At 46.1% G+C, this 144,179-nt stretch overlaps 2 protein-coding genes across 8 annotated transcripts; one reads left to right on the top strand and one right to left on the bottom strand.

Annotated features, from left to right (window-relative positions):
• On the top strand, window positions 31,979-75,989 carry TDRP (testis development related protein). The gene is made up of 4 exons (XM_018052594.1): window positions 31,979-32,248; window positions 32,783-32,969; window positions 72,035-72,138; window positions 73,454-75,989. Exons 1-4 carry the CDS (start codon window positions 32,130-32,132, stop codon window positions 73,797-73,799), a joined length of 756 nt encoding a protein of 251 aa, XP_017908083.1. The 5' UTR covers window positions 31,979-32,129; the 3' UTR covers window positions 73,800-75,989.
• On the bottom strand, window positions 79,977-108,402 carry FBXO25 (F-box protein 25). Of its 7 annotated transcripts, none has more exons than XM_018052583.1 (11): window positions 108,263-108,402; window positions 97,830-97,970; window positions 95,268-95,371; window positions 94,142-94,191; window positions 91,202-91,294; window positions 89,443-89,536; window positions 88,163-88,347; window positions 87,057-87,239; window positions 85,788-85,931; window positions 81,700-81,726; window positions 79,977-81,106 (listed from the first exon to the last, which is right to left on the bottom strand). In XM_018052583.1, the coding sequence occupies exons 2-11, from the start codon at window positions 97,961-97,963 to the stop codon at window positions 81,017-81,019; spliced, it is 1,104 nt and encodes a 367-aa protein (XP_017908072.1). In that variant the 5' UTR covers window positions 97,964-97,970; window positions 108,263-108,402; the 3' UTR covers window positions 79,977-81,016. The 7 variants fall into 7 exon arrangements, with proteins under 7 accessions (XP_017908072.1, XP_017908040.1, XP_017908033.1 ...); XM_018052551.1 differs by having other exon boundaries at window positions 87,057-87,236; XM_018052544.1 differs by lacking the exon at window positions 108,263-108,402 and adding an exon at window positions 107,877-107,980.

Here is a 144,179-nt window from a genome sequence, read left to right as displayed (position 1 = left end):
AGCTATGAAAAGAGAGTTCATCATCTGATTCCAGAATGAAATGTCTCTATACATTTAAAAATATATGATCTAGGGGGAAATTTTAATGATAAGCCACAGGTTACACTAGACTGGAGTCTATGAATTTCTGATTCTGCAAAAAGATTGAAGTAAAAATGATTATTCTTCTTGTCCAAACAGGAGTCAAGGTTAAGGATACAGGAGCCAGTATAGAGGTGGGTGTGATGACTGAGCCATGAGAAAACAACTTCAGACCCACAGTCTTGAGATGTGGTTCCTTCCCATCACTCGCATGGTTTCTATGTCTGCATTAGGTGGCTGCTTCTGTTCAGGCCACTGGCAAGTGGTGCCCATGGACTTTACGGCTACAGGGACCACAGGCAGGTTGTGTGCAAGTCAGGGACACACTCAACATGTGCTGGTCTCACACTATGGCAGGAGTTCACCTCAGGTCAGTGGGTAACATCATGCAGACTCCAGCACTGGACCAAGCTGATGGACGCACCCAGACCTGGAGGAATTCAGGTGTTTCCACCCTGAAATCCTGGAAGCCGGTGGTCATGGCTTGAAATAAACACCAGGGCTATTTGGTTGTGTGTGGAGACAGAGTCAGCCTGCAGGCAATCGGTGCACACGCAAGGCCATGCCGGGGCGGGAGCACCATGCCCCGACACCCAGAAGCCTGGGGCTCCCTGATGCCAGGGTCCAGCCCCAGTGGATGCAGGGTGATTCGAAGGTGGGGACGGAGTCGGCGTCCTTGGAAAAATACATATTTAATTACAGATATATAGAGAGATTAGAAATGGATAGTGTAGTAGGAAGATTAGTGGAGAAAAAGAGGCTGAATAACTTGGATTACGTGGAATAGCATCCATGCTCCAGATGGGAATTCAGCCAGAAAAACGAGGAGCAAGAAAGAACGACATAGTGGAATCAGTCTTTCTGGAAACTGATCCAATTTCTTTATTTTGGGGTTTGCTTATATACCTTTTGTTACACATAGGGATGAATACAGAGTCACGCGGGAGTCAACAGTTCTGACCTTTATCAAAATCGGGTGCTTCACATAAATGTAAAAAAAAGGTCTTAGGAATATTACATCATCTTCTGGCCATGAGACCCGCTGACATTTTATGATCCTTTCTTTCTGATAACCAAAAAACTTATTTTTTCCAAGGGTGTTTTTTCTTAAACCAGGCACCACCCTCCAAATAAAGTTACATTCCTATAGGGTGAGGGTGTAGTGAGTTACAATCAAGAAAGGAATTTATTTAACCCAAGGTTAACATGATTAATCTTAAAGGTTAATGCTTATTTCTCCTATATGCTTAAAGGTTAATACTTATTTCTCCTATATGCTAGTTATATTCATTATAAGGGCAGGGAACATGGAGATTTAGCAGCAAACATCAGCCCAACAAATGAAATCCTTTCACCAATGCTCCCCTTAAGATCTATTTAGTCTCAAGATAGTGATAAAGTTACATTTTTACATAGCAAGGACACAGTGATTTATAACAAAGTACAGTGATCTATTACAAAAGAGAAAATTCATTAACTCAAAAAGTCTAGTATTGCTAACATCAAAAACTACTATATTTCCTTTTCTATATTCCAAATACATTGATTAATATATTCCCAGGTGCCTAAGGATATGGAGGCCTGGCAGCAATCATTGACTCAACAAGAAGAAAAAGCCCTATGCTAATTAAGACTCAAAATACTCCAAAACTCTCTGTGCTGTTTATGGTTGAGAGGTAGTAAACAATCATGTGCGTAGTGGCAGGAGTATGGATAATCCTGTCACAAAATCTAGTCTGTCAGCAGAGAGGTTTGACCTGAGACATCCTTGTCCCACTCAGGGGAGGGAATTAGCAGCAATTATTGACACAACAAATGAAAACCCTTCACCAATATAATTCCTAACCAACCCACTATACTAATAATTTCCAACTCCCCAAAAGAATTTGCCTTTAGTAAGTCTAAAACATCTCGTGCCTCTCAGGTTGGGAAGCTGTAAACAATCACATGTGGCCAGACAAACCTATACAGGTGGGCTAGAGAACCTTCAGAGGAGTCCGTAAGCCGAAACACTCTTGTCACGCCCAGGAATTTTTATTGCCCTGGAGTTGCACGTTTACTCCTTCTCCGAGAGAAACGGTTATGGGGGAGAGCCCTCCGTAAAGTCAGAGGTGTAGGTGAGAGCATAAAACAGACTCTGGTTTTGGGGTAGATGCTCGGGAACAGGGGGTTTCCTGAGGCTTGATCACGCCTTTGCGTATGCCAAGCCTCCTTCCTCATGACCTTTGCCCTGGGCGGAGTTCCTCACGCTGGCCCCCGGCACCCTGAGGCTCTGGCTGTGTGTCTTTTGTGTTCACTTGGTCCCCAGAGCAGACAGCTGCACACAACGCTTCCACCCTGGTCGCCGCTTCTCCCCGCCCTTGTTAACTGATTGGTCCCCTTCACTTGGGCCCCTGTCCATCTCTGCTCCTCACGGCTCCTCAGCCGAGGCCTTGAAATCCATCCTCAGATGTGTGTGTGGAGCGTGAGCTCCCAAGGGCAGGGATCTCCAGCTGCCCCGTTACTGGCATCCAGAGCACACTGTACACCTCAGGGTGTGTCACATGGCTCTCTGGTGTGCGTGTATGTGTTAATTTCATGAATGGCGGGAAAGATCCTGCTGATGCCACTCTTCTGTGATGCTTTCTTGTCTCTACCATGTCTGAGACATCTGTCCACATGCTGTATCAACACCTCAGTCCCATTCAGCCTGTCCCACCTGTGGGGATGTGGTCCCTGCGTGCTCCTGGGCCGACACCCTGCGGTCACTGCCCATGACTCTGCCAGCCCCACTGTGGTCACCAGCATCCCATGGGTACCTTCCCAGAGTGTTCAGAACCGATGTGGGTCTTCTGGTTGCTACTCAGTGCTGCATTGCTCTTCGTCTCCAGGGACTTAGGAAATATGCACATGGAGTGTCCGTGCTCCCTCTTCTATGCACTGGGGAGTGGTTTCCTATGGCCACGTCGACAAGTTCCCCCATCACTGCACTCTTATTCTGCTGCAGGTCTGAGGACGGCACCTAGGACTGGGTCCAATCAGGTTGGGCTCCTCTGGGGGTTCTGGGAGATCAGCTTCTCTGACTTCTTCAGCCTCAGGAGCTCCATGTTCCCAGGCCCTGGCTCTGACTCTCTCTGCCTGTTCCCGTCCTCCCAGCTACTTTGTGGCCCTGCCTCCCTGTTAGGTGGACTCACCCAGACAGCCCAGTAGAGTCACACCTACACAGCTCCTCTGCTCAATGAGGTGGCCTCATCAGAAATTCTGGACTCAGAACCTGGACACCTTTGAGGGAGAAGATGTCCATGTTCTGCCCACCACAAATGCTGTTCCAAGTAATTTGCAAAGTTTTCTGTTGGATTTTTTTGTCTTTTTCTGGATGATTTGGGGAAGCTCTTTATATATTTTAATGGAATATAATCCTGGTGGTGCTGGTTTAGTTGCTAAGTCGTGTCCAACTCTTTGCAACCCCATGGACTGTAGGCGACCAGGTTCCTCTGTCTGCAGGATTTCCCAGGCAAGAATATTGGAGCAGGTTGCCATTTCCTTCTCCAGGGGTTCTTCCGGATCCAGGGATCAAACCCGGGTCTCCTGCACTGCAGGTGGATTCTTTACCAACTGAGCCACCAGGGAAGCCCCAGTATAATCCTGGTTGTATGAAATATGCATGGCGTGGGTTTCTGAACTCTATAGTGAACTTAGGTTGACATAAGATTCTATCTTTTAACTTTATGAATTGTGTTTTGAGATCCTTGTTTAAAAATCTCTCCCTGGCTACTAAGATCCTTACTGTGATTGTCCTGCTTTCATCTCTAACATTGGAGAATGAGTCTCTCTGGAGTCTGCCTCTGCACCAAGGCTTTGATGAGGCACTAGCTCTGTTTTTACCCATGCGGTCATTTTCTGCACACAGACTAAACAACCCGCTACGTCTCCTGCATCACTTATCTGGGTCACTGTTTAAACTCTACTTGTTTCATTCATCCGTGAAAATGTTCCTGTGTCAGTACTAGACTGAATTTTTTAAAAGATTTTCATCGTTGGAAAAACAATTTCTAGAGGAGAGAGCAGTACACATCCGCATACAGTCCCTGCCCGGCTTCCACAACAATAGGCCCCCTGCTCACACTGTTTGCACTGTGACTTACCGTTTTCCCTCCTGTGTTCCCTTTGTAACAGAAATTGCCTCTACTGACAGGCATTTCTGCTTTCATATTAGTTTAGAATAAATTTGAGGTCAACAAAAAATCCAGCTGAAAGAGAAAATTCATAGTTTGAAACACTTGTATTAATAAAAAGGAATAACTGAAAGTAGATTGATTAAGCTCGTGACTCAAAAAGCTGGGGAAAGTATAAAAAGTAACCTGGAGGGAAAGGATTATTGAAGATAAAAGTAGAGTTTCATGAGAGGGAGAGGGAGAGGGAGTGACAAATAATTCTTTGGAAAATAAAGTAGATAAACCATCCGATAATGTCATCAAGAAGCCAGGAGGGGAAGCACAGACACGAAGGAGGAGGCAAGAGAGAGGAGAAACGTGAGGCTGCAGTGACCTCAGGGTCACATGCTCCATGAGCTTCGGCCTGCTGGAACCTGCTGGGCTGCTCATGAATGCAGATGCTGGGGTCCCTGGGGAGGCCTCTTCCTGGCCCAAGGACGGGCCCTCTTGCTGTTCCTCAGTGACCTCTTCCTCTTCTTACAGGTCACCGATCCCACTGCAGGCCCCCATCATGACCTCATCCAACCCTCAGCAGCTCTGAGGGCCCCTCCAAACACCCACACAGAGGGTGCACTTGGGGGACATTCTGTCCACACCAGCAGGTTCCTGCACCACCACCCCACCTCCTCTCCTTTCTGCTGCGGACACATGAGGGGCCTGTCCTGTAGCCGGCGGCCACATGAGGCCCCTGGAGCTGGGGGACCAGCCAGGGTCTCTGACCCTCCCACAGCCTTGGGACGAGATGCTCCCGTATCATCTTAGCTGCCTGGGGGCACAGGTCCCCATGATGCCTAGAAAAGCCTCCTTCTGAACCAGAACAGACTGTTTGCAGAGCCCAGCAGGGGCAGAGCATGGCCACGGCCACTTCCCCATGCCCTGGGTCCCCGTCTGTCCAGAAGGGGCTTCAAGCTTGCTAGGTCTTTTAGGTGGCATTCAATACAGTTCTGGGAAGGTAAGCAGCTGAGCACAGGTGAAGGGCTAGTCCTCTGGGCAGGTGAGCACAGGCGAGGGGTTGTTTTCTAAACTGGTGGTTGCAAAGGGCAGGCTGGTTTCCTGGCCTGGTTTCTGCAGGCTGTGGTTAGGGTTCCACTTTTGCACCTAATCTGGCTTTATCAGTGCACACGGCACTCGCTCTCCCCTTCTGAAATGACAAGAGCTCCCTGTCTCAGGCTTGACTGGAGCAGAGACCACTGCCTGAGGTCACGGTGGTAGTCTGCTGTCCCCTCACTGTGCTCAGAGCCCAGCTTTGCTCCTGATCACCCTTCCTGGGTGATGCACAGGACTGATCCCCCCACCAGGAGTGACCACTGGCCATTCTGGCCATTTTCTTCTCCTCTGAGCGGCCGCTTTATGCGAGGGCTTTGGCCACATCAGGTCAGCCCCCTCAGGTGGACTTTGTGGGAAGGGGCCTTCAAACTTGCAGAAGGAGGGACATGTGAGGTGGTGCCCTTACATTTCTTCTGCAAGGTCAGCCCCTGCCCTCCAACCATAGAGAGGGCCCAGGAGACGCCACTACCCTAGTGACAAAACGTGGGGAGAGAGACAGCCTTCTTCCTAAGAATGTCACCCCCACACTTCGTGTTCCTTGGGACAAGGAGGGTCCTAGGGCTGTGTCAGACTCCACTGCAGGCTCGTCCTCTGCTCAGACAGGCTGGACGCTGGGCATTTACTGATGGGCATTTGTACAGAGTCTGTCCTGGGAAACATTCAAGCCCAGTGTCGGAGCAGAAGGTTTTCCAGGGAAGCCTGGTGTCAGTCATGGCAGCACATGGCTGTGACAGGTGCACAGCTTAGGGGAGTAGGGGGTCGGTGCCCCAGGTGAAGCCCCAACTTCAAGCTCTTTGACGTCAGTGGTTGTGTTCCCACATAACTCCTGTGCTCACAGAAAAGTAAGATCAAGTGCATTTGCAGCCGTTATTCTAAACAGTCCCTTTGTGAGTAAAAAAAATCCACCCATCGGTTTATGAAACTACCACAATCCTGTTATAGATCAAAGAGCCCTGCTTCCTGTGACCTGAAGGGAAAACAGGCCGGAATGTTCCCTGGGGAATTGATGGTGGGGGAGGGAAGCAAGAGGGAGGGCTGACCAAATCCAGCCTGCAGAGTCTACGGCCTCCACAGGGGATGTTGTTCAGGAGTCAAGTTCACGATCCAGAGAAATGTCTTACTTATTCTGGTTGTGAACCAAACCATTTGAGAACTTTTTAAAAACCTTTAAAAACCCTAACATTTCACACTAAGTCAGCAATTCAGATAATTTTTTTTAAACATTTCAAAATTCTTCCTATAGATTTTACACTCACTCAGAGGATACAAATACACTTTCCACAGGCTCAGAACTTGTCATGTGTATGTGTGGGGGGGGGGTGTGGAGGGGCAATATCACACAAGCCAATAAAATAATAATAAAAGGTCAGAGTAGCAGCAGTGAAGGGAAACAGTCCTGGCCTAGAGGAGGGACACACAGGTGCTCCCCGGGATCTCCCCACCATATGGACGGCCCACACAGGAGCCTGAAGGGAGGGACGGGGGGGACACTAAAAACCAACTTCTGGAATCGGGGTAAAGCAACTTCGCTTCTGACAAAATGACTAAAGCCAAGTATGTTTAGCTGTTTGGCTCACATATGTGAGGGAAAATGAAAGAAGGAATTCTCAACAACAGGTGGAAACTTCCCAGGATGCACCAGGAGCCTCAGGAAGAAGGCAGCGTGGGACCTCCAGCCGTGGCCACGATGGCCTGAGCTGGAAACTGCTCCCGCTCCTCCCAAAGTGGCAACATTAGAAGCTGCTTAGAAAAATAGAGGAATTGCAAGGGTTCCAAAGTGTAAATGGCATAAAGTAGAATCTACCTGGTGAGAGCAATGCACCCACCCCCACCCCCAGGCACTGAGACTGCCCCCTCTCAACACACACACTCCCCCACCATGTGTCCAGGTGGCTCCTTCCTTCCTCGGGGAACTGGGGTGATTCCATCTGGAGAGGGGCCGGGTGGTAAGCTTCCCGTTGAAGGAAGTGCAATTATTACTGAGTTCCTTGAGGCCGAGAATCTGCAGACAAAATGCTCTAGAGGAGACACCGAAGGAAGAGAAGAGGAGGAGGAAGAGCTTTCACTGCCCACACACGGAAAAGCCTTTGCCGGGGAGCAGGGGCCGGGGGTCCTCACAGGCCGGCTGCCTCCTCATCTCCGGGCAACTGGGTGCTGTTCACAGGCCTCCCTCAGCTCCCGTTTCCTGAATGAACACTGACCTCAGCACAGGCTGGGGTCTCAGGGTCTGTGTAAAACATCTGGGCTCTGGCAACTTGTTTAAAGATAGAACTTGGGGGGAATTTAGACATGACTGAGTGGGGTTGGTGATCTCTTCTCTGAAGGAAACGGGCACATTTACAGGTCAAGAAGCAGAGATGAACATGTTAAAGCATCCTGTGAAGACTGGGTTTTTTTTATTTTCCAGTAGGAATGTCTTCTGCATCACCCCCAGATGTTTCTCTTACCTTGGCTGGTGACTTTTACCTGCAAAAGGTCAAACATTGTTTTCCTGCTTCCTTTTGTTGGGAGAGTGCGTAATTTCCTTGGTTCTGTCTTGCCACCGCAAAAATTTGAAGCGACAGACGGACCAGTGTTACAGCTCAGTTTTATTTACAATCAAAGGAAAATACATCCTCGAGGCGTGAGGGTGGGCCAACCCAAAAGACTTCGGAGAGAAGAGAAGCCCAAAGCTCAATTTTGGCCCCTCTTTTTACATGTTTTTCCCTCCCCCTGAGCCTGCCCTGTGTAAATTGGGCTAGCCAGGAGGGCTGTTTGTTCTACCTAAGGTCCTCATTCCCGTCCTTGGATTTTCCTTTGTTCTATTTTCGTGGGCTTTTCCCTTCTTTGTCTTTTAGCCACCGCCATCCTGAACTCCTTTTTCCTATTCTAACTACCTAACACTTTCCTCCTGTAAAAATCAAGAATTCTTTCTAACACATGTTCTTAATCATACTTGATGCTCATCTTCCTCTAGTCACGTTCAGTATATGATTGTGACAAAAGTGACTTTTTTTTTTCATTCCTTGTCGGGCCAAGAATGCTGCCACAGAAAAATAATTCCTGCCTGCTTTAAAATCTGCGGGCATCAAATTGAAATCATGGCTAATGGCTTAGCTCATCATTTGGAGCCTCTGGCTAATCTACCCAGAAGGTGGGAGCAGGGGTGCGGCTCTGAAGGCGATCCTGCAGGACGACCAAGGAAAATGAGGGCAGAAACCAGAGAGAAGAGAGAGGGAGACAGACAGGACACAGGAGCTACTACCTCTGCTTAAAAATTGCTTTAAAATTACATATAAATAGTGCCAGCCAAGTGGTCTGCCTGTTCTGGGCTGTACTTTGTGTGTGTCAGTTAACTCTTTTTCTCCCAGGACATCAGTAAGACTTTCTCACTGCCTTTTAAATCTAGTAAATATTGACTACCTCTGTGAACTCTTTGTAGAACAGAACCCTTCCTACCAACTTGTATCTCTTTAACTGGAAGGGAAATTTACTTTCTCCTCTTCCCCAGTAGAGCAGCCCTTAGGGGAAGAAATCTCAGAATCTTATTCCACTGGGGAGGTAAGAGCATAAATATTATTCTGAAAGAAATTGTACCCATATTAGACTCCATGAATATGGGATTGGAAGTGGGAATTCGTGTGGCCCCCACTGAAACATGATGCAGTGCCATCAATTGAAAAGTCAGCCTTTAAGGGTCAGGTTCTTAATACATACAGTCATCCCCCGTGTCCTCAGGGGTGTGTTCCAGAATCCCCAGTGGAAGAGCACTGGACCCTACATACGCAACGTGACTTCTGTCCACACACCCCAGGACAAAGTTCACTTTACAAGCCAGATACAGTCTGATGGATCCCCAGCATCACTCCTCCTGGGCTGTGGGGCCTTTAAGTAAAATCAGAGCCACTTGAACACAGGCTGTGACACCTCAGCCACCACTCTGATAACCAAGATGGCTACTGGTGATGGATGAACAGGACACTCTGGCCAAGGGCCAATACACACCCTTGGTGGGACAGAGCAAGATTTTGAGAGGGTTAACAGGCAGGAAGGCTAGAGAACCCCAAGTGGAGGTAATAGACTGCATGTGTCAGACATTTTTTTCCCTTCTCTATACAAAATTAAAAGGAGGTTTCTTTTAAAATTCTGTGTTGCCATGACAACACCTGGTTTCACCTGAGCTTAACTTTTCTCAAACCTTGAGCTAACCAATGCATTTTTTAATGGAAATGTATTTTCTTAAGATATGTTAATGAACTATGTATTTACCTTAGACTCGGTCTTTCTTCAAGTGGGTTCCACATAAGACTCCGAACCAATAATGGCTCAGCAAACCAGTATGTTTTACTCATGGAAATGTTCTCTTAAGCTATGTTAATGAGACTGTGTATTTGCTTGAAAATCTGCCTTTCTTCAAGATTCATATCAATTGTTTTATGGCCCAGGATGACTCACCTTGTGCCAATGCTATCTCAAAATGCAGGTTGTGGGTGAAGGACCTGGTGCCACTCTCGGAGTGAGACATTTCCTTTCTCTAATTAGCAGCTTGCTAATAGGTATATAACTTCTTGCTAAAAACCAGCAAGGGAGCATTCTTTCTGTACCCTTTTGATGTCTATGTTAGAAGCTTTGCTATCTCTTTTATACTTTGATAAAACTTTGTTACACAAAAGCTCTGAGAGATCAAGCCTTGTCACTGGCCTCGGATCGAATTCGTCTCCTCCTGAGGCCAAGCATCCCGGCATCTTTCATGGCTTATAGCAACAACTTTTCAGTTTCATCTCTGTGCTCAGACGCCACACAATTTAAAACTTATGAAGTGCTTACTTCCAGAGTTTTCCATTTAATATTTTCAAGTCACAGTTGACCGCAGATAACTGGATGGGGGCTACAGTCTTTATTTAATCTTTTTTTTAAGAGCTCTTGAGAGGTTTGCTTGTTTGGCTGCACTGGGTCTTAGTTGCAACACTCAAAAGCTTTTTGTGTGTGTGGTGCCTGGGCTCTCTATTTGCCCCATGGCACGTGGGATCTTCATTTCTTCATCAGGGATCGAACCCATGTCCCCTGCATTAGAAGATAGATTCTTAATCACTGGACCACCAGGGAAGTCGCAGGGCTACAGTTTTTAAAGGAACAATGGCCAAAACATACAAAGGAGGAGCCTGGCCCACAGCCTGCAGTAGCCAGCCCAGGGAGGAGTCCCTTCTCTGCAGTGACAGCCCAGGAAACAGCCTGCTGAGGTCACATGTATAGGAGGTCAGTCTCTTGTTTCCTGCAACCAGTCCAGAAAGCCCAACAACCTCCTAGAACAGTCAACCAAGTGGCTGGGACTGGATCATCACTGACAGCTGCCCTGAGGACAAGCCAGGGACCCCAGTTCAGAGGAAGCCCTTCTAGCCAGCCCACTGGAAACAGTAACAGACTATTTTCTTGGGCTCCAAATACACTGAGTATGGTGACTGTAGCCACCAAATTGAAAGACGCTTGCTCCTTGGAAGAAAAGCTATGAGAAACCTAGACAGTGTATTAAAAAGCAGAGATATCACTTTGCTGACAAAGGTCTGTATAGTCAAAACTATGGTTTTTCCAGTAGTCATGTATGGATGTGAGAGTTGGACTATAAAGAAAGCTGATCACTGAAGAATTGATGCTTTTGAAGTGTGGTGTTGGAGAAGACTCTTGAGACTCCCTTGGACTGCAAGGAGATCAAACCAGTCAATCCTAAAGGAAATCAGTCCTGAATATTCATTGGAAGGACTGATGCTGAAGCTGAAGCTCCAATACTTTGGCCACCTGATGTGAAGAGCCAACTCATTGGAAAAGACCCTGATGTTGGGAAAGATGAAGGCAGGGGAAGAAGGGGGTGACAGAATGAGATGGTTAGAGGGCACCACAGACTCAGTGGACATGAGTTTGACCCAACTCAGGGAGACAGTGAAGGACAGGGAGACCTGGAGTGTTGCAGTCCATGGGGTTGCAAAGTCAGACGCAACTGACCAACTGAAGAACAATGAGTGGGAGGATTATTCCAGATATTTTGGGGAAGGGGTGGAGATTTCCAGGAACTTGGCCACCACCTGCTTTCTGTCTTTGATGGCCTGTCAGGTTGTGCCCTGCCCACACGCCTCCTGTTTCAGAATCACTGGTGAGCTTCCACTATGTGAGCCGTGATTTCAAATGCTGCTGTCAACTTACTCTGCAGGACATGATGCAAGGGGTGCGGTTCTGTCACTGAGCTTGCCTCAACCTCCTGCCATGCACCACATTTCAGATGTGATGTATGTTTTTCTGGTCTTAGATCCACTCATTTTAAGCAAAGACATTCATTCCATTTGCAGAATGAATACACGACTCTAGAACCTATCTTCCCTAAAGCCCTTTTTATCAGCTATGAGCTATGCTATGTCATGAGAGGGTAACAGACAGGAAGGCCAGGGGTCTCCAAACTGAGGAAATAGGCTGCAAGTGTCAGACATTTTTCTCTCTCTTAAGCAGCAGGAGGAAACAAACTAGCGATATTTTTTCCCTTCTCTATACAAATTTAAAAGGAGGTTTCTCTTAAAATACTCTGTTGCCATAATGACACCTGGTTTCACCTGAAGTTAACTATTCTCAAACCTTGAGTTAACCAATGCATTTTTCTTATGGAAATGTTTGTCCTAAGCTATGTTAATGTACTGTGCATTTACCCCAGACTCTGTCTTCAAGTCTGTTCTGCCTAATGGCTCAGAACCTACTTGACAAACCATTATGTTATACTCAGACATTGCTCCCCAAATCTATGTAAACAAAACTATTTGTATGGTAATCTGCCCTTCTACAAGATTCAAGTCAATCTTTTTCTGGCCCTGGATGACTCAGCTGGTGCCAAGATTACCCCAAAATGCATCTTATGGGTGAGGGGCCGGGTGCCACTCTGAGTTTTTAAGACATTCCTTTCTTTAATTAGCAAACTGCTAGACTATATAACATCCAGCTGAAGACTAGCAGGGGGTACTCTTTCCGCCCCCTTCTGATGCCTATGTCAGAAGCTTCTCTATCTCCTTTATACTTTGCTGCTAAGTTGCTTCAGTCGTGTCCGACTCTGTGCAACCCCATAGACGGCAGCCCATTAGGCTCCCCGTCCCTGGGATTCTCCAGGCAAGAACACTGGAGTGGGTTGCCATTTCCTTCTCCAATGCATGAAAGTGAAAATTGAAAGTGAAGTCACTCAGTCGTGTCCGACTCTTAGCGACCCCATGGACTGCAGCCCACCAGGCTCCTCCGTCCATGGGATTTTCCAGGCAAGAGAGCTGGAGTGGGGTGTCATTGCCTTCTCCACCTTTATACTTTAATAAAACTTTATTACACAAAAGCTCTGAGTGATCAAGCCTCATCTCTGGCCCCGGATTGAATTCTCCTCCGGAGGCCAAGAATCCCGGTGACTTTTCGTGCTTCAACAACAACCTTTCAGTCCATTCAATCAAACTGATCACAGGGACCACAGCCTTGTATAACTCAATGAAACTATGAGCCATGATGTGTAGGGCCACCCAAGACAGAAAGGTCATAGTGGAGAGTTCTGACAAAAAGTGGTCTACTGGAGAAGGGAATGGCAAACCACTTCAGTATTCTTGCCTTGAGAACCCCATGAACAGCAAGAAAAGGCAAAAAGATTTGAAACTGAAAGAAGAACTCCCCAAGTTGGTAGGTGCCCAATATGCTACTGGAGAAGAGTGGAGAAATAACTCCAGAAAGAATGAAGAGATGGAGCCAAAGTGAAAACAATGAAAAGTTGTGGATATGACTGGTGATGGAAGTAAAGTTGGATGCTCTAAGAACAATACTGCATAGGAACCTGGAATGTTAGGTCCATGAATCAAGGTAAATTGGAAGTGGTCAAACAGGAGATGGCAACAGTGAACATCAACATTTTAGGAATCTGAAATAAAATGGACTGGAGTGGGTGAATTTAATTCAGATGACCATTGTATCTTCTACTGTGGGCAAGAATTCCTTAGAAGAAATGGAGTAGCCCCCATAGTTGACAGAAGAGTCCAAAATGCAGTACTTGGGTACACAATGACAGAAAGATCTCTGTTAATTGCCAAGGCAAACCATTCAACATCACAGTAAATCAAGTCTATGCCCCAACCACTAATGCCAAAGAAGCTGAAGTTGAACGGCTCTGTGAATAACTACAAGACCTTCTAAAACTCACACCCCCAAAAGATGTCCTTTTCATCATAAAGGACTGGAATGCAAAAGTAGGAAGTTAAGAGATGCCTGGAGTAACAGGCAAGTTTGGCTTTGGAGTACAAAATGTAGCAGGGCAAAGGCTAACAGAGTTTTGCCAAGAGAACACACCGGTGATAGCAAATACCCTTGTCCAACACAAGAGATGACTCTACACATGGACATCACCAGATGGTCAATATAGAAATCAGATTGATTATATTCTTTGCAGCCAAAGAAGGAGAAGCTCTACAGAAACAATAAGACAGGGAGCTGACTGTGGCCCAGATCATGAACTCCTTATTGCAAAATACAGACTTAAATTGAAGAAATAGGGAAAACCACTAGACGGTTCATGTGTGACTTAAATCCCTTACGATTATACAGTAGAAGTGACAAATAGATTCAAGGGATTAGATCTGATAGAGTGCCAGAAGAACTATGGACGGAGGTTCATGACATTGTACAGGAGGTAGTGATCAGGACCTTCCCCAAGGTGGGGAAAAATGCAAAAAGGCAAAATTGTTTTCTGAAGAGGACTTACAAATAGCTGAGAAAAGAAGAGAAGTGAAAGGCAAAAGAGAAAAGGAAAGTTATATCCATCTGAATGAAGAGTTCCAAAGAATAGCAAGGAGAGATTAGAAAGCCTTCCTCAGTGACCAATGCAAAGAAATAGAGGAAAACAATAGAATGGGAAAGACTACAGATCTCGTCAAGAAAATTAGAGATACCAAGGGAACATTTCTTGCAAACATGGGCTCAATAAAGGACAGAAACAGCGAGGACCTAACAGAAGCAGAAAATATTAAGGAGAGGTGGCAAGAATATACAGAAAAACTACAAAAAAGATCTTCATGACCCATATAACCATGATGGTGTGATCACTCACCTAGAGCCAGACATCCTGGAATGCAGAGTCAAGTGGGCCTTAGGAAGCATCACTATGAACAAAGCTAGTGGAGGTGATGGAATTCCAGTTGAGCTATTTCAAATCCTGAAAGATGATGTTGTGAAAGTGCTGCACTCAAAATGCCAGCAAATTTGGAAAACTCAGCAGTGGCCACAGGACTGGAAAAGGTCAGTTTTCATTCCAATCCCTAAGAAAGGCAAGGCCAAAGAATGTTCAAACTACTGCACAATTTTACTCATCTCCCATGCTGGCAAAGCAATTCTCAAAATTCTCCAAGCCAGGCTTCAACTGTGCATGAACCGAGAACTTCCAGATGTTGAAGCTGGATTTAGAAAAGGCAGGGGAACCAGAGATCAGATTGCCAACATTGATGGATCATCGAAAAAGCAAGAGAGTTCCAGAAAAACATCTATTTCTGCTTTATTGACTATGCTGAAGCCTTTGACTGTGTGAATCATAACAAACTGTGGGAAATTCTGAAAGAGATGGGAATACCAGACCACCTGACCTGTCTCCTGAGAAATCTGTATTCAGGTCAAGAAGCAACAGTTAGGACTGGAAATGGAACAATAGATTGGTTCCAAATTGGGAAAGAAGTACGTCAAGGCTGTACATTGTCACCCTGCTTATTTAACTTATATGCAGAGTACATCATGAGAAATGCTGGGCTGGATGAAGCACACTGGAATCAAGATTCCTGAGAGAAATATCAATAACCTCAGATATGCAGATGACACCACCCTTATGGCAGAAAGTGAAGAAGAACTAAAGAGCCTCTTGATGAAAGTGAAAGAGGAGAGTGAAAAAGCTGGCTTAAAACTCAGCATTCAAAAAACAAAGATCATGGCATCCGGTCCCATCACTTCATGATAAATAGATGGGCTAACAATGGAAACAGTGACAGACTTTATTTTCTTAGGTTCTAAAATCACTGCATATGGTGACTGCAGCCATGAATTTAGAAGACACTTGCTCCTTGGAAGAAAAGCTAGACAGCATATTAAAAAGCAGAGACATTACTTTGCCAACAAAGGTCCATCTAGTCAAAGCTATGGTTTTTTCAGTGGTCATGTATGGATGTGAGAGTTGGACCATAGAGAAAGCTGAGTGCCAAAGAATTGATGCTGTTTATAACCCTGAGAATTTTTTGTGTCACTGGAAACTTCTTACTGTGTGACATTTAAGACGCTGGATGAAAAATTTGAAATGAGAGTATAGGGTTTTTGTTGTTGTCCTTTTTTTTAAGACAGAGAAGAGGCTTCCCTGGTGGCTCAGAGGTTAAAGCGTCTGCCTCCAATGGGGGAGACCCGGGTTCGATCCCTGGGTCAGGAAGATCCCCTGGAGAAGGAAATGGCAATCCACTCCAGAATTCTTGCTTGGAGAATCCCATGGACAGAGAAGCCTAGTAGGTTACAGTCCACGGGGTCGCAAAGAGTCGGACACGACTGAGCGACTTCACCTTAAGAGTGAACAGAAGAATTCTTACACCCTTAAGCAGAAATCTGGAATGAGGTTTCCCCAAATGGAGTGGACGTCATGTGTGTTTGTTAGTGTTGACTTAAAAAGATGCACAACTTGAGAGCTGTGAGTTCAGTTTTATTTAAGGCAGAATGAGGACTGCAGCCTGGGAGGCAGCACTTCAGACAACTCTGAGAGATTGCTCCAAAGCAGCAGTGGAGGAAGGTCAACATATAAGGTTTTGGTGAAGGGGAAGTTCAATACCATTAAGCACTCATTTTACAAAAGTTTTTTTTTTGTTTTTTTTTTTGTTGTTGTTGTTGTTTTTTTTTTGCTAGTCATGAGGATCTAATGTCACCATGAAGAAATTCAGTGCTTCTCTAGATATGAGGAGATGCAAGGACTAAGATCATAAAATCTGTTTCTACAAACACCCATCTAAACACATGTCCCACCAGATTCCCTGGAGCACAGAGTGCCTCACTCCACCCTGAACTACCTGAGGGGTTTTTGAAGGTCAACAGCTATAGCAGCATGGGGTTCAGTTTCTGTAGAGGCAGATGGCAAATGCATTTGTTGTTCAGTCATTGGCAATGCTCTTGGCAAGTGTCAATTTGTAATTGACAGTAGTTTCCCATCGCCTCTGACTCATTACAAACAGGGTCTTACAAGGACACCAGTTATCTTACAACCTGGAGTCGGGAGTCTGCAGCCAGTTTCTCCGGCCTAAAGTCAAGGCGTGAGCAAAATTATGCCCCTTCAGGAGGCCTGGGTGGGGGTTTGTTCCCAACTTGTCCAGCTTCCAGAGGCCGCTGTCCTCCCTGGCTCATCCCGCTCCCTCCATCATCAGTGATGCTGCCCCTTCTCTGGGTACACCCACATTATCCAGACTAATCTTTTCGTTCTAAAGTCAGCTGTTAACAAATGCATTTTCATTTGCAGCCTAAATTATACTTTGACCTAACAAACCCATAGGTTCTGGGGGTCAGGGTGTGGACATATTTGGGGGCCATCAATCGGCCGACCCTAGGGCAAGTGGTGGAACTCAATATTAGTTTTCAGTTCAGTTCACTTCAGTCGCTCAGTCGTGTCTGACTCTTTGCGACCCCATGAATCGCAGCACGCCAGGCCTCCCTGTCCATCACCAACTCCTGGAGTTCACTGAGACTTACGTCCATCGAGTCACTGATGCCATTCAGCCATCTCATCCTCTGTCGTCTCCTTCTTCTCCTGCGCCCAATCCCTCCCAGCATCAAAGTCTTTTCCAATTAGTCAACTCTTCGCATGAGGTGGCCAAAATACTGGTGCTTAAGCTTTAGCATCATTCCTTCCAAAGAAATCCCAGGGTTGATCTCCTTCAGAATGGATTGGTTGGATCTCCTTGCAGTCCAAGGGACTCTCAAGAGTCTTCTCCAACACCACAGTTCAAAAGCATCAATTCTTCAGCACTCACTCTTCTTCACAGTCCAACTCTCACATCCATACATGATCACTGGAAAAACCATAGCCTTGACTAGACTGATCTTAGTTGGCAAGGTAACGTCTCTGCTTTTGAATATACTATCTAGGTTGGTCATAACTTTTCTTCCAAGGAGTAAGCGCCTTTTAATTTCATGGCTGCAATCACCATCTGCAGTGATATTGGAGCCCCCCAAAAATAAAGTCTCAAACTGTTTCCACTGTTTCCCCATCTATTTCCCATGAAGTGATGGGACCGGATGCCATGATCTTCGTTTTCTGAATGTTGAGCTTTAAGCCAACTTTTTCACTTTCATCAAGAAGCTTTTTAGTTCCTCTTCACTTTCTGCCATAAGAGTGGTGTCATCTGCATATCTGAGGTGATTGATATTTCTCTCAGGAATCTTGATTCCAGCTTGTTTCTTCCAGTCCAGCGTTTCTCATGATGTACTCTGCATAGAAGTTAAATAAGCAGGGTGACAATATACAGCCTTGACGTACTCCTTTTCCTATTTGGAACCAGTCTGGTGTTCCATGTCCAGTTCTAACTGCTGCTTCCTGACCTGCATACAGATTTTTCAAGAGGCGGGGCAGGTGGTCTGGTATTCCCATCTCTTTCAAATTCTCCACAGTTTATTGTGATCCACACAGTCAAAGGCTTTGGCATAGTCAAGAAAGCAGAAATAGATGTTTTTCTGGAACTCTCTTGCTTTTTCCATGATCCAGCAGATGTTTGCAATTTGATCTCTGGTTCCTCTACCTTTTCTAAAACCAGCTTGAACGTCAGGGAGTTCAAGATTCACGTATTGCTGAAGCCTGGCTTGGAGAATTTTAAGTATTACTTTACTAGCGTGTGACATTAGTGCAATTGTGCGGTAGTTTGAACATTCTTTGGCATTGCCTTTCTTTGAAACTGGAATGAAAACGGACCTTTTCCAGTCCTGTGGCCACTGCTGAGTTTTCCAAATTTGTTGGCATATTGAGTGCAGCACTTTCACAGCATCATCTTTCAGAATTTGAAACAGCTCAACTGGAATTCCATCACCTCCACTAGCTTTGTTCGTAGTGATTCTTTCTAAGGCCCACTTGACTTCATATTCCAGGATGTCTGGCTCTAGATGAGTGATCACACCATTGGGATTATCCGAGTCATGAAGATCTTTTGTACAGTTCTTCTGTGTATTCTTGCCACCTCTTCTTATCTTCTGCTTCTGTTAGGTCCATACCATTTCTGTCCTTTATCGAGCCCATCTTTGCATGAAATGTTCCCTTGGTATCTCTGATTTTCTTGAAGAGATTTCTAGTCTTTCCCATTCTGATCTTTTCCTCTATTTCTTTGCGTTGATCGCTGAAGAAGGCTTACTTATCTCTTCTTGCTATTCTTTGGAACTCTGCATTCAGATGCTTATGTCTTTCCTTTTCTCTTTTGCTTTTTGCCTCTCTTTTCACAGCTATTTGTAAGGCCTCCCCAGACAGCCATTTTGCTTTTTTGCATTTCTTTTCCATGGGGATGGTCTTCATCCCTGTCTCCTGTACAATGTCACGAACCTCATTCCATAGTTCCATCAGGCACTCTATCTATCAGATCTAGGCCCTTAAATCTATTTCTCACTTCCACTGTATAATCATAAGGGACTTGATTTAGGTTATACCTGAATGGTCTAGCGGTTTTCCCTACTTTCTTCAATTAAATCTGAATTTGGCAATAAGGAGTTCATGATCTGAGCCATAGTCAGCTCCCGGTCTTGTTTTTGTTGACTGTAAAGAGCTTCTCCATCTTTGGCTGCAAAGAATATAATCAATCTGATTTCGGTGTTGACCATCTCGTGATGTCCATGTGTAGAGTCTTCTCTTGTGTTGTTGGAAGAGGGTGTTTGCTATGACCAGTGCATTTTCTTGGCAAAATTCTATTAGTCTCTAGCCCTGCTTCATTCCGCATTCCAAGGCCAAATTTGCCTGTTACTCCAGGTGTTTCTTGACTTCCTACTTTTGCATTCCAGTCCCCTAGAATGAAAAGGACATCTTTTTAGGGTGTTAGTTCTAAAAGATCTTGTAGGTCTTCATAAAACCATTCAACTTCAGTTTCTTCAGTGTTACTGGTTGGGGCATTGACTTGGATAACTGTGATATTGAATGGTTTGCCTTGGAGACAAACAGAGATCATTCTGTCATTTTTGAGATTGCATCCAAGTACTGCATTTCAGACTCTTTTGTTGACCATGATGGCTACTCCATTTCTTCTGAGGGATTCCTGCCCGCAGTAGTAGATGTAATGGTCATCTGAGTTAAATTCACCCATTCCAGTCCATTTTAGTTCGCTGATTCCTAGAATGTCGACGTTCACTCTTGCCATCTCGTTTGACCACTTCCAATTTGCTTTGATTCATGGACCTGACATTCCAGGTTCCTATGCAATATTGCTCTTTACAGCATCGGATCTTGCTTCTATCACCAGTCACATCCACAACTGGGTATTGTTTTTGCTTTGGCTCCATCCCTTCATTCTTTCTGGAGTTATTTCTCCACTGATCTCCAGGAGCATATTGGGCACCTAATGACCTGGGGAGTTCCTCTTTTGGTATCCTATCATTTTGCCTTTTCCTACTGTTCATGGGGTTCTCAAGGCAAGAATACTGCAGTGGCTTGCCATTCCCTTCTCCAGTGGACCACATTCTGTCAGGCCTCTCCACCATGATCCGCCCATCTTGGGTTGCCCCGCAGGCATGGCTTGGTTTCATTGAGTTAGACAAGGCGGTGGTCCTAGTGTGATTAGATTGACTAGTTTTCTGTGAGTATGGTTTCAGTGTGTCTGCCCTCTGATGCCCTCTTGCAACACTTACCATCTTATTGGGTTTCTCTTACTTTGGCATGGGGTATCTCTTCACGGCTGCTCCAGCAAAGCACAGCCGCTGTTCCTTACCTTGGACAAGGGGTATCTCCTTACCGCCACTGTTCCTGACCTTCACAGTCTGATAGCTCCTCTAGGCCCTCCTGTGCCTGCGCAGGCACCACTCCTCAGGTTTCTCCCCCGGCCACCGGCCCTGGCCTCGGGCCTGGGTGGCTCCTCCCAGCTGCCGTCCCTGGCCTCAGGCGCGAGGTGGCTTCTCCTGGCCGCCCCTGCCCTCAGACACGGGGTAACTTCTCCCAGCCGCCGCCACTGACCTCTGACGCAGGGTAGCTCCTCTCGGCCGTTCCTGTGCCGTCGCAGCCTGGCACTCTAGGCCGCTGCCCCTGACTTCGGACATGGGGTAGCTCCTCTCGCCTGCGCTTAGGGAGCCGGCCCGCAGCCGCCTGCGCTTAGGGAGCCGGCCCGCAGCCACCTGCGCTCCGGGTAGGGATGATGTCCATTTGTGATTTTATCTGAGTATCCAGGCAGGAAGGTTCCGCCTCATCTCTGCGATGATGTTTTGGAGATGATGTCGATGTTATGTCACCATGGGGCGGGATGGAGGGGGTTCCAAGCCCCTTAGGGACACTGTTAAGTGGAGGGAGTCTCACTAAGTCCCAGCCCTCCAGACAGCATCTTTCTTGTTCAAACACTGAACTCGGTGACATGCACCCAGCAAACATCCAGCCCCTGCCTTGGGTGGGCCCAGGCTGTGGCACCCATCAGGAGGGTTCCCTGCTGGGGCTGTGATGTAGGGCTTGGGGGTGAACATGAACTTGCTCCCCCACCTGTCTGGGCTCCAGACCATCCGCCTCAGCCTTTTGAGCCTGGTCTTTCACACTCTGGGTGATCCCTGGGCTGGGCTCCACGTGACATGCATCACTCTTGGCTCACGTGCTGGTCTCCAATCTCTAGACTGTGGTCCCTGGACCTCCACAAGGCATTCAGAACATGACTCCCCTACTCCCTGAAGCCCCGAGTTGGCATCTTGATCCCTCTGGGCCAAGTCACCTGAGATGCCACAGTTATAGTAGGGGCTTTCTGACCTCTTTCTTCCTGAAAGCAGCACATGAACTTGCCTGTGAGGATGGAGCCCTTTATACCAGAGGGAGCAGAACATTTTAATCACCAGAGACAGGGATCTGGGCAAATCCAGTAACACAACCCTTATCCCCCACTGTGTCCCTTATATTTCCTAGTCTTCTCCCACCATTTCTCTTTTGTCATAGCCCTTGGACTTATCATATTTTTGTTTAAAAAGTGTACAAGCTCTGGATCCTAACCACTTCTTCAGTCCTCACTTTTCTTATGAAGACTGCCCATGTGGACAAAAATATTAAATAAAATGTGTATGCTCTTCTCATGTTAAAATGTCTTATGTTGGTTTAATTTACAGGCACCATCATGGAACCTAAGAGGGTGGAAGGAAGCTTTTACTGCCTGCAAAATGTCGAAACCTAATTCCTGTTTCAATGGAAACTGTGATTTGGCTTAGCTAGGATGGGTTATCCACTTGACAACTGAGTAAAATTGGCCTTGAGCAGGAGTCTATAGTGTAAGGAATGCCCTGTCATCAGTGATGAGGTAGATGGAGAATTCTCAGGGAAGGGGCTGACTGGGAGAGTCATGCTGGAGGCGTCTGCTAGGCCCCTGCTGGAGCCCTGGAGTCAGGTTGGTTTTAAACCCCAAAGCCTGCGTCGGCCAGCCCTGCACATTCCCTCCCGCCAGGCCTCTTCACTGGGTGATGAAGTTACTGCAGATTGGATAATTCCTTGTTACTTTGTGCTCTTCATTATTTACCAGGTGGCCTATTATGGTTTTGCATTATCCTTGTAAGCAGGGGGAAAAAAGTGAATATTTTTAAAAGATATTAACTCTTTTAACATCAGTGTTATGAAATATGTTGCTACTAAGCAGAATGAAAAGGGACAGGCAAACTGCACAAGAAAAAGCAAATACAATTATTGAGAAGAAGGGAGGGAGGAGAAGGAAGGAAGAAGGAAAGACGGCCGCATCCTGACACGGCGACGGAAACTACCGGTGCCAAGGTCACCAGGGTCACCTGTCACCAGGTCGCAGGCTTGGGCTTCCTCCTCCAGGTCCGCAGCCCTTGTAAAGACTATGTGGCTGTTTTGCCCTGTTGCTTCTTTCCATTTGACACCTTAAAAAATGAGCAATTCAGTAGTGAGATGGAATCTACTGTGGGTCCAGGAAAGTCAGAGATTCTGCGCTGTCCAGGGCCACCAAAGGTCAGTGTAGCGGGTTCTCCTGTGTGTGTGGGTGTGTTGGGGAGTTTCTGTGGTATGTGTGCATGTGGTGTGTGTGGTGCCCGTAGAATGTATACGTGGTACAAGTGTGGCACCTGCACTGAGACGGGGTGTAGGTGGTCACGGACCAACGCCAGCCCTGCGGTCACTGCTGAGGCGGCAATGTCGGCAGGACCCTGGCCCAAGTACCCTCTGCCACCCGAGCGCCTCCCACCCATGAGCCAGGCTCAGCAGCGTGTTGAGGAGCCCCCGGGTGGAGACCGTAGACCAAGTTGGTGCCAAAGTCAATGCAGAAGCCAGGGAGCGGCGCCCGCATCTCCATGCTCCTGGGAGGAGAGGCCACCCCCAGGGAGGTGGAGAGGCCTCTTGGAGGCTGGGGCCAAGGGGGGACCCAAGAGGAAGGGGGTCTGCCGGGGTTGGGCTCAGGCAGGGAGACAGCCCCAGGGCGCCCCTAGCCACCTGCCCGCCCTAGCCCTTTGCTCTGTGTGCTGCTAGCCCTAGGCCACCGGGGGAGATGAGACCTGCCCCTTTGCTGCCTCCCGTCAGAGAGAAGAGGCTCTGCCCAGAGCCTCAAAGCCCGCAGCTCCCTGCGGAGCCTGTGCTGACAGCTGACGGTCCCCAGCACTCACAGGGTTATGACTTTCGTTTCCACATTTCTTCAGCATGTAAAATAACTTTAGATACAGTGCAACCTCTTATCACGATTATTTTTCAAAGACATATACAAACTACAATACATAAAAGAGATAAGCTAGGAGGATTTACTGAAAAGCCCAGGGCATTACACTCCGTGTCTTGTAATAACCTACAGCAGAATATAATCTGCAAAACACCAAATCAATATGCTGTACACTTAAAACTAAAACAATTTTGTAAGTCAGCTGTAGTTCAATAAAAAATAAAATCAACGGGAAATAAATATTATACTTGTTAATTAAGATGTTGGGAATGAGGTACAGCAGATACAAAAAGGCTTTAAAAATAGAGATGCTAGGGGCGGCAAGATGCTGGACAGTAAGGGTACTTCTTGTTCCTCTCAGGGTTTTATTGTGTTATTTACCCTCTTATTTCTTTGGAGAAAACAGGGTTAATTAAAAGGCCCAGGCCCTTAGTCTGGTAGGAACTGCTAACAGCCAGCAGGAGACAGCAGAGCAGGCTCCTCCTGGGAGGGGAGGGCAGGTCGTGGCGGTGCGGGGGCGGGTGTTCCTCGGAGGGGGACTGGGGACTGTGGGATGATTTGGAATTTTCTGTGCTTTCATGGTTCCGGAGTGTGAGGGGAACGAAGACTGAAGCTTGCTCCCTGGGCGGCTATTTGGACAGTTGCTAAAGATGGTGAGATTTATGCCAGCAGGGTTCTGCCTGGGGGGGCCAGCCCAGGACGGAGCAAGGCAGATTCACGATGGAAATTCACTTACAGAAAACATCAGGGGTTGGGGGTCTTGCTGGAGACAGCCAGGGGCTCAGATTCCCTGGGTGGTTTGCAGCAGTTCCGCTGAACTGACCAGGGGGTGTCTTGCTGAGACTGGTCAACACAGGCCAGCAGGACCAACGCTGACAGTCAGACACTGAAGGTCGAGCCAGGAGGGGCCAAGTTTGGGAGGGGAGCAGGGCTGTGTGCCTCACAGAGGGCTTCTTGTGGAAGGGGTCCAGGAGACAGGACTCAGGCCACAGAAGCAAGCGCTTCACATGAGTTTACCCAGAGATTTGTTCTGGAAGCAGGGCTTTAATAGTGCAAGAGGAAGGTTAGATCCGGAGCACTGACCTGGAACACCTAGGCTCACAGAGGGCAAGGCCCTCTTGCCGAGCCTCACAGAGAATGCATGTTGTGTCTTTATGCTGAGGACGCATCCTGCCGTCCTTACTTCATCCACGAAACCTTCCCATTATTGACACCAAAATGACCTCCCAGAGTCACAGAGTTTGTAAGTCAAAGAGCAGAACTATTTATACCCCCTAAGGAAATTTTCAATTTGAAAAATATAGAAAAGACAAGGCTATATATTGTCATCATACTTATTTAACTTACATGCAGAGTACATCATGCAAAGTACCAGGCTGGAATCAAGATTGCTGGGAGAAATAACAACCTCACATACACAGATGATTCCACTTTAATGGCAGAAAGGAAAGAGAAACTAAAGAGCCTATGATGAGGGTGAAAGAAGACAGTGAAAAGCTGGCTTAAAATTCAACATTAGGAAAAGATCATGGCATCCAATCCCATCAATTCATGGCAAATAGACCGGGAAAAAGTGCAAACAATGACAGATTTTATTTTCTTGGGCTCCAAAATCACTGCAGAAGGTGACTGCAGCCATGAAATTAAAAGATGCTTGCTCCTTGGAAGAAACGCTATGACAAACCCAGACAGCGTATTACAAAGCAGACAAAGGTCCATATAGTGAAAGCTTGTTTTTCTAGTAGTCAGTGTGGGAGCTGAACCAGAAAGAAAGCAGAATGCCAAAAGAACTGATGGTTTTGAATTGTGGTGTTAGAGAAGACTCTTGAGAGTCCTTTGGACCGCAAGGAGATCAAGCCAGTCAATCCTAAAAGAAATCAACACTGAATATTCACTGGAAGGACTGATAATGAAGCTGAAGCCCCAATACTTTGGAGAATCCAGGTGTGCTGCAGTCCATAGAGTCACAGAGAGTTGGACATCACTGAGCAACTGAGCAACGAAAGTACAAAAATAGAAAACAAATTTCCCAAAAATATACATGTGATTGTTAGTAACATTTATGCTGTATATTACATTTAATGGTAGAAATGTGAGCTTTTATACTTTCACTATCATTATGCATAAATTTGGATATAGTCACTGAAGTTATCATAAAATTTTAACATGAAAAATAAAATAAATTCGAACAATCGTTTGTTGTAAATTTCATATCTGTTACAGTGTGAAAACTGTTTATATTTTATAGAGTAGCAAATTTCTTAAAAATTGAAAACAGCAAATACTTTTTGATCACCTTGCATATATACTTGTCCTTGTGTTAGTCTCTCAGTGGTGTCCAATTGTTTGCGATCACATGGACTGTAGCCCACCAGGCTCTTCTGTTCATGGGGTTCTCCAGGCAAGAATACTGGAGTGGGTTCTCATGCCCTCCTCCAGGGGATCTTCCCCACCCATGGATGGAGCCCAGGTCTCCTGAATTGCAGGCAGATTCTTTACCATCTGAGCCACCAGGGAAGTCCAATATAGACTAGATACATAATACATGTAATACATAGTTTGCTATCTAAATATGTCAAAATTCATATGTATATATATATATATATATATATATATATAACTACAGAAGTCAAAGTGGAATTTTGTTACTGATTCTCAAGCTTAATTCCCACAGGTAGCCAGTACTGACGTTTGGTGCAAATCCTCTGAGGCTCTGTTTCTTTTTTTTAAGTAGAGCTAAAATTGTAATCCAGGTCAATGTGCTCCAAATTCCGCTGTTGTTTTTTTTTTTTTTTTCATTAAATAGGACAATGTATATAAAGTACTAGTGAATGCCTGGTGTTCAGTAGCCCTCAGTAAGCTGTAGTTGTGTTTCACTTCTGTCGACAAAGCTGAATGGAATTAGTGAGCAGATTCCTGGTGCAAGTTTTGTTCTCAGCACCACACAGGATGTACTTGAGAGGATGTGAAGGGTACAGAATGTCATTTTAATATTACCTACAGGTAAGGGAGAACTCAGGTAGCTCAGTCATAAAGAATCAGACTGTAGTGCAGGAAACGCAGGATCGATCCCTGGGTTGGGAAGATCCCCTGAAGAAGGAAATGGCACCCCACTCCAGTATTCTTGCCTACGAAATCCCATGAATTTCCCAGAGGAGCCTGGTAAGCTAGAGGCCATGGGGTTGCAAACAGTTGGACATGACTGAGTGACTAATCAACAAACAACTGTTACTCTTCAAGGGACAGACGTAATGATACATCTTTGAGCTCTATGGGAACTAAGGCCCTCACTAGGAGGAGGTTGAAAAATGGGGTTGACCCTCCGAAAGGCAGACAACTAAAGTGTGGATTCTGTTGACCTTTCCCCAGTTCTATGCTGATTCTCCCCTACTCAAGCCCCTCATGAATATGCATATACCTTAGCTTAAAGCTTAAGACCTTCCCGGTTGTGCTGTTCAGGAAACACTGCTTTTGGAAAGATCCCTGGCATTCTCCTTATATGCTGCTGGTAAAAGCTGTTGTTCAGTCACTAAGTCATGTCCCTTTGCAACCACATGATCTGTGGCCCACCAGGCTTGCCTGTCCATGGCAAGAATACTGGAGTAGGTTGCCATGTTCTTCTCCAAAGGATCTTCCCCACCCAGGGATCAAACCCGGTTCTCCTGCATTGCAGGCAGATTGAGTCAGTGATGCCATTGAACCATCTCATCCTCTGTTGCTCCCTTCTCCTCCTGTCCTCAATCTTTCCCAATATCACGGTCTTTTCCAATGAGTTGGCTCTTCACATCAGGTGGCCAAAGCATTGGAGCTTAAGCATCAGTCCTTACAATGAATATTCAGGGTTGATTTCTTTTATGATTGACTGGTTTGATCTCCTTGTTGTCCAAGGGACTCTCAAAAGTCTTCTCCAGCACCTCAGTTCGAAAACATCAATTCTTTAGCACTCAGCTTTCTTTATGGTCTAACTCTCACATTCATACCTGACAAGTGGAAAAGCCATTTCTTATTGTTGTTCAGTCCCTCAGTCGTGTCCGACTCTTTGCAGTCCCATGGACTGCAGCATACCAGGCTTTCCTGTCCTTCACCATCTCCCAGCGCTAGCTCAAATTCATGTCCATTGAGTCGGTGATGCCATTTAACCATCTCATCCTCTGTTGTCCCCTTCTCCTTCCTTCAATCTTTCCCAGCACCAAGGTCTTTCCCAGTGAGTTGGCTCTTCACATCAGGTGGCCAAAGTATTGCAGTTTCAGCTTCAGCATCAGTCCTTCCAATGAATACTCAGGGTTGATTTCCTTTAGGATTGACTGGTTTGATCTCCTTGCTGTCCAAGGGACTCTCAAGAGCCTTTTCCAGCACCACAGTTCAAAAGCACCAATTCGTTGATGCTCAGCCTTCTTTATGGTCCAACTTTCACATCCATACATGACTATTGGAAAAGCCATAGCTTTGACTGCACCTTCGCCAGCAAAGTCATGCCTCTGCTTTTTAATATGCTGTCCAGGTTTGTTATAGCTTTTCTTCCAAGGAGCAAGCATCTTTTAATTTCATGGCCACAGTCACCATCCACAGCAATTTTGGAGCCCAAGAAAATATACTCTGTCACTGTCTCCACTTTTTCCCCATCTATTTGCCATGAGTTGATGGGACCGGATGCCATGATCATAGTTTTCTGAATGTTGAGTTTTAAGCCAACTTTTTCACTCTCCTCTTTGACCTTCATCAAGAGGCTCTTTAGTTTCCTCTTCACTTTCTGCCATTAAAGTGGTATCATCTGCATATGTGAGGCTGTTGATATTTCTCCTGCCAATCTTGATTTCAGGTTATGAGTCATCCAGTCCCACATTTCACATGATGTCCTCAGTATATAAGTTAAATAAGCTGGGTGACAATGTACAGCTTTGTCATACTCCTTTCCCAATTTTGAACCAGTCCGTTGTTTCATGTCTGACTCTAATTGTTGCAGACCCTTGGCTTAGTGCTGTCTGCTGGCTGACACCCACCAAGAGGTGAACCCAGTTTTCCAGTAACACAACCACCGGCATGTGGCGGCTCAAATGCCACTGGATACCCCTGGCTTCATGGCCCCCATGACTGGAATAATATGACTTCACATTGGGCTGCCTTGTCACCCAGATGGGCCTCTGCATCATCCCCTCCTGGGGTGAGGACGTGCCGTGAGTTCACTGGGACTCTGGTTGCTAAGAGGTTTTAGTCCAACTCTCATATCCATACACGACTACTGGGAAAACCAAAACTTCGATTAGACGGGCCTTTGTTGGCAATGTCTCGGCTTTTTAATAAGCTGTCTAGTTTGGTCATAACTTTTCATCCAAGGAGTAAGCATCTTTTAATTTCATGGCTGCAGTCACCATCTGCAGTGATTTTAGAGCGCAAAAAAATAAAGCCTGTCACTGTTTCCACTGTTTCCCCATTTATTTGCCATTAAGTGATGGGACCGGATGCCATGATCATAGTTTTCTGAATGTTGAGTTTTAAGCCAACATTTTCACTCTCCTATTTCACTTTCATCAAGAGGCTCTTTAGTTCTTCGCTTTCGGCTATAAGGGTGGTGTCATTTGCATATCTGAGGTTACTGATATTTCTCTCAGCAATCTTGATTCCAGTTTGTTCTTGATCCAGCCCAACATTTCTCATGATGTACTCTGCATAGAAGTTAAATAAGCAGGGTGACAATGTACAGCCTTGACGTACTACTTTCAATTTGGAACTGACTGTTGCTTCCTGACCTGAGATTTCTCAGGAGGCAGGTCAGGCGGTCTGATATTCCCATCTCTTGAAGAATTTTCCACAGTTTGTTGTGATCCACATAGTCAAAGGCTTCGCCATAGTCAATAAAGCAGAAGGCGATGTTTTTCTGGAACTCTCTAAGAATTTTTGATGATCCAACAGATGTTGGCAATTTGATTTCTGGTTTCTCTGCCTTTTCTAAATCTAGCTTCAACATCTGGAAGTTTTTGGTTCATGCACTGTTGAAGCCTGGCTTGGAGAATTTTGAGAATTGCTTTGCTAGCATGGGAGATGAGTAAAATTGTACAGTAATTTGAACATTCTTTGGCATTGCCTTTCTTAGGGATTGGAATGAAAACTGACCTTTTCCAGTCCTGTGGCCACTGCTGAGTTTTCCAAATTTGCTGACATATTGAGTGCAGCACTTTCACAGCAACATTTTTTAGGATTTGAAATAGCTCAACTGGAATTCCATCACCTCCACTAGCTTTGTTGGTAGTGATGCTTCCTAAGGCCTACTTGACTGCATTCCAGGATGTCTGGCTCTAGGTGAGGGATCATACCATGGTGGTGTGAAGTCTGGGTCATGAAGATCTTTTTTGTGTAGTTCTGTGTATTCTTGCCACCTCTTCTTATATCTTCTGCTTCTGTTAGGTTCATACTATTTCTGTCCTTTATTGTGCCCATCTTTGCATGAAATGTTCCTTTGGTACCTCTAATTTTGAAGAGATCTCTAGTCTTTCCCATCCTATTGTTTTCCTCTGTTTCTTTGCATTGGCCACTGAGGAAAGCTTTCTTATCTCTCCTGGCTATTCTTTGGAACTCTGCCTTCAAATGGGTATATCTTTCCTTTCCTCCTTTGCTTTTGCTTCTCTTCTTTTCTCAGCTATTTGTAAGGCCTCCTCAGACAACCATTTTGCCTTTTTGCATTTCTTTTTCTTCGGTATGATCTTGATCCTTTGAAAAATGTATATATCTATATAGTTTTAACATTCTTATATAGTCCCATGAAGAAAGAGTTCCTTAATTTCTAGTGGGTACAGTATTCTTCAGTAAGTATTCTCCGGTTCTAGGCCAGTTTCAGGTATTTGTGCCTTGTGGATCCAGAGATATTTGGGGCCCTGGTGGGTGTGCCTGTGTGTTTATCTAATGATCCTCCTGACTCAGTGAGAAGGGAGAATGGGGTCTCCTGGGCTTCTTGCCACAGGCATGGGTTCCAGGTAGCTGGCTGATAGGTAAATTTTCCCCTTCCATGGTGTGGCTCAGATGGTAAAGAATCTGCCTGTAACCCAAGATACCCACGTTCGATCCCTGGGTCAGAAAGATCCCCTGCAAGAGGGAATGGCAACCTGCTCCAGTATTCCTACCTGGAGAATTCCAAGGACAGAAGATCCTAGAGAGTTACAGTTCATTGGATTGCAAAGAGTTGGACACCACTGAGTGACTAACACTTTCACTTCACATGCCCTAACCACTAACCCTGCAAGGACTCCCATGTCCCTCACCACTGGGTCTGTTCTTGGGGCTTCTGCAGGGTCTCCCAAAGACAAACTCAGAGCCTCTCTTCCTTTTAAAACTTTTCCTGGCCATTACATCTGGAAAACCTCAAAAGGTACAGCTGATGGTTTTTTTTCCCCCTCAGAGTAGTAAAATTACAAAACTTGTGAAAATGTTATAGAAGCCAATGATTCTGGATTTCTCAACTAATACACATTTGTTGTGAAAACACAAGCAATACTGAAGCATATCACATTAGTAAAAAGTTTCTCTGCGAGTGTTAATTTGCTGGGCAGAGGATTCGTGGGTTCAAATTGTAATAGATACTAACACAGGGTACATCCTTGCAAATGTTCACCATCTTGACAGGGGAGAAAAGGACCTCATGTTCATGAGCAGAAAAGGGTTCTTATGTTCATTTGCATTTCCCTGATTACAGTGGAGCCCAAAACTTTGTTTTTGGGCTCCAAAATCACTGCAGATGGTGACTGCAGCCATGAAATTAAAAGATGCTTACTCCTTGGAAGAAAAGCTATGACCAACCTAGACAGCTTATTAAAAAGCAGAGACATCACTTTGCCAACAAAGGTTCCTCTAGTCAAAGCTTTGGTTTTTCCAGTAGTCATGTATGGATGTGAGAGCTGGACTATAAAGAAAGCTGAGCACGGAAGAATTGATGCTTTTGAACCGTGGTGTTGGAGAAGACTCTTGAGAGTCCCTTGGACTGCAAGGAGATCCAGCCAATCCATCCTAAAGGAAATCAGTCCTGAATATTCATTGGAAGGACTGATGCTGAAGCTCAAAGTCCAATACTTTGGCCACCTGATGTGAAGAACTGACTCCTTAGAAAAGACCCTGATGCTGAGAAAGACTGAAGGCGGGAGAAGGGAAGGACAAAGAATGAGATGGTTGGATGGCATCATCGAGTCAATGGACATGAATTTGAGTAAACTCCTGGAGTTGGTGATGGACAGGGAGGCCTGGCGTGCTGCAGTCCATGGGGTCACAAAGAGTCGGACACGACTGAGCAAGTGAACTGAACTGATTACACTGGAGTTGAATATCTTTTATATTTCATTGTATGGCTCCTTTATGAGACAGAAAGTAAAAGTTATCCTGTATTGTACTTGGGGTTTGGGTAAGAGGCCAGAGAGCCGGGTGGGCCGGTCCTCCTCTGCCACAGGTTGGGGTTCGCTCGCCATGACTGTGACTGTAAAACGCAATACTGAGAAAAAGTAACAAGTCTCAGTTGTCATAACTGACTGTCACAAAGTCCCCTCGACTGCCCGTGAACTACACCACGTGTGGGTCAACGTCAGGCTCCCGGAAAGCGAGCATCTGGCGCGCAACACGGCGGCTTCCAAGGTGGTGTAGCCAGCGAGCTGCCCGCTTTCCCCGCGGGCCTTCCGCTCCGAACGCAAACATATTCCCGTCCCTCTCCCCGCACCCGCCTGGGCCGAGCCCACCGTCTGCGGCCCATCCCGGGGCTCGGCCGCACCCTCCCCTCGGTGGCAGGTCCGCATGCCCAGTGCCTCCACCCTCTGTGGTGCCGGCTAACATTCGCGCTGTTACCCACCGGAGCTCCAGGCTGGACGCCTGCGCACCCCGGGGACCACCAGGCACCGGGGCGGGCCGACCCAGCCGGAACCCGAGCAACCACCACCTCCAGCCCCACCCACCGCGCCCGAGCCGCGGACACTGCGGTGTGCGCATGCGCACCATGCCCGCTCGGCGTCCGGTGGTTGTCGCCATGGTGACCGGAGCCCCGGCCGCCCCGCCCCCCGCGCCGCCGCCCGGCGGGCCTGGCCGCGACCCAGTTCGGGGTGAAGGGTGAGGGGTGAAAGGGTCAGCTCGGGCTGGGGGTGCGCTCGGGGTGAGGAGGTATCACGGGGTGAGGGGTGAGCAGGTCGGCCGGATTGCGGGGAGCTTGGGTCAAGGGGGGAGCGGAGAGGGTCCGAGATGAGTAGGGGCTAGGTGACGGGAGCTTGGGTGAGGGGCGAGGGTGAGAGGGTCGGTTTGGGTGGGCGGCTGCGGAAAGGACCTCGTGGGATTATGTTAGTGGGTGAGGACCTCTCAGAGGAGGAGGAGCCTCTGGGGGTGGGGGTCGGTCGGGGGCAGGGCCTGGCCGGGGGTGGGGCGGTGGTGACCTGAGAGGGGCGGCGAGCAGGGGAAGTGAAGGCCCGGGGGGTGTGGCCCGGGTCTGGAGGTGGGCCCGGGCCCGGACGGACGCCGGGTCTGGTTGGGTGAGGGGACCGAGCCCTGTCCGGGAGGGGGCGGGGTGGGCTGGGGAGGGCCCGGTCCGGGGGTGGGCCCGCCCCACAGCCCGGCCCCGCCCGGCCCCACTGGCAGCGTCCGGTCCTCCAGGAGCCGCAGCCCGGGCGTCCGTGCTGCGGGCCGGCCGAGGAGGGGCACGCACGGACACCGGCGCCCGCCCGCCCGCCTGCAGCATGTGGAAGCTGGGCCGAAGCCGGGTGCTCCTGGACGAGGCCCCCGAGGAGGAGGACGGCCTGCGAGGGGGGGCGCCGCCCGCCACCGCCCCGCCGCCGCTCAGGTGAGGGGGCGCAGGGGGGGCGGGGCGCGGGAGGCGGGGGTCGGGGAGGGTGGCGCGGGTCGGGATGCGCGCGGCCGACGCCTGGCCGCGCAGTGGGGGAAGCGCACAGGTGGGGCGCGCAGGTGAGGCCCGCGCCGCGCGGCCCTTTAATTTCCCGAGGCTGGTCCGGGCCCGGCGGCTGTGCCCGGTGGTAAACCACCCCCCCCCAGACCCACCGCCACGTTACGAGTGACTGAACCCAGCGCCCCGCCGCCCCTCGCGCGGGTTTGGGATGGCGGGCGCAGTTCCCGGAGGTGGGAACCTCGGGCCGTGGCCTTCCAGCGGCGCGGGGGGACCTGCCTGCCGAGTGGACGCGGCCCTGGCCCCGGCCCGGACCCATCAGTCCAGCGCCGAGTCCGGGGCCGCGCGCAGCGCTGGGCTGGACTCACCGGCGAGGCCTGGACTGGAGCGGGGCACCGGCCCGCCGGCGAGGTCAGGAGCTTCTGGGGATTGCAGCCGGCGCGCCGAGTGCGCTAAATACTTCTTCAGATAACAAACAGACCTTCACCTCTGTTTAAACCCTCGGTTGGAGGAAGAAGGCAGATGGCCTTTATTTAGACAGACACTGCCGTTACAAGTTCAGAGATATGCCTGGAATGTTTAGAATGTTTTAATTAAAAAGGACCCCAGGTGGATCCTGTGCGCGTTACGTACGCTCCCCTCCACCCCACCCCCAACGCAGCGTTCCTTTTCCTATGCAGTGAAATTAGGTCAGAAATTGAGCTTTTTATGTTAACAATGACGGTGGTCATACAACTTCTTGTTTGTTAAATGTTTGGAAACCCTCTCCTGTTGCTGTTGGCATAAGACGGAAGTTAATGGTGATCTATGTCTGTCTTCTCGGCACTTGGAAATAGTTCACGAGATTGTTTCTTTCCCAGTTGGTTCTAAATAACTTCCCTTGGAACTGAAGTTCCTTCATTTGGATGTTTTTTTAGTGGGAGTTAAATACCCTTGGATAAGCATTTAAATATGATCCCTGTCTGAAGGGTCCTTCAGAAACCACTTCTTGGTAGTTTTAGTGCTCACCCTTCTGTTTACTTTTTAAATCTCAAAATTTTATGGTTATTCTAAAAAACAGCTTTCTTAAATATAATGTTGAGAATTTAAGTGCAGTTTAAATGTGGTTACAGAAAATTTAATTCTGTAAATAAATATTATTGGTCAAAGATAAGCAGTATTGTTTCTGAATGAACTTAAAATTTAATGATCTGTTTTATAATCTGTTCTTCTATTTTCTGCTTCTGTTTCTCCTAATGAATCCCAAAACATGTTTTTTTCCCCTTCTAAGTTAAATTCAGTTCAGTACAGTTGGTCTGTCGTGTCCCACTCTTTGCGACCCCATGAACTGCAGCACACCAGGCCTCCCTGTCCATCACCAACTCCCAGAGTTTACTCAGACTCATGGCCACTGAGTTGGTGACATCATCCAACCACCTCGTCTTCTGTTCGCCCCTTCTCCTCTTGCCCTCAATCTTTCCCAGCATCAGGGTCTTTTCAAATGAGTCAGCTCTCCCCCATCAGGTGGCCAAGTATTGGAGTTTTAGCTTCAACATCAGTTCCTCCAGTGAACACCCACGACTAATTTCCTTGGGATGGACTGGTTGGATCTCCTTACAGTCCAGGGGACTGTCAAGAGTCTTCTCCAACACCATAGTTCAAAAGCATAAATTCATCTGTGTTCAGCTTCCTTTATAGTCCAACTCACATCCATACATGACTACTGGAAAAACTATAGCCTTGACTAGACGGACCTTTGTTGGCAAAGTAATGTCTCTGCTTTTTAATATGCTCTCTAGGTTGGTCATAACTTTCCTTCCAAGGAGTGAACGTCTTTTAGTTTCATGGCTGCAGTCACCATCTGCAGTGATTTTGGAGCCCAGAAAAATAAAGTCAGCCACTGTTTCCACTGTTTCCCCATCCATTTGCCAAGAAGTGATGGGACCAAATGCCATGATCTTAGTTTTCTCAATGTTGAACTTTAAGCCAACTTTTTCGCTCTCCTCTGTCACTTTCATCAAGAGGCTCTTTAGCTCCTCTTCACTTTCTGCCATAAGGGTGGTGTCATCTGCATATCTGAGGTTATTGATATTTCTCCCAGCAATCTTGATTCCAGCTTGTGCTTCTTCCCAGCCCAGCATTTCTCTTGTACTCTGCATATAAGTTAAATAAGCAGGGTGACAGTATACAGCCTTGACGTACTCCTTTTCCTATTTGGAACCAGTCTGCTGTCCCATGTCCAGTTCTAACTGCTGCTTCCTGACCTGCATACAGGTTTCTCAAGAGGCAGGGCAGGTGGTCTGGTATTCCAATCTCTTTCAGAAGTTTCCACAGTTTATTGTGATCCACACAGTCAAAGGCTTTGGCATAGTCAAGAAAGCAGAAATAGATGTTTTTCTGGAACTCTCTTGCTTTTTCCATGATCCAGCGGATGTTGGCAATTTGATCTCTGGTTCCTCTGCCTTTTTCTAAAACCAGCTTGACCATCTGGAAGTTCACAGTTCACATATTGCTGAAGCCTGGCTTGGAGAATTTTGAGCATTACTTAACTAGCATGTGAGATGAGTGCAATTGTGCAGTAGGTTTGAGCATTCTTTGGTATGACCTTTCTTTGGGATTGGAATGAAAACTGACCTTTTCCAGTCCTGTGGCCACTGCTGAGTTTTCCAAATTTGCTGACATATTGAGTGCAGCACTTTCACAGCATCATCTTTTAGAATTTGAAATAGCTCAACTGGAGTTCCGTTGCCTCCTCGAGCTTTGTTCATAGTGATGCTTCCTAAGGCCCACCTGACTTCACATTCCAGGATGTCTGGCTCTAGGTGAGTGATCACACCATCGTGATTATCTGCGTTGTGAAGATCTTTTTTGTACAGTTCTTCTGTGTATTCTTGCCACTGCTTCTTAATATCTTCTGCTTCTGTTAGGTCCATACTATTTCCGTCCTTTAACAGAGAAAGGTTGGAAGGATAGGAGATTAAGCACCCACATATATACTACCTAGACATAACCATTGTTGTTTAGTCGCTCAATCCTTTCCAACTCTTTGTCACCCCATGGACTCCAGGCTCCTCTGTTCATGGTATTTTCCAGGCAAGAATACTAGAGTGGGATACCATCTTTCTCCAGGGCATCTTCCTGACCCAGGGATCGAACCTGTGTCTCTTCAAGTTTATAGAATTACAGTCTATACCGTTTTTTTTTCCTCTGTGTGTAGTTGTATGTGTGTTTTAATAGACTTTTTTTTTTTTTTAGGTACACAACAAAACTCAGTGGAAAACAGAGTTCCCATATACTCTCTGTCCCCACACATGTACAGCCTCCCCCATACTAGCAAAACCCCATTTGTTACAGCCAAGGAACCTCCACTGACACATCATTATTGCCCAGAATCCACAGTTTACATTAAATTGGTATTGTCTTGGTATTGTCTCTTCTGTGGATTAGACAAGTGTATAGTGACATGACTTCACCATTATAGTGCCATGTAGTATAGTTTCACTGCCCTAAAAATCCCCTCTGCTCTGCCTATTCACCCCTCCCCTGCCCCCCGCAACCACTGATCTTTTTGCTGTCTCCATAGTTTTGCTTCTCCAGAATGTCAGAGTTGAATCATAAGATATGCAGCTTTTACAGATTGACTTCTCTTACTGGCTGAGCAGTGTGCATTTAAGGATCCTATGTGTCTTTTCACGGCTTGGTAGCTCATTTCTTTTTAATGCTGAATAATATCCCATTGTCTGGATGTACCAGTTTACCAGTTCACTGCAGAGTGGTACCTTGGTTGCTTCCAGGTTTTAGCAATTATAAATGAAGCTTCTATAAAACATCATATGCAGGGTTTTGTGTGGATGTTAGTTTTTAACTCGTTTGGATAGATACCAAGGACTGTGTGATTCCTGGATCATAGAGTAAGAGCATATTCTGGTTGTTAGAACCAGACTGTCTCCACAGCGGCTGCACCAGCTTGCATGCCCACCAGCGATGAGTGAGACTTCCTGTTGCTTCCTGTGCTTGCCAGCATGTGACGGCAGTGTTCTGGATGTTGGTCATTCTGATAGATGTGTACTGGCATCTCACTGTGGCTTAATTTGCATTTCCCTGATAACATTTGATGCAGAGCATCTCTTCATCTTGATCATTTGCCATCCATACAGGCTACCCACTCCAGTATTCTTGGGCTTCTCTTATGGCTCAGCTGGTAAAGAATCCACCTGCAATGCAGGAGACCTGGGTTTGAACCCTGGGTTGGGAAGATCCCTTGGAGAAGGGAAAGGCTACCCACTCCAGTATTCTGGCCTGGAGAATTCCATGAATTGTATAGTCCATGGGGTCACAAAGAGTCGGACATAACTGAGTGACTTTCACTCACTCCTGTCTCTTTCAGTGAGATGACTGTTCAGATTTTCTTGCCCCATGTTTTAATTGAGTTGCTTTTTTCCCCTTATTGTTGAGTTTTAAGAATTCTTTGTGTGTTTTGGATAGCAGTCATTTGTGAAATGGAGAAGGCAATGGCAACCCACTCCAGTACTCTTGCCTGGAAAATCGCATGGATGGAGGAGCCTGGTGGGCTGCAGTCCATGGGGTTGCTACAAGTCAGATAGACTGAGCATCTTCACTTTCACTTTTCACTTTCATGCATTGGAGAGGAAATGGCAACCCACTCCAGTGTTCATGCCTGGAGAATCCCAGGGACGGAGGAGCCTGGTGGGCTGCCATCTATGGGGTTGCACAGAGTCGGACACAACTGAAGTGACTTAGCAGCAGCAGCAGGTTATCAGTTACCCCTTTCATAGATCACGTCTTTGGTGGTGTTTCCCCAAAGGCGTCTGCATTTTATCCTGGGTTACCTTCTAGGAGTGAGATTTGACTGCAGTTTCTATCTTACTTTATCAAGTGTATCTATAGTTTGATGTGTTGAAAAAACTTCGCTATAGAAAAACAAAGACTTTTTGTGGCAAGTTAGTCATACTCTAAATTTAGTTCATTTCATCAGGTAGATTGATATTTATCCCAAAGCCAGCTTCTCTTAAAATTAAATTTTAAAATTTATGACAAGTCTAACATAAAACTTCTGCCTACAAAATTTTAAAGTTGAAAGAAGTAGGAGTTAATACAGGAGGATTTAATGGATCTGTTAAATTGTGTCTCATTAGAAAGACATTCTCATTCTACTTCATTTTCAGTCTATACCTTCCCCCCACTCCTCCCTGTCCCCTCAAAAAAGTCAGTTCATATTAAAACATGTAGGCTGGGAGTGCCCTTTGTCTTATTCCAGAAAAGCATTTAATTTGTGTTCAAATCTGGTCAGTCAACTTACTTGAAAGTCAGGTCACACAGCTATAATCTGTGTCGTTTTTTAAAAAAAGAAAAAATAGCTTAATGTTAGGTTCTAGTAAGTTTGAAATGTGAGGCATTCAGTCATTCCTGGGATTTAAGGAACACTTAACTGTTACTAAAATAGCTTTAACATTATAGAAAGCAAATTTATCTGAGTCTCTCTGTAGGCGATTACCCTTTTTTGTCATGAATATGCATCTATTTTGTATTAAAGTATAACAGGTTTTCAAGCTGAAACATTTATTGTAATCATTTAAAAAGAGAGATTTAGAAGTTTTAATGAATCTAATGTTTGTTTAAACAACATCTACTATGCATATAGTAAAACATTTCTGGATGTTCAATATTGGGTCTTCTTCCTCTTTCCAGTAGGAAGTACTATTATTTTTCTTAATATAGCTATCCATGAAGCATTTATGTACATACATAAATGTATGTTTAAAATCACATACTTGCTTTTCCACCGCAAACATTTTTGTGTACTTGGAATGGTTCCCTCAATAAATAATGTATGTATCACGGGGCACTTCCTGTCTCAGGCCTACAGCTGGGGAAAAAACCATCCTTAAGGCTGGGTATTATTAAATGCTAGAATTTATCTGGTTGGGTGATGGATGTGGAGGCGGCTGTCTTTAGGCGCTGCTCCTGGGAGCGGTGTGAGTGGTAGGAGGAAAAGTTGGTCTGAGATGATCCTCATGAGGGAGGGTTCAGCTGGTTTTCACTTGCTTCAAGCTGCCCTGAACAGGGTCCTGAGTGTTAGTTGCTCAGTCATGCCCAACTCTTTGCAGCCCACCAGGCTCCTCTGTCCATGGAATTTTCCAGGCAAGAATACTGGAGTGGGTTGCCATTGCCTTCTCCAGCTGCAGTTGAATGTCTTCAGAAACAAAACTCAGGGCATTTGGGGCATATTTTCATTTAAATATGAAAAAGCTTTATTTAAAAATTTAAAAGACTTTATTTAAAAGTTTAAAAGGCTTAGACATACTCTGTAGGCATTCCACAAAAAGTCAGAGAACGTTTCAGGTGTTTTCTACTCTGCTTTGAGGATAGGAAAAACCAAGAGTCTTAGTTGAGATAACACAGAATCTTTCTTGTGTGGTGCTGGGAGGGGTCTGTTGAAGTCTGTTAGGGTGAGTTAGTGTGTTGCCTGTGAGATCAACGTTAATAACTATGCAGTGTATGGTAAATAAAGTTTTATACACTTCCCAGGTGCCTCAGTGAGAAAGAATCTGCCTGCCATTGCAGGAGACCTCAGTCTCTTGAATTGAGAAGATCCCCTGCAGGAGAAAATGTCACCGCACTCCGGTATTCTTACCTGGGAAATCCTGTGGACAGAGGAACCTGGTGGGCTACAGTCCGTGGGGTCTCAAAAGTGTCAGACATGAATTAGCGACTAAGCAGCAACAACAACGAGGTTTTATGCCAAAACACGCACAAAACAAGGATATATATTGAATGATTGAAGAAAATGTGACCAGAGGCTCACAGGAACTCGACCCCGTATTTCCTGTAAGAACAGGAATTCAGTATTTGCTGATTGATAGCTGTCTTGAATATTGAAAATCGACTGTATTTTACATTTGAGTAACTTAAGGAAGCTAAAGAACTTGTATAGTTATGTAGCTACAAACAGGAATTTGAATCCAGGTTTCATATTTTATATTTAAAGTACTAGGGCTTCAGTAATTAGTGCCTTAAAAAACATTGATAAAATTATGTCTTGGCTCAAATTTCAGTATAACAAACATCCTAATATACTTTTATTTTTTTTGCTGTGCTTAAGTATTGTAATAATGAGTATATTTAAGAAGTCTTACTGTGGAAGGTAATGGCTCTCTGGTGAATTAGCAGGTGAAATATAGAACTGTTGTGCACACACCCTTTGCTTTATGCACCTCGCTTTTAACTTCATTATTTGAAGAAGAGCAGGTAGAATTTAAGCTGATTCTTGAAGAAAGATAGGGAGGGAGGAAATGGCATAGCTTTGGACCCCGAATAGCTTGGGGAATAGAAAACAAACCAGTTTAATTGGTATAGAAGGTTTGTACAGGGAGAACTGGGAAACCCCACTGAGGGGTTTAGACTTCACCTTGGAGGTAAATATTGAAGGCCTTTGAGTCATGGCTTCCTGCCGCTTCGCAGGGAATTCTTGTCTGGGGAGGAGGGCTTAGAGGCCAGGTGCAGGTGACACAGCTAGGATCCTGGTATCGGAGTTCAGGCTGAAATAAGAGCCTGAATTCTAGAGGGATTAGGTTCAGGACAAGCGGGAGGAAGCGAACTTGCCAAGCCAATGGAAAAGAGAGCTGGTGCCTTTTGAAGTGAAGGTCAGAGGCTGAAGGGCACCTGGAGTGATGAGGAAGATGATGCACCTCTGAGCAGCAGGGAATCCTGGGCGCGTTGACTGTGGACATGTGACTTAGAGGCAGCTTCTGCCAGACGCCCGCATGGCTGAGCCACACAGGTAGAGTGCTGGGTAGGACCCAGAGGACTCATCATTTGTGAGAAAGTGCAAGAGCCTGGCTCTCTGTTGATGAATGAACTGGGACCACTGGAAAGGGAGTTGGTAGCCTGGCGTCAGCAGACAGTCCTGGTTCCCCACTCCCTCTCAGCACTTGTGAGACATGGGGCCAGTGAGTGCATTATTCACTCTGCAGAGCCCCTGTTCTAAGCCAGAGGGTTAGAGCGGGAGTGGAGAAGCTGACTGTAAAGGGCCACAGGTGTCCGTCACAGATGCGCAACTCTGCGGCTGTCGTGCGCAGACAGCTGTGACCTGTGTTGGTGAACATGCGTGGCTGTGCTCCAGTAAAACTGTATTTACACAGGCAGGGCTGGGCCATTCTTTGCTGACCCTGGTTTAGAATAAAGGATCTTTGAAGTCTATACTAATTATGAGGCAACCTAATTCATTAGAGTTTTGCAGTGTGGAATTTGTTGTGATTTAGGGTACAAGTAGGAAGTCTTAGTTGCTAAACTTGGAAATTAATGGCAGATGCTGAAGTTCATTTATATTCTTCCTGGGCTTACATTTTGTTAATTGGCCAGTGAACATTTTTGTATCTTTCTGTGCTTTCACATAAATTGTCTACTATGGTCCTTTATTTCCCATTCCATGATGAATGAGTCATGCTTTATAGTCAAGGAGACAACATTAATAACAGCATAGTGATCTTCTGCATCATCTCAACCCAAACAGCACGTGGAGGCTTAGGGAACCGGGAGGTATTTTGTCGACAGTTAAGAACTGTATAGTGGTGTTCATCTTAGTTCTGCAGAGCCTAGGGACTGGCAGGTGCCCTTTTGGGAGAGACTGCTGACTTCCCACTAACAGCACGTGTTTGTCGTGTGTACAGCCCCCCAACTGGAGACTTCACTCCCAGCATGCCTTGCACCAGCAAGAACTCTGTGTCCAGGTCTGGGCAGTCACATGGGAGGAACCAAGTGTGCTTGCCCTCATGCTTCCCGTTCCCTGGGCACTTTGGTCAGTGATGGTGGGGTTGTCCTCTGCCCGCAAGGGGGTTGGGTAAGGTGGGGTATGGTGTTGGTGTAGTGTTCTGTTCTGTTGTGCTGTATTCTTGCAGCAAATTTTATTATAACTACAGGCTTTATGACATACATCTACCCAGTTCAGTTCAGTAACTCTTTTCCACCTTATGGACTGAAGCACACCAGGGTTCCCTGTCCATGACCAAATACTGGAGTTTTCTCAAACTCATGTCCATTGAGTTGGTGATGCCATCCAACCATCTCATCCTCTGTCGTCCCCTTCTCCTGCCCTCTATCTTTCCCAGCATCGGGGTCTTTTTAAATGAGTCAGCTCTTCACATCAGGTGGCCAAAGTATTGGAGTTTCAGCTTCAGCATCAGTCCTTCCAGTGAATATTCAGGACTGATTTCCTTTAGGATGGACTGGTTGGATCTCCTTGCAGTCCAGGGGACTCTCAAAGAGTCTTCTGCAACATCACAGTTCAAAAGCATCAATTCTTTGGCACTCAGCTTTCTTTATGGTCTGACTCTTACATCCATACGTGACTACTGGAAAAACCATAGCTTTGACGAGTGGACCTTTGTTGCAAAGTAATCTCTCTGCAAAGTAATGTCTTTTAAACATGTTGTCTAGGTTGGTCATAACTTTTCTATCAAGGAGCAAGCGTTTCTTAATTTCATGGCTGCAGTCACCATCTGCAATGATTTTGGAGCTCAGAAAAATAAATCTGTCACTATTTCCACTGTTTCCCCATCTATTTGCCATGAAGTGATGGGACCAGATGCCATGATCTCAGTTTTCTGAATGTTGAGTTTTAAGCCAACTTTTTCAGTCTTCTCTTTCACTTTCATCAAGAGGCTTTTTAATTCTTCGCTTTCTGCTACAAGAGTGGTGTCATCTGCATATCTGAGGTTATTGATATTTCTCCCTGCAGTCTTGATTCCAGCTTGTGCTTCTTCCAGCCCAGCATTTCTCATGATGTACTCTGCATATAAGTTAAATAAGCAGGGTGACAGTGTACAGCCTTGATGTACTCCTTTCCTGATTTGGAACCTGTTGGAGTCTGTTGTTCCATGTCCAGTTCTAACTGTTGCTTCTTGAGCTGCATACAGGTTTCTCAGGAGATAGGTCAGGTGGTCTGGTATTCCCATCTCTTTCAGAATTTCCCACAGTTTGTTGTGATCCACACAGTCAAAGTCTTTGGCATAGTCAATAAAGCAGAAATAGATGTTTCTCTGGAACTCTCTTGCTTTTTCGATGATCCAACAGATGTTGGCAATTTGATCTCTGGTTTCTCTGCCTTTTCTGAATCTAGCTTCAACATCTGGAAGTTCACGTTTCATGTAATGTTGAAGCCTGGCTTGGAGAATTTTGAGCATTACTTTGCTAGCATGTGGGATGAGTGCAATTCTGCGGTAGTTTGAACATTCTTTGGCATTGCCTTTCTTAGGGATTGGAATGAAAACTGACTTTTTCCAGTCCTATGGTTACTGCTGAGTTTTCCAAATTTGTTGGCATATTGAGTGCAGCACTTTTACAGCATCCATCTTTTAGGATTTGAAATAGCTCAACTGGAATTGCATCACCTCCACTAGCTTTGTTTGTAGTGATGCTTCCTAAGGCCCACTTGACTTCACATTCCAGGATGTCTGGCTCTAGGTGAGTGATCACACCATTGTGGTTATCTGGGTCATGAAGATCTTTTTTGTGTAGTTCTGTGCATTCTTACCACCTCTTCTTATATCTTCTGCTTCTGTTAGGTCCATGCCATTTCTGTCCTTTATTGTATCCATCTTTGCATGAAATGTTTCCTCGGTACCTTTGATTTTCTTGATGAGATCTCTAGTCTTTCCCATTCTGTTGTGTTCCTCTATTTCTTTGCATCTACCCAGTGGCCTGCTCTATGTCATGTACCAGTTACTCCATTCTCCCTCTTCTGTATCTATTAAACTTTAAAATAAAAGTTTAGTATTTCCTTGTAACGATTATATCTCATTTTAGATTTTCTTTGCTAGGTATTTAGCTGTAGCTCATAGTAAGTTTATTGACTGAAGACAAATAATACTTCTTTAAAAGAAAGTTGTTTTATAGTGGTATTTTACACAATAAACAGAAAAGTTTTGTCCTAAGGTGTAATTATAGACATTGGTTGATGTGGCAAGAAAGTGTGCTAAGAAATTTTACAGAGAAAAAACAGTGTATAACTATATTTAAGAGTGGTCATCTTCACACATTTCCATTTTTATCATAACAAGTATGTATATCCCCATGTTGTTTGTTTTCCTGACGCCAAGCAGTTCTCCAGTCCTCTGACACCAACTGGGTGTCATCCGATTCAGTTGCGTTCTGACACAGCCTCAAGTTAGCACAGACCCTCCAGGTTACGGCCTCAGTCACGTACAACTGCCCTCACATCAGAAGTCAGCTGCCAACAGGTGGCAAGGCAAACCTAAGGGGAGCGAAGGCAGCATGGCGGTGCAAAGGGAACCGCAGATCTGTTAACCCGCAGACGCACTGCCTTGACAATCAATGGTCCAGCAAAGCTCTTATGACTCCAGAAACCAGTTAGGAAGTTGCAGTCACCCAGGCCAGCACAAAGCCAAGAGCAGCTGCACTGAAGTGGTGACAGGCTGCTTCACGTCCCTCACTCACAAGAGCCTCGTCCACAAGTGCCCCTCAGCAGAACTCCCAGTGAACAGCTTCCTGGTTACATGCATAAGAGAAGCTCCTCACAAGCTGATTTCTCTCACCTGACTGGCATGATTGGCACCCGTGGGGCCACTGAGAACAAGGAGAGTTCAGCTGCTTGCGGCCAGGAGAACCTGCAGCCCCACAGATGGATGCTGGAGGGAGAAGCAACTTACAGCTCTGGGCAGTGAGAGGTGGAGAGAAGACACGTCCCCAGAGAAGGTTTGGAGGCTTCAGGATCTAGCCAGGCTGATTGGTGAAAGTCTTTCCCCGTATGAAGCCAGTTCAGAAAGACTGGGAGAGGCGGCAGTTTTTACAAATGCCCAAATCCCAGCCAAAAATAATGAGGCAGATGAAGAAACAGGGAAATGTAGCCCAGTCATAGGATCAAAATACATATCCGGAAACTGACCCTAAAGAAGCTAAGGTGTGTGAATTAACGATGAATTCAAAATAATAGTCTTAAGCTGTCGTATGTTACGAGAGCATAGTGAACCAACTGCAGTTGTGAAAATGAACAAAATGTAAATATCAACAGAAGAAAGAAAGAAAAGAAAATGTAGTCACTTAGTCACGTCCAGCTCTTTGTGACCTCATGGACTGTGTAGTCCACCAGGCTCCTCTGTCCATGGAATTGTCCTGGCAAGAATATTGGAGCGGGTTGCCATTCCCTTCTCCAGGGGATTTTCCCAGTCCAGGGATCAAACCCAGTGTCCTGCATTGCAGGTGATTCTTTACAGTCTGAGCCACCAGAGAAGCAAATATCAAGAAAGAGAAAATATAAAAAAGAACCAAACAAATTCTGGAGCTGAAGAATACAATAACTAAATTGAAAAATTCTCTAGAGTGTTCAACAGCAGGATTAACCAAGCAGAAGAAAGAATCAGAATTTGAAGACAAGTCACTTGAAATTATCAAGTCAGGAGCAAAAAGGAAAAAGAATGACGAAGAGTGTGGGAAGCCTCGGAGGCTTATGGCACACAAACAAGTAGACTAGTATATGTCACGGGGGAGACCTAGGAGGAAGGTCATGAAGCTTCTGAAACTCACGGCAGGATATGGACATCCAAATTCAAGATGCCCAAAAGAGTCCTGGACCAAAACACATTGTAATAAAACTCACAAGGCCAAGGCAAAGAGAATCTTGAAAACAGCAAGAAAAAAGTGAGTTGTCTGTCACAGGGGAGCTCCCATAAGGTTCTCAGAGGTGTTTCAGCAGTGACATTATAGGCCGAAAGGGAGTGGGGCGATGTATTCAAAGTGCGAGAATAAAAGAAGAGCGCCAACCAAGGAAACTGGATCTGGCAAAACTGTCCTTCAGAAGTGAAGGAGAAATAAGACTTCGCAAGAGAAGTAAAAGCTGAGGGAGTGCACATCACTAGACTTGCTTTGCCAGAAATGCTAATGACGGTGCAAGGTGTGACGTGAAAGTGCACAAAGACATAACACTCTGTTAAAGGTGGATATACAGACAGGTGTGGGGAGGCTCAGTCATGCCCAGTTCTTCGCCACCTCATGAATTGCAGCCCATCAGGCTCCTCTGTCCACGGGATTTTCCAGGCAAGAATACTGATGTGGGTTGCCATTTCTGTCTCCAGGGGATCTTCCCAACCCAGGGATCGAACCCACATTTCCTGGAGCTCCTTTGTTGGCAAGCAGATTATTTACCACTGAGCTACCTAGAAAGCCCATATGGAAAGGTCCAAAATCTGTAATACTGCCATGGTGGTACATAAATTAAAAAATAAAAACCGCTAATTACAGTAACTATAAAATATAAAAAGATGTAATTCGTAATGTTTATAACATAAGTGGGGGGAGATGTACAGGAGTAGAATTTTTGTATGTGATTGAAATTAAGCAGTAATTAGTTTAAAAGATTGTTGTAACTATAAAATGTGTTGTGTAACCTCCCCGCAAAGAAAATGCCCATAGGATATAAATGGAAGATGAGAAAGGAATCAAAGCATGTCACTGCAGAACACCAAGGAAGCATGAAGGCAGGAAGCAAAAACAGAAAAGAGGAGCAAATAAACTGTAAGACAAAAAACAGTCAACAAAATGGAAATGGTAAGTGCTTCCCTGGTGGCTCAAATGGAAAAGAATCTGCCTGCAATGCAAGAGATCTGGATTCAATCCCTGGGTCAGGAAGAACCCCTGCAGAAGGGCATGGCAACCCACTCTGGTATTCTTGCCTGGAGAATCCCATGGATGGAGTAGCCAGATGGGTCATAAAGAGTCAAACACAACTGAGTGACTAACATTTTCACTTTCACTATCAGTAATTACTTTCAGTGTAAATGTCTTAAACTCCCCAATCAAAAGAGACAGAGTAGCTGAATAAGTGTAAAAAATAAGTATGCAGGTACATCAAACAAAAATTTGAGTCAAAGATTCTCACAAGAGACAAAGAGGGACATCATATGATTATACATATTACATACACACACACACAAACAAAAATTTGAGTCAAAGATTGTCACAAGAGACAAAGAGGGACATCATATGATTATACGTATTACACACACACACACACACACACATGCGCACACACACACACGCACACACACACACACACACACACACACACACACCGTAAAACTTTCAGTTTTCCAGCACTCAGCCATCGGGGAGGCATGGCGGTGGGACTGAAGGAGAGTTGTGACTAGGAGTTGCTTTTCTGGTGACCAGCCACCCCACCCCACCCCACCCCCAGTCCTGAAGTTCTGAGGCCCCCAAGACCCCTGTGTTGTCATATTAGCATTCAAAAGGCTACAAATCCCCAGACGTTGGTGACTTTGTGCCAGGAAACAAAAATCAAGTATTATTTTTACTGTACTAGATCCCCAATATTTGATTTATTGTAAATGTATGTGGATTTTAAGTTAAACTTTTTATTAAAATATGTAAATGTTTTCTTAAAAATCTTAAAAAAAATGATGAAGTCTCAATTTTTTTCTGTGTGTTTTTCCTGTTGCTTTTATGCTGAGAAAGGCATTTCCTTCCTTGAGATCAGATTCTCCTTAGTTCCTTTATGGCTTCAGTTAAAAGGAACAGCTCTTTCATCTGTGTGGAATTTATTTTCTGTGAAAATAAGGATTTAAGTTTTTCCTCCCAAAATAGATAACCAATTGTTATAAGTCTGTTTTGTTTTTCTTTAAATAATTTTTCTTTTACCCTCTTTGTCACATCACTGTTACTAAAATTCTTCTCTATTAGGCTTTGTAGGGTTTTCCCTTCTCTTGAACTCTGTGTATTCTTGTTGCATTTCCACAGTTTACTTACTGAAGTTTTATAATGTATTCAATAACTGGTGGCACAAATTATGTTTTCTTAGCCTTTTAAAAATGTTTTTGTGAATTAAAAACATTGCATGCCACATTCTTAAAAAACAGATTTTTGGAGCCATCAAAACACTACAGCTGCCCAGTGGTGAGCCCAGAGGGCACTCAGGCTGGCAAAGCACAGGATTCCGGCCCCAAAGAGTGAGATGCACAGCAGAGGAACGATTTCAGTGAGCCCAGACTCTGCATCTTGCCGTGCATAGAGAAGCACTAAATTCCTTAACTTGGTTTTCTTTAATTATCAGGAATCTTCGGATGTTCCCCTACCTGGTCTGCGTTGCAATATTCCTGTAGACCCAGCTGCTGCTCTCTCACTCTTCACAGCAGTCCCTCAGGGCTACCCGGGAGCTGCCCCTGGCTTGCGGCCTCAGGAAGCTCTTCAGATGAAACTCTTGTCAACTTTTAGGTTGTGTTTTTTTTCTCCCAGTTGACACTTTCCTGCTTTCTTTAGTATGTATGTGTCTTACTGAGCTAGATTATTATCTTCTTTTTTGTTTTTAATGCACCTTTTGTTTCATTTAGAGCAGTTTTATATTCACAGCAAAACTGAGGGTAAGGCACACACAACTGGGTAAACCCCACTCCTCCACCTCCTGCTTCCACACATGCACAGCCTCCCTCTCTGTCAGCATTCCCGCCAGATGGGACATTTGTAACAATCGGATATATTGTCATCTCCTGGAGGCCATGGTTTACATCAGGGTTCACTCCTGGCCCATTTCGTGGGTTTGGACAAACATGTAACAACACATATCCACCATTATAATGTCACACAGAGGGGTTTCATAACCCAAAGATCCTCTGTGCTCCACCCGTTCTTCCCTCCTCCAAGTGAAGTGAAGTCAGTCGTGTCCGACTCTTTGCAACCCCATGAACACCAGGCTCCTCCGTCCATGGGATTTTCTAGGCAAGAGTACTGGAGTGGGTTGCCATTTCCTTCTCCAGGGAATCTTCCCGACCCAGGGATCGAACCCCGGTCTCCCACATTGTAGACAGACGCTTTACCGTCTGAGCCACCAGGGAAGTTTCCCTCCTCCAAACCCTGGTGTTATTACTGTCTCCACAGTTTTGCCTTTTCCACAGTGTCACACAGTTGGAATGTATTGTATGTGGTCTTTTTATATTGGCTTCTTTCACTCAATATGCATTTAACTTTCCTCCATGCCATGTCTTTTCATGCCTTGGTAGTTCATTTCTTTTCAGCTGAATAATGTCCCATTTTCTGGAAATACTAAGTTTATTTACCCATTCACTTGCTGAAGGACATCTTGGTTGCTTCCACGTTTTAGAAGTTAAGAATGAAGCTTCTGTAAACATCCATGTGCGGGTTTATGTGTGATCATAAGTTTTTGATTCCTTTAGTTAAGTACTAAAGCATGTGATTGCTGGACCTTACAGTTGTTTGTTGTTGTTCAGTTGCTAAGTTGTGTCTGACTCTTTGCAACCACATGGACTGCAGCAGGCCAGGCTTCTCTGTCCTTCACTGTCTCTTGGAGTTTGCTCAAATTCATGTCCATTGAGTCAGAAATGCCATCTAACCATCTCATCCTCTGTCGCCTCCTTCTTTTGTCCTCAGTCTTTCCCAGCATCAGGTTCTTTTCTGGTGAGCTGGCTCTTCGCATCAGGTGGCCAAAGTATGGGAGCTCTAGCATTAGTCCTTACAATGAATATGCAGGGTTGATTTCCTTTATGATTGACTGGTTTGATCTCCTTGTGGTCCAAGGGACTCTCAAGAGTCTTCTCCAGCACCGCAATTCAAAGCATCAATTTGTGACACTCAGCCTTCTTTATGGTCCAGCTATCACATCCATACATGACTAGCAGAAAAACATAGCCTTGACTGTATAGACCTTTCTCAGCAAAGTGATGTCTTTACTTTTCAATATGCTGTCTAGGTTTATCATAGCTTTCCTTCCAAGGAGCAGATGTCTTTTAGTTTCATGGCTGCAGTCGCCGTCCACAGTGATGCCCAAGAAAATAAAATCTGTCACTGCTTTCACTTTTTCCCCATCTGTTTGCCATGAAGTGATGGGTCCAGATACCATGGTCTTAGTTTTCTTTTTTTTTTTTTTAATGTTTTATTTATTTATTAGACATGCAGCATGTGAGATCTTAGTTCCCCAACCAGGGATTGAACCCATGCCCCATCCATTGGGTGGGCAAAGAATCTTAACCACTGAGAACCACTGAATCCCAGAATCTTAACCACTGGACCACCAGGGAAGTCCCAATCTTAGTTTTTTGAATGTTGAGTTTTAAGCCAACTTTTTCACTCTCCTCTTTCACTTTCCTCAACAGGCTCTTTAGTTCCGCTTTGTTTTCTGCCATTAAAGTGTTTCCATCTGCATATCCGTGGTTGTTACTTCTCTGGGCACTCTTGATTCCAGCTTGTGATTCATTCAGCCCAGCATTCCCCATGATATATACTCTGCATGGAAGTTAAATAAACGAGGTGACAGCATACAGCTTTGTTGTACTCCTTTCCCAATTTTGAACCAGTCAGTTGTTCTGTGTCTGGTTCTGTTGCTTCTTTATCCGCATACAGGTTTCTCAGGAGACAGGTAAGGTGGTCTGGTATTCCCATCTCTTTAAGAATTTTCCACAGTTTGTTGTGATCCAAACAGTCAAAGGCTTTAGTGTAGTCAATGAAGCAGAAGAACATGTTTTTCTGGAATATTCTTGCTTTTTCTCTGATCCAGTGGATGTTGGCAATTTGATCTCTGGTTCCTCTGCCTTTTCTAAACCCAGCTTGTATATCTGCAAGTTCTCAGTGCACGTAGTGCTGAAGTCTAGCTTAAAGGATTTTGAGTATAACCTTACTGGCATGCAGAATGAGTCCAATTTTACAGTAGTTTGTACCCTCTTTGGTACTGCCTTCTTTGTAATTGGAATGAAAATTCACCTTTTCCAGTCCTGTGGCCACTGCTGAGTTTTGCAAATTTGCTAACATACTGAGTACAGCACAGTAACAGCCTCATCTTTCAGGATTTTAAATAGCTCAACTGGAACTCTATCACCTCCACTAACCTTGTTTGTAGTAATGCCTCCCAAGGCCCACTTGATTTCAGATTCCAGGATGTCAGGCTCTAGGTGAGTGACCACACCATTGTGGCTATCCAGGACATTTTTTATATAGTTCTTCTGTGTATTCTTGCCACCTCTTTTTAATCTCTTCTACTTCTGTTAGGTCCTTACCATTTCTGTCCTTTATCGTGCTGATCCTTGCATGAAATGTTCCCTTGATATCTCCAATTTTCTTGAAGAGATGTCTAGTTTTTCTCATTCTGTTGTTTTCTACTTCCTTGAACTGTTCTTTGAAGAAGACCTTCTTATCCTTGCTATTCTCTATAACTCTGCATTCAGTAGTGAATATCTTTCCCTTTTTCCTTTTCCTTTTGCTTCTCTTCTTTCCTCAGCTGTTTGTAAAGCCTTCTCAGACAACGCTTTTGCCTTCTTGCATTTCTTTTTCACTGGTTTTTGTCACTGACTCCTGTGTCGTGTTACAAACCCTCAATCCATAGTTCTTTGGGCATTTTGTCTTCCAGATCTGATCCTTTGAATCTGTTAGACTCCTCCACTATATTATAATCATAAGGGATTTGAATTAGGTCATACCTGAATTGCCTGGTGGTTTTCCCTGCTTTCTTCTATTTAAGCATAAGTAGGATAAGGAGCTGATGATCTGAGCCAGTCAGCTCCTGGTCTTGTTTTTGCTGACTGTATAGAGTTTCTCCAGCTTCAGCTGCAAACAATATAACGAGCCTGATTTTGGTATTGACTATCTGGTGAGTCCATATGTAAAGTCATCTCTTCTATTGTTGAAAGAGGGTGTTTGCTATGACCAGTGCATTCTCTTAGCAAAACTCTGTTAGTGTTTGCCCTACTTCATTTTGTACTCCAAAGCCAAACTTTCTTGTTACTCCAGCTATCTCTTGACATCCTACTTTTGCATTCTAATCCTCTATGATGAAAAGGTATTAGTTCTAGAAGGTCTTGCAGGTCTTCATAGAACCAGTCACCTTCAGCTTCTTTGGCTTCAGCGGCTGGACATAGACTTGGAATACTATGATGTTGAATGATTTGCCTGGGAAACGAACCAAGATCATCCTGTTGTTTTTGATATTGCACTCAAGTACTGCATTTTGGACTCTTGTTGACTATGAGGGCTATTCCATTTCTTCTAAGGGATTTTTGCCCACAGTAGTAGATATAATGGTCATCTGAATTAAATTCACCCATTCCCATTCCTAAGGTCTCAGTGTTCACTCTTGACAACTGCTGCTTGAGCATGTCCTACTTAACCTTGATTCATGGACCCAACTTTCCAGATTCCTATGCAGTATTGTTCTATATAGCATCGGACTTTACTTTTACCACCAGACACATCCACAACTCAGCATTGTTTCTGCTTTGGCCCAGCCACTTCATTTTTTCTGCATCTATTTCTCTGGTCTTCCCCAGTAGCATACTAGACACCTTCCGACCTGCAGGGCTCATCTTCCAGTGTCATATCTTTTTGCCTTATCATGGGGTTCTTTGCGGCAAGAATACGTTAGTGGTTTGCCATTCCCTCCTTCAGTGGACCATATTTTGTCAGAACTCTTAACTATAACCCATCCATCTTGGGTGGCCCTGCACAGCATGGCTCATAGCTTCATTGAGTTATGCAAGACTCTTTGCCATGACAAGGCTGTGTGTGAGCCATGAAGGGGGACTTTATAGTTAGAGTATATTTATTTGTGTAAGAAACTGCCAAACTCTTCCAAAGTGACTTTTCCAGTTTACATTACTACCAGCAGTGAATGAGAGTCATTTGGTGGTGTCAGTATTTTGTGTGTTTTGGACAGTGTCTTAAGACCTGATAGGTGTGTCTTTTGCAGATGTTTTCTTCAAGTCTGGATTTTCTTCTCTCTAGAATTTTCACTGTTTTCGTTGTACTCCACACTCCTGAGGGCTGTGATGTGGTGCCAGTGGGGGCGGCGGCTCACTGCCTGAAGGGACTCAGGGAGAAGCCCAGGGCTTAGACTTTCTTCTCTGACTCTGCCCTGCCTCATGTGGAAAGCACACTACCAGACCTGTATCTGAGAAGAAATTAATATTCCCTAATATTTATTCTTGCCATTTCAGTAATTTTTTTTAGGTAATGATTTTTTTTAATTTTCATTTATTCAAGTTTTTAAATATAATCTGTCAAGGTAACATGTAAAAGTTTTTTCTGGACATTTTAAATGTTCTCTTGAGAACAGCATTTTTTCTATTGTCTTTAATTGCAATAAAGCTATTTAGTTTTGTACATTTATTTTATATTTAGCCATTTCATTAGGTCTAATGGTTCTTCGTTTGATGCTTTTTCCATCTTCTAGTTATATGATCTTTGCCTAAATAATAGTAATTGTATTTTCCTTCCCAGTAGTTCTAAGTCTTTTCTGTTTTATGCCTTGTACTGATTAGAACTTACAGAATAATACTGAGTAATAATGTGGAAGGGCAGCCGTATCTTTTTTCTGACTTTACTGGGTTATGCCAGGTAGAATATCATTTATTTTGAAAGTACTGTAAGCATTCTCATACGTACAATGTTTTGAATGCCTGTATTTGTCAGTTTAATGAGAGGTAGGTTTCATAGATACAGTTTTTTGGCTGGCCAAGAGATTGATTAGTGAGCATTTAAAAATCTTCAAAAATGTAGATCAGCAACTATATTTAAAGTGAGGGTGGAGGAGGGACCTCAGATCCAGTCCCATGGCTATCTCTTCAGGCGGAGGTCAGCATTTGCCAAGTTTAATGAGTTTTTGGCTGAGTAGGTGCTGCTTTTCTGGTAAACTGCAGATATACGCGGGGCCCTGACCTGATCTGCATTCCCAGTATTTATAATATCTTTTTTCAGAAATAATAGCTGAAGTGTAGGAAAATCTGAATTGCAAAATGTTTCCCTTCCTAGATTTTTTTTCAGGATTGGTCCATCAAGATCTAGTTCCTCTGATTTGTGAGATGAGGATCTTTATTTTAGGTGGCCATTCAAGGGCAGAAACAAATACTCTTAGCCTGCTGGCGGCAGCCTCTGGTGGGGGTGGGGGTCGAGGGTGGTGGCCCTTGAGAGCTGCCAGTGGTCTCTCCCAGCCCGTGTCCCCGTGGTCTCGTGGGACTCCTGCCCCTGGAGCAGGAAAACTGAGTGCCATTTCCCAGTACCTGTGAGGCCTGCCCATCCCTGCAGCCACTTAAAGAGAACCACCCATGTGCTGATATGGAGCTTCTAGTCCAGATGGCATCCTGTGTCGACATGTGTGAGCTGAGGAGTCAGCAGGGTCGGCAGAGGCTTGATGGCCACTGGGTTTCTGCTGAGCATGTTGGTCTAGAGGAGCTTAATGTGACTGTGGCCAGTGTGTCCCTGGCAGGCCCGCTCTGGTCCAGTTTCCTGGGGGTCGTTCGTGCAGGCTCTGTGTGGAGTCCCATCCCTCAGTCTTCATGCCTTTGGACGTATTTTTCTGTTAAATTTATGTGTGTGTGAAACGGTGGCTGCTGTTAGTCGTCTGTGCCAGGACTCAGGCACGTCAAGAGCATCACAGCCGTTGGAGTCGGGTCCAGGCATCTCCAGAGGAGCGAGAAGGCCAGTGTGTGCCGTGCTTTTGTTGTGCGCTGCTGCACCTGTGAACCTGCTGCTAAGAGTTTTGTGATGTGACCAGATGTTCCCAGCATCTTCCTCTGTTGTTGGCCAAGGCTGGTGGAGGTGTGGGAAGAAGCTTTCTGACTTCTAGGTGTGTCCTGCATGCCTTCCACAGCATGCTAAAGTACAACCGTCCCCCTTAATTCATTCACTCAAATGGTACAATTAAATGATTCTTGGTGTAGTCACAGGTATGTGACTACAACCTACCAATTCAGGACACTTGCAGGACCTCAGGAAGAAGCCCTGTGGCTCTCCCCCCACCATTCCCTCCCCAGGCAGCTCCTGGCCCATCTGTCACTGCATCTGCACTGCACTGTTTATTTGAACAGAAGGTCGTGTCATGTGTGCACTTTTGTGACTGACCACTTTCACTGAGCATAGTGTTTTAAAAGGTTCATCCATGCTATAGCTTATGTCAGTACTTAGTTACTTATTTTGACTGGATCATGCTCCATTGTATGAATTTATCACAAACGTTTGGTTGTTTCCACTTTTTGGCTATTATGAATAATGTTGCTATAAACATTTGTGTAAAATATTTTGTGGGGCCGTGGCCTTGTTTTCATTTCTGATGGGTATATATCTAGGAGTGGAATTTCTAGGTGCCTCAGACTGAATGTTTATTCTCCCAGATTCATATGTGAAATCCTACCCCATGTGATGGGGGCTAAGCAGTGGGACCTTTCAGAGGTAATTAGGTGATGTGCCAGAATCCTCATGAACGGGACCCCCAAGAGCTCCCTGCCTCTCCCACCACATGGAAATACACCAAGCGTAGCCAGCTGTGAGTGCCTTACCACTCAGCCTCTGGTGGCACCTCATCTTGGACTGCCTACCCTCTGGACTGTGAGGAGTACACTTCCATTGTTTATAAGCCACCCAGTCCATGGGCTTCTGTTAACAGCAGCGCAGATGGACTTGGACACTGGTTCACATGGTTTCTCTGCATGTAATCATTTTAGAGACCTGCTGGCTGTTTCCTCCATGTGAAGGCATCATTTTTCATTTCCCCCAGTAGTGTGTTAGGGTGTGATTTCTCCACTTCCTCACATATGTATTGCTCTGACTTCTTGATTCTAGCTATCCCTGTGGGTGTAAAGTAGTATTTCACTGTGGTTTGACTTGTATTTCTCTGATGACACATGTATTGAACATCTTTTTGTGTACTTCCTGGCTGTTTGTATAACTTCCTGGGGAAGTGTCTATTCTGATGCCTTGTTCATGTAAAAAATTTTAGTTATCTCTTTATTATCGAGTTGCAAAGTTCCTATGTGTGTTCTAGATACATATAAGAACTTTATCAGATATACGATAAAATTTCAGTTCAGTTCAGTGGCTCAGTCGTATCTGACTCTTTCCAACCCCATGAACCACAGCACGCCAGGCCTCCCTGTCTATCATCAACTCTCAGAGTCCGCCCAAACCCATGTCCATCGTGTCTATGATGCCATCCAACCATCTCATCCTCTGTCGTCCCCTTCTCCTCCTGCCCTCAATCTTTCCCAGCATCAGGGTCTCTTCAAATGAGTCAACTCTTCACATCAGGTGGCCAAAGTATTGGAGTTTCAGCTTCAGCATCAGTCCTTCCAATGAACACACAGGACTGATCTCCTTTAGGATGGACTGGTTGGATCTCCTTGCAGTCCAAGGGGCTCCCAAGAGTCTTCTCCAACACCACAGTTCAAAAGCATCAATTCTTCGGTGCTCAGCTTTCTTTATAGTCCAACTCTCACATCCATACATGACCACTGGAAAAACAATACCTTGACTAGACGGACCTTTGTTGGCAAAGTAACGTCTCTGCTTTTTAATATGCTGTCTAGGTTGGTCATAACTTTCTCCTTCCAAGGAGCAAGCGTCTTTTAATTTCATGGCTGCAATCACCATCTGCAGTGATTTTGGAGCCCCCCAAAATAAAGTCAGCCACTGTTTCCACTGTGTCCCCATCTATTTGCCATGAAGTGATGGGACCAGATGCCATGATCTTAGTTTTCTGAATGTTGAGCTTTAAGCCAACTTTTTCACTCTCCTCTTTCACTTTCATCAAGAGGCTCTTTAGTTCTTCTTCACTTTCTGCCATAAGGGTGGTGTCATCTGCATATCTGAGGTTATTGATATTTCTCCCAGCAATCTTGATTCCAGCTTGTGCTTCCTCCAGCCCAGTATTTCTCATTATGTACTCTGCATAGAAGTTAAATAAGCAGGGTGACAATATACAGCCTTGACGTACTCCTTTTCCTATTTGGAACCAGTCTGTTGTTCCATGTCCAGTTCTAACTGTTGCATCCTGACCTGCATACAGGTTTCTTAAGAGGTAAGTCAGGGGGTCTGATATTCCCATCTCTTTCAGAATTTTCCACAGTTTATTGTGATCCACACAGTCAAAGGCTTTGGCATAGTCAATAAAGCAGAAATAGATGTTTTCCTGGAACTCTTGCTTTTTCAGTGATCAGTGGATGTTGGCAATTTGGTCTCTGGTTTTCTAAAACCAGCTTGAACATCTGGAAGTTCACGGTTCACGTATTGCTGAAGCCTGGCTTAGAGAATTTTGAGCATTACTTTACTAGCGTGTGAGATGAGTGCAATTGTGCGGTAGTCTGAACATTCTTTGGCATTGCCTTTCTTTGGGATTGGAATGAAAACTGACCTTTTCCAGTCCTGGGGCCACTGCTGAGTTTTCCAAATTTGCTGGCATGTTGAGTGCAGCACTTTCACAGCATCATCTTTTAGGATTTGAAATAGCTTCACTGGAGTTCCATCACCTCCACTAGCTTTGTTCAGAGTGAAAGGCCCACTTGACTTCATATTCCAGGATGTCTGGCTCTTGATTATCTGGGTCGTGAAGATCTTTTTTGCACAATTCTCCTGTGTATTCTTGCCGCTTCTTAATAGCTTCTGCTTCTCTTGGCTGTGAAAATAGCTGTGAAAAGAAGGGAAGCGAAAAGCAAAGGTGAAAAGGAAAGATATACCCATTTGAATGCAGAGTTTCAAAGAATAGCAAAGAGAGATAAGAAAGCCTTCCTCAGTGATCAATGCAAAGAAATAGAGGAAAACAATAGAATGGGAAAGAACTAGAGATCTCTTCAAGAAAATTAGAGATACCAAGGGAACATTTCATACAAAGGTGATAAAGTATATATTTGTAAATTCTTTCGTTCTGTGGATTGTCTTCACTTTTTTGCTAGTGTCCTTTGAAGCACAAAAGTTTAAAATTTTTAATATATTCAGTTTATTTTTTCCTTTGTTGCTCATGGTTTTAGCATTTTATCTAAGAATATCCAAATCTAAGGTCATAAAGATTACCCCTGTGTTTTCTTTAAAAGTTTTATAATTTTAGCTCTTCTCTTTAGTTTGTTTGTTTTTTTTTTTTGATCTGTTTTGTGTTAGTATTTGTATATGATGTGAGATAACAGTCCAGTTTTGTTCTTTTACCTATTTTTTCCCAGTTGTCACAGTGCCACTTATTGAAAAGATGATTCTTTTTCTATTTGTCTTGGCACCTTTTCAAGAAAATTAGTTGACCTTGGAGGTGCGGGTTTGTTTCTGGATTCATGGTCCTGTTTCACTGATCTGTTTCTTTTTCCATTTGCCAGTAGTATCCTGATTACTGTTGCTTGGTAGAATGTTCTGAAATGGTAAGAGTGAGTTCTTTTTCAAGATCATTTTGACTCTCTGAGTCTCTTGTGAGTCCATATGAATTTTAGAATCAGCTTAATTTCTGTTAAGAAGTCAGATAGAATTGCAGTGCATTGAATCTGTAGATCTGTTTAGGGGGAGAATTGCTGTCTTCATAGTGTTATGTTTTTTGATCCATGAACATTGTATGATTTTCTCATTTATTCAGACCTTTTAAAAGTTTATTTCAGTAATATTTTGTAGTTTTCAGGAAAAAACTTTGAACTTTTGTAAGATGTATTCCTAAGTATTCTTTTTGATGTGTTTGTAAATGGCACTTTTCTTCCTTTGATTGCTCATTGTTGGTATATACTGACAACTGATTTTTGTATATTGATCGTGTATCCTGTCACCTCATTGAACTGGCTAATTCTAGTAGGTTTTTAGGGGTTTCCTTAGGATTTTCTCTGTAAAATATGTCATCTACAAATAGAAGTGTTGTACTTTTTCCTTTCCAGTCTGGATCTTTTTTATTTCTTTTTCCTTTGTCTCGTTCCTCATTCGGGGGAAAGCTTTCAGTATTTTACCATACAGTCTGATGTTAGCTGTGAGTTTTTCATAGATGCTCATTATCAGATTGAGGGAGCTCTCTTTAAAAAAAAATACTAACTGATTTTTTAAAATAGCATGGCAAGCAAAAGAAACACTGAAAACTTATTGCTGCCATACGTGGCACAGACACTGACAGTTTTATTATAACTGTGCAATGTGTGTGAGCTACAGTTAAAACATGAATGTTCGTGTCTTTACTTTGATTCATTTCAAACTATTTCTCATTTCCTTTTTGAGTTCTTGTTTGACTCCTTGGTTAGTTAGGCATGCGTTGTTTAACTTCCAGCTAGTTGTGAGTTTTTCCTGCTACTGACGTTTCATTCCTCGGTGTCAGAGGAATGATCTGACAACTGTGAACAGTTTTATCCTATTAAAAGTATCAAATGCTTATTTTATGGACTAGCATTGGTCTGTGTTACATGTGCACTGAGAAGAATGTGTGTTCTGCTATTGGACGGAGTGTTTGTTGGTACCTGTTAGGTCTCCTTAGCTTGCAGTGGTCTTCATGTCCTCTATCGTTTATTTCTGTCTAGTTCTAGCCAGTGTTGATACTGAAGTCTCTTCTGTTGTTGGGTTGTCTAGTTCGCTTTTGATTTCTCCACATTTTTCCTTTCTGTATTTTTTCTGTTATTATATGCCTGTATGTTTTGTTATATACTTCTGATGGTAAGATATGACAGTTTCTGTTTATCCAATTTCCATTCCTTCCATTTATCATTATGAAATAATCTCTTTGTCTTTAGCAACTTCAAAAATCCTAATGTTTATCTTATTGATATAGCCACTTCAGCTTTTTTGTGGTTGCTGTTTGATTGATTTACCTTTTCCCTTCCTTTTACATTTACTCTTTTTTATCTCTGAATCTCAGTTAGTCTCCTGTAGGCAACATTTAGTTGGATCAGTTTTGAAACACAGTATGACAATCTCTGCCTTTGATTGGATTGTTTGATCAGTTTACATTTAGTAGTAGTATTGCTTAGTTGAAGTCATATTGCCATATTTTGTTTTCTGTATGTCTCCTGTCTTTTTTGTCCAATGATTCCTCCTTTAGGGCTTTCTTTTGTATTAAATGTGTATTTTCTAATGTAGGACTTTGCTGGTGGCTCAGATGGTAAAGAATCCACCTGCGGTGCAGAAGACCTGGGCTCGATCTCTGGGTTGGGAAGATTTCTAATGTAACATCCTAATATCTTATTGTTTTACCCTCTGTAGTCCAATATTCCCACCCACCTCTTCTATGGTGTTATGGGCAAATATATTACACCTCTGTTACATAGGCCCAGCATTACGTTAAAAATACATTAGTTAGTAAAAATACTAACTTCTTTAAGTTAGTTATAAGAAGTAAAAACCATGCATTTTTACTGTGTTTTATGTTGCTAATTACATAATTACTTTTACCAGTGGTCTTTGTTTTCTCATGTGGGTTTGAATTACTGTTTGGAGTTACTTGCTTCAGTCTAGACCATTATTTAGTGTTTCCTATAAGACAGATCTGCTAGCAACAAATTCTCTCAGATTTGCTTATTTGGGGAAGCCTTCATTTCACCTTCTTTCCAAGAGATGGCTTTGTTGGGCTCAGGACTCTTGTTTCTCAGTGCTTTCGTGCAGCGCTTTGAGTATGTTGTCTTGCTCCCTTCTGGCTTTCTTTAGTTCTCTGAGAGTCAGCTCCTACTCTGACTGTGGCTTCCTTGGTAAGAGACCAGATGTTTTTCCCTTGTAGTTTTCAAGACTTTCTCTTTGTATGCTGTGCTGAAGAAGATGTCTGGTCTTCTCTCCAACCCCCATTCCTAGTACAGAGGTTCTAAACCCTTGGGATTCCTGAGGGTCAGGAGTCATTGTTATGCCAGGCATATGACTCCCCTGTGCCCCTCCAGTAGCATAAGGATGGGCCTTGGTTTTGGTACCAAAGACTAGGCATAAGAATAGACATTTGGGGTTTTCAGCCATGTCACCCCTAGGGAATAGAGAGGGCTAGAGACAGAGTTCTTTCACATAGGCAATGATTAATCAATCATGCCAACAAAATGAAATTCCAATAAAGACTCAGTAGAGCTTTATGGTTGGTGAACATGTTGATGTGTGTGTGAGAGAGAGGGGCAGACAAGCTGACTCTGAGTTCACAGGGAGACTGCAGGAAGCTCTGCATTCCCCACCCTCTGAATTTATTTCCCTTTGATCAGAAGTGCAGGTTAAGTGAGCCCCTGAGGTGTGGCTGGTGACTTTCGTAAAGACAGTCTTGAGGAGGACTGAGCCTTGAACCTGTTGAGTCCAAGACAGGCTCCAGGTGGTTAGCCTCAGGATTGATGTTGACTCTGACTTTGCTTTACAGCAGTCTGCGTGTTTGTGGGTTTTAGGATTGGTGCTGGCGCTGACTGTGTTGCTACAGTGTGTGTGCTTGTGGGTCTCTGTGTTCATCCTACTTGGAGTTTCTTGAGCTTCCTGTTGTATGGAGTTTTGGTTTTCAATAAATTTGGTAATGTTCTGTTATTTCTTTGATTTTTTGGGGGGGAGGCTAATTTCTCTCTTCTTCTGGTACTCTATTTTGCATATGTTGATGCGCTTAATGGTATGATGCATTTTTCTGAGGCTTTTCATCTTTTTCATTTTTTCTCTCTGGTTTTTGGCTTCAAGTTCAATAATTCTTTATTCTCCAAATTAAGACCTACTTTTGAGCCCCTGTGGACAGACGGTAAAGCGTCTGTCTACAATGTGGGAGACCCGGGTTGGATCCCTGGGTCGGGAAGTTCCCCTGGGGAAGGAAATAGCAATCCACTCCAGTACTATTGCCTGGAAAATCCCATGGACAGAGGAGCCTGGTAGGCTACAGTCCATGGGGTCACAGAGAGTCGGACATGACTGAGCGACTTCACTTTGAGCCCCTGTAGTGAATTTGTAATTTTGTTTATTGTACTTTTTGCCCTCAGAATTTCTGCCTGGTTCTCTCTGGTTGCTTCTGCCTCTGCCCTTTTTTATTGGGCGCTGCAGTGCTGGCCTGCCTTCTTTTGCTTCTTTAACAGCACTTCCTTCTGTCCTGTGAATGTGTTTATGATGGCTATTTTGTCAAATCAAACATCTGGTTTGCTCTCAGAGTCAATTTGTTTGTCCACTTTCTTTTTGGTCTATGGGCCTTCCCTTCCTCCTTTTTTGGCTGCTTCAGAATTTTTCATTAGAAAATGGCCATTTTATTCTATTTAAATTTTTTAAAACTAAGGTATAACTAGGATATAACAGTATATTAGTTTCGGGCGTACAGCATAAAGATTTGATATGTGTACTGCAAAATGAGCACTACAATAAGTCTAGTTAATATCCATCACCATACACAGTTAAAAGTTTTCTCTTGTGATGATAACTTACACGTGTATCATTAGCTGTAGTCACCACACTGTCCATTACAGCACCATGCCCATGACTTAACGGATTTTATAACTGGAAGTTTGTGCCTTTTCCCCCTCTGCGTCTGACAACCGCGGTCTGTTTTGTCTCTGTGAGTACTGTGTGTACATGCTAAGTTGCTTCAACTCTTTGTGGGGACTGTAGCCCACCAGGCTCCTCTATCCATGGGATTCTCCAATACTGGAGTGGGTTGCTGTGTCCTCCCTCCAAGGGATATTTCTAACCGTATCTCGAGTCTCCTGCACTGTTAGGCAGGTTCCTTACCACTAGCACCACCTGGGAAGCCGTGTGTGCCGGGTTCTTTTTTGTTTTGCTTTGTTTTTGATTCCACAAATAAGTGAGATCACACAGTATTTGTCCTTATCTGTCTGACTTATTTCACTGAACATAATGTCCCCAAGGTCCATCCATGGTGCAAACAGCAAGATTTCATTTTTTTATGGCTGTATAATAAACCGTGTGTGTGTGCACATCACATTATCTTTATTCATTCATCTGTTGATGGACATTTAGGTTGTTTCCATGTCTTGGCTATTGTAAATAGCACTGCAATGAACATGACATACATATATCTTTTCCAGTTAGTGTTTTCATTTCCTTTGGATCAATACACAGAAGCAGAATTGCTAGGTCATTCTATTTTTAATTTTTTGTGAAATTGCTATGCTGTTTTTCGTAGTGTCTGCACGAATTTACATTCCCGCCAGCCATGCGCAGGGTTCCCTTCTCTTCACATCCTTACCAATACTTGTTATTTTTTGTCTTTTTGATAAGAGCCGTTCTCATAGGTGTGAGGTGATTTCTTGTGATTTTTAATTTGCATTTCCCTGAGGACTAGTGATGTTGAGTATCTTTTCACATATTTGTTGGCCAGCTGTATGTTGTCTTTGAAAACATGCTGAGATCCTCTGCCCATTTCTTACTCAGGTTGTTGCTCAGTTATTTTCAGTGGTAGTCGGGGAAGGGGTGGGAACTGCTCTGGAGCTGCGTCTACTCTGACTGGCTCCTTTGAGGGAGGCATGTCTGAGGCTCGACCTCAGGGGCGCCCCTTGGCTTCTCTCTGCTGGGTCTCCTGCAGTCTCACTGCTCAGTTTGGCTGCATCTCAGGTCCCTACTACCTCCTGCTCTGGACAGCTTCTCTGTGCTGTTACAGCAAGGTGGGTGCCTGTGGGAGGGTCTCTGGTCCATGGGTCCAGAAGCTCCTGCAGGCTCACAGTGTCTCGTGTCCTGCTCTTCCTGAAGGGCCTCTGAGCCAGGCTCTGGAGCTGGTGTAGAGGCCATGACCAGCTTCTCTGAGTGGCACCCACTCTTGGAGCCAAGAGCTTGCTGGAGGCGAGCAGCAGCCTGGGGTCTCCTGGCGCACTCAGGCTGCCACCACGTGAGCCAGGCCAGGTGAGTCTCTGTCCCTTGATGGGGGCTGGATGGAAGGAAGGAGCCCTCTCTGGGGCCCATTCCTGGGGAGCCTCAGGATGAGAAGTGCAGAAGCCCAGCCCCTCACCAGGGGCCTGGGGGAGACTTTACTCTGTGCTACAGCCAGCCAGGGGCCTGGGGGCTGTGGTTGGGTTCAGGTGCAACCAGGGCTTGCTTACCTTTTGTACATTTTCTTAATTTTGAGTTCACGCATTTCATTTCTCAAAATGATGATGGAGGGGTGGGAGTGCATGAGGTAGAAGTCTTGCGTCAATTCCGCTGTTCCTGGCGATCATCTGGCCGTCAGTGTGGAGAGAGGACACCCCTCTGCCACACTGTGACTGCGGGCGCAGCTCTGCTCCGAGGTCAGACTCTCGTTAATCATTGCTGGAGTCAGTTGTTAAAAACCAGCATTTAGGATCAATGCTACTGAGTGTATCTTTCTGTCTCCAGTAACTTTCAGAGGGAACAAGGGATTAAGATGTGAGTTTATTTTCTTTTTTGATTGTTATTTCCAGCTCTTACATATACCCATCAATCTTTTTAAGTTTATTTTTGCAGTAGTTAACTTAGAATACTGTCGTGACCTGTAATCACTGGCTTCCTTTGGTCTGAGTTTTATGTTTGTTTTGTTTGTCTTATATGTTTGTTTATGCAATTTGGAATTCCTCTGTTTTGACACTTAGAACAAATTAGGTTAGGTTCTTACTACTCTTTTCAGTTGTATCATTGCAGATACTTCAAATTTTAGTATTGCTCATGAGTATATGGTTGTTATTTACAGTTAACGATCAGCTTGTCATCGCACTGTGGGAGTGGAGAATGGAACCTAAATTTCTGGTAGGATTGTGGACTGTTCTGAGGGGCACCTTGTGGGCGCTCCACCAGCTTCCCTTCCTGCTCCACCCACTGCCGCCGGCTCACTAGCACCCCTTCTGACTGTGAGAGCTCAGCGGCTTGCCTTTGAGGCCACAGCCAAGCTGGCCTTTTCTTGGGACAGAGGCCCGTGGTGGTGCTGGTGGTGCCATTGGCTCAAGAGGGAGGTGCAAACAGCCCAGGACCCAGTGCAAAGGCAGGGCTCCAGCCCTCCCCCTTCGGCAGGGCCCCAGAGCTGCCCCCTGCTCACAGGAAGCAGGAAGGCCAGCTGGAGGAGAGCAGGATCCAGTGCCCCAGGTGCCCTCGGGCCCAGGGCCCACCTGGCTGTGCTGCTCCCTGGCGGCCACTTCCTTCTAGGGCTGCCCCCCGGAGGGCGTACACTGCACCGCATGAAGTCTGGGCTCTGAGAAGAGCTGTGTTTGCTTTCTCTCTACCTAAGCCTCATTGATGTATTGGTTATCTGATAATGTTGGGTTTTGTCAGCTTTTTATTCCCATTGCTGTGACTGCAGAGGGTATTCAGAGGCTGCAGGAAGTAGGGGGAGCAGATGGAATTTTCCTTTGGCTTCTCGCAACAGGTTAAGTTCATCTGTCTAAAATATTTCTAGCAAAAAACCCCACATATTTTGGATTTTGGTTGGCAAAGTGAAGGCCTGTGTTTCTTCATCAGGATTGCTTTCTCCAGTTTCTTTGTGGCACCTTTGTGTTCATGGGATCAGGCTGCTGTAACATAACACCAGGGACTGGGGTTCAAAGGGCTCTGGTGAGGCCAGCAGGACACTTCCTGCTGGGCTGCATCCCTCCCATCACTGGGCTCCACCTGCAGGGCCTGATCAACCCCCTCACCCCCACATACCATCACGTCCCAGGATTTCAGCAGGGGAATTCTAGGGAGAGACATCCATTTAGACCATTGCTTTCGATGAGCCAGAGACCAACGTTTCTCCTTTGGCAGGCCCTCTGGCCCCAGAGTTTACCTGTTATTAAAGCCATCAAGCACTCAGAGGCCAGTGTGCATTCACGTGGACAGCTAACCCTCCTGCTGGACGGGCCCTTTGCAGCACTGGCAGACCTGCTACCCAGTTCGCACTGAGGAAGGTCGTAGTGGGCAGTGTGTAGAGGTTCTGATTTTCAGTTCCATAAGTATGCCACAGGTATAAATGATGTTTGTTTTCATCAGGCCTACAAGATTATGTGAAGGTTGTGATTTATACTAGTTACATAAATTAAGTCATCATTTAAGGTTAATTTTTATTTCTGCTAAACAGTTTGTTAAAAAATTTGGTGTGGAAAGGAAAAATTTGCTTTTCCCCACTGTAATTCTACTCTGAATAAGTAACTGCCACAATTAATTACCACTACAGTTAGCCACTTAGTTTTCAAATCGCTCATAAGAGGACATAAAGTGGAAGTTTTTTAATGCAGTTTAAAAACTCTGAATGAATGTATTAGTTTGGTTCCCCAGTGTGCAAAGCAGAGGACAAGTTGTTTTGTTTTACGTCTCATCACTGTCTCTGAATAGCTTCTGGTGTGTTTGATTCTAAATGCACCACTATCTCTGTGTTCACTTCCTGAGACAGTGAAGCACAAAGAAGTCGGGGACCTGGAGTGTAGGTGGGCAGTGCTTGCAGTGAACTGGGAATATAGAGGGCCGAGTGCTTGCGGGAGACTGGGCGTGTAGACAGCCAAGTGCTCCCAAGGAACCGGGAGTGTAGAGGGCTTTATGCTCACAGGGAACTGGGTGTGCAGGCGGCTGAGTGCTCACGGGGCAGCCAAGCACCGGCCCTCTCCCCCGTGAGGTGCTGGGTGCTGACAAGGTGGTGCCCAAGCAGGTGCAGAGACCCACCCACCTCTCTGGGGACAGTGCCTGCTACCGTGTTCCTTCTGGAAGTCTCAGTTCACACCTCATGTGGTAAACAGATCTGCTGGGGACTTTTTACCAGCTTCAAGACTCTTAATAACACTTCCTGACTGCACCCCAAAGCTAAACAAGAGAAAGAAAACCGAAGGAAAAAAGGGCATGTTACCGGGCAGACAGTGTCCTAGGCAGCAGGGCATGCAGAGCTGCTGGGTGCTCTCTGTGACACAAGGTCCAAGTCCTTTCAGGCCCAGAGCCCACCCTTCTCTCTGGTCTAGAACCAGAAGGCTCGCCTGACCAGGGTCTCCTCCTGAGACACCCGGGCTGAAGACCTAGTCACATGACTGGCTTCTCCCACATACTCGGAGAGCCTTCCCAAGTCAAAAGGTTCTGTTTTGTTTTGCCCATTTTCCTACTAGGTCGTTTGATTTTTTTTTTAATTGTTCTATAAAACTCTTTATATTGAAGACATTAGGTTTTTATCATTATACATTACAATCTTTCCTAGCAAAGTAGCTTGTCTTTTTGTTTTCAAATTCAGGAAGAACTGTGAAGTTTATAATTAAAAGAAGAGTACCCACTTCTCCCCTCCCCACCATGAATTCTGCTCTCAGAAGTTACCACTGTTAATGTTGAAGCTCTTTCACAAGATACTTGCGAGCAGGTTTGCAAGCTCAGTGCCTGTTTCACGTTGCAGTGGGACCCTGTGGAAAGTGGTCTCCCTAGAGACTGAGCCCTGTGCGTGTGAACTGTTTGCTCTTTGCTACTGTGTTTCAGAGGAGGGTGCTATTCAGAGCAGTCTTTCTGTTGCATAAGAGAGATGTTTCCCAGGGGGCAGGGTGAGGTGTGTTTTATTAGACTTGTTAGATTTCTGGGTACACACTTGCCTGCCCTCAGACCCTGGAAGACGCCACTCGTCACGGCCTCTGTTGCGGTCAGACATCTGCTGACATCTGAGGCTGCATTGCTGGACATGTCCCTCTCTGCAGTGTCCAGGCGGGCACTGTCCTCCAGTGGCTGAGAGCTGTGGTGTCCACAGTGGGGAGCTTTGTTCTGAACTGGGGGCTGCTTCGCGTGGCCACTGCGGATCTGCCTTTCATTGATTTTCTCACGAAACTCCTCTTAACTGCATTCGTATCTTGAGTGTCTTAGCTCTGCCCTGCATCGGTTCCTATCTGGTGACTTTCCCTGTTCTCCTCCTCCCAGAAAACTCAGTATCTGCCTGGCAACACCTCATGCTCTTTTTGCCCACCATCTGTCGTTTAGTTTCATGGGGCCGCCTCCTCCGGTGGCCAGTCCACCACTCCAGGTTGCCCTGTTTCCTGCTCCTTCTGGCAGGGACACGTGATCTAAGACTGAAAATGGACTGAAGGGGATGTGGTGGGTCTCATCTCTGCCTGCCACCCAGTTCTCCAGTTCACAGCTCTTGCTCCTCCCTCCAGAGGTCCTGTCTGCATATAATGTATGGACACAGGACATGTCAATATGCACACGTGTACACAGATGTCACATGTAGAAAAAGTGAGCGTGCGAGTCCCCAGATATGCATGGACAGCTGGTAGCACGTTGGCGTCTAGCTGGTGGGCTTGGGTTAGTCCCCACAGCCCCTTCTGCCTGTCTAAATGAGGCCTCAGCTGACAGACATTCAGGCCACCCCCTCAGGATTCCACAGTGCATTTTCCTGCTCATGCTTTTGGCACAAAGATGCACTTGGCTTTGAATCAGGAACCTCTCTCTTCTCTTCTAATAGCATGAATAATTGAGTTGACTGTCAACTGATTTGCGTATTGCAAAGATACAAACATTGTTGCACAAGTGACCAAACAAACCAAGAACTCAAAGTTTAATTGGTGGTTGATCAGGAACATTTTTCACATTTCAGGACTACTACATGTATTTGTTACTATTAGCAAACACAGTTGTAGCATCACACACTCTACAACAACTGCCTGTCTTCTTGTGCTCTGCTGCTGAGTCACTTTGATCTGTGCATTTCCACTGAGGAGCAGGTCTACAGCAGACCATTGTACAGTACGTAGTTTTCAGAGCAAGTCACGTTGAAGCCTTAGCTGTTTCTCTTCTTAGTCTAAGGAGTTTCTGTAGAGTTTACTGCTGAGTTTCATCCTAACAGATTAAAAGGGTCAGCTGGATGAATGCAGAGCCCCCATCTGGGGAGCAGGGTGATAATCAATTGTAATCTCACAGTAACTTCTAATGATCCTTATATTGACATGATATCAACTGTAATATTTCTTTCTTTTAGAATTTTGTTGAGTTGGTTCTTTGTTTTCCTTGGTGAGTCTAGCTAAAGGTTTGTCAATTTTGTTTATGTTTTGAAAGAACCAACTCTTACTTTCATAAATCTTTTCTGTCATTTCCTTGTTCTCTGTTTCTCCTCTTTGTCACTCTATTTCACTAACTTTGTGCTCAGTTTGTTCTTTTTCTCATTGCTTAAGGCATAGAGTTGTTATTCAGGATCGTTATTTTGTCTTGTGAACTTCTTTCTTAGAACTGCTCTTGTTGCATCTTGTTTTAGTATATTGTGTGTGTTTTTTTTTTTTTTTTGTCTGTCTCAAGATACAGTTTTATTTCCTCTTTGATGTTGTTCAGGAGAGTGCTGTTTAGTTTGCATGTATTCATGCAGTTTCCACTTTTCCTCCTCTGATGGTATATGTTGCAGTCAAAAAAGATACTACGCTTACAGTCTCCTAAATTAGCTCAGACTTGTTTTGTGGCCTAATATATAGTCTGTCATAGAAAAGGTTCCACGTGTGCTTAAAAGAATGTGTATTTTGCAGTCACGTTATAGAATATTCTATATGTGTTGTGAGGTTCCTTTCATCTGTAATGTTGTTCAGACTGTTTCCATATTGATTCTCTCTCTGATCTGTATCCATTGTTGAGAGTGTGGTATTAAATTCCCTAGCTATTATTGTACTGCAGTTTCTCTTTTTAGCTGTTAGTAGTAGTTGTTTTGGCTGCACCATGCAGTTTGTGGGATCTTAGTTCCCCAACGAGGGATCATACCCAGGCCCTCAGCAGTGAAAAGGCTAGGTCCTAACCACTGGACCACCAGGGAATTCTGTTAATTTCTGCTTTATACATTGATGTGTTCCAGTGTAGGGTGCATAAATATTTAACAACTGGATCTTCTTGATAGAACTGACCCCTTTATCATTATATAGTGACCTTCTTTGTCCCTCTTCACCATTTGTAAAGTCTGCTTTGTGTTACATAAGTATAGCCATCCCTGCTGGTTTTGGGTCACCATTTGCTTGAAGTTAGTTTTACATCCATTCACTCAGGCTATGTGTGTCTTTAAAGCTAAAGTGAGTCTCTTTGTAGGAAGCCTATAGTTGGGTCTTGTTAACCCATTACAGTTTACATATATTTTTGTGTATCCAAGGACAGATTACTGTAGTTGGAATTTAGTACTTTTTTCCTACTTTTAAATTAGAATTATAAGTGATCTATGCACCACCATTACTGTATTACACTCTTGAGTATAAATTTGCCTGTACTAGTGAGTTTTACTCTAGCTTCTTGTTTATTTTCACTCACAGAACTCCTTTAAGCATTTTTTGTTAGGCAGGTCTAGTGCTGACAAACTCCCTCCACTTTTGTTTGTTTGGGAGAGTCTTTATCTCCCCTCATTTCTGAAGAACAGTTTTGCTGATATAGAAATCTTGGTTGATAGGTTTTTTTTCTTTTGTTATAATATCCTATGGTAATTATAATTCAGTAAGTAAATTAAGAAAATGTTTGGTAGTTAAAAAATGGCACCCCACTCCAGTACTCTTGCCTGGAAAATCCCATGGGCCGAGGAGCCTGGCAGGCTGCAGTCCATGGGGTCGTGAAGAGTCGGACACGACTGAGCGACTTCCCTTTCACTTTTCACTTTCAAGCACTGGAGAAGGAAATGGCAACCCACTCCAGTGTTCTTGCCTGGAGAATCCCAGGGACGGGGGAGCCTGGTGGGCTGCTGTCCATGGGGTCGCAGAGTCGGACACGACTGACGTGACTGTAGTAGTAGTAGTATATCATCTCATCCTCTCCTGGCCTGACAAGTTTCTCGAGAAATCTCTCCATATTGGGGTGAAGGGTTCCTTTGTATGTAACTAGTCTCTTTCACTACTTTCAAAATTCTTTGTCTTTGAACAATTTAATTATGTGTCTCAGTGTCGATCTACTTGGGTTCGACTTATCTGGGGTCCTTTGGTCTCATGGATCTGGATATCCATTTCTCCCCCCAGGTTTGAGACATTTTCAGCCCTTATTGTTTTAAGTATACTTTCTGTCCCTTTCTCTTTTATTCTGTAATTCCAGCAGTATAGATACTGTTTCTCCCGATTGTGCTCCACAAGTCCCTGTGACTGTCTTCATTCTTTCTCTTTCTGTTTTTCCTTCTTCTCATACTGGATAATTTCAGATGTCTTTGTATCTGTGCATTGTCAAGGCTAGTTTTGACCCTCTCTATTAAAATTTTTGTTTTGTGATTACGTTTTTAAGATTTTTTCTTTATGGTTCCTATTTGTTTGTCCCATATGTTGTTTTCCTAATTTCATTTAGTTATCTTTGTGTTGTTGTGGTTCACTAAACTTCAATAGGGTTATTTTGAATTCTCTGATAGTTCATAGGTACCACATTTCTTTAGGGTCAGTTGTTGAAGTTTTATTAGCTCCCTTAGGTGCCATGAAATTAAAAGAAGTTTACTCCTTGGAAGAAAAGTTATGACCAAGCTAGACAGCATATTAAAAAGCAGAGATGTTCCTTTGCTAACAAAGGTCCATCTAGTCAAGGCTATGGTTTTTCCAGTGGTCATGTATGGATGTGAGAGTTGGACTATAAAGAAAGCTGAGCACCAAAGAATTGATGCTTTTGAACTGTGTTGTTGGAGAAGACTCTTGAGAGTTCCTTGGACTGCAAGGAGATCCAACCAGTCCATCCTAATGGAGATCAGTCCTGGGTGTTCATCAGTAGGACTGATGTGGAAGCTGAAACTCCAGTACTTTGGCCATCTGATGCAAAGAGCTGACTCACTTGAAAAGACCCTGATGCTGGGAGGGATTGGGGGCAGGAGGAGAAGGGGACGACAGAGGATGAGATGGCTGGATGTCATCACTGACTCGATGGACATGAGTTTGGGTGAACTCCGGGAGTTGGTGATGGACAGGGAGGCCTGGTGTGCTGCATTCCATGGGGTCTCAGAGTCAGATACAACTGAGCGACTGAACTAGGTGGTATCACATTTGTCTGCTGTTTTGTGATTTCAGGCTCCAGAGCCATCAGAGTGACTCCAGGCAAAGGCACTTGACAGGAGAGCCCTGCAGATGCACTTCCTTTTCTCCATCCCTTATTACTCTGTTTCTTCGAATCTAAGGTGCCAGGCGTTAATTATATCCTGATTTCAGAAGTGAAAAAGTAACAAAATCATTTCTAAGACTCTACAAAATGTGTGGTGGTGCAGCCTCCCTACCCCTCAGCACCCCTCCACCCTCGGCTGGGAGCCCCATCAACCTGATGTGGTTTGGCTGAAGTTACTAAACACGGGTGACTGTCTTCAGCCACATGGAGACTGCCTGCAGCTGATGGCTGAACTCACTGTGCAGACACACAGATAAGGCAACGTGGGCCAGCTTCTCCGCTGAAGTGTCAGTTTCACGACCACTGGGTGACTCGACTGTGACCTGTGTATTCACTGCATCAGGTCTGATCTTCTCTTAACCTTCCATTAGGTTCCAGGAGCGAGTTTCCGAGGCTGGAAAGAAGTGACTTCTCTATTTAACAAGGATGACGAGCAGCAGCTGCTGGAAGGGCGAAAATCCCCCAAGTCCAGAGCGTGAGTAGCCGCTGTCAGGGGAGCAGGCATTCCAGAGACAGAGGGCAGGGTCATGAGAGGGGACAAGAGGGGCTTCCTGCCCTGTGAGGAGATGGAAATGAGTTGTTCTAAGTATAAGCACTTTGAAAGACTATGGAAAAATGGAAAAAAATTTTTAAAAGTTTCTCAGACCAGCTCTTGAACTTCCAGCTGTAAACTGAACTTACAAGCCTTAAAGCAGATGGTAGCCACAGGTTTAAGGTGGGCAGGTGGCAGTTGTTCTAGAGAGTCAAGGAAAAACCCAGTTAAAAATGCAAAGATTGCCTGTAAACTGTACTTACGTGCTGACAATGCTGCTAGTTAAATATTTTGAATTTAAAAAATATATATTTAGGGAATTCCCTGGTAGTCCAGTGGTTAAAACTTGGTGCTTTCACTGCTGTGGGCCTGGGTTTGATCCCTGGTGGGTGAACTAACATCTCACAAGCCATGTGACATGGCCAACAAAAAAATGTACTTAAAGATGAAAATATAAATTTAAATTTGAAAATATAAATGGTGTTGCCAACAGCGGGTAAATCCTGGGGAATCTGACCATAGAGAGGCTTCTCCTCCGTGGACAGGGCACCTTGGCAGCACTCAGGACCCATCAGAGCCATCCAGTCCTCCCCCTCCTCTGACCACGTGATCGTGACCTCCCCACCCTCTCTTTGAGGACTGTGTCAGTCAGTCCTCTGGGCTGTCTGGGTGGCAGCTAACAAGCCAGCGTCTCCTGGGGGCCTTGAACCTGTGTGTGTTCTGCCCCTCGGTCCAGTTAAACAGGACTTGGAAGGTTGGGCCTATGTTCTGGGGATGCTCTCCGCAGCCAGGCCAGGGGACCCGCGGCCAGGGTGCTGTGTCGTTTGTGGGAACCCACCTCCAGTTGGCTACATTTTCCTCAGGGCACACAGTGCTCTGAGCTCGGAACATCTGAGGCTGCAGCTGAATAAGCCTGTGGCAAACTGACTTGGTACAGGGAATAATCTCTGTTTCTGAATCTGGGATCTGGGGCTTCTTTTCTCACATATCTTCAGAGACAAGCTCGGCCTTCTGTGTGCCTTGAGACAGCTTGCTTTTCTGTCTTCTCCTTGAGGCTGACTTTGCTTGATTTTTTGCCAAGTGGTGGTACCTTAAATATGGCATTCACAAATTTTGTTAATCACATGTACTCACTGATTTTTCCATATTAAAATTCAGGTTTTACATATCTATCTGTTTGAGTTTATTTATAAAATAAATACAGCTTGACATCCTAGGATGACTGATCACCAACACTTAACTCTTTCCTCTCCTATAGCACTAACTTACGATTAAAAGAAGAGTTGAAGACAGAGAAGAAGTCTGGATTTTGGGACAATTTGGTTTTGAAACAGAACATACAGTCTAAGAAACCAGATGAGATTGAAGGTTGGGAACCTCCGAAACTTGCCCTTGAAGACGTGGCAGCAGACTCGGGCAGCCCTTCGAGTGACCGTGAGTCTCGGCCGGGCTGGCCAGAGGACACCAAGGGCTCCACCAAGTACACCAGCCTGGCCGCCGCAGGGAGCAGCTCGCGCTGGAGCCTCAGGTCGGCCGGAAAGCTGGTCAGCATCCGCCGGCAGAGTAGAGGCCACCTGACGGATGACTGGGAGGAGCTGGAGTGACCGTCCAGCCCGCACATGTCCTCACACCAAAATCTGCCTGACCATGCACCTTTGAATCTCATCTCCTTCGCATTCCTAGAGTCTGCGGTGTCGTGGTGTTTATCAGTATAGTGTCCCGTCTGGTCTTTCCCAGATGAAAACCACAGAGGATCTGCTCTGTGCTGTTTCATTTGGCTTTCCTCTTCAAATGCCAAGTGAGGAAATTCCAGGAGTCCTGTGAGTTCTCGGTGGACACGCACAGGGTCCACCTGTCATCCGTGTGCCGCTGACCTTAGATGGGAAGTTCACCGCAGTGGGGATTTGCTTTTTGCCACAAAGCTGTCTTTCTGTGTCCTGAGTTGCGGTTCTGTGTTCTGCGATCCGATCCCTGTCTCTGCATGTAGCACACACCTGTATTCTACGACACAAGAATGTAGCAGCCACACACTTCTTTTCTGTTGTCAGAAACCTGCAATCCAGGTGTAACGTGGATCTTCCAGAGGTCACGTCAGTCACACTGTGCTAGCTCTTCGTTCGTATTAAACCGTAAAATATGCAAGCAGATTAGATGCTGGAGAAGGGAAGGCTGTATCCGATCCCCAGAAACACACTGTCTGCAAACACAGCTTCACCTCCCACAAGCATATTAGATGGTGACAGTATTCCCATCTTGAGGTTCCTGAACTTTTAAATACTGATGTTTCTTTTCTTCTAAAGTTTGTTCTCTTATTTTGATTGCAGACTAAAGAATGCTATAAAGCATGGATCAGTTTTAATAACTTGACACTTAAATTTGTTTGGAAAATATTAACTTGCTTATTAAGAGTTGAAATTGTAGGTAAAATGCTGAAAGTGCCTCTTTTCTGTAACAGAAAAGAGGGGTTTTTTTTTTCCAAATGAGACTGTTGGACCCTGAGAAGCTGTGTGTTGTGCCTGGTTCAGGAGCGTCACTGAACATCTCTCATGTCTCTGAACTTGCTCATTGTCTCCTTGACAGGTGGGCCCCAGGTCAGGTACGCAGCACGCATGTCCTCAGCAAGACAGACCTGACCCACAGGAGGACCACGTGTCTCTGAGGTCAGAACAGGTATAGGGGTTTTTGATTAAAAAGAAAAACCTCCAGTTACACTGTGCATTCCTCTCCTGTGAAAGCCACTGTCTTCAAGGTATTCAGTGAGCAGTTCTGTGCTGTTCCACACTAGGGGTGCATTTCTGTGGACTCCAAGGGGTGAAGGGGGTGACAGAGTGCCTGCCTGTCACCTGCCATTTCTCAGTCGGTCAGTCTGTGTACACCCTGTCATCTAACTACCAGCCGTCTAGCCACAATCGACATGTGTCAGCTAACCATCTGTGTCTGTCATCTGTGTAGCGTCTGTCAAAATCACCGACGTCCTTCTGTTTCTAATAGACAAGTTTACTTCACCGAGCCTTGAAAGGGGGACATGTGAGTGGTGGTAAAATCCTGTTTGTGTTAGAACCTTGAAGTGGTTAATAGCGGAGTTGAAAACCGTGTTTCCTCAGGTAAACAGTTCAGCTCATTGACTGGAGTCCTTCTCCCTAGAGACACTTGCTGTGACTGAGATGAGCTATCTGAAGCAGGAGCTTCAGGCTCATCTTGGGCTAATCCTGTGCTGAGGTGCAGGGAAGGGACTTGTGTGTTTGAGGTTCTGGGCAGAGTGCTCGGGGTGGGGGCAGGGGGGACAGCCTCCAGCTCGGGGAGCCCGTGCCGGGGTGCTGCGATGCTAAGTGCCTGAGATCCCCTTGGGGACACACGTGATGCACAGCTGGCAGAACGGCCCCTCATGCCCCTCATTCCTCACAACCGAATGCAAGCCAGACCGGGCTTGGATTATGCACGTGAATAATACTTTTCTTATCTACAAACGTTAATGTAAAAATGAATTTTTCTTCTGTTGTATCTGATTAAAATAACTCTGTGGATTTTAATATAAATATTTATTGGTGTGCTTTGGAGGAAAGATATTTTTTTCTTGATGGAATTTACCAAAGCAACTTTATTTTGTTCACTGGCTGATGAGAGAGCGGGTCTGCCTAAATTCTGTAAACTGCACAGCTTCTCTGAAGAGTGACGTGTCTGCTCTTTTGCCTATTGTTTTGTCATTAACAGGAAAGTGATTGGTTTTAAAGGAAGTTGAATTCATCCATAATGCTGAAGTTTTTTAAAATAAAAACATGGTTTATATCCTGTTAGTTTGCACAGTTATTGACATCTGCCTCTGACGACTTAGAGCTGATGACATCTTCTCAACACTTCCAGTGTCTTTCAAGATGCCAACGAAATATGTAGATTCATGGATAAATGACCAACTTCAGCCTCAGTCATCAGGATGTAGCTTTTACATGAACAGCCTTCAGACGCTGTTTATAGTAGTAGGCACTGTCAGCTATGGGGACGCACAGAGTCAGACATGACTGAAGTGAGTTAGCAGCAGCAGCAGCAGAGCCCCATGTCTGAGCCACCCACCCTGGGCCCTGCTTTTTTGCAGTCACTTGAAGGGGAGCCTGAAGCAAGCCTCCCCTTCAGCCGCCAGCCTGAGTAGGTTCTTTCATCATTTTTTAACGTTTCAACTCTTCTTTCCAAACAGTGGCCTCTTGGTTAGAAACCCTGACTCCCGTTAGGACCTGGATAGCACCTGTGGTGCTGTCTCGAGCCAGGTGGTAAGCACGCGTCCCACCAGCCTCCTTCCCAGTGGTGTGTGTCCCGGGCAGCCTTGTCCTCGCCAGCCTCGTGGCCTGTGCCCTCCCCCGGGTCCTGCTCCGCACCTTCCCCTGGGGGCCTGCGGCTCTATGGCAGCCTCAGACCCCGACCCTGGGGTTCTCACTCACTTCACCAGATGTTCCAACTCTTGTGCAGGCAAAGGGCCTTCTCTTCTCTCTGCCCAGTTTACTTCTAGCCATTTAGCTTCTTTCCAGATTTTATGGTTAAGTCTCAATTGATACTTGACCGAACAAAAGATAGGCAGGACACTATTTATAGTAAGCTTTAAGACAGGAACTGGCTAAAATTTTTGTAACTGATGAAATAGCCCACAGGGGGTGCAGATGGTGCTGAGTGACTGACCAAGGCAGTGGCTGCCACTTGCTGTCTGGCAGAAGTGTGCTTCTGGTGGTGGGTGTGAGGCAAGGAACCCTCTGAGGGGCTTCCATGGCACCATGCCCCAAAGACAGATACCACCACTTCCTGTAGTTGTTGCTTCACCATGAGGGGCCTGCATGTGATGCTGTCGTGGTGAGTGCACGTCCCCAGAGCTGTGTCCTGTAGTTTGTAAGTGTGTTGCATCCCGGCCCGGCCCAGCCCAGCCCAGTTGGTGCTGGCCAGCTGCCAGACTGTTCAGCCAGCTGAATGCACTTAAGTTTTCAGAAAAAGCACTTCTCTAAATGTCTTTCAGTTCATATTGTGAAGAGTCTGTGCCCCCAAAGGACACAATCAATAGAGTAAAAAAGGCAACCTAGGGAATCAGAACATTTTTAAGTCATCTAGCTGATAAGGGCTTAAGTGTCCAGAGCTGTAGTAGTTCCTTCTACATTCAACAACAAAACCACATACAACTCAATTAAAAGGCAGGCAAGTTCTTGAACAAGCACAGGAAAAGAGCTCAACATCACTCCATGACAGAGAAATGCACATCAAAGCCACAATGAAATAACCACCTCCCACCCACTTGGATGACAACTATCAAACCAAAAACTCAACCCCATAACCTAACCAGTGTTGCGAGGACAAGGATGGGGAGAAATGGAACTATTCCACACTGTCAGAGGCAGCACCATTTTACATTCCCACCGTGGAAAATAGTATGGTGGTTCTTCAAAGTATTAAACGTGTGTTTACCATACGGTCCTGCAATTCCACTTGTGGGTATATCTCCAAAGAGAGATTTGTATAGCGTGTTCACAGCAGCTCCAAGTAGGGAGCACCTCCACACCAGCAGGTGATGAAGAAGCAGAATGTGGAGGACAGGCAAGCCCACAAGGGAGGGAAAGCCTAAGCCACACTACAACGTGGATGAGACAGATGCTAAAAGATGCCAGTTGCGCAGCGTGTCTTCAGCAGTCCAGTCCAGAGAAGGCAACTAAAACCGCCAAGTGCAAGGCTGGTTCCGCCAACAAGTTGACACGTAACCACCTCTGTGGATGCAGAAAGGGAACTCAACAAAACCCAACACCCCTTCATGTAAAATGCCCCCAACAACATGGGGCTGGAAGGGAGCACCTCACCCCAAGGCACCCAGAGACGCCCAGCTTGCAGCACACCCACAGGCGAAGGACAGCCAGCCCCCAGGGACCGCCGTCCTCACCCATGGGGGTCTGGCGGGAAAGCTGGCAAGGAAGGAAAAAAGGGTATCCCGCTGAAAGGAGTTGATAAGCCCCCTTCACGTGCATACCTCACAATGTACATCTGCATCCCAGGGAGTCTACAAACTACCACTAGATCTTTTTAGTGATTTCAGCAAAGTTCAGTTGACTCAGTCGTGTCTGACTCTTTGCGACCCCATGAACCACAGCAAGCCAGGCCTCCAACTCCAACATCACCAACTCCCAGAGTCCACCCAGGGATGGGTGACTGGATGGGTGGATTCAGTGATGCCACTGAATCATTGAATTCAATGATTCAATTCATCCATTGAATCAGTGATGCCATCCAACCATCTTGTCCTCTGTTGTCCCCTTCTCCTGCTTTCAGTCTTTCCCAGCATCAGGGTCTTTCCAAATGAGTCAGCTCTTCGCATCAGGTGGCCAAAGTATTGGAGTTTCAGCTTCAAAAGCAGCCAAGTTAAGAGGACTTCCCTGGTGGCTCAGACGGTAAAGCGTCTGGCTACCATGTGAGAGACATGGGTTCAATCCCTGAGTAGGGAAGATCTCCTAGAGAAGGGAAGATTTCCTAGAGAAGGAAATGGCAACCCACTCCAGTACTCTTGCCTGGAAAATCCCATGGACGGAGGAGCCTGGTAGGCTACCGGCCACGGGGTCGCAAACAGTCAGACACGCCTGAGCGACTTCACTTTCTTTCTTGAGGATACAGAATCAGTGTACAAACACCTTACATCTTGTGTGTGTATGATTCTAAAAGTGGCATTTACAGCAAAACTAACACCAAACCCTTCAATACTGTCCCAAAAGGAGACGTGGTTCTCTGTGGACAGCCCTGACCATGCACAGCCGACCATGTGAAGCCCCGAAAGCAGCTCCTGTGTCGGCTGCAGAACCTACCGTGGCTCCTCCCGACTCACAAGTCACAACCCGGGTCAGAAAATGTACCTCAATGCCAAGGCGGACACCATGGATGTGCTGACAGTGCTTCCTGGGGGCGAGGCTTCCCACAGGGGTGCTGCGGGGCCCCTGCAGCTGTCCAGCGAGCACAGAGGGCATGCAGGTGCCACAGCACGGGCAGGGAACGACGCTCAGGAATGCCACAAAAAGCTGCGGCCCAGGACAGCCCCCCCTTCCTGATCTGTGCCATTCGATCATGGGGAAACGACTGGTCGGGGCCCAGGGACAGTGTGCGTGGTCTCTCTGCCCCTCCCCAACTGTACCCCAGTCACATCCCCGCCCGCTGCTGGAAGTCCTGCATGTGGGTTCCGGTCCAAGCATATCTACTGCCTGTGGAGATGGGCTGATTAATGGGGAACAGCTACACACGTCTCCCAAGACTTTCCATGTTGTTGAGGGGGAAGAACTCACTTTAGGAGGTTAATGTCTTCTTAAGAAATTAACACAAAAAAGACCAACACCCCAAAAGTAAACACACATTAGGTAATTTGCCAAAAGTAAAACAGAACAGAGATAAAAGTGACCAGCAAGCTTTCAGGAGAAACGGCCCCCCTCACAGCCTCTTCACACATCCGTCTTCAGGGGAGAAAGATGCCGCCACCCACTGTCGCCACTGCTCTGGGAATGTCCCTGCAGATTTCTGACTTGCTTCCCGGGCTCTGCTTCTTATTTGACATGAGGAGAGCATCATCAGATGGATGTAAGCACCTGTGCAGTGTTGCTGATCACAGAGTGATTCTTTCCAGCTGCATGGTACCGTGTCACCAATAAAAACTATTTCCACAAACTCTTGTGAAAAAAGAGCTGGCTGTAAAATGAAAACAATATATATGCCGTTGATGGTTTTATGAAAAGCTTCCACCTGATTCACACACAGGGAAACTATCATCTGACAACTAAGCTTAGTTTTGGCTGCACCAGTTCGGCACAGAACATGTGCTGAAAGCATAGACTCTTTATTTACAAATACGCAAGACTGCACATTTCCACCTGCTAAGAAGAAGGAAGCAGAAGTGACTGGGCTCGGGTCCCTGACCCTGTTCATTTCTCCCCTGCATCTGCCGGGGCCATTCCAACGTGCTTTCTGGCAAGCACAGATATTCTGGGTGCCATGGTTATGCACCAGTTTTATTCTCTTATAAACCTTTATTTTCAAAGTTTTCTAAAACGTACATGCAATATTTTTAAAATAAAATTATCTTTGAGAGGTTTCAATAAACGATTATCAAAATCATTGACACTACTTTTTTCAGTAAGATGCAAAAACTGACAAAGTTAAAACAGGTAGACAAACATGATTTATTACTCTGCTAGAAGAGGGTTCCAAGCAGTGGCCACACCAGGCTCCCCCAGGTCAGGGTCCTGTCTGTTGGCATTGGGCACGAGCCCTGGACCACAGCCCCAGACGCAGGCCCTTGTGGGTCTCAGCCATCTGCACAATTCACAACCCACTGCTGCGCATCCAGGAGACAGGCACATACTTCCCTGGATCCTTCTGTATCTGAGAAGACTCGTGCAGACACAACCAAAACAGTTAATATACATCTTAAGAAAAATAAATATTCTGTACAATGTCATTACAAGGATCAGTGATCTACCCTCACCCCAATCACTACAAAATCGGAAAACCATCATTTGCGTTAAGAGGCATAGTCTTCTTGGCTGTTGGTGTCAGTTCAGCACAGGATGTGGTGCTGAAAACACACTCTTTTTTTGAACCATATTTACAAATACACAAAGTTCCAAATTTTAATGTGCTTAGAAGAATTTTTTAAAGAGAGCAGAAATGATTTTGCTGGGGTTCCTTGACCCTATTTCAAAGGTGGATTTTGCTGGGGTTCCCTGACCCGGCTTCAGAGGTGGAAGCCACAGGCGCCCCTGCCCACAGGCCCTTTTCACGTTGTCTCCAACTCAGGCTCCAGGTTATGGTGGGCCTGGCCAGGCCCTCAGTACTTGAAAAGGTCGATGAAGTGCTGCGGGGACACAGGCGTGAAGCAGCTGTCCGGGTCAGCGGCCGTGCAGGGGTGGCCCGAGTCCTGTGGGAGGGGCAGGGTGTTACTGCACACGCCGGGAGGGAAGACAGCTCAGAAGTCACCAGGCATTCACTTAAATGCACCTGGACCCCACTGCACAGCTATGTGGACAGCAAGCGAGAATTAGGAACACGTGGCTTCTCAGCGGGGAGAGTTTCTGTGCCAGTGCATGGGGCACAGGCGGCCCTGAGTCAGGGGGCCAGGAGGAGCCCGCACTTCCCTCCTCCCCACCCCCACCCCGCTCTGGTCATCCTGCCCCCTCCCCCAGCGGTGGATCAGGATCCACTCTGGAACTGCTCTGGGCACCACCCCCCCATGTTCACACGAGGGCCCAGCACCACGTCCCACAGCAGACACACCCAGGGCTCGCTTGTGTCAGCAGAGAGAACAACCTCAGGACCTGGGGGTGAGTTAAGCCAGTGTCTGGAGACGGGACTGCTCCCCCCAGCCAAGCCTACACCCCTGGTCTAAAGGCAGCTCATGGGACCCCGATGGTGGCCAAGTAGGAGGGCCAGTCACACGTCAGCAGAGGCTGCGGCCTCACTGGCCCAGCACCAGACAGGGGACGCACACAGACGCAGGCAGAGAGGAGGTACCTCGAGTAATAAAGCAAGGCGGCAGTCCTGGAGGTGGCGGAGGAGGAGAGCAGTGAAGGGAGGAAAAAAGGGAAAACAGGGTTAGGAAGAGCCAGGCCACACCAAGACTCAGGCTGAACATGGATCACTTACGAAAACGACCAATGTCACTGGGCAGTGAAACCGAGGGGAGAGCTGCCCCCAAGGCCCCACACAGCAGCCAGAAGCCATAGGACCCACAGGCTTCTGGGACCGACCTGGCTTTCACCTCCTCCAGTCTTGGGCCCACAGCTGGTGAGACAGCAGAGCTAAGTGACCGTCACGACTTCACTGCGAACACGCAGAGCAGCAGGTCACACTGGGAACGTTTCTAGCAGGTTTCCCTGAAGCCCACTCACTCCCTCTTTACAGTCTGAGTCAGTGGAATTAAGTGAACAGTGTAGGCTGGCTTCCACGGGAGCCAGCTCCTTCCTGCTCACCCACGGTTTTCAACTCGAGGTCAGCAGCAACTTGGCGCTCTCGCCACCGGCTGGCTGCCCCCTGGCCCTCAGCACAGCCCGGGGGTCCGCGGGGCTGGCCGTCGGCACAGGGCGGGACCAGCGGCCTCCCGGCTCCCGCTGCACACTGCAGTGTGGGCCTGGCAGTGGACACAGCCCCGGTCCCCGCTGTTGACTGCATTCACTCTGGCTTCCAGCCCACTCCACACCTGGCTTTAGCTGAAGTTCCTGAAAATCAGCTCGAGGACGGGGTGAGCACAGTGGCCTCACAGGAAGGCCACCCCATGGAGGTGGGAAGACCTGAGCTGGGTCCGTGTGCAACTCCAAGACCTCCTTTTACCTTGCCGACGTTCGCCTAAAGGCAAAGCGGAAGACCTGACAGTGTCCAGAGAGTGAAGCCAGGTCAGACAGGCTGGCTTGGGGCAGCTGGGGCGGCGGCGTGAGCTCGGGGCAGAGCCCCAGCCTATGTGTGTGGAAGAAGACAGGTCCGGTGGGACGCGGGCAGCACAGCCACAGTGGGGTATCGCCCCACTGCGGCTGAGCACCATGAAGCCTCCACGCAGCTGGCCTGCCCTCACAGAGGCACCACGAAACTGGGCTGAGGCCTGCGGGGGCCAAGCTGTGTGTGGGGGTGCGGTGGCCAGCCGGGGGCCTTGCTCAGGAGCTGACACAAGCAGCAGGGTCCACCACAAATTCCAGACACTCATCTTTTCCTTAAATTTCCACCCATAGACTCAGAAGAAAGCGGAATGGCCTCTGGGAGAAAAAGCTGCCATGTGACCCCACAGATGGACAGAGACAGTCCCCACGGCTGCACAGAGGTCAAGGCGCTCGGCCTTCAAGGCAAGACTGTGAACAACATTTCAGAGCCCAAAGGCCAGCAAGCCACTTGTTCTGAATTTTCATAAACAAAAGAATCTGTAAGCAAATTCTTCTGAAAACCCAAAAAATTACCTCTCAATTTTTAAAAATCCAGAACGCCCCTACTTCTTGGTACTTCACCTGAACATTCTGTAAGTCAACACACAAAGCGGCGAGGGTGTTTCCCTGTTCACTACGTCAGAGACAGCGTTCTCAGATGGCCTGCCACGTGCAAAGATGGGGACACGCCACTGCTCCCAGTGTCTCTGGAATAAGCCTTTGGCTCGGGGGAAGCGGCATGCAGAGCAGTGACCAGATCGTCTCACCCGCTGACTCGGCCCTCAAGCTGCCACATGTCTGGGACCACCCTCTGTGTGCTGTGGCAGACTGGTTCACCTGTGTCCCGCTAGCATCCTGGCAAGACTGAGCGTGAGGTGCCCCTGGCCTGGAAGAACAGGTTCCACAGAACCACCACTGCAGCCGTGTTAACTGTGCAAAACAAACCGTGCCAGACTCCAAAACAAGTCAGAAATAAAGCGGTCTCCGGCTGGCCCCCTGCAGCACCAGCAGTAAAGCCTTGTTAACACAGGGACTCCCACCGTACAACCACAGGGGTACAGGTGAAAAAAAAGCCCACGGTATCATGTATATAACCTGAAATGAAAACAATTTAAGTAGTCATTTGTTTTTCAGCAGTTTAGAGTTTGCCTCATAATCTAGCCAACAAATTACAGATAAACAAAAAACAAAAAACAGCCACGGTGCTTCAGACCAGGCAGAAGACACGTGGCCCCGTGGCCCCACGGGAGGACCCCGAGCAGCAGGGGCAGACGGCCTGTCACCCTTTTCCCCAGTGAAATTTCACAACGTTAACAAGTTCAGGCTCAAGGCAAACTACGGAAATGGCCTTTCTAAGAGAAGGTGAACAGAAGCACCCGTACCTCCCCCAGAAAATTGTTTTTATCAGAGACTGGAGAGGAGAGGAAGCGACCAGAGAGGAAGAGGATGGGCCTGACAACTGCGGACACAGCTCAGTCTCCACAAGAACCAGACATGCTAAGCTCGGCTCAAAAAAACAGGAGGAGGCTGGGCACTTTCATGGGCCTCTCCTCTGCTCCAGGGCTGTGCTATGAGGAAATCCCCTGGAGGCACCATTGCTGGAGGTCCTGACAGTGGAGCAGAGGCCAAGTGTGGAAAATGGGGGTTGGGGGTGGCCTCCCTTGACTTCCAGAAGAGGCAGGGATCCCGACCCTCCTCTCAGGCTGAGCCATGAGAACAGGGGGAAGCAGCCCGCCAGGATTCGGGCTGCAGCACAGTCAGCGTGCTCATGGCCAGGGACCATGTCATGCCCTACCATCCTGCACCAGATGAGATTCGGTGGCCCCAATTTCGGGTCCAACCACAGTTCTGATTTGGTGAACCTGCCCCTGGCCCCAGTCCCTGGTGAGACCCCATCATGTCATCACACTCTACACTCGGGTGGACAGTCTCTGGTGAGACGCCATCATGTCATCACACTCTACACTCGGGTGGACATCCCTGGTGAGACCCCATCATGTCACCACACTCTATACCCAGACAGACATCCCTGGTGAGACCCCATCATGTCATCACACTCTACACTCGGGTGGACAGTCCCTGGTGAGACGCCATCATGTCATCACACTCTATACCCGGATAGACATCCCTGGTGAGACCCCATCATGTCATCACACTCTACACTCGGGTGGACAGTCCCTGGTGAGACGCCATCACGTCATCACACTCTATACCCGGATAGACATCCCTGGTAAGACACCATCATGTCATCTCACTCTACACTCGGGTGGACATCCCTGGTGAGACCCCATCATGTCACCACACTCTATAATCAGGTGGACAGTCCCTGGTGAGACACCATCATGTCATCACACTCTACGCTCAGGTGGACATCCCTGGTGAGACCCCATCATGTCATCACACTCTACCCTTGGGTGGACATCCCTGGTGAGATGCCTTCATGTCATCACACTCTATACCCGGATGGACATCCCTGGTGAGACCCCATCATGTCATCTCACTCTATATCCGGATGGACATCCCTGGTGAGACCCCATCATGTCACCACACTCTATAATCAGGTGGACAGTCCCTGGTGAGACACCATCATGTCATCACACTCTACGCTCAGGTGGACATCCCTGGTGAGACCCCATCATGTCATCACACTCTACCCTTGGGTGGACATCCCTGGTGAGATGCCTTCATGTCATCACACTCTATACCCGGATGGACATCCCTGGTGAGACCCCATCATGTCATCTCACTCTATATCCGGATGGACATCCCTGGTGAGACCCCATCATGTCATCACACGCTACCCTCGGGTGGACATCCCCGGTGAGACACCATCATGTCATCACACTCTATACCCGGATGGACATCCCTGGTGAGATGCCATCATGTCATCACACTCTATACCCGGAAAGACATCCCTGGTGAGACGCCGTCATGTCATCACTCTACCCTCGGGTGGACAGTCCCTGGTGAGATGCCATCATGTCATCACACTCTATACCCAGACAGACATCCCTGGTGAGACGCCATCATGTCATCACACTCTACCCTCATGTGGACAGTCCCTATTGAGAAACCATATCATCACACACTCTACGCTCGGGGGGACAGTCCCTATTGGGACACCATCATGTCATCACTCACTACTCCCAGCTGGACAGTATGTCTCTCCAGCAGCACAGGTGCTATCCTTACCTTCCAGAAGAGGATGCTGCAATGCCGGCAGAAGTGCAAGGTGTCTCCGTACTGCTCCTTGGTGGGGTAGTGCTTCTGAAGCGCAAAATACATCAGCTTCCACTCCACATGGCCTTTTTCTGAAAGGATCAAGTGTCTACAAAACTAGACAAACAGACCTCTATTCAGAAGCAGATGACTTTCATAGCAACGTCATGTGCACAACAACTTTAAAAGGCCACACACTGCAGGAAAAATTCAATTATCTGAAATTAAATTTGAGCTGAATTTATACAATGGAATACCATGCAGCTGTTCAACAGACTTAGAAGTTTTTATCTGGAGCGATGCCCATGATGTCTATTAAGTTAAAAATAAGTTACATGTTATCGAGTGTGACAGGGACTGGTAACCAGAATGCAGAAAGTATCCAAAATGGGCAAAGGATTTGGAGACACACACAAACGGGCAGCAAGCACATGAAAAGATGCTCAGTGTCTTGGGCCCCAGAGATGGCAGGAGGTGGCACCTCACACCCCATGGGGCAGCGACCACACCCTCAGAGGAACAGGCATGGATGGGATGCTGAGCAGGCAGGCTTGGGCGTGGCCAGGGGCTGCCCAACGCAGCAGCATCTTCACGGTTCCTCACAATGTTACCCTCCACTCGTGAGCCCCGTGCCCCACAGGAGAAGGCGACCATGGTGGCCCTGCGGCCTGGCTGTGCCCGACCCTCACCCTCTGATTCAGGCAGGAACCTGCTTGCTGCCTCCACCACCTGACTTTCTCCTGGGAGGTACGTGACCCCTCAAGTCTGCGAGCCTGTGTCTGAGGAGTCACATGACATCTGGCCCTCCCTGGGGCCTCCCTGGGGCCAGACTGTCTGCTTTGGCCCTGCACGCTGCTGTGTGTCATGGGCACCCAGCTGGCGGTGCTCTGCTCCAGAAGCCACACAGCGCGGGGGTGGCAGGGAGGGGCAGCGATAAGTGGGAGACACACAGCATCCACCAGAACCCAAGGCTGGCCCCATCCTGGGAGGGCAAGGTGCAGGGAGCAGGTGCCTACCCGTGAGTCTCCGAGGGGACACGCTGCCTGGAGAGGGGCCTCCAGTTACAGGAAAGACTAATGGCCCATCCTTGACAGGAAGAAACTGCCCGGTTCTGCTGCTCTGCTCTGGGTCATTTTTAAAATTATGGCTTTCTCCACATGAAAAGCAGGCTTTCCCATAGTGATTCTAGCCCACTCCCTGAAGCAGCCAGGCTCGGCCATCAGGGCCACAACGCCCGCTCACCTGCTTCTCCCCAAAGTGGTACTGGCAGAGCTTCTTCCACAGCTGCCGGTCCTCGCTGAGCGCGGACAGTGTCGGGGTCACCTGACCCAAGGTGACGATGTCCCACCCATCCGAGAGCCTGTACAGGATGTTGCTGAGCATGTGCACGGGGAGGTCGCTGAGTGTCAGGCCACTGTCCACCTGCTGGGATGGCCCGCACACTTACTCCAGCGGGAATGCGGGAGCACGTCAGTCACAGTGCTGTCTCCCTCCTCCCCACTCCTGCCAGATGACATGCTGCAGCGACCCTGGCTGGACCCGGGGCCCCGGACACTGACACCCGAGTCCCAGAGTACACCGGGTGACGTGGCGTCAGTGCACACCAGGGACTCGGGGACAGTGGCACCTGGGGCACATGGCCTGGTCACGGTCTGGAAAGCAGACACCCCACATCTAAGTGTCTTACAGGTGAGTGGCCCTCTCAGCACAAGCCCCTGAGCATGGGAATGAGGCTGCCTAGACATGGAATGTCAGATCACCCCTGCTAACTGCAGGGCCTTAGCTAGGGAATCATCACTCCCTATAAATCTCGCATTTACATGAAAAATACATGGCCCAAGGTCACCTCTGAACCCAACCAGAGATAAACCAAACACAATCTAAGACACTTTGGTGAATGGGGTCAACATTTCTCTTGGTGAAACCAGTTATCAGAATAAACACAAAACATCCAAGACAGCAAGAAATGGAGATGAAAACACCAACCCCGAGAAGCAACAGCAGGTGAACAGAGTCACCACTATACGGTGCAGTCTTAATTTACCCAGTGTTATTCTAGTCTAAAATATCTAATCTGCTGTCAATAAATTAATTTACCACCTCATCACCCATAGGACCAGCTGTTTTTAATAATTACCATCCCCACTGTCTTTCCAGTGACACCTATAAGCCATTAAAGTCTTTTGGCCTGAATCCATCTTACGACAGTTTAATATGTATTCAGGAAATGTAAAGAGAAAGAAACCTTTGGAAAAGCTGTGATAGTCTTCCACATACACTTAGAAGTCGCAATGGCTTCTGTGATGTAACAGCAGAGACTACTCACTTGCAGGCCAGAAAGCACATACCTCCGTCATCTGAAGATTCTGCAGCTGCTGCTGCCAGCGGAGAACGGTCTCCAATCGGCAAATCCAGATGTTGATGTTTCCCACCAGCACGGACTTCCCTACTCCTCGGATCAGAATGCACAGGGTGGAGCTGAGGTCTTGGAGAAGATCCTTGATCAGGCGAGGATTTTGGTGGTCACCGAGAACTGCAATAAACAAAAACAAAACAATGCAACGGTACAGGCAGCCCCCATTGTCAAAAATGACCTGCTTCCGGGCTTCCCTGGCGGCTCAGTGAAGGATCCATCTGCCAATGCAGGAGAGCCCCGGGGTTGCTCCTGGATCCGGGAAGGTTCCACACGCCTCAGAGCAACTAAGCCTGTGAGCCACAACTATCCAGCCCGTGCTCCAGAGCCTGGGAGCCGCAGCTGCTGAGCCCATGTCAGTTCTGCGTTTAACGTGTCGCCGCTGTGCAGGCCACAGCTGCAGTGATGTGACTATGCTCAGTGCCACCGAGCTATGTACTCGAGATGCACAGGGAAGATGGTATTTTATGTATATTTCACCACAAAAAGAAAATAATGATCTAATTTCACTGCATATCCAAAGTGGCATCATTTTTGAGATATCACAAGTATGATGAGATTCGAAAACTTCCAAATGCTAATAGTGTATTTGTGGTTGAGTCTACAATTTTGTCTTTAAAACCATCTCTACTTTCTTTTATACTTAATCATAAATAGAACTGATAGTTAAAATGGCACATATATGCATAAACTCTTAAAGTTCCATTTATTATTGGCCATTAACTAATCAAGACAAACATTAAGTTAAAAAGAAAATTACAGGCTTATCTGATGCATAAGAACTAAGTCACAACCTTGCTAATTACAGAATCACTATATAGCAAAAGTGAGCCAGGACTAGTTAACCATGAAGGAGTACCCGTCCGTTTAAAACTCAGGGATTACTTTCTCAGGGACTTCCCTGCCAGCCCAGCGGCTAAGACTGCACTTCCACTGCAGGAAGCATGGGCTCAATCCCTGGTGGGGGAACTAAGATCCCACGTGCCTCAAGGTGTGCCCCGCAACCTGTCTTTCTCATTACAATATATTCTTCTGTGTCCAAAAGCATCTTTTAAAGAACACCACCAAGAACATCAAGTACCAAGCAGCCAACCTGAGCCCATCACATTATCTGACACCATCAATACTGGGGGTAAATCAAAGAAAAATCCAATCTCCTTGTACTAAGTTTCTAACTAAGACTGAGATCAGTAAAAACTCCAGTGCTCGCCTTACCCTTCTGAACGATCTTATCCAGGATGTTGAAGTAGTTCTTCTGGGCCACACCACTCAGCGAGGTCAGCTGGGACTTTGCAATCAGCTGCAACAGCTTGGGAGGGAGGTGGTTACAGGTGAGCATCACCACTGAAGGGAAGCCCACCTCCCCACCCCAGTAACCCGAGAAGAAAGCAAAGGGTGCAGGTAGGGCTGCTGCTCACCCTCTGCCCTCCAGTCCCGGCTGGTGTCCCGGCCACCCCTGCTGCACTCTGTGCCCCCTCTGACCGCCCCAGCCTCACATGAGCCAGGCCTTCCCTGATGGCTCCCCAGCACATCTGTCCCTCTGTCTGTCCCTCCAGCTTCCTTGCCAGTGCTGCCCTCCCACTGCTCCTGCACGTCCATTTAGCCCCGATGTCCACCTGCCTCCCAGGCCCCTCCTCTGTCAGAGGCTGGCTGTTCTCAGCACACGGAAACTGTTGCATCCCTCCTCGGCTCTGTAGGAGGAGAGGTCCTGGTGGCCGGCAGGGAGGCCAGCGGGGAGGACCCGGGGGGACGCGGCGGCAGGGCTGGCTTCTCGATCACAGAGCTGCCCCTCCCCTCTGCACATCAGGGACACCGGTCATCACAAACACCGCTCATCTGTAGGAGTCTCCAGTGACCCAGGCCCAGCTCTGTGCACCGGATCAGGAGCCCCGGGTCAGCCCATCCCACCGCCTCACATCCTGTGGCTGCTGTGCCCACGCAGCCCTCACTGTGGCCATGCCTGTCTGCGGTGCTGGGCAGACCAGCACCTGCACACACCAGTTCACTGTGGCCCGTACTGCTCCTGAGCAATCTGAGCCCCTCTGGGTGAGCCGCAAACACACTCCAGAACCCAGATCACATCTGCTCCTGCGTCTCTAAAAAGAGGTTCTTCATCCCTCCTCTCCAGCCCTCCCTGCTGCCTCTGTCAGTTGCAGAGGGAGCAGAGAAAGGGCCAACTCACACACACTTACACACTCTCACACACACTCACACTACTGTGTTGACTATGGAGGCCAAAACGACAAACATGACAATCACAAGATAATTGCTGGGGAGGATCACGCCGCTAATTCTAGTGTGTCTATACACGTGTCCTGTGCCGCAGTGATTACAGAAACCACACCCCAGGCCCGGCTGGAGGTCACGTAACCAGCCAGCGCTCTGTCCTTACAGGAGCATTCCTACAGGCCGAGTACGTACCACAGCCTCGTGGCACTATTAAAAATCCCAATCAACAGTTTCATGACTCATCACTTACTCTTGGCCTAGGACAGTCAGGTGAGTAAACTTGCTAGGCAAATAAAAACAAACAATAAATGGAATATATAGTGAGATCCCTTATTTTCTGAATTCAGGAAAAGGTAAAAAAATTCTAAAAATGTATCATTAACACAATAAGGCTTCTATGCAGCTCTGTTCTGGATCAATTCTCTTCTCTCCACTACCTTGCTCCCCTCTATCGAGCAGGGCTCACTCTGGGAAAAACACAAAGTAGAAAATGCATAAGAAACCACCGGGCAAGAAACCCTGAGAGAAACTCCCGCTTCTCCTCCTGTCTCCAACGTGACACGTGAGGTGGGCTGGAGGGCGCTTCGATCCTCCTCCTCCTGACCCCCACCCCCATCCCATGGTTTTCCACCAGGAACAACCACAGCTTTTTCAGCTGCCAAAAGCATCTTAAACATGTGACATGATAATCTTTATGGCGCAACCACTCCACATGTCCTCCGGTGGCTCTGAAATGAATACTCACCCTGACCACGTAATTGAACCTTCGGATGTCCTGGATCGCACTCGAGAAGTCTAAGCGATTAAAAGCTTCTCCCAAAGTACAGTAGCCATGTCTCTGGAAAAACAGAAACAAGTTACATCAAATCAGCCAACCAGCCAAAATGAATGGACAGCTAACGGGAATTAGTCTGTGCAACTTTTTTTTTTTAATTTTTGCAAAGGATATTCATTTTTACTATGATTTATTCCATATTTAGATTTAATATTAGAGTAAAATTAAAGCCATTCTAAGTCTTTCATTTATGTACAATCAATTATGTATATGCGTCGACACTCTACACCACTGTAGATACAAAGATAAATACTGATTCAGTCCAGTTCAGTTCAGTTGCTCAGTCGTGTCCGACTCTTTGCGACCCCATGAATCGCAGCACGCCAGGCCTCCCTGTCCATCACCAACTCCCGGAGTTCACTCGGACTCACGTCCATCGAGTCAGTGATGCCATCCAGCCATCTCATCCTCTGTCGTCCCCTTCTCCTCCTGCCTCCAATCCCTCCCAGAATCAGAGTCTTTTCCAATGAGTCAACTCTTTGCATGAGGTGGCCAAAGTACTGGAGTTTCAGCTTTAGCATCATTCCTTCCAAAGAAATCCCAGGGCTGATCTTCTTCAGAATGGACTGGTTGGATCTCCTTGCAGTCCAAGGGACTCTCAAGAGTCTTCTCCAACACCACAGTTCAAACGCATCAATTCTTTGACGCTCAGCCTTCCTCACAGTCCAATTCTCACATCCATACCTGACTACTGGAAAAACCATAGCCTTGACTAGACGGACCTTAGTCGGCAAAGTAACGTCTCTGCTTTATACTTGTCAATTTATTTTGTTCACATGCACCTGGGGAGGCCCAAATTAGGCCTAAAATAACAAAATAACCAGATGTATTCTAGGCTGTGCAACTACAAATACATAAATCATGCTTGGCCACTATAAAAAGGACTCTTCTATGAACACACATGTTGCCATTCAATTCCTCTGCAGGCAGTCCTGTGTTCATCCAGCCACTCAGGATCAAGGCTGAGATGCACCTGAGTGGGGCAGGAGGTTTGAATACCAGTGTTTAGGTGGAAAGGGCTGGAGGCAATGGGATGTGACAATGGGCAGTATTCAGGCTGGGAACAGGGGGCCGAGCACCCCAAAACCCAAGCATGTGGTAATAAGGCTCACAGGTTCAAGAGTCAAAGACCACGAAGGAAATCTGACTTTTTCTTCATCACCAGAAACACTGCTATTTCAGATGTTTTTCCTTAATGATATGCCCCAGGTTCTATATTAAGTGCTGTACAGATTTGAACCCTAGGTTTCAGAAGACACTTTAAACTCTATCTCTGTTTTTGAACACTTAGAACACAGAGAGGTTTTCAGTTCAGCATTGTGAGGATAAAGCATAGGAATAATCACAGAAAACACGAGGAGACAGACAGGCCTCGTGTTTCAAACAGAGACAGGAGCGGCCCCAGCAGGGCGGGCGGCACAGGGGACACCTTGTCTCTGACACAAGACACACCCCCAAACCACAGCAGCCTCGAAGTGCACAGAAGTCAGCAAGACACACTCATTGCAAATGCTCACACCACTAGCTGCAGAATGTTTCCCTGGGAGCTGTGGAGGGAGCGTCGATCATAACATGAAACCCATCGCAGCGGTAACGCTTCTCTTTCTCAGTGAACAGCATCCAGACACTGGTGCGGCAGACTCCTTCCGGGCAGCCAACCACCTCACCACAGGGCTGGGAGTCGCACACGTGCACCACACGAGCAGCAGACACTTGGTGGACCCAGAGGAGAACCCCAAAGGTGCGATGCTACGTGGAGGGGGGGCCCTCCCAACGCCGGCCTGTGCCCCGCCCCGCGGACCCGGCACCATCCGAAGCCTCACAGCCCCTCCCCTGCTGCCTCGTGTGCACCAAAGCAGGACCTCTGCTCTGTCTCGGAGTCTTTCACGAGCTCATACAGGTTCTCCCAGCGGCACATCCATTTAACAACAGCAACTACTGCCAAACGGCTCAGATTAACTCCCTGTCTCAGGATCTAACCCTTAAGCTTCTAGGAAATGTGGCTGGCTTCAGAACATCCACTACCCACACTGCCAGAACACTGCACTCACGCTAACATAGTCTAAACACATGCTAAACGACTCCTCCCAAATCATTTCCCCCAATTGTCACAAAATAAGACAAAAGCAAAAGGGTCTTTCAGGTTACAGATGGAAGCAAGCTTCTCCAGATACCAAGCAGAGAAAAAGGAAACAGACAGCTGAGGTGAACAGACCTGACCTTCCGCCAAGAAAGGGGGATGGCAGGGCCTGAACTGCTCTTTGCAGATTCCAACTTAGCTACCAACACCACCTTCACTACTCTACAAATAAACAAGGGTTTACAAGCTGTTCCCACCCTCCCAGAACACACAGGGGCCAAGATACAGCCCCACCAGCAAAAGCAGCTCACTGTGAACAGCTCAGGGAGGGTGGGGAGAAAATATCAAAGCACCTGTGGGCCCAAACTTGTTCTGAAAGAGCCCTCAGATGAATCAGATCTGTACGGGGCACTGACATGCACCACTCACACCACACACACACACACACACACACACACACACACACACACACAGAGGCACACTCACCACACACACGCACACACACACACACACAGAGGCACACTCACCACACACGCACACTCACCACACACACGCACACTCACCACACACACGCAGGCACATATAGCACACAGGCACACACACACACTCATGCACACGCAAAGGCTGTCTGAAAGACCCTCAGAAAGCTTTCACCTGTCAGAATTTGGACACTGATTTGATATTGCAAAAGAAACAATTTACTTAATGTGACATCACACAACCAACAGAAACAATACAAAATATAGTCTTATTTATAACAGAATACTTACTTCTCTCGTGCTTTCTTTATGGACATAGATCCAGTTTTCACGATAAAAACCTAGGATAAAAATTTGTTTTTAACTTCTGGTGACTCAGTACCAAATGAAGATTTTGAGGAGCTTCAAAAGCTGCACATGTAACAACGCTGGGAGACCCCCTGACTCGGCCATGTGCTTCGCTTCCCAACATCAGTTTATAAAGTGCTGAAAAGTCTTCGCGTGAAAGAGGTCATGGCACGGCCACGTCTTGGTGACTTAGAAGAAAATAGTGTCACCAGTGACTTCTGCCATCTCCAAACATAAATGGCTATAAATGTGCATTTTGTATATACCCTAATAAAAATTCTCTTCCTCTTTCATTGTCCCTATATGGTATTCCATTTAAATATACTTTCCACGTAACTCCTGTCCCAGAGCTTCAAGGATCGAGACTACACTGTCCATGTGAGCCTCCAGGGGGCGCACAACTGATCACACTAACAGGCCCTCAATGACTCAGGGCTGAGCACATGCACAGGCGCCCTCTCAAAGCTGCCCCATCTGCAGGCCCTCGTCCACCCTGCCTACAGGCTCCAGCTCTGACCACGACTATTTCCTGTTCTGAACCAGCAGTGTCTCCTGCACCAAAGCAGTGTCAAGGCCTCTAAAGGTCAGTTTCACCGCTTGGGAGTGAACAGACCTGAATTCAGGACCGCTACTGTGACTCAGTGGTAAAAAACCCACCTGCAATGCAGGAGACACATTCAGGGTTCAGTCCCTGGGTCGGGAAGATCCCCTGCAGGAGGAAACGGCAACCTGCTCCAGTATTATTGCCTGGAGAATTCCATGGGCGGAAGAGCCTGGGCAGGCTCGCAAGGAGTAGGGAATAGCGACTAAACACACATAATTCAACATTCAGACAGGCTGTTCTGTGGGTTTTCCTGTCTTTTATTTCTTGCTGTAAATCTTACTGATGACTTAGTCAAGCAAACGGCAGAGCTGCAAAACTCTGACCACCAAGTCTGACCTCTGGACACACTATTGCTTATATAACTGGATCAGCATTTCTGCCCTAGAAAAGCACTGTCAACACAATCCAATTTATCAAAACAGTCAAGAAGCGAACATTATGAGATTATTAATGAAATGATCTTACACTGAGTATTTGTGTCATTTCTAAAATGGTCCTTTTTCCTTTTTTTGGATGCATATTCATGCTCTTCGTTACTGAATATTTCTTCATCTTCACTATTTAAGATACTGAAACAAAGATACATTAAAATATTTTTACAAGGATTTCTTCATTTGGATTTTCTTTTGTAAAATAGATAAATAAATAAATTTTCGTTTATTGGGACAACAAATACTTTTACAATTCAGGAGCCCAAAATAAAAATCATGTTAAAATCTGAAGGCAATCACTTAATTTTCAAAGCAATAAATCACACGTTTGAAATTACAAGGCTAATATCTAAGGTTTTTGTTTGTTCTGAGAAATCTGAGGTTTATCCTGGTTCTTATCAGAAAGTTGTATCAGGAAGTGATGTACATGTTTTAGAATCTCCTAAGGATTTTGACATGCTCAACCAAGGTCACTGCAGACTTTAAAACTTATATTTATAATCTATACACTGGAAAAAAGTACCTGGTACTAATGATCTGCTGTCTCTCTGATCCAATGCTGAGGAAACACCCAACATTTCTGCTTGTCCCCACGTTTCCAAAGACTCAACTAGAACTATTACTGCACTGGCACGTATTCTTACGAAGCATCAATCAAATAATGCTGCCTATTAGGGCCTTTAACTGAAGCCAGATGAGGTAAAACATGTCTTTTATCCACTGAAATATATGTAATTTAAAGCTTTCCCATTTTTTTTCTTTTGGATGAAACAAGATAATAAAATCACAAGGTGGTAACTAAACAATCTGAAAACTCTTTAGAAAAAAAAAAAATCTTCCTTGTAGTTAAAAACAAAAAAAGACTAGGCAAAATGCAGCCCACCCCCTTCAAAAGTGAAGATGCACGCAATGTTTGCTCTCAGCACACTGACCCTGGACAGCTTTCCAGCTGGTGGTAAAGAGGGGCTTCCTGGAGATTCTGGCCAGCAGAGGTCCAAGCACCGATGCTCAAAACCAAGGAGGTCACACCGCTGCTTTCCTCGCCACCACTCTCTGACAAGAAAATTGTGCACAGGCACCATCCACTAACCCGAATTTACTTTTAATAAAAACAGCTGAATTTGCCAAATGAATGCATTCATCACTGTCAGAACAGACTTAAACAACACCGGCAACAACTGTAAATCATCAAGACAGGCAAAAGAGCACTTACCCAAAACAAACAACTTAACATTCAGTGACAGGTGCTAAGTAACACCAATTCACGGAAACTGGACGATCCTGTCTGGATCTCATACCTAGCTACACACTAGTTTGCTGTCACTGATTCAAGCACTAAAGGCAGAAGCTCTCAAATCTGAACAGCTTTGCTAATGACAATCACAAAGGCATCCAGGAGGATTGGAACCACACTGCTCCCCAGAAAGACATCAGAGAAGTGGAACCCAGCACAGGGGATGAGGGAGCTGCCCGGCATCCTCCCCACCCCACGCCCCGCCCCTGGAGAGGAAGGCTCAGACACACGTCTGGCTGGGCGAGAGCAGTGAGGGGCACTGGGGAGACACGCCCACGTGTGCTCTGCCAAACTCTGCCCTGGACAGGCCAGGCCGCCAGACTGCCCCTCATCTGAAGGGAGGAACGGTCCAGGACAAACGTCCAGGAGAAAGCACAGACACCTGTGCACTTAAGCTGTCTGGCTCACGCTGTCCATTCAAAATACACAGTTGAGAATTAGGTCAATGTGAGATAAAAATATGCAGTATGATCCACGGCAAGACCCATGACTCGGAGGAAGAGGTCCCCTGACCTCCCACTCCCCAAATGCTGCAGGACACTTGTGACACGGACAGTGAGTGACACGCCATGGTCTGCTCCTGCATCTGCAATCACCTACTTCCATCTGGGAAGGAGCACGGCCCTCAGCGCCCCCTGCCACTCACACACCAGCTCGTGAGGTGGGGACAGGCATCTCCCGCCTCCCTTCTCCGACCAGGAGGAAGGCAGCCCTGGGGTGAAGCTGCACCCTGAACCTCACAGGGACCCGCAGAGCAACAAGACACGTCACTTCAGCCCCAAGCAAAGCCACAGCACCATTCAGGCCTCCAAGAGAAACCTCTCCCATCTGGCGCAAGCCATTATTATGGGCCTCGGACGTAGGCCACCAGCACCGCATCTCTGCATTTCTTCTCCTTCCTCAGTTGTGTGTGCATGTTTAATCGCTTCAGTCGTGTCCGATTCTTTGTGACCCCATGGACGGTAGCCTGCCAGGCTCCTCTGTCTGTGGGGTTTTCCAGGCAAGAATACTGGAGTGGGTCGCCATTCCCTTCCCCATCCTCAGCTATAATCGGAAGTTAATAATAACAACACGTATCTCTCAGAAAGCTGTAAGGAGTAAATGCTTTAAATAAAAAGAAGATAGCAGCATCTGTGTGTGGGCAGCAGGCACTCCACCAGGCTGAGATTCTGGCTAATAACCTGTCTCCCCCACCAGTCTGTCTGGGGCCGATTCTCAGCCAACTGGTAAGTGCCAGGGCTTCAGCAGACACGACATTAATGTTGGACGGGACACGCCGTGACTCTGCTGAGCTAGACTCACATGCCGGGGCCAATGTCACACTGGCTGTTCTCTCCCTCCAGTTCCTGGCTCCACGCATCACATCTTTTCCAGCCGTCTTCGGTTTTCATCCAACTCCATCCCGGAGATCTCCAGTCCTGACCCAAAAATGGCATAGTTCGCCTATAAAACATGGGTTACTTTATGTTAAAAATGTGTAGCTGATATGGTTCTTTTCATTTAGAACATGTCTTCATTAATTTTAATGAATACAATCCTATTTAAATGTCTGTATGTGCCTTACATGCCGGCTACGCACAAAGATAAGACAGTGAAGATAACACAGTACCTCAGTTGTCCAACAGGGTCAGACAGATGAGGACTGGTGGGTTTACTAGCCCAATCCTGCATGTGTCATGAAAGGTGTCCCAGGGCTGACATCCCAGCTCACGCCTGAAGAACAAGCAGTCAGAGAGTGAGGAAGAAAGCGGGAAATGACACTAAACAGAAAATCCACTCAGAAGGTAGAAGCAAAGGCACAAGACACTGATGCTCAGCCCTGTACACAGTCGAGTTTGGTGAAGCTGACCACGTAAGGGGAGGAGCGGGCAGTGGCTGGCATGAGAACGCAGAGGCCACCTCTGCAGACGACTCAAAGGAGCTGGACTGTACTCTGAGGACACAGAGTGGCCAACAAAGGGACCTCTGCAGGGAGGTGACTCAACCAGATCTGAATTTCACAAAGACCTCAGGCTACTCAGTCTCTCTGCCAGCACCTCACGTCTTCCCAGTAATAAGCGTCCTCTGAAATTACAGGGCTGCTGCCCACCTTCCTCAAGAAAATACCATGTCTTGTTCAACTCTGTATCCCAATACCTGGAATGATTCCAGGCACACAGGGAGCTCACCGATCACTGAATGAATGGAAGAATGAATGAAACACAAGCAGATCCATGACTCAGAGGAGAGGGTGAGGCGAGAGAGTAAGGTAGGAAAACCATCAGCATCCAGACAGTATGACCACAGGAACCGCGTCTCAGACAGAGACCAAACAGAGCGGGGCAAGGAGAGAGTCAAGGCACAAGCTTAAGACTCACTGGCATGTGAGGGACCGGCAGATGAAAATGAGCCAGGAAAGGACACCAAAAAGGAAGGGCCACAGATGCAGCGGAAGTGGGAAGGCAAGACAGGACAGATTCAAGAAAGAGACGATCAACAGAGAAGTAAGTTTGATAAGGAAGCCAGTACGGTAAGAACTTAACAGTATACACTGTATTCAGCTGTACAAAAAGGTACTTGATAATTCAACAGGAAGTTTCAATAGAGTAACTGTGTTATATTAACCTCATGTCCAAAGTAAATCTGGGGTATTTCCCTAATATCACACATCATATCACAGAGTACACAGAAGATTAAAGTGTTTCAATACCGTCTCCCAAATATATTTAATATAACTCACAAAAAATGAGCTATTAAATAGGCATTCATACGGGCTTTAAAAAGACAAAACAATTTCAGGGAGAAATTATAAGCCTTCAACAATATTCCTGAGTTAACTGCAAGTGCCCAACGTGAAACGTATGAAGTAATTTTCCGCCATACCAAGAGGATCTCAAAACCTTGTTAAACTAATTAATAATCAGAACACATCTTTTTTTAGTCATATATTATTTAAATCCTTTAGAAAATAATTGAAAACAATTCCTTAAATCTCAACAGTACATAAATAAAGCTCATATTACACTCTTGTTTCACAACTACAGATCACCCTGAAAAGCAAAAGCCGCCACCCCTGTCCAGTCAATCCAGATAAAACACAAACAAGAGAAAAATGTCTGTTAGGGCCACTCTTACAATTGCCAAAGTATCTTTCAATATCATATTTAAACTGCACTTTAGAAGAATCAAATGGCAACTGTACAGAATATTGCCAATAGGCCCAAGATACAATTGCTTCAATGACAAATATATAAACACAGACTAAATGTGCTGTTCCAATCCCAAAGAAAGGCAACGCTAAAGAATGCTCAAACTACTGAAAAACTGCACTCATCTCACATGCTATCAAAGAAATGTTCAAAATTCTCCAAGCCAGGCTTCAACAGTATGTGAACCGTGAACTTCCAGATGTTCAAGCTAGAAAAGGCAGAGAAACCAGAGATCAAATTGCCAACATCCACTGGATCATTGAAAATACAAGAGACTTCCAGAAAAACTTCTACGTCTGCTTTAATGACTATGCCAAAACCTTGACTGTGTGGATCACAACAAACTGTGGAAAATTCTTCAAGAGATGGGACTACAAGACCACCTGACCTGCCTCCTGAGAAATCTGTAAGCAGGTCAAGAAGCAACAGTTAGAACTGGACATGGAACAACAGATTGGTTTCAAATCAGGAAAGGAGTATGTCAAGGCTGTATATCGTCGCCCTGCTTATTTAACTTATATGCAGAGTACATCAAGAGAAATGCTGGTCTGGATGAAGCACAAGCTAGCATCAAGATTGCCAGGAGAAATATCAATAACCTCAGATATGCAGATGACACCACTCTTATGGCAGAAAGCAAAGAAGAACTAAAGAGCCTCTTGATGAAAGTGAAAGAGGAGAGTGAAAAAGTTGACTTAAAATTCAACATTCAGAAAACGAAGATCATAGCATCCGATCCCATCACTTCATGGCAAATAGGTGGGGAAACACTGGAAACAGTGACAGACTTTATTCTTTTTGAGCTCCAAAATCACTGCAGATGGTGATTACAGCCATGAAATTAAAAGACACTTGCTCCTTGGGAAAAAAGTTATGACCAACCTAGAAAGCTTATTAAAAAGCAGAAACATTACTTTGCCAATAAAGGTCTGTCTAGTCAAAGCTACGGTTTTTCCAGTGGTCATGTATGGATATGAGAGTTGGACTATAAAGAAAGCTGAGTGCCGAAGAACTGATGCTTTTGAACTGTGATACTGGAGAAGACTCTTGAGAGTCCCTTGGATACCAGGGAGATCCAGCCAGTCCATCCTAAAGGAAATCAGTCCTGAATATTCACTGAATGCTGAAGCTGAAATGAAAGTCCAATACTTTGGCCACCTGATGTGAAGAGCTAACTCATTAGAAAAGACCCTGATGCTGGGAAAGATTGAAGGCAGGAAGAAAAGGGGATGACAGAGGATGAGATGGTTGGATGGCATCACCAACTCGATGGACATGAGTTTGAACAAGCCCAGGGAGTTGGTGATTGACAGAGAGGCCTGGTGTGCTGCAGTCCAGGGGGTTGCAAAGAGTCGGACATGACTGAGAGACTGAACTGAACTGGTCGTTACATTATGCATCCCTTCCCTAAAGGTATACCAGTATACTCCTTTGACGAAATGAAAAAAACAAAGCCCCCTCCACATACAATATATGTAAATACATTTAAACGTAATTGCAGATGAAGGTAGTCAAAATGCACAAACTTACAGTTATAAACAGGTACTATGGATGTGGTGTACAACAAGCTAGTTAAAGCTGCTGTACGTTATATATGAATGTTATAAGAACAGTGAATCTTGTGACTTCTCATCATGAGGAAAAATACTTTTTTCCTATTTCTTTTCTGTTGTATCTATATGAGATAATAGACGTTCACTAAACCTACTGTGGTACTCATTTCGTGATGTATATAAACCAGATCATCATGCTCTACATATAACATTTGGTTTAAAAAAGTGAAAGGAAAGCTACCATATGATTCTGCAATCCTAGTCCTGGGCATATATTTGGAAAAAACATGATCTGAAAAAATACATGCACCCCAACGTTTGCTGCAGCAGTGCTGACAATAGCCAAGACATGGAAGCAATGGACAGAGGCCTAATTAAAGATGTGGTACATATATACAATGGAATATTACTCAGCCCCTAGGAAGAATGAAATAATTCCATTTGCAGCAACATGGGTGGACGTAGAGATTGTCATACTGAGTGAAGTTAAGTCAGAGAAGAAGTATCGTATGACATCCCTGATGTGTGGAATCTAAAAGAGATGATACACACAGTAAGACTCACAGACTTAGAAAACAAACTTACGGTTGGAGAGGGTGGGGGGAGGGTGAAGGGAAGACATAGTTTTGGAGTTTGGGATGGACATGTACACTCTGCTATATTTAAAATGGACAACTAACACAGGCCTCCTGTACAGCACATGGAACTCTGCTCAATGTTATGCGCCAGCCCGGATGGGAAGGGGGGTTGGGAGAGAATGGATACATGTATATGTATGGCTCAGTTCACCTGATACTTTCACTGTTCACTGGATATTATCACAACATTGTGAATCAGCTATACCCCAATACAAAATAAAAACATTTAAAAACTTATATCAGTGCTATCAGTTCAGTTCAGTTGCTCAGTTGTGTCCGACTCTTTGCGACCCCATGGACTGCAGCACGCCAGGCTTTCTTGTCCATCACCAACTCCCAGAGCTTGTTCAAACTCATGTCCATCGAGTTGGTGATGCCATCCAACCAACTCATCCTCTGTTGTCCCCTTCTCTTCCTGCCTTCAGTCTTTCCCAGCATCAAGGTCTTTTCAAATGACTCAGTTCTTCACCAGGTAGCTAAAGTATTGGAGCTTCTGCTTCAGCAGCAGTCCTTCCAATGAATATTCAGGACTGATTTTCTTTACAACTGACTTTGCAGCCCAAGGGACTCTAAAGAGTCTTCTCCTACATCACAGCTCAAAAGCATCAATCTTTCAGCACTTAGCTTCCTTTATGGTCCAACTGTCATACCCATACATGACTAATGGAAAAATCATAGCTTTGACTATACGGACCTTTGTCAGCAAAGTAATATCTGCTTTTTATATGCTGTCTAGCTTGGCCATAGCTTTTCTTCCAAAGAGCAAGCATCTTTTAATGTCATGGCTGCAGTCACCATCTGCAGTGATTTTGGAGCCCCCCAAAATAAAGTCTGTCACTGTTTCCATTGTTTCCCCATCTATTTGCCATGAAGTGATGGGACCAGATGCCATGATCTTCGTTTTCTGAATGTTGAGTTTTAAGTCAGCTTTTTCACTCTCCTCTTTCACTTTCATCAAGAGGCTCTTTAGTTCCTCTTCACTTTCTGCCATGAGTGGTGTCATCTGCATACCTGAGGTTCTTCTCCCAGCAATCCTGATTCCAGCTTGTGCTTCCTCCAGCCCAGCATTTCACATGATGTACTCGGCATATAAGTTAAATAAGCAGGGTGACAAAATACAGACTTGTCTCCTTTCCCAGCTTGGAACCAGTCCGTTGTTCCATGTCCAGTCCTAACTGCTGCTTCTTGAGCTCCATACAGATTTCTCAGGAGGCAGGTCAGGTGCTCTGGTATTCCTATCTCTTGAAGAATTTTCCAGTTTGTTGTGATCCAAACAGTCAAGGCTTTGGCGTAGTCAATAAAGCAGAACTAGACGTTTTTCTGGAATTCTCTTGCTTTTTCTATGATATAATGGATGTTGGCAATTTGATCTCTGGTTCCTCTGCCTCTTCTAAATTCAGCTTGAACATCCAGAAGTTCTCGGTTCCTGGACTGCTGAAGCCTGGCTTGGAGAATTTTGACCATTACTTCGCTAGCGTGTGAGATGACTGCAATTGTGTGGTAGTTTGAACATTCTTTGCCATTGCCTTTCTTTGGGATTGGAATGAAAACTGACCTTTTCCAGTCCTGTGGCCACTGCCGAGTTTTCCAAATTTGCTAGCATACTGAGTGCAGCACTTTCACAGCACTTTCATATGTCACTAATATATGTCACTAATATCTCAGTAAAACTGGGAGGGGAGATGTTATGCAGAAAAATGTCCCTTGAAGAATTCTCTTTAACAGGAACAAACTGTAACAATTAAAAACAATTAAAACATCTAAAAGAGGCTTTGTTTAATATATGTTACTACACCAGGGGTGTAAGTGACTATAAATAATAATTGTGTGAATATTTATTATCATAAAAAGATATTCATAGTATATTAAGTGGAAGAAGTTTTAGGAAAATATAGGTGATACTTCTGTGTATTTCTACATGTGAGCACAAGTTTATACATGTGCGCACAGAAAAAAGTCTAAAAGCAGATAAAACAAAATGTAAACAGTGAATACCTCTGCATGTTTGAATTTCAAGTGATTTCATGTTTGAATTTCAAGTACATTATTTTTTCTTGAGACATTTTTATTTTTAATATTTATTTTCTTAGGTGAACATGTGTTAACCATGTGACAATTTTTATAGAACACAATTCGCTGATGTGAAAGACAGAAATGGTGACATTGTTAACCTATATTATTTGATTCCTGATGTAGTTGAGAATTATCCCCAGTATTTTCTTTTTTTTTATGATTTGTAAGCTCACAGGTTTAATAAATTTTAGTTTTTTCCTTTCTTGTAAAATTTAGAAGTTTTTGTATAGTTAAATTAATAAACTTGGTTTCTCATTAAAAAAATTGTATACGTATACATGTACTCTTGTAATATGAATACTGAGTGAGTGAAGAGAGAATGATTAAAAGAAATTCTGAGTAAAAAGCAAACCATCTGGGAAACGCCCGAAGAAAAATGAGGACACGAGCTCAGCCTTGGAGCATGGTTAGACCTTAAGTGAATGGAGAGGAAACAAAAAATACTAATCACAGAAACAATGGGTGAGAAAAATATGAAGACAGGAATACATGTGACATGATTGAGAATAAGCAGAACAGGCTGGCTAAAATAGAGAAATCTACAGCACGGCTGGCAGGTATGTTGAAAAAGAGACTAGGAGAATGTTGAATATCAGAGATATTGGACTTTATTCTCCAAGTAATTAAAAGTTTTGAGCAATCTAGCAATGTGAGCAGTGCCATTTTGAGAATCATTTGCCAGTGTCTGAAAGATAAATTGAAAGGGAGAACAGAGGTAGAAAGAACAGCTACTTAAGCAGTAGAAACCTCTTGTCAACACCTCAGCTAACAAAATATTTTAAGACTTTATGACACACATTGTACTTGCCTATGTGAACACCATGCCCACTCACCACTTAATGCATTTATATTCGGGCCTCACAAGCAATCCCTATAACATTTACACCAAGTTTCTACTGTAAAGTTAAGAGTCATCTTGGGGTTTCCAGTAAGATAATTGATTCCTTTACAACTACCAAACCTTGACAGATAATCACAGTGACTTCAACAACTCTGTGAGAAACAAATTTAGCCTTAATTTTTCAGCTGCTAGGGAGTGAAATGCAGCTAAATGGGCCATGGAAATAATAATAGTACATTTTCAAGGGTTTTATTTTCAACACAGAGTAAAAGATTTGTTTCAAAACAAATGTGTATATTCCATCCTATAAATGTGAATAATCTTCATACTTATGCTTTATACTTGCATATAACCTTTTCTTAAAAACTTATGTATAGTTGATTTACAATGTTGTGTTAGCTGCAGGTGTATAGCTAAGTAATTCAGTCATATACATATTTTTCATATTCTTTTCCATCATAGATTATTACAATATATAACCTTATATAATACTCAAAATGTAATCTTTATGCTTTAGTTCACAAAGCAGAGATCTGGAAGCACAGTGATCACAAACAGAAACCACCCCGCCTCCCCAAAAAAAAGCCATCAGGGAAAAGAAAAAAAAGAAAAAACATGACTTGCAATATGAAAGACTTGGCTCTCAAATTTTCAAAAATGTTCCCAGTGTGAGACATCTAACAAATCTGCATATTGAAAAACAGTATTGCTAAACTTTTGGAATGATGACAACCCATCATCTTGTATGGAAATATATCTATCTGTTCTACTAAAAGATCTGAACTGCAAGCATTACAAGTTTACTTAAAATTACCTTTTTTTAAATAATTTCCAAATACAAAAATAAAAACTAGAAATTATTCCTGAAAAGTATTAAATGTGTAAGAGTAACAACTCAAAGTGCAGCTACTCTTGTGAAATAGCTGGTACAATCTGCAATATTACGCACATTTTACCAACTAATGTCAGAGAGCACATGGGGCTATCCATTATAAACCTTCCCTTGATGTCTGTTCTATACAGCAGGACATGGAGGTGAAGCACTGCAACAGAACAAGACTCCATGAACTTCATTTACCAGCTCAAACTCCTGCACAAGCGAATCAGAAGTAACCAAAAAATGTCTTTCCTTTAAAAAGTTAACTTTCTGTTAACTAATGATAACAGCAGCAAACATTTACTAGATCTCAGTATGGGGTAGGCATTACTCTAGACAATTCACCTCTACTATCTCATTTAGTCCTTACCCTACCCTACAAGGCAGGAAATGTTACAATCCCCTTTTAAGAGTTTAAATCTGTATTTTACAGCTAAAGGAACTGAGGCACCAAGGTTGGTGGAGCTGGGATTTACAGTCAGGGAATCTCAACCTATGATCCATCCCTAGCACAACACTGTTGCGACAGCAATTCCTGGATACCACCATCCATCTCTATCACAACACTTTTATAACAGCAATTCCAGGACACTATATAAAAACAGATGTCATAAAACTGCAGGGTTTTTTTCCCTTATATTTTTTGGTTTATATGTCATACATCAGATATGATCTAAAGTAATGCCATAAACTTATAGCAGAAAGCAAAGAACTAACGAGCCTCTTGATGAAAGTGAAAGAGGAGAGTGAAAAAGTTGACTTAAAGCTCAACATTCAGAAAACTAAGATCATGGCATCCAGTCCCATCACTTCATGGGAAATAGATGGGGAAACATTGGAAACAGTGGCTGACCTCATTTTGGGGGGCTCCAAAATCACTGCAGATGGTGACTGCAGCCATGAAATTAAAAGACGCTTGCTCCTTGGAAAAAAAGTAATGACCAACCTAGAAATTTTATTAAAAAGCAGAGACATTACTTGGCCAACAAAAGTCTGTCTAGTCAAAGCTATGGTTTTTCCAGTAGTCATGTATGGATATGAGAGTTGGACTATAAAGAAAGCTGAGTGCCAAAGAATTGATGCTTTTGAACTGTGGTGTTGGAGAAGACTCTTGAGAGTCCCTTGGACAGCAAGGAGATCCAGCCAGTCCATTCTAAAGGAAATCAGTCCTGAATAGGCACTGGAAGGACTGATGCTGAAGCTGAAAGTCCAATACTTTGGCCACCTGATGCGAAGAACTGACTCATTAGAAAAGACCCTGATACTGAGAAAGACTGAAGACTGGAGAAGGGAACGACAGAGGATGAGGTGGCTGGATGGCATCAGTGACTCAGTGGACATGAGTTTGAGTAAACTTCGGGAGTTGATGATGGACAGGGAGGCCTGGTGTGCTGCAGTCCATGGGGTCGCAGAGTCGGATAGCACTGAGCAACTGAACTGAAAGTAATGGTTGATCTAAATATAAAACACAAGACAAGGAAAACATATGAAAGCAAACAGAGCTAATGAGTTTTAAAAGGCTACATATACCTTGCTTTTTTAAAGTCAGATGGAAAGGAAATGGAGTAACAGTACTTATCTCAACACTAAACTGATTTTCAAAACAATAAAAACTATAACTGTAGAGCAAGAGCTATTGCTATATATACTAGGAACAAGCACAAGTTACCACGAAAATAAAAGGCAGTTTCGTATTTAGACAAAAAGCTGGCAAAGAGATTCTTCTCCAGTATTTATCTTTCATCATCAATTTTGAGAAAATAATTTCCATTGTTCTGAGGTAAGAATGACTGATTCTTCATTTGATAAGCATTTGACTTCTGTTGCTTTCTTTTCCTTACAAGACTTCCAAATAATGTTGACAGATAAAACATGAATATGGCTTCTAAGTGTGGAAGAATCTTATCCAGAGAGATCAAACGGGTGAATCAAGGGCTGGAAATCAGAAATGGGCTTTACCATAAGAAGGCCTGAGAGATAATCACAGATGCCATAAGGAAAAGGAAAAACAGTCCCGAAAGAGGGGAAGTGGAATAGGAAAGAAAAGAGAACGCGAGTTATTTCTGATTAGGGCTGCAAGGAAGGGTATGCGAGAGGCAGGAAAGGAAGGTTCCTCAGGACTCCTTTCAGATGAGTCTTAGCAGGCCACGGCTGGGAGAATGGGCAAACCGGAGCTTACCGCGAAGAGAAGGATGCAAAATGCAGAGGCGTCAGCTCAAGAAAAACAAGGAAGGCAACCGCAGAGGGGCCCGAGCCGAGCGAGGGCAGACGACTGACGCCAGGAGGACGAATCTGGCCTGGGGAGGGCGGAGCCGGAGGGCGGACTCACAAGACGCCGGGCCGAGGGACGGGGATGCCGGAGACGACGGGCGGGGGGCGGTGGGCAAGGGGGCCGACCTGGCGGGGGCGGGAGGCGGTTAAGGACCGGGCGGGGTCGTGAAGGAAGCTGGACGGCGTGTCGCGGAGGATGGGCGCGGGGCTGAGGCCGGAAGGCTGCCTCGGTCCCCACCTGACGCGCGAACGCCTACAGTCCCCACCTGGCGCGCGCAGCATCGCACTCCTTACCTAGCGCGCCGACGATCCCGGCCCCACCTGGCGCTCAGAAGCCCGCAGCCCGCACCTGACGGCGGAGCGTCAGGCTTTATTGCCGGAAGTTGCCCGCCGCCTACCCGGGAGAGCCACGGGAAAGCCCCGCCCCCGGCCGCGCTGATTGGCCGGCGCGGCTCCTCGAGGCCGTGTTGCTACCCTGATCCAGGAGTCGGCGGTGCGCGCGTGCGCAGTGGGCGTTGCCTGCTCTAACAGACTGAGCTGCTGACTGCCAGTTCGCAGTGGGTGCGGCCCGGGCCGGAGGGTACCTGCGCTGCGGGGTCCTAGGTACCCTAAAGGTTGTGGTTACCTGGGTCCTGACTGCCGTGTGGACTGCAGATCGGATCACCCCCCACCTGCTCAACTTTCCAACCCAACCGCTGCCCGGTAACCATCTGAGATTCATGATTGTAGCTTCACTTTACGGCCAATTACCCTGTGCACCTAATTACCTTGTATATTGAGTTTAATATTAATATGTTAAGATCGCACTGAATATTCACTGAAAATTCTGATGCGAAGAGCTGATTCATTGGAAAAAACCCTGATGCTGGGAAAGATTGAGGGCAGGAGGAGAAGGGGGCGACAGAGAAGGAGATGGTTGGATGGCATCAACTACTCAATGAACATGAGTTTGAACAAGCTCCTGGAGATAGTGAAGTAAGGGAAGCGTGGCATGCTGCAGTCTATGGGGTTGCAAAGAGTCGGACAAGACTTAGCCACTGAGCAAGGACAACTACTGAGCTTAACGCCCAAGTCATTTGTGTTTATAAACAGTTTAGAGTACTGCTCGTTTTTTGGAGGTGGAAGTGTCAGCCTGTGGGGTTTTCCCAGTAAGGAGACAAGAATGTGGGGTACTGGGGGCAGGGGAGGAGCAGGGCCCTGGTTGTGACCAGTCTCCCCCATCTGTGGAGGAGGACCGGAGGCAGGAGGCTGGGGATTGACTGAGGCCAGAACCTCTCTCTGCTTCGCTTTCTCCACAAGTAAAATGGAGTCAGTAGAGGCACTTACCTCACGAATCTTGATAAGAATTGAGTTAACATGCTCAAAACATTCAGGACAGTGCCTAGTGTACAGTAAGCAGTATGGTACATGCTCCTTGTGGCCATGTTTTCGTTTATCTTTGATAAATACTGAGGGTGGACTCTGCTGGGGCATGTGTAGGCAGATAAACATATCTGCAAGTAGAGTTAGAGAGAGCCTTGCTGCTCAAAGGTAATGTGTGTATCCTCTGACTGGGAACCAGCACCCTGCTTCAAAGATACACTATTGTTCTTCTGATAGTACCTCTCTTGTCTCCGCATCCACTCCCTTCCCTAATTAACAGCTGCTTGAACCTGCCTGTTGGGACTTGGAGAAGGTCATGGAGGCTGAATGCAGCCCATTTCCAAGGATTCTGTGCCCAGGAGCCTCATGGGGTCCTGCTTGGTATCAAGGCATATACAATAATGCGCATAATGGTTTATTGGTTGGAACAACCTAGATAGCTGTCTGCAAGGAAGTGGACTAACAGATGGGAATATTCAAGCCATGGACCACTACCCAGTGGAAGAGAATGAGCCTCTGATACATGCGACAATGTGGATGCTTATTAGGGAGAGTATGTTAGTGAAGGAGTGCAGACACGGAAGTGTATGCCATGTGACTCCATTCATGTGAAATTTTAGAACAGACAGAGCTAACGTGGTGATAGAATGACACCTGTGGTGGCTTTGTGGTGCCAGAGGAGGGACAGGGCAACTTTCTGGGGTGGTTTGGAATGAGAATATGTCAGAGCATAAATATCACGGAGCATGTCACTGGAAGTATGTTAAACCTCAATAAACCAATACGTATTTTTCATTGGCAGAAACATTTCTATCTGACTTTTCCTGATCAAATTTTATGCAACATGTTGAATTTAAAAAATCAAACAACCAGCAAATATGTTGAGTGCTTACCCCACACCCAGAATCATATTAAGAATTGTGGGAAGTGCAGAGACACATAGAAACAACTAGGAGTTTGTGCTCTATAATCGAGGCAGGAAATATATGTAACAACAATTGAGGCAGGAAATACATGTTAGAGAGCAATCAAAAATTTAAATAAAAATTCAAAAGAACCCAAGGAAGGGCCAAAACAGTTGCACAAATGACTAATAAACTTTGATAAGGGGGTCATAGATGCAGAGAAATCACTTTAGCCTGAGCAGTGAAAGAAGATACTAAAATACACTTTGGCAGGTGAGGAGGGAAAGCATAGTCTCCTAACTTAGTAGGGAATCTGACAGGGCACATGTTTTTGGCAGCATCTCTTAGAGCCATGCTCCCTTTCCTCAAATGTAAAGCCCAGATAGCAGGTACTCCAATCTAGAAGCAAAAAATGCTAGGTTTCTAAGTCTCTCTGAGTCCTGGATCTTGAAATTCCATCCACAAGTTCAAGGGAACATCTGTCCACACAACCCTGTTCCTCAAGGCTCGCACCAACCTTTTCCTTATATGGTGATGACAACGACAGTTCTGATCATGACAGTGGTGACGTGAGTGGCTGACCTTTACCTACTGCTCACTGCACACCAGGCTTTGTGCCAGATGCTGTGCTTGCCTTATGTCCAGGATTACCCTAGAAGGTCAGTCCTATATTACTGTGTCTTGAAGATGAAGCCCCGAGGCTTCCAGAAAGCTCGGCAACCTTGTTGGAACCCCACAAGCAGGCTGACTCCAGGGTATGACTTGGTTAGTCTGACACCATCACTGTGTGTCCATCTTCCCTGGGAGGCACCCCGCTGGGCAGGGGCTCCTTCCCCTAGCCCTCCAGTGCTTGTGGTCTTTACCAGTCACTAGAAAACCACAAAGTCTTCCCAGATAGCGCAGTGGTAGAGAAGCCTCCTGGCCAGTGCAGGAGACTGGGGTTCGATCCCTAGGTCGAGAAGATCCCCAGGAGTAGGAAATGGCAACCTACTCCAGTATTCTTGCCTGGAGAATCCCATGGACAGAGGAGCCTGGCGGGCTACAGTCCATGGGGTCACAAAGAAATGAACAAGATTAGCAGCTACACAACAAAAGACAACCGCAGTTTCTTGTAAATTCTTTCAGTCTCTTAAATCCCAGCCCTGCCCTGCCCTGAGCTTTGCGTGAAGACTGTAAGCTCTCTGAAGGCAGGGACTAGGGTCTAATTCTTTACAGAGCCCTGAAAGCCGAATTCTCCATGGAGAAGGCAGAGAGAGGCTAGCTACCCATTCAGCCGATGCCATTGGATCTCACGACACGAGGACCAGGAACAAGTCCACCTTCAGAGTCACCTCATATACGGTACTGAGAGCTGGCTCGGCATCTGCCTGGTTAGGGCTTCTCTGGTGGTTCAGATGGTAAAGACTTTGCCTTTCAATGCAGGAGACCCAGGTTTGATCCCTGGGTCAGGAAGATCCCCTGGAGAAGGGAATGGCGACCCATTCTGGCATTTGTGCCTGGAGAGTTCCATGGACAGAGGAGCCTGGAGGGCTACAGTCTATAGGGTCGCAAAGAGTCAGACACGACTGAGTGATTAACACTTCCACTTTCTGCATGGTTAGTTCCATGCTAGCATGGGCTTCTTTTATTTCTCTGTTGCTTTATATGAGATCCAAGCCATAGATTAAACTTCCATAGATTGTTAGAACCAAGAGAGAACTGTGCATGGAGCCTAATCTTGTAGATAAGGCCACATTTTCATGACTCAGCTGGTCCACCAGAGCAGCAGAGCTGGGCCCAACCTCCCACTGCAAACATGGCAGATGGGTTTCTGTGTCTGCTGTCCTCCAACCTGGAATTCTTGATTTTTCGCCCTACATCCATCAAATGGGAGACTACCATGGGTTGGGTGCAGTTGGTAAGGTGTCTGCAGCCTTTATCAATAGCATTGCTGAGCGGCCTTCTGACTGGCCCAGACTTCACCAATGGTCACCCTGGTCTCCTATCCCTCTACTGAGTAGGGGGACAACTGACCGTATCCTCCTGGGAGGAGCACAGAGGCACAGCCTCCGGGAGATGAGCAAAGTCTACTAAGGGGATCCTTCTTTGTGAGGAAATGCATGAGCGGGGCCTCTCCTGTCCAGTCGTGAGAATTTTCCGAGTTTCTGATCAAGTCACTAATTGTACAAATAAAGGCGACTGTACAGATGCCCTGTCACCTGGGCTACGGTAAAAAACTGTGAATGAAAACAGCAACATTGCCTGCTAAACAGCTAGGTTTTTCCAAGCAATTTTGCCAGCAGAAGTTTACTGCTTTTTTGATAGAATTGAAAATAAACAGAAACAATAGAAAGGCAGTATTTTACATGCATCTGGGTTTTAGTAAATCTTTATAGTAATGTGCCACATAATTTTGGAAAATTAATTCTGGTTTGATTATGAGCAATAAAATGATAAAATGGTTAATGGTCTGCATTAATCATTCTTCCAATGTTTGGGAGAAAATAAAGTTAAAGCAAATCCAAATAATTTAGAAAAGCAAGGGGAAATTAATGGGTGAAAATATAGACAGAAATGAGCCTCATCTTTTGGAGACAAGTATCTAATGCACACATGGAAATATACAACCAGAACACAGAAATTTAGCTTCTCTGTTCACATGGAAATCTCATCTTCCTCTGAAGTGCTGAGAATGGCAGGATGAGAAGGTGGTGAATTTGTGTCATCAAGGAGTCTGGATCAGTTGGATGAAGGCGACCGCAGCCAGGGGAAGAGATGTGTACAAGGGCAAAGTTTGTTTCCGTGCACACCAGAACTCATGCTCACAGGGACATGTAAGCAGGGGAAGTACTTCCTGACCCCATGACGGCTCACCTTTCCTCCACATACTGACCCGCAGAGCATCATTCCAGGTGTCTTCACCCAACCCCAAGGTCAGGGGAAGTGAAGGACAGCAAAAGTACAAAAATTTTGCTCAGTCTTTCAACAAACACTTTTTTCTTTTACTCCAGCCTGAAACCTGGGGCAATGTAAGTGACCTGAGCCTCTGACAGGTATAGTGTCACTGAAAGGACTGTGTAGAGTACAGCACGTACTGCCTGCAGCGTCTCTGCTCAAGTCATTCTTCCTGGAGAACTTCTCTGACCTGTCTGAGTGGAAAGAAGCAAGGAGAAGCAAATGCCAATGCTAGGGACATGCTTAGACAGGGAGCCCGACTCCAGATGCCTAGTTTATAGATGTCCTGCCGAAACCTTGAGACACAACCAAACTGGGAGGGAACTTCCGCTTGTCCTATGTCCTGGGTCGCAGTGAGAGTGGGTCCCCAGTGTAGCCTCTCAGCTGGGACTCAATGAGGTTTTGTGCACAGTCAGTGTCCCATCACCGTGATCCATGAGTCTGACACGTAGGCAACTGTTGATGGAAATTCCAGGGATTGGTTTGGCTGCTCTGCTTAAATGACTCAATCAAGTTGCCCCAATGATACAGCAAAACCTGGAGACAGTAGCCTAGCTCCTGTTTGTTGGCCCTACTGACTCAGGTTGGCGAGTTACAGTAAAATAAATCAAACATCTTCCCTTCCTTCTGCTTCTCATTCCAGCTCCAAAACTCCTACTTCTTTTCAAGGCAACGTAGATGTTCTAACTCGTGCAAAGTCATGTACAAGGGAGTCAATAAAAGAAAGTCACGGAGATTAATATTTCAAGATACTGTCCTTACCAGCCAGGAGAATACATGCAGTGGTAGGAATTATTTGGCCAACATTCTGTTTGCCAGACAGCCTCAGAGTCCCATAGAAATAGTATGTATTTTAAAGAAAGATCTTGAGAGGAAAATAAATACGCAATTTATACAGACATGTCTCCTTCGAACAAGGACAATTGTGCTGTCTACTGTAGTTGTTAGAGCGATGAGACCTTAAAAGGGCATTTATAAGAAGGAAGCACAGCTTTGCCGTGATCCCCGCTGTCGGAAGTAAAGGGCCCCGTGCTCCGCCTTTTATTATCCGAGTATGGAAGGGACTAAGCTTTTGACTGTGTGGATCACAATAAACTGTGGAAAATTCGAAAAGAGCTGGGAATACCAGACCACCTGACCTGCCTCTTGAGAAATCTGTATGCAGGTCAGAAAGCAACAGAACTGGACATGGAACAACAGACTGGTTCCAAATAGGAAAAGAAGTATGTCAAGACTGTATATTGTCACTCTGCTTATTTAACTTATTTACAGAGTACATCATGAGAAACACTGGGCTGGATGAAGCACAAGCTGGAATCAACTCTGCTGGGAGAAATACCAATAACCTCAGATATGCAGATGACACCACCCTTATGGCAGAAAGTGAAGAGGAACTAAAGAGCCTCTTGATGAAAGTGAAAGAGGAGAGTGAAAAAGTTGGCTTAAAGCTCAGCATTCAGAAAACTAAGATCATGGCATCCGATCCCATCGCTTCATGGCAAACAGATGGGGAAACAGTGGAAACAGTGGTTGACTTTATTTTTGGGGGCTCCAAAATCACTGCAGATGGTGACTGCAGCCATGAAATTAAAAGGCACTAACTCCTTGGAAGAAAAGTTATGACCAACCTAGACATCATATTAAAAAGCAGAGACATTGCTTTACCAACAAAGGTCTGTCTACTCAAAGCTATGGTTTTTCCAGTAGTCTTGTATGGATGTGAGAGTTGGACTATAAAGAAAGCTGAGCACCGAAGAATTTATGCTTTTGAACTGTGGTGTTGGAGAAGACTCTTGAGAGTCCCTTGGTCTGCAAGGAGATCCAACCAGTCCATCCTAAAGGAGATCAGTCCTGGATGTTCTTTGGAAGGACTGATGTTGAAGCTGAAACTCCAATACTTTGGCCACCTGATGTGAAGAGCTGACTCGTTAGAAAAGACCCTGATGCTGGGAAAGATTGAGGGGAGGAGGAAAAGGGGACGACAGAGGATGAGATGGCTGGATGGTATCACCAACTCAATGGACATGGGTTTGGGTGAACTCCAGGAGTTGGTGATGGACAAGGAGGCCTGGCGTGCTGTGGTCCATGGGGTTGCAAAAAGTCAGACACGACTGAGCAACTGAACTGAACTGAACTGATGGAAGGGAAATTGCCTGGTAGACAGTGTCTGCACAAGGTCTTGTGGATGCTGGGCCTTCAGGTAGCCCGCACATCATAGGTTTGCAAACGATGACTTCCTGCCTTAGCAAGGCTCTGTTCCCATGTCACCTTCTCGCTAGACCTACCTGCAGCATTTCAGTTAAAATCGTAACTGCCTTCAGGCACTCAGAAACCCCTTCACACTGGTCTATTTTTCATCTTTATTAATTAATTTATTAATTACAACCCAGGATAGGGCTTCCCAGGTGGCACTAGTGGTAAAGAACCCTCCTGCCAATGCAGTAGATATAGGAAACCCTGGTTCAATCCCTGGGTTGGGAAGATCCCCCAGAGGAGGGCATGCCAACACCCTCCAGTATTCTTGCCTGGAGAATCCCATGGACAGAGGAGCCTGACGGGCTACAGCCCATGGGGTCACAAAGAGTCGGACACGATTGAAGCGACTGAGCAGGCACCCCCGGGATGTAAGCTTCGCCAAAGCAAAAAAAAATTTTTTTTTCTCTTATTCACCAATGTACCCCAGCTTCCAGAACAATACCTGATCTGTACTAGACATGTAACAGATACTTGCTGAATAAGTAAATGAGCAAATGAATGATACATATCCTTCATATGAAAAATGTTCAATATATATGTTCTTGTTCTAAACCAAGATTCTATTGAACCTAACTGAAAGACTGTACCAGGAGGACTGGTAAATTGAGATATTTCCAGATTATGTTGCTTATTTACTTGATGAAGTTTAATGTCACTATGACCCGAATTAAAACATGATTGGTCCTGCTCTGTAAACGCTATGTGCGTGGAAAACATTTGCTCAACGTCCTATGCAACTTTGGTCTCTGAGAGCAAGTGGGGACTTTTCCAGTGAATGGTGTCAAGAGCAGAGAACCACAATTTCTGAAACAAAACTAAATGTTAAATTACCTCAGCCGGCTTAACTCAGTGTCGTTTCCCCAACAGGACTTTTCACAGTGGCAACAGGATAACGGTAACAGTATTTCAGACAGCACTCTGGTTAAGAAAAGTGCAAAAGTAAAAAGAAAATAGAGTTCTATTGCAGATAGCTGCCAGCTGCCTGCTGCTGCTCCTGCTAAGTTGCTTCAGTCGTGTCCAACTCTGTGCGACCCCACAAACGTCAGCCCACCAGGCTCCTCTGTCCCTGGGATTCTCCAGGCAAGAATACTGGAGTGGGTTGCCATTTCCTTCTCCAATGCATGAACATGAAAAGTGAAAACGAAGTTGCTCAGTCATGTTTGACTCTTAGCGACCCCATGGACTGCAGCCTACCAGGCTCCTCGGCCCATGGGATTTTCCAGGCAAGAGTACTGGAGTGGGGTGCCATTGCCTTCTCTGTAGATAGCTGCCTAGAGTGCAACAAATAGAACTCTGTGGCTCTTCCAGCTTCTGAGGGTTTATTTTGAGCCGTCCTCTGATGTCCTGTCTACCTGCAGCCTCCCCAGAGGAAGAGGGATGACTCGATGAAATGTCACACATTTACACCGTCTGGGGTAAGTTACAGAACACAATATGCTTTTTCTAAAAACTACAGGCATTTATTTTGCCAAAGCAAGTGGGAAGAGGTCTGTGTTACCTAGTAGGCCCCGGGCTCCAACCTCAGGTGTAGCAGGAACCCTGCGGGGAAGGATGGAAGCTTCACACGGGTAGCTGAAGGAGGGTTTAACACGGGGACTATGTACACACGTGTGGGCAGGGTTTTGGACACCCAGGAGAATAGTGCAGTGCCCTGGGGCTGGGGGACGTGTTGTCCCCTGTCATCCTTGGGTGAGCAGAGTCAATGCCCAGGACAAAGGCTGCAGAGACCAGGCCATCTGAGGGAAGACTTCCTGATAACCCAGGACAAGAGGTTTATGGTTATGGAAACAGAGCAGCTTTTCCTTATTGCTGTAAGTAGACAACATGATGCTGTTCCGGTGGACCTGCACATGGACTTTGGTTCTTTTTATGGCTCCTGTGAGGTGGTTTGTTACATGTGTAACTGAACAATTTAGTGTTTAGAAGTGAAACAGGAGAGGCAGGTCCCCATCAACAAGGGCTGAGACGTGCAGTGTTTTCCACAGGAATTCCCTGTTGTTTGGAACCCTGTTGATGGGCAGTGGCGGGGGCGGGAGGAGGCAGGGAATGTGGGTGTGAGGAATGGGGGTGTGGGTGGGGTGGGGCAGGAGGTGGACAGGGTCCAAGCTGAGCAGCTGGAGTTTGTCCCCTGTGGACAGAGACTCACAGATGAAGGTGATGGCAGAAGGGAGGAGGAGCTGAGCCCTGCCCAGATAGGAGCCAAGGAGATCGCATGTTCCTCCTTCTCAATGTCAAGGAGACCTTCCTAACTACGCAGATGCAGAAAGACTCCTTGAAGGTCAAATAGAGGGGGCCCCACCCCACAGCAGGTGATGTCAACCTGCCCACAGGCCTCTGTGCTGGAATCTGTCTCGGCTAAGAGACGCGCATGTACACAAGGAAGGACCCCAAGATACTCCAGACACGAACTCAGAGTCAGACAGAGCCAGGTGATTGACCGGAGGAAACCGGAAGAAATGCCTGTGTAAGCGATTCAGACCACCCCAAGGGCATGACTCCCTCTCTGAGCCTGCTGGGGGTCTGTCTGTTGCTGCTGCTGCTAAGTCACCTCAGTCGTGTCAGACTCTGTGTGACCCCATAGACAGCAGCCCACCAGGCTCCCCCGTCCCTGGGATTCTCCAGGCAAGAACACTGGAGTGGGTTGCCATTTCCTTCTCCAATGCATGAAAGTGAAAAGTGAAAGTGAAGTCGCTCAGTCGTGTCCAACTCTTTGCAACCCCATGGACTGCAGCCCACCAGGCTCCTCCCTCCATGGGATTTTCCAGGCAAGAGTGCAGGAGTGGGGTGCCGTTGCCTTCTCCATGGGGTTTATCTACACGTACTCCTTTTCCTCTTAGTATACTTTACTCCTTTCACTACTTCTGTCTCTTTGTGGAAATTCACTTTCTCAAAGCTGACAGGCAAGGGCCTTGTCACTGTCCCCGGTGGTCTAGTGGCCAGGATTCAGCACTCTCACCACCGTGGCCCGACCTCAGTCTCTGGCTGGGAGCTGAATCCTGCAGCAGGCCGAGGCCCACTGAGGCCGTGGTGATGTGGGTGTCGGGAGTAGAGGCTGGGCTTGGGGGCTGGGCGTGTGCCTGCATCTCAGGCAGGAGGGCGCCTGTGCCTGGGGTATGACCTTCACAGGAGCCTCCTCCCCACCACAGGTGAGACCTTGGGTTTGCCCTGTGATCGCGGTTCTCTTGCAGATCTAAGAAGCACTGTTGGTTTTCAACTTGTTGGCTTCTTAAACTTGTTGCAAAACCACAGGGTTGGTAACATCCAGGCTCTTTGAGTGCCGACTGGGAACCTGGAGGCTGGAAGGCCACGTTATGAGCTCAGGGCTCTCAGCTCTTGCTCCGGGAACCTTCCAGACAGCGCAGGAGCTATACTCAATATTCCATGATAACCTATATGGGAATAGAATTTGAAAAGCAATATATATTCAGTTATATGCCTATAACTGAATCACTGTGCTGTACAACTGAAACTAACATGGCATTGTAAATCAACTGTACTTACTTCAATAAAAAATACATTCATAGGGACTTCTCTGGTGGTCCAGTGGCTAAGATTCCACACTTCCAACACAAGGGGCCTGGGTTCGATCCCTGGTCAAGGAACTAGATCCCACATGTCATAACTAAGAGTTTGCATGCTGCAGTGAAGACTGAAGACCCCACGTGCCACAACTAAGACCCAGCACAGCCAAATAAGTAAATAAAGCTCTCATTCCAGAGGACGCTCGAAGCTGAGGGCTTGTATACCAGGCTCGGCAGTAAAATGCATTTTGGACCCTGCAGGCTTGGCTGGGGGTCTTGGGACCCTTGGCAGCGTGTGTCACAGGGACCCTCTACTCAGCGTGGTCCAAAAAGCAAACATCTTTTGCCGTGGCTCCTTGTCTACGTATGTACTTAGATGTGTTTCTGATTAATAACACACTTATTTGTTAAATGTTACTGAACAAATAGTACCCTTTTGTCATTATACCCTTTCCCAATAAACAAAAATTCTGAGTACAATAATAACAAGTATGTGTTCATGAGCAACTGGGAGGTAAAGTTGGGTTTTCATACCTTCATTTGGGAACCTCAAGGGAGGCAGCCAGCAGACTGGACAGCCAGCCAGTCTGGTGTGGCCACTGCTTTCAGGAGGAGCCCCAGCCAAGTGGGAAGGCCGAGGGCCCAGGAGGAACTCCTGGGAGGCACCTCCTCCAGCACCTTCAGGCGAGGCTGGTTAGGTCTGTTCACTGGGCAGACATCTCACCCACGAGAGCCTGGAGCTCACTCAGAAAAGAGGGAGTTGCTGTTGTTGTTCAGTCACTAAGTCGTGTCTAACTTCGTGACCCCATGGACTGCAGCACGCCAAGTTTCCCTGTCCTCCACTGTCTCCCAGATTTTGTTCAAACTCATGTCCATTGAGTCTGTGATGCCATCCAACCATCTCATCCTCTGTCGCCCCCTTCTCCTCCAGCCCTCAATCTTTCTGAGCAACAGAGTCTTTTCCAATGAGTCGGCTCTTTCCATCAGGTGGCCAGAGTATTGGAGCTTCAGCATGAGTCCTTGCAATTCAGGGTTGATTTCCTTTAGGATCGACTGGTTTCATTTTGCTGTCCAAGGGACTCTCAAGAGTCTTCTCCAGCACTACAACTTGAAAGCATCAGCTGTTCGGTGCTCAGCCTTCTTTTAAAGCAAGTCAATATCATTTATATAATGTCACTTTGCCACCTCGTGGACTGTAGCTTACCAGGCTCCTCCGTCCATGGGATTCTCCAGGCAAGAATACTGGAGTGGGTTGCCATTTCCTTCTCCAGGGGATCTTCCCAACCCAGGGAATGAACCCAGGTCTCCTGCATTGCAGGCAGACGCTTTACCCTCTGAGACACCAGGGAAGCCCATAACGTCAATTAACTCTTCAAAAAATGACCTAATGCCAGGAATCTGAATTGACCTCTAGTGGTCACCATTGAGCAAAAGGAAACTAGAGGACATGGCACCTGATTAGTCTTTGCTCCTCCACCTCACTTTGCTCACCAGTGACCATTAGAGGTTTAGGAACCCTTCACCCTGACTCAAGGTCCACTTCAATAGTAGTAATAAGTTGTCAAGAGCAAACAATCTATTACTTCAAGAGAGGCCTTAGCAAATGTCCTGAGTGGAAATCACCTTATGAAATCATCCGTCCTGGGGGCGTAATGGTCTGCCCAGGGCCAGGGGGTCAGTAGCCACAGGGCTTTCCGTGCCCTGTGGCAGGTCACAGGGGCCTTGGGCGGGAGTAACAAAGAACTCCATCCTACTGGAAAAGCATCAGACGACATGGGCTTCCCAGGAGACACTGTGGTAAAAATTCCACCTGCAATGCAGAAGACACAAAAGACACAGGTTCAACCCCTATGTCGGGAAGATCCCCTGGAGAAGGGCATGGCAACCCACTCCAGTATTCTTGCCTGGAGAATCCCATGGACAAAGAAGCCGGGCGGGCTGCAGTCCACGGGTTCGCACAGAGTCAGACACGACTGAACACACACGCACTCACATATGAGATGACCTGGTTCTAGTTACTAATAGAAAAGAACAAAATGTTGAGGGTCCAACATGCTACGAGATACTGCATGTAGGCTAATTCTTTGAAGAATGCACCATTGAAGCAGGCAGGGCTGCTGCCACAATAATCGTCTCTGACTCTAATTGGAGAATGACCCTTTGGAAGCAGAGCTCAGAGAAGAGAAACAATTTGCAGATAACATCAAAAGAGATTTAATCATATGTCTTCCTGTTTGAAAATGTTAGCTGCCGCTGTGCAGCCATATAATCGTTAATCTACCAGGTGAAAGATAGAAAACTTGGCCCACCCACTAAATCTTCTCTTTTAAAAATACGTTTTCTCTGATTGCTTGTTTTCTGGCTGAGAAACATTCTGCTTATGCAGTGGCTTATTTCCTGCCGCTAAACTATTCGATGTCCAAATGTCCTGAGGTGAAATATGGAAAAACAGGCTGTTGGGTCTTCCTCAACATGGCCTTACAGGAGGCTGGAAGTAGAGCCTCATTTTGCAGTCTTGGGAATCAGGTGCAGAAGGGGAGGGAGCAAAGAAAGCCTGAGTGCCCAGGGCCTCCTGCCCCCACCCATCTTCACATCATGTTCCTGACTCACACCCACGGCACAGAACAGAGCCAGGGAGAGAAAGCAGTGGGGTCTCAAGGACACATTAGGGTGGAGGCGCTCGGCCACTGGGGGTACTTGCCCCATTCGACCTGCTTCTGGAGCTTAGCTATATCCCAGAGGTGGGGGTGCAGGAGAATTCCCAGATTGATGGGCCTGAGACGGGGGAACTGAGACCCATCTCCAAGGCAGGAGGTAAAACTGAAGGCCAGGGCCTTCCCTGCCTGCTCAGTGGTAAAGAATCTGCCTACTGATGTAGGAGACACAGGTTCGATCCCTGGTCTGGGGAGATCCCACCTGCTGTGGAGCAACTGAGCCTGTGCCCCACAACAATTGAGCCTGTGCCCCGGAGCCCTCAGGCTGCACCTACCGAAGCTGGCATGCGCTAGAGCCTGTACACCACAAGAGAAGCCACCACAGCGAGAAGCCTGGGCACCGCAACTGGAGAGTAGCCCCTGCTTGCTATAACTAGCGAAAAGCCTGCACAGCGACAAAGACCCAGTACAGCCAAAATTAAATAAATAAAATTATTTAAAAACAAAAACCGAAGGCCAGCCTGCACAGGAGCTCTACTGCCCACAAGTCAGCCTCTTAGCTGAGGAAGTTGGCCAAGGGGAGGTGGCGGGGCGGGGGTGGTGGGGGAATGAGGTGGCGGGGCGAGGCGGGAGGAGTGTGGGAGGGGTGTGGCGGGGGGGGGGAGCCATCACCCAGTGTGATTCAGGGGCACCTGGAGGGATGACAGCAAGCCCAGGTGGCAGTCACAGTCTCTCTGCAGCTCAGCCCATTCCTCCCTCTGTGGGCCTTCAGGACCAGGGTGGCTCAGTCCATCCACTGCCCCAAAGATGAATGACAACTGGTTAGAGTCAGCCTGGGGCTGGGTTGAGACCTGGAAACAAATCAAACAGCTGGGCAGGAAGAAGACTGTAGGTGGATGGGGAACCTCTGTGACCCACGGATGTGAGGGCCAAACTCAGGCGAGTTAGCACTCCCTTCTCAACCATGCGCTGGAGCAACAAGCCTTTGCAGCAAAACAAAAAATAGAAACAATGAGTGTTCAGGAATAGTTAAGAGCAAAATGATCATTTCCTTGCAGATGATATGACTGTCTGTGTATAAAATCCAATAAAAAATCCTGATTAATAAAAGTTAAGTAAGATTTGCAGAGAACAAGAGCAATGTACGAAGTTCATAGTATTTCTTTACAATAGCAATAACAAGTGGGAATTATAAAATACTCACAGCCACAGTAAAATCAATGACATTCATAGTTGTGGCAAAAGCTAACAAGTATGCAAGCTCTTGACAGAGAAAACAACAAATGGGTTATTGAAAGATATTAAAAAAGCATTCAATACATGGGGAGAAGAGCCAATTTAATAGAAAGATTCAATTGTGCAAGCAAGCTCTCCAAAATCTTTAAATTCAATGATAACTCAATCAAAGCTCCATCAAAGTTGTGTAGCACTTAAAAAGCTGATTTTAAAGAATGTGTGTAAAGAAATAGCTTAAGAAATGCTTGGAATGATACAGTACCTGGTTGGGGGATCAGGGGGGAGACATAGATGAAACATATTGGGTAGGAATTGATTATCACTGAAGCTGGGAATGGGTTACACTACTGGGCCCAACTCTTGAGAGTCCCCTGGATAGCAAGGAGATCAAACCAGTCAATCCTAAAAGAAATCAATTCTGAATATTCATTGGAAGGACTGATGCTGAAGCTAAAGCTCCAAATACTTTGGCCACATAATGTGAAGAGACAACTCATTGGAAAAAAAGATTGAAGGCAAGAGGAGAAAAAGGGCAACAGAGGATGAGATGGGTGGATAGCATCACTGACTCAGTGGACATGAGTTTGAGCAAACTCCAGGAGATAGTGAAGGACAGGGAAGACTGGTGTGCTGCAATCCATGGAGTTGCAAAGAGTTGGATAAGATTTAGCCTCTGAACAATAACAACTACTTTTGAATGTTTAAAATTTATAATTTTGATGTACTCTGCATATAAGTTAAATAAGCAGGGTGACAACATACAGCCTTGACGTACTCCTTTTCCTATTTGGAACCAGTCTGTTGTTCCATGTCCAGTTCTAACTGTTACTTCCTGATCTGCATACAGGTTTCTCAAGAGGCAGGTCAGATGGCTGGTATTCCCATCCCTTTCAGAATTTTCCACAGTTTATTGTGATCCACACAGTCAAAGGCTTTGGCATAGTCAAGAAAGAAGAAATAGATGTTTTTCTGGAACTCTCATGCTTTTTCCATGATCCAGCAGATGTTGGCAATTTGATCTCTGGTTCCTCTGCCTTTTCTAAAACCAGCTTGAACATCTGGAAGTTCACGGTTCATGTATTGCTGAAGCCTGGCTTGGAGAATTTTGAGCATTACTTTACTAGCATGTGAGATGAGTGCCATTGTGTGGTAGTTTGAGCATTCTTTGGCATTGCCTTTCTTTAGGATTGGAACGAAAACTGAACTTTTCCAGTCCTGTGGCCACTGCTGAGTTTTCCAAATTTGCTGGCATATTGAGTGCAGCACTTTCATAGCATCATCTTTCAGGATTTGAAACAGCTCAGCTGGAATTCCATCACCTCCACTAGCTTTGTTTGTAGTGATGCTTCCTAAGGCCAATTTGACTTCACATTCCAGGATGTCTGGCTCTAGATGAGTGATCACATCATCATGATTATTTGGGTTGTGAAGATCTTTTTTATACAGTTCTTCTGTGTATTCTTGCCACCTCTTCTTAATATCTTCTGCTTCTGTTAGCTCCATGCCATTTCTGTCCTTTATCAAGCCCATGTTTGCATGAAATGTTCCCTTGGTATCTCTAGTTTTCTTGAAGAGATCTCTAGTCTTTCCCATTCTGTTGTTTTCCTCTATTTCTTTGCATTGATGGCTGAAGAAGGCTTTCTTATCTCTCCTTGCTATTCTTCGGAACTCCATATTCAGATGCTTATATGTTTCCTTTTCTCCTTTGCTTTTCACTTCTCTTCTTTCCACAGCTATTTGTAAGGCCTCCTCAGACAGCCATTTTGTTTTTTGCATTTCTTTTTCTTGAGGATGGTCTTGATCCCTGTCTCCTGTGCAATGCCACAAACCTCATTCCATAGTTCATCAGGCACTCTATCAGATCTAGGCCCTTACATCTATTTCTTACTTCCACTGTATAGCCATAAGGGATTTGATTTAAGTCATACCTGAATAGTCTAGTGGTTTTCCCCACTTTCTTCAATTTAAGTCTGAATTTGGCAATAAAGAGTTCATGATCTGAGCCACAGTCAGCTCCCGGTCTTATTTTTGTTGACTGTATAGAGCTTCTCCATCTTTGGCTGCAAAGAATATAATCCATCTGATTTCAATGTTGGCTATCTGGTAATGTCCATGTGTAGAGTCTTCTCTTGTGTTGTTGGAAAAGGGTGTTTGCTATGACCAGTGTGTTCTCTTGGCAAAACTCTATTAGCCTTTTCCCTGCTTCATTCTGTATTACAAGGCCAAATTTGCCTGTTACTCCAAATGTTTCTTAACTTCCTACTTTTGAATTCCAGTCCCCTATAATGAAAAGGACATCTTTTGGGGGTGTTAGTTTTAAAAGGTCTTGTAGGTCTTCATAGAACTGTTCAGCTTTAGCTTCTTCAGCATTACTGGTCGGGGCATAGACTTGGATTACCGTGATATTGAATGGTTTGCCTTGGAAATGAAGAGAGATCATTCTGTCATTTTTGAGACTGCATCCAAGTACTGCATTTCGGACTCTCTCGCTGACTATGATGGCTATGTGCTATTAAGACTATGTACATATGTAAATGTTTTTAAAGTAATATAATAATACAAGCCACCAAACTGTTTACCAGTGGATCAGCGAGAACAGGCCAGTGTGTTGTTTGTAAAGGACTCCTAAGCTGTATCTTTCATGTTTTTTTTTAAAGGGATTAGAAACAGATATGACAAAATAAATTTTGCTAAATTTGGGTTATGGGAACACAATGTGTTTTGTAAAAATTCTCTGTACTTTTCCTGTATCTTTAAATTTTTTTCAAAATTGCAAAAAAGCAAAGAAATAAGAAATAACAATATCAGTGAACAAAATGAGAGCCCAGACAAGCTCTCTTAGGAAAAGAGAAGAAGGAAGAGGTGTAAGGACTCAAGGAGAGCTCTGTCCTGGGCCCAGGGAGTAAACCGGGAGTCACTCAGGACGCCAGGTGTGTGTCTGCAAAGCCATTAAGACTCGGAGGCCGCGGGTGGAAGCCATGGGAAATAACCTGTGTATAACTGGTGGTCTTAAAGATAAACACAGAAGAAATAAAGGGGGAAATTCAAGATGTGAGTGCATAAACATATCTCTTAAGAAATGAAAACTTTTTATCTGTTGGTCGTGTGTTCCAGGAATAAAAGACGGATATAAAACACCTCGATTAAGTAACTCAAACTTCAAGGATAGAGAAAGCCCCCTGGGGTCTAAAAGGAAAAGTATCAAAGGCAGGAAGAGGCTCAGACACCAGGACCAGAGGAGGGGCCGGATCACCAGGCAGCTGGAGGGCTGTCTCCCAGCCTGCGGCGGCTCCCACACGGTGTATGTCATATGCTCTATACGTGGCGCTCCCCTGCCTCCCCTGGTCTCCCCTGCCCCTGACAAATAAATGCCAGGCCCTGGTCCTTGGAACGTGTGAGTGCCATCTTGCGTCTGTCCTGGGACGGCTTGTGTCCCTGAGTGTGTGTCCTCCAGACTCATCCATTCTGTTGCACACGGAGAATTCCCTTCTTTTCCTGCAGCCTCGGCATGTGACGGAACCTCCCCACTCCCCACTTATCACCAGTGTAGCTTCTTGCTTGGTTGTATTGATCAAACATGTGTCTTTGACTCTGCTACCTTAAATGGTGCTGAGCATGACCATGAGCACTGGGCGGGGGACTCAGAAAGAGCTGCTGGGTCCAGAGGGCATGGTGTGGGGTGAGTCAGCTGTCTGCCCTCCTCACCTTCAGCAGCAGAGCTCCAGGGCTGATGGTCTCACGGCAGTTCCACCTTCCAGACTCCAGTGTGGTAACTGACTGGAAGCTGCTGAGTGAGGAAATTTCCTGACTGTGTAACTTTGTGGACACGCAGAAGGCCCTGCAGAGTCACTTGAAGTGAACATATGGGCTGTGACATCTCATTTAGGAATTTTGTCAGCAGAAAACACATGGCTTCATTAATGACACGGCATTTGATTAAGTTTAATCATGTAAAGTTATTACCACCATTAGGCCAGACAAAGTCACCAGTAAGTGCTTTATTGAATTCATTAGCAGATGTGAAAAGTCGCTGGGGAACATGTCATCTTGAAAGCTCAGCAAATTGGCAAATAAAATGACAGAGACTCTCACACTCGGGTGGCTCTTCAAAAACCAAAATGCACCTTGTCCTCTGGGACAGGCTCCCCTGGAGACCCAAAACCCCGCTGTTCCATGGGCAGGTGGTGGATCCGAACTGCTGCCTGGGTGTGTCCAGCCCTGCAGACCATGAGACCCCCAGGATCCGGAGCCCTGCAGCCCAAACAAGACGAGCCCGTGGGGAGGCAAGGAAAGTCATTCCTCCTGCCCATCACTGAGACTTCCCCCTGGCTCAGTCTAGCTGCTCTTGATTCATGCCCCCATTTCTCGTTCCAAGAAGTAAGACCAATTTCTTGTGACATTGCCTGTCTGACTTCCATGTGCGTTTCAGCAGCATGTGAGAATCAGTGACCATCTCAGGCTCTGGTCACTCATACCCCAGCCAGCTGCTCCCCAGCCTCTATGCCAAGGCCTCGGCTGATTGTCCCCAGTCAGGTGTGTTTTGAGGGCTGGGCTTTTGCACCGTCTAGGCAGAGGTAAGGGCTTCGTGGTCTTGGCAATGATGTTCCAGGCAGTGATGGCAGAGCCCCAGGATCTCTGAACAGCTGAGGGTTGGCATCATTTCCAGAAGAAATTGGAACCCTGGTCCTGCACTGCCAAGACCTAGGGTTGGCCACTCCCTTTCGAGGGCATCAGCTCACCTGGACCTGGAAAACCCATGACCAAGGAGGGGTCAGAACTCTTCAGATGAGAACCTACCTGCACTTGTCTCAGGAAAGCAAAGTGGCCCCAGGAAATGGTGGGCAAGCCCAGAGGGGAGCCCGCCTACCGCTGGCCCCAGCATCAGGCAAACAGTCTGGGACGGGGGGCACTGTGGTGCTGGGGCCCCCTTCCCCTGCTGGCACTTGAACCATCCAGACCTTGGTGTCCATCCTCTTTAATCCTCCTGTCCCTGGGTGTCCACATCCCCAGGGGGAGGCCAGAGTGGCTTCAGGGCATCACTCTTCCCTTGGCTGAGTTTCTCCCAGTAAATGGTTACCAGCGCTCCTCTGCCTGGTTTATAAGCACACGGAACGCACTGTGAAGGAAGGAAGTTTTATGTTGAAACAAACCCAATAAACACTCCAGATCCAATGGTCATTTAGTCACAGCAGTGCCAGCTCCCCCTTGTCAGGCTTCTGCAGGAATGTTGTCCCACGGAATTGATTTCTGAGGCGCCCATACCTTGTCCAGTTTGAATTCTTCGTGAAGAGGCTCTCTGACCTGCCTAAGTTCAGACCCTACAGAGCCTGAGCCCGCCCCGTCCCCACCATAGACTGTCCTCAGGAACCAAAGTCCCCGAGCCCGTCCTGATACTGCTCTCCCCCGCCCCCCCCCCCCCACTGCAGATGCCTCTCACCTCTGAGTCCTGCAGACAGCCCCCTGTCTCCCCGGAAAGAGCAGAGTGCCGCCTTTGCTCACTTCCATGTCCGCTCTGCACCTTCACCTGCTCCCCGTCCTCTCTCCGGGTGCCAGGTCGAGTCCCCAGACCCAGAGCAACGTGAATCCACGTCTTCACTTTGATTTCACTTCGATTTCACTTAATTTCGACCTCCGTTGAAAGGCATCATCCTGACACCGGCAGGAACAGGAGCCTGTGAAACAGGTAATTCCTTCAGAGGAGAGTGTTCACAGCTAACACAGTCTTTCTGGGGAAATAAAGATAAATCTACCTGCCACAACTACTTTGGACCTGGCACACTGAAGGAGGGGGATTTGCTTTGCAAAGATCTGTGAGCTGACTGATAAGAAGAGTCCCCAGGTGGCTGATGAGAGGAGAGGAATGGGAAACACCATCTGGTCTTTGAGGAAGGCTGCGGTGGGAGGGCACCCCTGCTCCACGCCCCAATCCTCAAGGAGCAGCCCCAGCCCCTTGTTACCCTCCCATAATGTCCCAGCCGTTTCTCCCCAGCTCCGCGCCCCCTGGCAGACCCTAAACCTTACGTTCTTGCCTCATGGTGCCAATCTGCACAGTCCACGCTTTCAGACTGGGTTGGTGGTTGCTGTGATGGTCTGAGTCCCATTACCACCCCGCAGCGGGTGTCCTTGAGGGCTGGGGAGGTTCTTGCTTTTGTTTTGATAACATCCCCTTACACAGTCTTTCCATTGTCCTCTCTCTGCTGTTAACCATCTTTTTGTCTCCCTGCTCTACGCTTCTAAGCCTTGTCTTCTGACCATTCCACTGCACTGTTACCTCCGTTTTTTTATTTTTTATTTTTTTGGTGCTTTAAGGCACCCAGTCATGTCTGACTCTTTGCGACTCCATAGACTGCAGAATGCCAGGCCTCCCTGTCCCTCACCATCTCTGGGAGTTTGCCCAAGTTCATGTCCATTTCATCGGTGATGCCATCCAACCATCTCATCTTCTGTTGCCCCCTTTTCCTCTTGCTCTCAATTTTCCCCAGCATCAAGGACTATTTTAATGAGTTAGCTGTTCGCATCATGTGGCCAAAGTATTGGAGCTTCAGCATCAGTCCTTCCAGTGAGCATTCAGGGTTGATTTCCCTTAAGATTCACTGGTTTGATCTTCTCACTGTCCAAGAGACTCTAGGAGTCCTCTCCAGTACCACAGTTTGAAGGCATCAGTTATTTGGTGTTCTGCCTTCTTTATGGTCCAGTTCTCACAACCACACGTGACCACTGAGAAGACCATAGCCTTGACTGTAGGGACTTGCGTTGGCACAGTGATGCCTCTGCTTTTCAACACACTGTCTAGGTTTGTCATAGTTTTCCTGCCAGGAAGCAATTGTCTTCTGATTTCATGACTGCAGTCACCATCCACAATGATTTTAGAGCCCAAAAAGAGGAAATCTGTCACTGCTTCCACCTTTTCCCCTTCTATTTGCCATAACATAAAGGGGAAGGATGTCACGATCTTAGTGTTTTGTTTTTTTTTTTTAATATTTAGTTTTAAGCTGGCTTTTTACTTTCCTCCTTCATCCTCATCAAGAAGTTCTTAAGTTCCTCTTCGCTTTCTGCGATGAGAGTTGTTGAAGTTTCTCCCACCTATCTTGATTCCGGCTTGTAACTCATCCAAGCCCAGCATTTCTCACGATGTGCTCAGTGTATAGATTAAACAAACAGCGTGACAGCAGACAGCCCTGTGGTACTCTCTCCATCCTGAGCCAATCAGTTGTTCCAGACAGGGTTTCAACTGTTGCTTCTTGACCTACATACATGTTTCTCAGGAGACAGGTAAGATGGTTTGGTATTCCCATCTCTTTAAGAGCTTTCCACAGTTTATTATGATGCAGAGTCAAAGGCTTTAGTGTAGCTGATGAAACATAGGTAGATGCTTTTCTGGCATTCCTTTGCTTTCTCTATGATCCATTCCCACTAAAGCATGGCTACTATATGTGGCCTGCTACCCCAGCTTCCTCTGATCAGGGACCCACACCCCAGCTGCCCGACTGCCAGTCCAGGCCTCACCCACATCCACACTCATCAATGGACGCTGCTGGTGGATGGACCGCGTCTCAGAGCCTGGGGGGCTTCAGAAAAGCTCCTGCATGCTCTTTGGAAAATCAGGACAGTGATAATTTTATCCTCCTGCTCCTCATCTTGTAGATTTTTAAAAATGCTGCCCAGAGCATGAAAATTAATTCAAAACGGATTGAGGACTTGAACGTAAGACCTAAACCCACAAACTTCCGGAAAGAAAACATAGGCTGGGGACATCTGGCAAGTGTTCCTTTTCCCACCGAACTCCAGCACTGAGCCCCTGCTGTGGCCAGAAGCCCACACCTCGCTCCTCTGCCCAGGCCCTTACTTGGGTCTGAATTTCACCTGCAACCTGCTGGTGGCTGAGGAGGCAGGAAAGCCAGAACCAGAGGAAGAGGATGTGAGAGTGGAGGCAGAGTCCAGAAAAGAAGCTGTTCTTAGGCCTGGAGGGCAGAGGAGGGGCAGAGCCTCAAAGGCAGGGGGAGGGAAGGAGCTTCACCTGTGAGGAGGTAGAGGAATATCGACCACGTTTTCTTGGTGGCCGAGAAAATTATTTCATAACCTCGAGAGCAGCATACAGACCAGAACCTTTGGAGACAACCTTCTAGAGGAAGCACACCAAATTTGAATTTCAGTGAATGACTGTATTGTCCACAAGAATAATGATGTCTTCTTTTCTATCAACCCTGTTCTGAGTTTCACTGGAGAGTGGAAAGCCCATTTAAGAAGGAGTCTGGGAAGATGGTGGCAATTTAGTGTTTTTGTATTTTCTCCAAATGCTCCCAGATTGACATACACTAGATCTGAAAAGCAAAACTAGCAACCTAGTCGTTCAGTTCAGTACCGCAGTCATATCTGACTCTTTGCGACCCCATGGACTGCGGCACATCAGGCTTCCCTGTCCTTCACCAACTCCCAGAACTTGCTAAAACTCATGTCCATCGAGTTGGTGATGCCATCCAACCACCTCATCCTCTGTTGTCCCCTTCTCCCGCCTTCAATCTTTCCCAGCATCAGGGTCTTTTCCAATAGGTCAGTTCTTCTCATCAGGTGGCCAAAGTATTGGAGCTTCAGTATCAGTCCTTCTAATGAATATTCAGGGCTGATTTCCTTTAGGATGGACTGGCTGGATCTCCTTGCAGTTCAGGGGACTCTCAAAGAGTCTTCTCCAACACCACAGTTCAAAAGCATCAATTCTTTGGCGCTCAGCTTTCTTTATAGTCCAACTCTCACATCCATACATGACTACTAGAAAAACCATAGCTTTGACTATATGGACCTTTGTCGGTAAAGTATGTCTCTGCTTTTTAATATGCTGTCTAGGTTGGTCATAGCTTTTCTAAGGAGCAAGTTCCTTTTAATTTCATGTCTACAGTCATCATCTGCAGTGATTTTGGAGCCCAAGAAAATAAAGTCTGTCACTGTTTCCATTGTTCCCCCATCTATTTGCCATGAAGTGATGGGACCAGATGCCATGACCTTCGTTTTTTTCACACTGAGTTTTAAGCCAGCTTTTTCACTCTCCTCTTTCACTTTCATCAAGAGGCTCTTTAGCTCCTCTTTGCTTTCCACCATAAGGGTGGTGTCATCTGCATATCTGAGGTTGTTGATATTTCTCTGGGCAATCTTGATTCCAGCTTGTGCTTCATCCAGTCTGGCATTTCACATGATGTACTCTGTATATAAGTTAAATAAGCAAGGTAACAATATACAGCTTTGACATACTTCTTTCCCAATTTGGAACCAGTCTGATGTTCTCTGTCCAGTTCTAACTTTTGCTTCTTGACCTGCATACAGATTTCTCAGGAGGTAGGTCAGGTGCTCTGGTATTCATTTCCATCTCTTTAAGTATTTTCCACAGTTTGTGGTGATCCACACAGTCAAAAGCTTTGGCATAGTCAATGAAGCAGAAGTAGATTTTTTCTGGAATTCTCTTGCTTTTTCTATGATTCAGTGGGTGTTGGCAATTTGATCTCTGGTTTCTCTTCTTTTCTAAATCCAGCTTGAACATCTGGAAGTTCTCAGTTCATGGACTGTTGAAGCCTCGCTTGGAGAATTTTGAGCATTACTTTACTAGCATGTGAGATGAGTGCAATTGTGTGGTAGAATTTGAACATTCTTTGGCATTGCTTTTTTTTGGAGTTGGAATGAAAACTGACCTTTTCCAGTCCTGTGGCCACTGCTGAGCTTTCCAAATTTGCTGGCATATTGAGTGCAGCACTTTCACAGCATCATCTTTGAGGATTTGAAATAGCTCAGCTGGAATTCCATCACCTCCACTAGCTTTGTTGGTAATGATGCTTCCAAAGGCCCACTTGACTTCACACTCCAGGATGTCCGGCTCTAGGTGAGTGATCACACCATCATGGTTATCTGGGTCATTAAGATGTTTTCTGTATAGCTCTGTGTATTCTTGCCACCCATCTTAATATCTTGTGTTTCTGTTAGGTCCATACCATTTCTGTCCTTTATTGTGCCCATCTTAATATCTACCCAATACCCAACAATCACACAGTTCTGGAACAATCTGAACCCTACAAACTCAAAACTAACAGAGCTCCCCAGCACCCAGATTCCTTCTCTCAAGAGAAACGCCTTAGTCCGACCAAATCGAGCAGATCACACAGTAGGGGCATGGGGAGAAGAGTAGAGGGGGTTGATTTCTTAACGTCCCGGGCCAGACTGTTCATCACTTTGTGAAAACAGCAAAAGAGGAGGCACTAGGGCTATGAAGTTAAAGTGCTATGCCTGCCCACTGCTGCTTCCTAGATTCAGGAGAAGCCTTCATTTGTCTTATTTTTCACAATAAGCAACCGTGGACAATCACAAGGGAAATCTGCACAAGCATTATCAAATCCCTGCCTGCAATATCTGTGTGCCAGGAGAATGCAGGCCTTCCTGCATATTGAAACGTTCCCATAATGGCACAACTATCCCAACACTACCAGGGGGAAACCACGAGTTCTGGGAGTATGGGCATGGGCACCGCTTTTCTGAGTCTACTGTTTTTACGTTGCGGTCAGATTGAATGAGTCAATACCCTGTAATCACTGAGAATCAATTGTTTGAGTGAAAGGAGATGTTTATACGATGGGTGAGGTTAAGTAAAAACACTGTATTCCTAAATTCAAATGGTATAAATACAAAATGACGAGCTTTGTACAGAAAAGGACTGAAAACAGTGCCCAAACCCGATCAGCAGTCACCCCCAAGCGAGCAGATTTCTCATTAAAACCATCTGCGGCTTTTGGAAGAAATGGAAGATTTCATGTCTGGGTCAGGAAATGAACAATCTAAAACACTGTGTCCACCAGAAGGCAAGAAAGCCACCATGGGTCACCAGGTCCACGTCAAAAACATTCGCTGAGGAGGCCCCCCCGACTAAAGACGTGAGAATTATCACATTGAAACACTGAGCTTCCCTGCGGCTCAGTGATAAAGAATCTGTCTGCCAGTGCAGAAGACATGGGTTTGACCCCTGGTCCAGCAGCTAAGCCTGTGTCCCACAACTGAGCCCGTAGTCCAGATTCTGGGAGCTGCAACTTCTAAAGCCTGTGTGCCTAGAGCCTGTGCTCCGCATCAGAGAAGCCACCGCAATGAGAAGCTCGTGCACCACAGCGCAGAGCAGACCCTGCTCACTGCAACTAGAGAAAAGCTCAAACAGCAACCATGACCCAGCACAACTGAGAACAACTAAACAAAAATTTATTCCCCGGGAAGACAGACGGTCGTTTGGGGAAATCAGGTGGTCACGTCCACGCTCAAAAGACTCCAGACTTGCAGAGCTGACCCAAGTCCAGCCCAGCCTTTTCTCTCCGAACTTGGGCCCCTCCATCATGATCACGTGGCTCTAGCCCAGGGGCTTCTGTCTGAGCTGCAGAGGGCGGGGTCTATTCCCTCCCCCTAGAGACCCTCACCCTTGCCGTGCCCTCTGCCTGCACCATCCCGCTAGCCCATCGTCATGTCTCTGTGTGGCCGTGATTCGGATCTGTGCACTGACACGTCTTCATCCCCCGACGTGACCACAGACCAGCACTCCATGCTTTCTCACCTGTGCTTCAGCAAGGCCCCAGCAAGGGCGTACATCCCTGCCCTTCACCTCTGCGCCAGTGCTGGGCCCAGAGTAAGGGCTCACTCAGTGAGGCTTTTCAGCCTCTTGGCCTCAATTCTGATCGCCATCCCTCCCAAAGCAAGTTTTGTTAATCCCCCTCCTAACATGTTGTTCCATTTCTCGGAAGGGAGGAAATGGGTTCTGATCCTCCCTAAGCGGAGGCCGGTTGGTTCCCTTGCCAGGACTCCTTGCAGGTGTGGCCACAGCAGTGCACCTGGGGCCAGACAGCCTTCCCTGAGCTCTGGGCCATGCTCCTGGATGGGGCAGCGGGGTGGGGAGGGGGAGCAGAGACAGGGCCCCATGGCTCCGAGGAGCAGGTGCCCAGATTCCTGGGGGTCATTTCAGTCCTAGGCACTGCCATCCCCAGGCATCACGATGTCCTGGGCAGGTTGGACCCAGAAGAAGCCTCATTTGGGAAGGGTTTGTCTGGGTTCCCAGGAGTCAGACTCTCCTCCTATAGAAAAGCCCACCTTCAGCTGCCCCTCCAGTTTAATTACAAAGAAGACAAGTGCTCACTGGCTCAGTGCCTGCTATTCCGAGACCTAGCAGTCTTGCTAGGAAGAGGCAGCCACGGGCCAGCTCCCGGTGTGACCGCAGGCCACGCAGGGCCAGGCTCCAGCTGCATCTCAGCTCTGACCCGGACCCAGGCCATTGCAGGAGTGCTGTCTCCTGCCCTAAAGAGCTGGACAGACAGGAGCCCCTCTGGACTGAATAATCCTATAAAGTGCTCAGTGGCCTGGAAAGAATGTTTTTTCCAGCTTGATCTGTTATGATACGTTATTTGATAATGTAATCCGCGATGTGAACCAGGAACAGACTGACCAGCCCAGCTGGCCCTATGTCCCTGTCTCAACTGACAGGGTCTCTTCAGAGCCATCCTCCGGCCCCATCATCCAGGCCATGAACGACATGAAAAGTGAATTCATTCAGTCCCTAGTAACCAGGGGAGCTTGCCACTGGAGCTCTGGCACCAGTCTCTGTAAACGAAGGAAACACAGATGCCCACATTCTCCAGCAACTGAGTTAATCCAAACCCTTTAGTCCTTTCTGAGAACCTGTCTCCCCTGTTTGGATCACACCACTGGAGGGCAGGCATCAGGACACCTACCTGGACGCTCCCACAGCCACCTGGTGTGTCCTCCTCTCTGCCCAGCAGGCCCTGAGCTCAGCCCTGTGGTCACAGGCCCGGCCTGGAGGAGGGAGTGCAAGGCCATCCCCCTCTGGACACGAGCTCTGGGGAAGGCCACGGCCTGAGGGGACACGTGAGATGGAGGGACCCCCACCCCATCTTCGAGATCCAGTCTCCTGGCTCCGTGGGGCAGGGTTTCAGGGCTGTGGAAGGAACACGGCTTGTGTGAAGAGAGCCTGGGTTTTTGTGTGATCATGCCTGTCACTCGGGCCTTCCAGACTACACACTCAGTTCCCGCATAGGGACGTGGGAGGGAGCTGAGGGTGTTCCCAGTCTGCTGGGCAGGCGCTGGTCACAGCGGGCCCTGCTATACTCTGCCTTATTTGTGAACCACATTCTGCCCTCTGCTAGGGAGGAAACTCCACCACCTCCTGGGTGGGCTTCAGGCACTGAACTCCTGGGAGTGGTGGGGTGCTGGGACCCTACCTACCAGCCCGGTGCCTCCAGCCTCACACGCTCCCGGCTGCAGGGAGAACTGTGGCCCTCACTATACGGGGCTTCGCCCACACGGCACTGTCCCCCAAACGAGACACACAGGCCAGTCTGTCCTGGGAGCACGAATTGTCCTCGCCCTTCCGACCAGGAAGGGCCAGCAGCGAGCTCACCGCACGTGGGCAGGGGGAGGCTCCTCCAAGCCAGTGGGGCCTTGGCAATTGGGAGAGAGGGGAACTACCGCCATCTAGTGGCTTGTTCCTCCCTTACCTGGTTTTAATTGAGCGTTTAAAGGAGATCAGTCCTGGGTGTTCACTGGAGGGACTAATGTTGAAGCTGAAACTCCAATACTTTGGCCACCTGATGCGGAGAGCTGACTCATTTGAAAAGACCCTGATGGAAAGATTGAGGGCAGGAAGGGAGGGAGACGACAGAGGATGAGATGGTTGGATGACATCACCAACACAGTGGACATGGGTTTGGGTGGACTCTAGGACTTGGTGATGGACAGGGAGGCCTGGTGTGCTACGGTTCATGGGGTCGCAAAGAGTCGGACACGACTGAGCGACTGAACTGAACTGAACTGAATATAATGTATATAAGGCCTTGCTTTGTTCTCATTGTATCAATTTAATCAACAATACTCTTTTTTTTTTTTTTTTTCAAACCATGTGGGTAACTTTATTGGCTTACTCAGCCTTAAGCTTTGTAGACTTTTCTTTGGTTTTCACGCAAACCAAATACCAGGCAAGAGAATGGAGGAAGAGAGTTCTGAGTAGAGACCTGATGTTCCTCTGAAGGCCCTCCAGTGAGACTTGGAGGCAGCTGGCAATCTGTCTGGGAAGTTTATGTGTTGTGGGTGATCAATTTGTCCCGAGTCCAGGTGTCTGTGGGTGTAGTTTCATAGGGTAGGGGGAGGGGGAACAGCTGACCACTTCCTCTCTGACCTCAATTGGATCTTCCGAGATTCAAAATGAGTGGTTAACCAAAGGCTTGTGGTTTTGCTAGAAGTCTATTTGCATGAAAAACTAAGGACACTTCCTGGGCAGAGCTGGTGTACTTTGGGTGTAGTATAAAAAAAAACAACAAACAAACACAAGAGCAAGCAAACAACTTTAGTTATAAAAGGGCAGAGGCGCTTCTGAATACAGCACAGATACTATATTTGTATTTGACTGTCAGCCCATGCTCTGAGCATCTAAGTACAACTTGTGAAAGGAGGGTTCCAGAGTCTGTCCTTTCCCTGCAACATATTTTCAAATAAAAAGGGGGCCAGGGAAGGAGAGATCCATTCAATCTGGCAACTTTGATCCCCAACCCAAGTAAGGTCATTTAAAAACACATATACGGGGGGCAAGGGTGGGTGGGTGCGATGAATTTGGAGCAACGATACTCTTAAAAGATGTTAATTGCTGCCCTTGAGTTTGCAGCAGACACTTACAACTAATCGGCGTCTTCTTTCAGGGGACACCACCCCACTTTGTGGGCAGTGCAGGCACCTCCTGGCAGAATACAGGTTTCTCCGCTATCCACGGTCTCATTTGTTAGCAAGGAAAAACTGGACTTTGAAACAAATTATTTATATTGCTGCTGCTGCTAAGTCTCTTCAGTCGTGTCCAACTCTGTGCGACCCCATAGACTCCAGCCCACCAGGCTCCCCCGTCCCTGGGATTCTCCAGGCAAGAACACTGGAGTGGGTTGCCATTTCCCCTAACTTTAATGCTTCAAGTCATCATAAAGCTACAGTGATCAAAACACTGTGGTATTAAGGAAAGACTAGACAGGTATTCCATGGAACAGAGCAGAGAGCACAGAAAGAGTCATGCGAATATACCCAACTCTCTGGCAAAAGCACTCAGGGAATTCAATGAGCAAACAATAGTCTTTTGAACAAATGGTGTTGGAACAACTGGACATTTAGCCGTAAGCAAAATAATGAATTTAGATGCAGATCGTACACGCTTCACAAAAATTGAAAGTGCATTGCAGAGTTAAATGTAAAATATAAAACTGTAAAACTCCTAAAAAATAAAAGAAAATCTGGATGACTAGGTTTGGAGGTGACATTTTAGATTAAGTGCCAAAGGCAAGATGCATGTCAGAAAAAAATAGATAAATTGGACTTCACTAAAATTTTAGTTCAACCCAGTTAAAAAGGATCTTACTTATCTGTGGAATCTAAGAAACCAAATTGACACAGGTGGTGGTTGGAGCTGGGAACAAAGTGGGTGAAGAGGGTTAGAAGTAGAAACTTGCAGCTATAAAATATTCTTGTGGTTGAAATGCACGGCAAAGTGACGATAATTAATATTATGTTATATACTTGAAAGATGGTAAGAGAGCACATCTTAAAAGCTCTCATCACAAGGAAGAACATCCTAACTATTTGCCTTATTTAATTTAGTTAATTTGTATAATTTTTTTTTTTTTTTTTTGCCGCACTGCATGGCCTGTGGGATCTTAGTTGCCCTGCCAGGTATCAGACCTGTGCCCTCAGCAATGAAAACATGTAGTCCTAACCACTGGACTGGCAGGGAATGCCCTGAGTTTGCCTTTTAAATTTGTTTGCTTCCTAAACGGGGATGCCTCTATCTTTGAAGTATTGACCAAATATTTTCCTACTTGTTCTGTGTGTCCCTGGCAGTTTGCCACATTGTTTTGTATAATGAGTCGTGTTCCCCATCCCCCCAACCCCAACCCCCCACTGCCATGAAGATATAAGAAGTCACACTCTGAAAGGAGTGGAGGAGTTGAAAGTTTGTAGCCATCATGGTGTGGACTGGGTTGAGCAAGAAGCCCCAGTTCAGTTCAGTCGCTCAGTCGTGTCCGACTCTTTGCGACCCCATGAATCGCAGCACGCCAGGCCTCCCTGTCCATCACCATCTCCCCGAGTTCACTCAGACTCATGTCCATCGAGTCAGTGATGCCATCCAGCCATCTCATCCTCTGTCGTCCCCTTCTCCTCCTGCCCCCAATCCCTCCCAGCATCAGGGTCTTTTCCAATGAGTCAGCTCTTTGCATGAGGTGGCCAAAGTACTGGAGTTTCAGCTTTAGCATCATTCCTTCCAAAGAAATCCCAGGGCTGATCTCCTTCAGAATGGACTGGTTGGATCTCCTTGCAGTTCAAGGGACTCTCAAGAGTCTTCTCCAACACCACAGTTCAAAAGCATCAATTCTTCAGCGCACAGCTTTCTTTATAGTCCAACTCTCACATCCATACATGACCACTGGAAAAACCATAGCCTTGGCTAGACGGACCTTTGTTGGCAAAATAATGTCTCTACTTTTAAATATGCTATCTAGGTTGGTCATAGAAGCCCTAGTAGATGTTAGACCTGGAAAGGATGTGGTTGGAGAGCAGGATGTTTCCATGGTCTCCACGGATGGCTCATTAGTGATAGGGACGGAATACAGGGACAAGATAGGCAATTAAATAGTTCATCCCTGGAGGAGAAAATGGCATCCCGCTCCAGCATGCCTGGAAAGCCCTATGGACAGAGGAGCCTGGGAGACTACAGTCCATGGGGTCGCAAAGAGTCGGACACGACTGAGCGACTAAATTACCTCCTTCTTAAACCGGCCTCCCGCCTCCCATCCCATCCCACCCCTCTAGGTTGTCACAGAGCATTGGGTTGTGCGCCTCACATCGTACAGCACGTTCCTACTGGCTATCTGTTTTACGTGTGGTAATGTTATGTCTGACTGCTGCTCTCAAGCTGCCCCACCCTCTCCTTCCCACGCTGTGTGCACAGATCTGTTCTCTATGCCTGCACCTCAACTGCCACACTACAGAGAGCTTCATCAGTTCATCAGTACCGTCTTTCTAGATCCCCTATATATACATTAATATACTATATTTGTTTTTCTCTTCCCAGCTTACTTCACTCTGTATAACAGGCTCTAGGTTCATTGATCTCACTAGAACTAACTCAAGTTTGTTCCTTTTATGGCTGAGTAATAGTTCATGGTATATATATATCACAACGTCTTCATCTATTTGTCTGTTGATGACATCTAGGTTGCTTCCATGTCCTGGCTGATGTAAATAGTGCTACAATGAACATTGGCGGTACCTGTCTTTTAGAATTGTGGTTTTCTCAGGATAGATGCTTAGTAGTGGGATTTCTGGGTCATACAGTAGTTTTACTCCTAGTTTTTAAAGAAATCTCCATACTGTTCTCCATAGTGGTTGTATCAATTCACATTCCCGCCAGCAGTGCAAGAAAGTTCCCTTTTCTCCATGTCCTCTCCAGCATTTATCGTTTGTAGATTTTTTTGATGATGGCCATTCTCACCAGTGTGAGGTGATACCTCATTGTAGTTTTGATTTGCATTTCTCTAATAATTTAGCAGTGTTTAGCATTTTTGTGTGTTTATTAACCATGTAATACAACTGATTAGATGATTGTATGTATGTTGACTTTTGAATGGTATCTACAACAATGTGTATTTAGATTGTGTTCTTCCTGTAACTAAGGATACATCTTCACAAAAGAGTAAAGTTTAATTTCAGGAAAAATAAATCCTGTTAAAAAGTTGGGTTATAAACTAGTTTACTTTGTAACATTAAATGTACTTTGATCAAGAATCCATGGCTGATTCATGTGAGTGGCAAAAACCACTACAATATTGTAAATAGCCTCCAATTAAAATAAATAGATTTTTTTAAGAAAGAAAAACAAACCAAAAAACAGAATGAAATTATTTGTTTCATACTTAATTATACTCCTTGTTTTGTTTCTATAATAAAATTCTTAGAATTAAAAAAAGAAGAAATATTTCACCCCACTAAGGGATCGTAAGTAGAAAAATGTGGGAGACCCCTGTAAGTTAATGATCACTGGAGGAAGCAGTCTTGCTGAACCGTAAAGCCACATGACAGAAGCACGAGGCGCGCCCCAAACAATAAAACAGCGGTGACGTGAGACCAGCATCCTGCCTGGTGAGCTCGATAAGTTAGCGATCCCTAGGACACGCTCTCTGCACACATGAAGAACAGTAATCTGTGGACCTTACTTGACCATGTAGGGACAAGAAAACTCCCCTGCTCAACTTGGAGGAAAAGCTGATGATGGGAGCATGATGCCTACTCAAGAAAGACAAAGAAGGTCTCCTCCCTCTCCCCACTTTTCCTCTGATTGTGAAACTGTAGCCAGTAAATTCTCAGGGCACGTTCTATTCTAATAAATCACCTCTTAACTACCACTTTGCTCTAGCTGAATTCTTCTCTGCACTGAGACGTAAAGTGTTAGGACCAAACTGAAGCCAGGACAGGCTCTAAGGGGCAGGCCCGCAGGCAGTCTAGCTAGACCAATCAAAAAAAATCTCCGTAGCCCCCCAACCCTGCGAGGGTTAAAAGTCCCCAGTGCGCGTACAGTCAATCAGCTATGCTGTTACAGAAGCAAAGAACCGTCTGTATAAAAGTATTTGTGATTCAGAGCTCGGGGCCTTTGTCGGATTCTCCTGTGCTGGATGAAACCTGGGCCCTGGCTCAAGCTAGTAATAAACCCCTTTATGCTTTTGCATTGCTGTGGACATCTTATTCTCTCAGTTTTGGGGACTCGGACTCTGGGCATAACAAAAGGACTGTGTACCAGAGCTCTTCAGAGCCCTCCAGAAATGACACCAATCGATTTCATTGTGTGTTAGTGTGTTAGTCATTCAGTCATGCCTGACTCTTTGCCACCCCATGGACTGCAGCCCACCAGGCTCCTCTGTCCACATTTCCTTCTCCAGGGGATCTTCCCAACCCAGGGATTGAACCTGGGTCTCCTGTACTGCAGGCAGATTCTTTACCTACTGAATTACCAAGTACCAGGTCATAAATCTAGTATCATGTTTTATTATTTCCAAATTAGTGCTATCAAAATTCCAGAAGAACAGACTGGTCTCACTTTTATCCTCATAAGGGAGGAAACATATACCCCACTACCAGTACTGAAAAAAAAAGAAAAACTTCTCACTATAATTCAAAATACCCTCCATCCCTTCCAAGAAAAAGACTGTTAATAAATTAGCTACTTGGCAATGTATCTTATCCACACACATAAGAGCCCTTATATTTTCCAAAAAAGTTAACCAATGTTCAGTCCATACAATTTAGTTCACAGAAAATTTTAAACAACTGTGTCACCATGAATAAAAAAGGCCATATGCCTGCTGCTACAATTCCTGATTTTAAGAATTTCAGGCACTTTTTGATCATGGGCCTTTCTGGAAATCTATGATAATTTCCTTGACTTAGAGTCAGGTTTTATGACTACAGCATCCCAGTGAGGCACTCTGATGAATGCATCAATATCAGTTTTATACTAAATAACAATGTCATTCATATGTCAATCAAACTTTGATTACAAAATCCTTAGTAAGAGTACTTAGGCATAAGATGGTAACTAGTATGTGATTTAAACATCAGCTATAAAGCCACAAGACAAAATTCAGTATCGATAAGGAACCATAAGCTCCCAAAGAAATACAGATTCAAGTAAGGAGCTTTCACTTTTAAAGACTAAATGCAGTTAAGTTTTTTCAGAGCTCTGGGAAGTTACTTACAGGTTTTTAAAACACAGATAAGTGTGACAGTTTTGCTTCCTGATACACATTTACGTAATTCTCTTAAATGTCAAGTAAAAAAAAAATCCATTAAAAAAAGGATATGTATATCTCATACACATATCTATATATACAACTATACAAACAAAATCTGTGTTTATAGCACATACCAGGACACACCACTTAACATTCACAATTTATACTCTTTTATCAGCAGTCATTAGCAAACTACACAAATAAAACTATTAACAAGATATAAAGATATCTGCCACTAGAGGATCCTTACAATCAAGTTTTTAACAGTCTTTTGGTTGCAGTTGACAGTTCACAATTGCAGCCATTCATGAGTTCCTGGAATGTGGCCTACAGAGTTTGGAATTTCACTGAAATAAGCACACATCTAGTGTGTTCTGAAGGCAGGGAGGAGAGTCAGAGTCCTACTCTGCTTCCGGGCTTTGCACCCCAAGGATCTGAATATACAGCCTCCTGACTCAGCCTCTGCGTTGTGAATCCCCACCTGAGGGGCTGTAGGGGTCTGAAGCCCTAGAGCTGGGCTATGTTCTTTTGTCTCACAGCAAGTGGGGGTGGACGGAGTGGGGGCTGTGCTTCCTGGGCCTTAGTGCCCCAGCAGCAAAGTGTAAGCCTTGAAGGAGGTTCCCCTGCCCCATATGACACTTCTGAATCCAACATCCTCCTTTTCTCCTTACGGGGAGCTAGGGAGACACATGGTTGGCTAAGGAGCTTGTAAGCGACTGCAAGGTTTCGAAAATCCCACCAGGCTGATTCTCTGCAAGGCAGTGTTAATGTCCTGAGGTGTCATTGATGTAGCTGATTGTGAGCGATTGAACCTGTTCAAGAGACCTGCCTGGATGGTGTCAACTTCAAAATTGTCACAACCTTAAAGTTGAGAGTTATGTTATATTCAGTGGGAATTTTTAGGACTTCAAGACAGGGAGACAGCATCTCAAACTGCCCTGAGGGAACTGCTCCGAGGAAGCGAGGAGAGGAGCCAGGTTATACACAAATTTGCAACTAAGGGCAGGTAGTCTGAATATCAAAAGTATTTTTGTGAATTAAAGAAAACCAGATATCCCATGTTAAGGAATTTAATGCTTTTCTATATATTGGAAGATGCAAGACTCTGGGCTGACTGAGTCTTTCCTGTGTGTCTCAGTTATCTAGGCCAGTATCTGGTGTGTTTTTGTTGCAGAAACCAGTAATCGAGAAAACAACCACCAGAACCGAAGAGTTGGAGAACTCAGGTTCATTACAGCAGCGGGCCCAGAGGAGTTAACACTCCAAGCTCTGAGCCTCGAACAAAGGGATTACAGAGTTTTTATAGACAGACTATAGTTGGCAACGCTAGCTTTCAATAGGCTGGTTTAAACTAAGGGGTTTCATTTGTGTGTGCGTGCGTGTGTGCACAGGAACAGCAGTCAAGATGGGGAGGGGGATGCCTGACTTTTACACAGACAGGCATGATTAAGCAGGTTTGCAGGGGCCGGGCAATTGCAAAGAGCAGGACAAGGGCGAGTGAGATA

This window comes from Capra hircus, chromosome 1, assembly GCF_001704415.2.
Source record: "Capra hircus breed San Clemente chromosome 1, ASM170441v1, whole genome shotgun sequence".
In the NCBI taxonomy this organism is placed as follows: Eukaryota; Metazoa; Chordata; class Mammalia; order Artiodactyla; family Bovidae; genus Capra; species Capra hircus.
This window is presented reverse-complemented; position numbering and strand designations above follow the sequence as displayed.

What these genes read in the sequence shown, in the direction of transcription:
- TDRP (XM_018052594.1), top strand. Translation starts at nt 32,130, where the DNA reads ATGCGCACCATGCCCGCTCGGCGTCCGGTGGTTGTCGCCATGGTGACC. An exon ending in GACCCAGTTCGGGGTGAAGG is followed by an intron (nt 32,249 to 32,782) that starts GTGAGGGGTGAA and finishes CCGGTCCTCCAG; the next exon opens with GAGCCGCAGCCCGGGCGTCC. An exon ending in ACCGCCCCGCCGCCGCTCAG is followed by an intron (nt 32,970 to 72,034) that starts GTGAGGGGGCGC and finishes ACCTTCCATTAG; the next exon opens with GTTCCAGGAGCGAGTTTCCG.
- FBXO25 (XM_018052583.1), bottom strand. Translation starts at nt 97,963, where the DNA reads ATGCCATTTTTGGGTCAGGACTGGAGATCTCCGGGATGGAGTTGGATG. An exon ending in TGTGACATTGGCCCCGGCAT is followed by an intron (nt 95,372 to 97,829) that starts GTGAGTCTAGCT and finishes TCTTTGTTTCAG; the next exon opens with TATCTTAAATAGTGAAGATG. An exon ending in ACCACTTTGGGGAGAAGCAG is followed by an intron (nt 85,932 to 87,056) that starts GTGAGCGGGCGT and finishes CTGTTTGTCTAG; the next exon opens with TTTTGTAGACACTTGATCCT.